General features: G+C 48.7%; 1 protein-coding gene across 3 annotated transcripts; it reads left to right on the top strand.

The window, feature by feature from the left end:
* The first annotated feature begins 9,069 nt into the window (after positions 1–9,069).
* Positions 9,070–107,196, top strand: GAB2 (GRB2 associated binding protein 2). 3 transcript variants are annotated; one of them, XR_008238944.1, is made up of 11 exons: positions 9,070–9,246; positions 64,140–64,440; positions 87,407–87,647; positions 91,303–91,889; positions 92,947–93,041; positions 93,784–94,066; positions 95,085–95,175; positions 97,020–97,122; positions 97,984–98,109; positions 99,956–102,571; positions 102,608–107,196. XR_008238944.1 is itself a non-coding variant. In XM_052812667.1 (10 exons), the coding sequence occupies exons 1-10, from the start codon at positions 9,175–9,177 to the stop codon at positions 100,097–100,099; spliced, it is 2,043 nt and encodes a 680-aa protein (XP_052668627.1). In that variant the 5' UTR covers positions 9,070–9,174; the 3' UTR covers positions 100,100–107,196. The 3 variants fall into 3 exon arrangements, 1 of the variants encoding a protein (XP_052668627.1); XR_008238945.1 differs by having other exon boundaries at positions 98,016–98,109; positions 99,956–107,196; XM_052812667.1 differs by having other exon boundaries at positions 99,956–107,196.
* Positions 107,197–108,132: the final 936 nt, after the last annotated feature.

Genomic DNA, 108,132 nt, shown 5'->3' with positions numbered 1-108,132 from the left:
TAACACCATGTCTCAGTCTTCTAGTTTTTAAATCCCCAGGAGAGCAAATGCATGCTCTGAAGCTAGTAGCAGAGATTGCTCTTCTCTCCCTTATGATGTATGTTGTGATACTATGGCAGTGTCTAGATCTTGGACTGTTGTACTAGCTTCTGTACAAGCATAAGCAAAAAGATCCATCGCTGGGCCAAATGTTTAAAAGTCAGCAGACCAGCACAGGGATTTTAGCTGAATTACCTGCATTCAGGCCCCCAGACCTGAGGGAAAAGCAGCAAGGTGCCCAGCTCAGCAGTCCTCTCTCCGGTTTATTTGGTAGTAGTTGTAATTTATAAAGCATCACTTTTTTGAGGGCATGCCAAGACTTTGATGGGAAATGTAATGTACAGTTTTGCTTGCTGGACTAATATTGATTGTTTTGGAAATAGCTTATAGATGTGTTTTTCTTCAGGGGGAGAAGGGGACTAATTTGCCAAAAAACACTTTGGACATTGTTTCCATTAAATGTGTGTATAGAGATAAATGTGGCTTTGCTGCTGCTGAAACCAACAACAGCCATTATTACTGTTGTTTTAGCCTCTGTCTTTACGCTTAGGGAGAATTGGGAGATGGGTCCAAAGGAGAAATAAGAAAGAGTTTGTATAAAGATTGTCAAAGTTCTAATTTCCTCAGATCTAACCAAAGCTGCCAAAGCCACAAAAATGGTGGTCTTGGGGGTGAATTTATTGTTTTGTCTTGCTGTTTGTTGCAGAGCCATGACCTTCAGAAGGATTGTAAAGTTTTATTTTATGATCCTGCTGGTAAAGAGACATATGTAATTTACTATACGAGTTCTTACAGACTTGGCTAACAACAAGTTTGACCCAGGGTTCAAAGAAATTATGGCTCCCGTTGTTTTATTGCTGCTGTGAAATGTATTATTATCTGTCCTACAGCTGTGTCACAGTGTCTGCTGCACAAGGTGTTCGGCAAAGATGCTCTAAAGGGAGAGCTTTCACGTAGAGGGCAAGAGAGCGGCGAGACTGTGTGGCCATTTAAAAGTCATATACTAGCTCCATCAGAAATTGTAGGCTCGATTATGGGTGAAATGTGGGTGAAATGACTTCAGAATCCTTGTTGCTCTTATTGCTGACACTATTTTATTGTGGGAAATTGAGACACGGAGCAATTAAGCTGCTTGCCCAAGGTTATGGAAGATGTGTGGCAGAACCATGGAACTGACCCAAATCAACCAAATTCTTGCTCAGCACCTCCCTGTGAGACTTAGCTCTGTTTGCCTTTGGGTGCACTGTCACACCAGAAGCAAGGCAGGATGTTTGCAGCTGATCCGGTTTCAAACGCATTTTTGGCATTTCTAAGATCCTAGACTGTGCTTCAGTGATTTTTATCTATCTCTGTATGTCCCAAGGCCTTTCAAAGATAGCAATCCTGCTGTTTATTTTTATTACTCTTACAATTGATTTTTTCTGAATAATTTGAGGCAGCCAACAGAGTAGATTTTTAATTTTCTTTGCAAAGCTTGATCTTGCTTTTTGCTCTTCACCAATAGCTGTATATCTTACTGTCTTCAGCAGGTTAATGTACTGATACTTGTATGTGCTGTAAAAATGGAGGTCTAAATTTTCAGAAGTCACCGATCACGTAGGTTGCTGGCAAAAAAATACGCAAACTGCTCAGAAAAAGTGTGGTCTGGGAGGTGGCCTTGATGAATCATGTAAACACGTAAGTTTCTATATTGGACTATTCTGTACTATCTGCCATGACTTCCAAAAGAGGCTAGATTTCCAGCCACAGGGGAAAATAATTATATTTCACAGACACAATGGTTTTGTAATAATACTTCTGCGGTGTCTTTACCTCTAAAGTGATTTTTGAGCATTAATTCAGTGCTATCTTTGTGGCCCTTTGAAGATCCTGGGCTCGAAGTGCTCGGTACTATGATTAAGCTGTGTGAAGCAGGCTTGTGATCCATGTTTTTCTGAGACACAGGTCTCCCGTTCTCTGCTTGTCCCTCGGCTTTGCTGCTGCTCTGTTGATGAATGCACAGCCACGGGCTGCCCGTCCAAGCAGGAGACAGCTAGACGCCCACCCTAGACAACTTCAGGGCTTACTGACCTCTCTGTGTCGGTGCTGCCAAGGCTGTTCACGCAGCTGTGAAGCTCCAGGTGAGTGCAGAAAAGTCAGGGACAGGATCAGGGTTAGATTTCCAGGCTCTCCTGCCCAAGTCGAGAACAGGTTTCTCCCATTTCTGCACGAAGTTAGAGAAAATCGGTGCTTAGCCAGTAGCTAATTTGCAGCTCCAGGAGATCCAGCTGCGAGCACTTACCTACTGCAGAGATTCTGGCATGGCTGTGACCGATGAGGCCCTGTTCTGGCAGGTTGGAGTCACACGATGGCATCTCCGTGAAGCACTTGAAATGACCTCTGCAGTTGTTTAGTATAAATAAGTCACCATGTGCGTTCAGGCTTGTCCAACAGCGGGTACACAGCGTCATAGCCACCAAGAAGGGGCTCTGCACAGCAGATGGAGTGCAGGGAAGGGTGTGCTTCAGATGCCTCTTTGTAAACATGCATGGGTAGTGCTTTTCCGTATCACCCTACACATCTGAACTTTGCCACCCGCAAAACCCGAATAAACATGCAAATCAAATCCGAGGGCCTGGTTTATACAGTGGCTTCAAACAGTCTTTCAAATTCCATTATTACTAATGGCGTTAATAAATTATTAGCGTTTATGGTGATTTAGGAAGTATAGGGTTCAAGTATTTAACAAATTTAATGAGCCTGTTTGTTAACGAACTTGATGGATGACTTGCCGGGCAGGATTACATTGCTGTCTCCTTGGAGTACCTGCTAAAAGACGGTGGTTTTAGCACCTTGTTACTCCAGTCCCTGATTGAGATCTAGTGCCATCTGTAACAGTGCTGGTATGGAAAAAAGGAAGAAAGTTTGTGCTAAGCCCTCTGAGATACAACGTTATGAAGTGTTCATTTCCCACATCATTAGAAACTCAAAATAGCCATCTGGCCAAAACCAGAGATGCATATGCCTGCATCTATGGTTTAACAGCATTCAGCTGTGAGGGTGGCTGCTCTGTAGCTTTTGGGACTGGGAGCTGGAGAGCATCTTCTGCCGCTGATCTTAGGGAAGTCTCTTTGCACTTTGGTCTTTTTCACGGTTGATCTGCAATTCAAAATTGAGCTGAATTTTAGGAGGTGTCTGTCTAAAATGCAACAGACGTTTCAGCCAGGAATATAATATGCTTCCTATGCTTCCAAATGGCCTAAAATGCTTTGAAACCACAAAAGCGTATCACCTCCATGCATTACTCCAGTAATTATTTTCACCATTAAAAAAGTGCTGTATTTCAGTCTCCATTTGCCTGGCCTCAGCATCTGTCAGGAGGATCTCAGTGCGTCTTAATTCTCGGCATTTTGGGGTCATTAGAAAAGACCACAGGGTCTTGAATTTTCAAAATTTGACCTGAAGTATGATGGGAGCAAGCTTTTACATGCTGCTTCAGTGCCTTAATAGTGGTAGGAGCTGGGGGTGTGCTGAAAACAAGGTCTTTATGCTGCTGGCCTTGTTACATTTACCAGGTGCCACTCTGTCACCTATAGATTACCTGTAATAGAGCTATGTCTGCTATACACAGCATTTTGTATATTCCTTGTTCTCAGCTGGTGATGTACAGCAGAAAATGGGACCTGAGGAACTCATTCCTCATCAGCCATTCACTCCTGCACATGGTCTCAGCTTCCCTACTTGTACAGTAAGGATAATAAGTTTTCTATGTTTCAAAGCTCATGTGCATCATAGGTCTATGCTCCAGTAGTTTTAGCTCTCAGCTGTGCATGGTCTACGCTTGTAAACAAACATAGAGATGCATACTCTAGATTATTTACACTTTCTAGGAGAGGCCTGAACGTAATATGACAGCAATGATTTCCTTCTTCTAATAGAATTTTTAGTTCATTATATTGACTGTACAGTGCAAGCGTATATCCTGAAGGGGTGTCACTGGAAGGAGGAGTAGGGGGAAAGCATCTGTTTTTATTCTGGCTTCTGTTTTGACCGGCAAATATAATGGCACATGACCGTTGAGCCGACAGTAATCCAGTTACAAAAGTCTTCAGAGTTACTGCACCAACCAAATTAAACTTGATTACGTCCAATTATGCTGAAAAGCCAGACAACAGCTCTTAGCTTGGGGTGAAGTAACTTCTTGCGATCGCATGCGGGGAGGCCTTGCGGGGTGTCAGGAGGATAATTGCTCGTTTGCTCTACCACAGAGCACCATCTGCTCTTGAAGTAATGCCTAAGGATGTGAGAGTATACCAGGGTCGGGTAAACAGGCAGGGGAGCCTGGTGAAGATTTCCTCCTGCCTGTTTTATTATCATTTGTTTTATGGTTGCTTGCCCTGGGCCCAGCTGCGGTCAAAGCCCCATTGTGCCAAACAGTGTCCGTAGAGGGAGTCCTTTCCATACAGAGCTTCTGGTCTCATCAGGAAAAAAGAAGAATGAAATGGCCTTTATGCTTAAATCAGAATAGCGTCCGTGTCTGGAGCATTGCCTGCTGCTCTTTCCACCAAGCAATGCTACAATGGTTTTCTGTCTTGAGAAGGTGAGAAAAAAAAAAGGGAAAACTCCCAGTTTCTTTTTCTTCCATGGTAGAAACAGTGTAAGTGGGGGAAAAAAAAGGGCAAACGTAGCTGCCAAAAACGTATCTAGATCCAGGCAGGAGAGTTTGCATGAGGAACTCATCCATCCTAGAAGGAAGGACCATGCATGAAGAAGCTCTACCTGGGCCCAAAATAGAAATATTTCAGTAGCATTCTGTCCCAGCTCAGCTCTAGGCAATATTATTTCTAACTGTCCAGTTTACTGAGGCAAGCAGGACGGGGCTTCAGCTTGGACTGTGGTTCTCAAATAGGAAAACCCGTTTAATTATCTTCAGGTGCACAGACTGGAAGCGTCCTCTGGCTGCATCCACAGACACTGTCCAGCTCAGCACCCCGGCCCGCTCCCCGTGCTGCCTGGCGGTCTGAATCCATTCTTGATGAGACCTGCTGGTTTTTGCCAGGATCTCCAACAGAGAGGGGACAAAGCAGGTTTAATCTGTTGTTTTCCCATCGCCACCACTAGCAAACGGACCGTCAAGTCCCAGGGAGGGTGTGTGCCTTCAACACTGCGAGTCATCTCCTCCCTTCTCTCTGTTTTCAGTCTCTGTTAAGGCGTCAGAGCTCTGGTGCCCACATCTTTGCCAGGACACTGTAGTGAAGACGCTTCAAACTGTCTCGTTATCTGATCGAAGCGTCCTGTGCTACTATTCCGCCTGCTCGTGGGAAGCCTCCAGTGCTGCTGGAGCTGCTGTCTATCGTGCGAAGGAAAGGACCGTCTTGTGGTTTGGCTTCGATTGCGGTTGTTCTGGGGGGCTTGCTGTGGTCTTTTACGGAGGGTGGAAAGCTTGAAAAGACTCGAGTTCTTGAAAGAAGAGATTATTTTATTTTAACCTTGAAAATTCTTGATGAAATAAAAAAAAAGCTGCTTCCATCTAGCTCTGCTGCAGGAACTGTTGCGTAAAGATAAAGTCAGGTCGTATTGTTGTGGAGCTGCATCTCATGAGACCGAGCGTTCGCTCAGAATTGAAAAGCAGGCATGTAGCACCAAGCGGCACAGCAGATTTTTAAAGCCTTTCCCCCCGCAGCATGCTTCGGTTTATATTAACCTCGGTATAGGGCATTTCCAAGGGATTAGTGCCTGGCTGGGGTACGTAGCCCAAAGCATTTCAGCCAGCTGGTCCCTAATCCGCAGGAAATGCCCGGTGTCTCCATCCATCCCTACTGCTTACACCAGGGAGCCGGAGCGAGGAGGGGAATTGCTCTGCTGCAGCTTTCCCTTCTGCCAGTAGATGGCACAGCTCATTTAAATAAATTTGGAGCCGGCAGAGAAGCGGTGGGCATTGTGGTTTCTTTCTTAGAAGTTCTGATTTTTCATAGATTTCAGTTTCAGACAAGAACAAGGAAGCACACTGAAGGTTATGATTAAAAACCCCGGAGGTTTCTGCAGGAGAAAGTGTGGCTTTGTCACGCACCCGGGCACATTAAACACGCAGCACAAGGGCTTTTTCTTGGAAAAAAGTTTTTCTTTCTGCCCTACCCTTATGCGAGGAATATGATTTCTTACATGGCATCTCTTAATTTCTCCCTTGCGATGCCTGCTAATTCTGCTGTTCCCCCTTCAGTTGCTCCTGCTGGCAGAGACAGATTCTTGATGGCTTCATATAACTCCCTCATCGCGTTTTTCCAACACGGGGATGTGGTTTTCACAGTTTTCCGCCAAGGCTGCTGGCTGTTAGCTCAGACTCCGGAGACTTACGCAGTCAGCTGGGGCCAGCCTGAGTTCAGTCTCCACCGCCGGTTGGAGGAACAGCTTGAAGTTGGTAAAACTGTTACGAATGTGCAAGCGCTGCCAAATCAGAGCCACGTTCATGACATACGTTGTCTTTAACTCCTAGAGGCATCGGGGGTAATACTTGTCTTCCTGGCCAAACGCTTTAAGTAGGGCCAGCGTTATATAAGGCATTGTAATGTGACATGCATTGAATCATATGTAATCTGGCAGCCCGACGCCAGAATTAAGTCGCTGTTCCCACTCTGCGTACAGCCATGGTGGAATTAGGGAGGCACGTTCACGGGGAGCATCTTTGTTTCGAGCATTTTTCTGCGCGGAGCTTCTATTTCACATTTGAGAAGGCAGCATATTTAAGTGTACAGAAAATGCAACCTGTTTCCCACCCAGAAGTCCCAGCAATCTGATGTACATGTGTCAGGCATCACCAAAGGCATGAAAAAAAGAATTCACAGGGGTACTTTATGTTTTGGACACCGTTCAGATATATCTTGTGATATAACCAAGTCAGTAAATGTGATCCATAATAAAGGATGAGCCGAGAGAAGGGATAGTACAGCAAGAGAGCAGGGTAGTAAACGAAAGGCTGGGACAGAATACGTAGAATAATTCATTCCAATTCACACGATGATAATTACAGAGCATTTCTTTAAACATCCATCGCCCAAATGAAGTATTTCAACTCCGCGTGGTGGAGGTTGTTAACATAAAAATGCGGACAGGGTTCTCTGCAACTGGTTTTCAAACTGATACCACTTTGCATTGGTGTCAGTATGAGCAAATTCCTAACCTGTGAATCATTAACATCCACCATGGTATGGCTTTGCATGATACCTGCGTATTAATCATGATCGTCGGCTCTCGACTGGTCACCGGCCTCCCTGAAATTGCTCTGGGTTTTGGGAAGATCTCTCAAGCGCAGGTCACCAGGACGCTGTTTTTTCCCTGCGAATGCGCAAAGTGCCTCTAACCCAGGAGAGTTTGCGGGCGAGACTCTCGCTCTCATGCAGCGTAAATTGATACAGCTCCAGTGCACTGAATAAGGCAATGCTGGCTTGTGCCAGCACAGAACTGGCCTCTCCGTCCTCCCCTGCTCTCAGCTCCATCACGCACGCCGCGTTGGCAGAGACGGGCGAGCTGATCTGACCGTAGCCGGCGTCTGTGCGGACGTTGCCGAGCGCTTGAATAGGATCAAGCCCGCCCTTTGGGTGGTGAAAAGGTAGAAAAATCTTCTTTTTCAGCCTTTGCTTTTCACTGGCAGAAAAAGAAAAACAAAGCTGTGGAAAAAATACATTCCTAACAAATGACATACTTGTTCTTTAAGGGGTGATTCCCCTCCTTTATGTATTCACAAAGATGATAAACAACATATGGCTTAACTGTGCTGTCCCCATCTTGAAAAGAGGTGTCATGCCTACCTCCCAGAGGCACTGCGAGTCGTAATTACTGCTCTACAGTGATGCAAGATCCCCACGCGAGCGGCGTTATATAAAGATTGTTGTTGTTTGACATACAGTAGAGCATCCAGCCAGCGTGGAGTTGTTATTGCACCAGCTACGGCACAAACACCTAAGGAGGGACCGTCCCTGCCCACGGAGGTTGGACGGGCAGGGAAGTTGAGGCAGGGATGACTGAATGTGCCCGAGCAGGTTTGGGGCAGAGCTGCCGTATAGAGACAGGTCTTGGAAATCCATCCCCAGCAAACAACCCCGAGTTGTATTTTCCTATTAAGTGGGCAGCGTGAGAGTGTCGTGGGCTAGGAGGACTCAGGTTTTATGGGTGCCATGCCCAGGTTTTTGCTTTTAAGGGTGCAGCGAAAGGAGGGTTAGAGCGTAAGCCTACTCGCAGGGCTGTGGAGGGAAGTTTTATTGCTGCCTGAGCTGGGGAGAGGATCAGACTTTTATATGTACAGTGTTTCTAGATCTGGAAGATGATAGTTAATCTCAGCCAGGGTATAATACGCTGTAACACGAAACCGGCCTCGTCTGCATGAGACTCCTCCAGTGGCAGTCAAATCCCCTTTCAGTGGGCACTGCTCCATTATTTAAAAATCAATAATAAAATATGAAGCTTTTATCGATTCCCCTCTTTTTTTTTTTATCTCTTTTTTTTTTTTTTTTTTCTTCCTCCAGGAGGGTTTTTTTGCTATCTCTGGTGTTTGGCTGTTTCTCGCTCGACCTCTTTGTTTTCCTATGGCACCTTCGTCTCACGCACAAGCCCCTGCGCGCAGCGGGGCGAAAGCCACCCTCTCCTTTCTGGGGTGAGAAGGACCTTTTCCACCGAGAGAGAGGAAGGGTCCTGAGGGGCTGGGGTGATTAAACCGTACAGCGGAGGGGTTGGGTTGGGGGTGTACCTCTTTTTAATTCAAGCAGCGCCAAGGAGCTCACCTGCTGCGCTGTGCCTAAACTTTCTCTAGAGGTGCTGTAGGAGCGCGGAGGGAGCTGGAATCGAAAGGCAAGCCCTCCTGGGCTGCGGGGGGGGCCGGGCAGCCCCTTTTTCCCGCGGGGTTTGTATCTTTAAAGCGGGCGGACCGGGAGGCGTGGTGAGCCGGGGAAGGAGCCAGTTTCCTGCTTCCCCGCTCGCAGCCGAGCGGCGGCGGCGGGGGGAGGCGCTCGTCGCCCCCCCCCCGATCCATCCATCCATCCATCCACCCACCCACCCACCCATCCATCCACCCACCCATCCATCCATCCATCCATCCACCCGCCGCCCTCCATGGGCCGGCGGGGCCGGCGCTGAGCGCCGGGAAGGCAGCGCCCGGCTGCCGCGATGAGCGGCGGGGAGGTCGTGTGTTCGGGCTGGCTCCGAAAGTCACCGCCGGAGAAGAAGTTACGGAGATATGTAAGTGGCAGCCCACCCTATCTCAGCTCTATCCCGGCTCCGGGGTGCTTTTTTTGGGGGGGGGGGGGGGCGGGGGGGGTCCCTATTTCGGTAACCGCCCGCCTGGGTGCACCTGCCGCTGCCGCGGCTGGGTCGGGGGGTGCCCCTTCTGCGGGCAAGGGAAGGGGTTGGTGTGGGGTCCCCGCTGCTTGGGGAAGGGGTGGGAGGATCTCCGACCCCCCCCCGGCTCGCCCCCTTGCCCCCGGGTGATGGGCAGTTTTGGGGCAGTTCTTGCTGCGCCCCGCGGTGGCCGGGCTGAGCCGGGACCGGCGGCTGTCGCCCCCCCCCGCCTTTGAAGTCGTGGGGTTTAGGGGAGGTTGGGAATACCTTTGGCCTAAAGAGTAAAGGTAATAATACAGCTTGGGTCGTGCGTGTCCCCCCCCCAACACCCCCATAACGGTCGCTTTCCCCCTCCCCGGTTCCTATTAATCATTTAACGTCCAAGCCCTTTGAAGATAGCACCAGTAGCGCTTCGATAGCCTTTTGTGGCATTAGCGGCCGAGATCAAACACTTCAAAGAAGTTGTAAAAAGAGGGTCCAAATGCCAGCTCTGTCACATTCCCCGCTCATTGAAAGAAATAACTGTTCTTTGCACCCTCCGCCTGACGGTCTCGCTGTGCACCACGAGTGTTAGAGCTCAAAAACGCGGCTACGTCGAGCTGCCATCCTATGACTCGGCACATCGCTCCCCGGGATGAAGCCGGGGTCCCACTCCCTGACTCCAGTGACCAACCTCTGCCAGGCTTTGGTCAGCTGGGATGCAGCCTCCGGGAGAGAGCTGGATGCTCTCCCTTCCTGGGGTAGGGAGTTGGGGGGGCGCACCAGCCAGATCGTCCTTTGGTCCCATTGCTTTTGCCTGCGTGGATTTTGGGAACGGCAGGCAGAACAAGTGCAGCTGGTATCTCCCCAGTGCCTGTTATTGACTGATGGAAGCATCGCTGCCTACCCTTGAGAGGGAGGGGGATGTGTGTAGTCCCGTATCACAGGCTAGGGCAGGGCCGGAGGGGTACCCGATTTGTGATCTGGTGTTATTAGCCTTGTCCAGCCCCGTAGATATCAGTGGTGCCACATCCATTTGCATTAGACTGCGTGCCCGGTCACTCTTGGCAATCCTTCCCTCGTGTGCCTGATCCCCTTCAAGGGAGGATCAGGTTGGCTGTGGGATGGAGTTGCGAGGGAATCCGGTTTTCTTGCTGCCTGTCCCCCCAAATGTTCTGAGACAAAGGTAGAACCGGGTGTTTACGTGGCAAATATCAAGCCCCCGAATGTATGTAGGCAGGCTTTGTGGGGGATGGACAGAATGACTTTGTGCATGCTGAACTGTGGAGGATGCTTTTAGCTTAATGGAGCAAAGCACCTTCCTCCCGCAGAAATCAACTAATTGCTGATCCTGAGTCACCAGTGGCCTTAACTCATCAAACATCATTAGCTCCCCAGCATCTGCCCCATGAAAGGGCGCTCACATCGCCTTCTGAATATCCAGCTTGTGCTCTGGCATTCCAGCAAGAGCTGAATAAATCTGCTAAATGCTCTACGCGAGGGTGTGACACGCCGGCGGTTAGCACTAATTATCGATGTGCATAAGAGTGCTTTTCATCCAGATACATCCCAAACTGCTTTGCAAGCCACCTATGTTTTCAAAACATCCTCGTTTCCCCAAGAGGAAGAGTGTTGAGATGTGCCCGGCCGTCCCACGCAGCCTCCGCGGGGCAGGAAGCCATGCTCGGCAGATGTCACTCGCGGGGATCTCTGTGCCGGAGCGGTCCCGGCGCTGTGGTCAGCGGGACTTCCCTTCCAGTCACACCAGTTGCGCCGGCTTCCTGCGTCGGTGGCTGGATTTGAAAACGTTGGCCTTAGTTTGGACTGTTTTTCGCTGGGTGGTGCCCCATCCCCTTGTTTTTTCATGCATTATTATTAATATAATAATACTTAGATAACTGCATTGTGCATTCAGGGCGTCGATGCGTTGATGAGGTTGTTCTCGTCGATAGTGGTTCGGAGCAGGTAGATGTGGTAGAGCCTGAGGCTGATGGCTTTGCTCCCCTAAAACCTGCCTTCATCTGCAACAAACCCACACGGCTGGACTTTGGTTTTCATGCACAAAAGGCGAGTTTTCCGCCACCGCGGTGTTATGCCGGCTTTTGTACAGACTCAAAGGGAAGGCGCTGAATCGCTGGCTTTGCCGCTTTCCTTATGCCTTCGGTTTGTTTTCTGCTTTGAGACCTCAAAGGAGGAATCTCAGGCTGCAGGATGCTTCTAATCGGGTTTGAAGTTCCTGCTCTGGCTGTATTGACACAGAGAAGATGATAGGTTTATTTTTTCTTTGACAAGCGCATTTCAAATGTACGAGTCTGAGTCTGTACATGGGTGTGTTGCTGACACTGTCCTTGAAATGCTGTGCTTTTATAAGCCCGGTTTTGTTTTGGTTTTACTTTTCAAGGAGATCCTTGGCAAGAGGGGAAGGTGCTAAGTTTTCACTTTAAATTCTAGCCAGAGTGGTTGGGGAAGGGGACTCTTCTCCACACCTGATCCACACAGCGTTAATCTGCATTTACAGCAGTACCTGCTCGGTTTCACTTCCAGGGATTGCATTTATCTGAGACTGTGGGATATTTTATGTAGGACCTCTCTGTACAATGCTCTGGGACATATCGGAGTCAGGAGTTTCTCTTCCATTGGGAGACATTCAAATGATCAAACGATGACTGCTTCAAGGTTGAGACGAATTTTGCCTCTTTTCTGCCTCGTAACTGGGGACAGGGGTTTATGTGGACCCTAGGGAGTTTGGCCATGATCTCGGATGAGCCCTATAGATGCTACTGTAGTGTTGATAATAAAAGGTAACCAAACAATTGAAGGTCAAAAGTAACAGAGAAACCAAAATACCACCTTCTACCTCTGTTCTGCTTGGGACACCAAGCTCCATCATCCGCTTGCTTGTTTTTTGTTTTTTTTTTTAAGACAAACACTTTTGTACCTTCATAGAATCATAGAACAGTTTGGGTTGGAAGGCATCTTTAAAGGTCATCTAGTCCAACCCCCCTGCCATGAGCGGGGACATCTTCAACCAGATCAGGTTGCTCAGAGCCCCGTCCAACCTGACCTTGAACGTTCCCAGGGATGGGGCATCGACCACGTCTCTGGGCAACAAGGGCCAGTGCTTCACCACCTTCATCGTAAAAATTTTTTCCTTATGTCTAGCTAAATTTACCCTCTTTTAGTTTAAAACCATTACCCTTTGTCCTATAACTACAGGCCCTATTAAGAAGTCTGTCCCCACCTTCTCCCCTTCTGACTTTCATGCATGGAAGGGTCTCCTTGTACACGGCCACAAAGCACGGAGCTGTCCTTTAATTCTCCTCCTGGCTCCTCCTTAAAATACCCATGGAAAAAAAACAAAAACAAAAACCTATCCCTAAACAAAACCCTTGGCTTTAGTTGTGTGACCGATGAGCCGAGACCAGCGCATGTTGTGCCGGTCTGTACTGACTCACTGTCTCCTGGTGCTCTCTCGCTGGACGTGCCTGTCTGTTGTCTCCGGAGTTAGACGTGGGTTTAGCGTGGTGTTTTGTGTCTATCCGCTGCCCGGCACGGTGGGGTTCGCGGGTGGGCTTTCTGGCAGAAAAGTAATGTAAAAAATAACTGCTGTCGTTGTAGAGCAGCTCTTAGCTTCCTATCGTTAAAGCAATGCGCTTTGCCTATTCATTTATGTACCGTGAAGTCAGAGTATTTTCTGTCTGGCTGAGATGTATATTTACAATTTTGACTGAAACAAAAGCTTCTCATCTTGTACTGGTTTTACAGTCCTTTAGCGCTTCCCCCCCTGCACTGGTTTAACTGGGGGGAGAGTTTGGCTTTGTGCATCGGTGGTCTTTTTTGCATCAAGTGGAAGCAGTTTAATCAAGATCATCAGAAGACCTGCTCCTCTCCGATGGGGTGAGCAGAAGAGGTGAAGGGAGAGTATAACGGGCTGATTTACTGATTGCAGCCCTATTCCTAGGGGGAACTCCCTGATGAAGGGCTTCTTTTGGCCACCGAAGTAGATCCTTCATATCCCACTTGAAGATGCATAGCAAGGGTGTCCTCGTTAAATGGATGTAGGATGTGGACTGAAGTAGGACCACCGGAGCAGAGAAGTCTTAGGCTGCTCAATTGGTGGAGGTACCAGGTGCTAATTGGGATGAAATTTTATAGCAGGGAGAAGAAAGGACATCCCTTTAATTCTGCAGCAAAATAAAAAAAAAAGGTTATTAAGTACAGCGATCTCCTTTTTTTTTCCTCTTCCCTCTGAGGAGTTTTAATGGGTGGGTCGCTCTCACACTCAGCTGTGCCATGCCTGATTCGGGATGCTCCTCTCTGCCGAAAATAGGAAACGGTTGCAGAGACTCTAGAGAAAAGCACCAAAAAATGAGCAGAAGCCTAGAAAACATGGAAAGACTGAAGGAAATGAGGTTGTTTAGTCTAGGGATGAGAGGGCTGAGAGGAGAAATAACAGTCCTTGAATATGTCAAAGGTAGCTGCGAAGGGGAAGGCAGTAAACCGTTCTCTGTGGCCAGTGGTGGGATGCCAAGAAGTGCTGAGCTCAAACTGCAGCAAGGGAAACAAGTGTTAGGAAAAAAACTTCCTAACCCCTGTTTGCCAGAGGAGTGGAGCAGTGGAACACATGGTTTGGGATGGGCTCGGAGTCTCCATCGGTGGAAGTTTGGAAGAGCAGGTTGGCCAAACTGCACTTTCAGGAGAGCTGATCCTGTTTTGAGGCAGTGGAATAAATTTGACAAATTCTCCAAAAGTCCCTTCCAGTGCTGATTTAGGTGAGTTGATGGATTTTGAGCCTGAACTCAGTGAGGGTTAGCAAAGAGGCTTTAGGGCACAGATCATGGCACCTGGATCTGCTGATGGGACTCAGGGAAGTCCTCTGACTCAGTGCAAACAAGTTCTTTGTAGAAAGTTTTGACAGCGCTGAACTCCATGACTTTGCCTCTTATTCCAGCTGTCAAGCTGCCTTGCTGCGCCCCGCTCCTCCCATGTAATCTCCAGGCTTGATGCAAAAAGACTATCAGGCATTTTAGCTGTTGTCATCTGCCCCGTGATTCAGAGGAGGGATGAACACTTGCTCCACCGGAGAAGGTTTTGCAGGTCAGGGGGTGCATTTTGCTTGCAAGGGCAGTGCCCGCCAGCACTCCTGCCGCACCACCTCTCTTGTGCAATGCTGCACAAAGGTCACGCTCCGTAACATGTTTCTCTGCTGCATCATTGCTGATGAGTCAAAACAACGTCTTCCCTGCAATGTTCTCTCGGGGTCATTTTGTTTGAGCGTGGGGCTGCATTCCTTTGCCCACTGTAGCGTTTTCTGGCAACAGTCCGATGGTGGTGTGTTGTCGTCATGATACTCTTGATCTAATAACTTGCAGCTACTTGCAGAATGGTTATGGGGATGACGGAGTCAAACTCTTCTTGGCTGTAGCAGGTGACAAAATAAGGGGCACCAACCACAAACCAGCTTTGGAGGTTCAGGTTGGGTCTTAGGGAAGCTCCTCCACTACGAGAGTCATGGTGTAAAGGAACAGGTTCCCACAGAGGCTGCAGGGTCTCAGTCTTTGGAGGTTTTCAAGATTCGCCTAGAGAAAATCCCAGCTGACCTGATCTAGTCACACCTCAAATGCAAGGTTGGACTAGAGACTTCCCGAGGTGCCTCCAACCCAACATTTCTGATACCTCTGTGGCATAGCGCAGCCCGGAGCCACCAATTTAAGAAGCAATGTAGCTGCTTTAGCCCAGCTCCCCGTGCAGGTGGATAGTCCTTGTTTTGTTTTCTACCAACACGAGCAACCTGGGGGAAGTGCTATGCTAGGGCAGTTCTTCAGCTGCTGAAACTCAAACTGGTTTGGTCAGGGCTAGCCCGCATTTCTTCCCGAGGCATTGCATCGATCAAGGTGGACGTGCCCGTAGAGGTAAGGAGTCCGTGTGGAGTGTGGGGAGTGAAACCGGTGTATTTTCCTGGTGTTTTGGCTTTGCTAAGGCAGCTTGAGTGGATCTTCAGCTGCCTGTCATGACTTCAGAGCTGGCCAATGGTCCTGGCAAAGTCCACAGTAGATGTGACAGATTGATGGTGGCGAAGCACAGGTTGAACTTAAGAAATACAAACAATACTTAAGGGAAGTGTAACAGGAAGATGGCTTTGTTTCTCTTTGGAAGAGAGCAGAAGTGATGTTGAAACCCTTTTTTCTTTTTTACTCTTTTTCTTTTAGCAAGTGTCAGATGCAAGAGGTGATGTAATAGTGTTTACCAGACTGAAGCACATAATTTATAGTAGTGACTCAAAGGCAGAGCAAATATTATTTATTTGGATTACAGTAGCAGCTGAGGTGACTGCGATTGGGGCTTGATGCTCTGGGTGTTTGGTGAGACCACATCTGCCCTGAAGGGTCTGGTCAGAAGGGGAAACCGAGGCACGGAGCAAGTCAGTGGTTTGGCTGCACTTGTGTTCAGGGTCATTCCTACAGCTGGGAACTCAACTTGGCTTTATCTCTTCTACCTGGGCCAGGGGTTTCCAAGCTGCTCGCAGGCTGCTGGGGATGTGTGAAGCTATGGGAAGGGATTGCAACTGATCCACAGAAGTGCATAGTACTTCTAGCAGGGATTTAGACAGCGAGAGTGCCAAGGTCGTCTGGGGGGCTGTCTGAGATGAGCTGATCCAAAAGATTTGGAAATTACTGCTTTTAATATAAACTGCCCTTCCTTTCAGTACTCCTTTATAGTCTTTAAAGTCTCACTGCCCTTTCATAATGCTTAGGCGGATCTTACAACACCTAACAGTGGTGACGAAGCATATTTATCCTTATCTCAGGAGATGGGAGAAATGAGGAAGAGAGACCTTGATTTACTTCGGGGCACGCAGAGAGCAGCAATAGAGCTGAAACAGGTTTCTGGAGCTGCTGTCGCTGCCGTTCTGCGTGACCTCTCCTTCATCTCTCAGCCCTTCTCCGCAGATAGACCCATCCTGCCAAGGATTTGGGCAAAAAGAGGTTAAGCCCAGGTTCAACAATATGCAAATGCTTATTATCCCACACCGTCCTTTGGCTGGGTAATTTTATGGAATTTTAATTGCGGCACACCTAGGCATATCGTTTGGTCGAGAGGCGTCATGTAAACACAGGCTGTTGTGATTTCCTCATCCAGAGCTGCGAGTGGGGCTGTTGAGAGCCTGGCCCATGCCACCAGCTGGGGCACCTGGCTCTGGAGAGGCTCCCAAAGCTGCTGAGCATCCAGAAAGTCTCCTGGAACATCCTGGATCTCTGCTGTGGGTCACTGAACAGCACCTACCTTAGCATTCCTCCTGCGGATGAATAAGCTAGGGGCAGACCTGCCCTCCAAAGCTTCATTTGGTGCCTCCACAGTCTAGCGATGGCTCCTGTAATTCTGTTCAAATAATAAAAATAACTTGAGAAAGAAAAATCCTCATTCTTGTTTGCACATCAGATGGTCTCTGTGCCTTATCTCTGGTCCCTCCTCAGCACACAGCACTGCAGGCTCGAAAGGAGCAGAGCAGGGAAAGGCTGAGTTGGGTTTTTGTTTGCCTTTTCCCGTCTCTTATCCCAGCTTCAGAAGTCATCGGCGTTAGAAATCACTTGTTTACACTCTCGCAGACCGCTATGTTAATATCCCAGCATGGCTGGATACTTTCAGGCAAAAGCTTTCAGAGCTGCTGGCCTGGAAACGCCGGTGCAAAGTGGTCCAGGTCTCGCTCCCGCGGAGGGATGGGTGGGTTTGCTCCTCCTTAGGCTTTTTCAGTCTGAATCTGGAGAAATTGGATCAGAACCTGAACGCCTTGCTGCCAAGTGAAACCAGCTTTGTGGTTATCACAGGTTAAACCAGCAGCAAATTGGCAGTGAATGTGGGAGGCTGTATAGATGCAGTCGGTGCGGAGCATCCCTTCTCTTTCTTATTCATGATTAGCAACAAAAAAGGCCACTGTTCAGCATGTGAAATTGCAAAAAACAGACCTGAGACCTCAAGAAGCGATCCCGGCCATGTGCACGCTTCCAGGCAAACACACTTGCACCTAAGATATGCCTGCAACAACCTGGTTTTAAAATGTACAGAGAGGAATTCCTCAAGGTCAGCATGCAAACCTGCACAGTGCAGTCGTACGTATGTCATCAATCATATCTAGCCATACAGCAATTTAAATATGTGTTGTGTTTACATTAAAAAAAAAAAAAGAAAGAAAAATAATAAATAAATCAGCTTCAGTCAAAAAAACCCTGAAATCATAGTCATCTTTAGCCTGCAAGCTGTGCCTTTAAAGAACAGGAGGAAAATATGAGTGCTGGAAGCATATGTTTCTTGCTGTGTAAGATAGCCAGTGGTGCCTGTTTCTGCAATGAATCTGGAATAATTTGATGCTAGCAACCTGCGGGGGGAGGATTTCATCTCTGGATTTGTCTTTTCGTATTCGGTTCCTTTTTTTTCTGAGCTCTTGCGCAGTTTTCCTGGAGAAGGTTCGTATCTGGGAAATCTTGCCTCAGTCTGGTTGTCTGCATTACACTAATACCTAGAAATGGACTTCTCCATCCAAACGTGAATATTCTCACACCAAAATGATGCCTGTTCAGGATAGGAGGTTCACTCTTGGGCCAGGAATGGGACATTTTTATTTATAGTTTCAATCTGGCTTTGAGGCAGGACCAGTTGAAAACAGCTCTTAGACATTTCTGTATTAAGCGTTCAGATTGCTGCTTCCTTTCCGTTGCTTGGAAAGCTTTTCCATCTCTGCCTACTCCGGACTCTTCTTCACATGGCCTCTGAATTTTTAAATCCTGTATGTTCAGTCTCTCTTTTTCCTGTAATCTATTGACAGAAATATCTTCTGGCTGGTTTTTTTATTATTATTATTTATTATTTCTTTTGCTTCCCAACGTCTTTTGGACATGTCCAAAATATCTCCCTTGTGTCTCCTGGATCTGAGATGCTCTCCTAATAGCATCTCAGTACTTGTTATGCATCTTATTCCACTCAAACCTGGTATTTTCCAAAGGCGTTTGCTTTGGAAGGCATTTAGACATCTCTTTGGTGGAGTTCCAGCTCCCGCATCCATATGGTAAGATGGAAATAACATTTGAGTCAAAGATTTGTGGTCTTCTGAATTTTGTAGATTTTCGGTGATTAAGTTTTGCTGATGATCACAGCTGCTGCCTCACCCGTTCAGGTTCCTCGCTGACCTTCTGAACATCCCTGTGGACTTCCATATGGCTGCCAAAGGATGCAAGTTGACTTGCTAAACAAACTCCTTGGCCACTTAACGTAATACCCGAACGGGGATTATGTCTTGTTTCCAAAATTGATTAGTAAACCTTCCTTTCCCTCCTCTTTTCTGATGACACTGAGGTGTCGTCTAAATTTTCAGCTTCAAAGAGCTGTGTCATGCGTACGTGGTAGGTCTGGCACTGTGTGCTCCTGTTGAACTGGGCAATACTTAAGTTTGTCTGCATTTTTTTATCTCATAATAATGTCAGTAATCGTGCTGAATGGGGTTATTAGTCATTGCTACTGATCCGTTCTGCAGATCTTCATCCACATACTTATTTAATCATCTTTCGAGTTTCTTGTTGTTTACTTGTAGGGTAGATATGTGGGTTTTGACTGCTCCCTGGATGCTCTTGGCTTGAAACAGTGCCCCACGACAAAGCGAAGATTGGCTATGTAATGAGCTCGGGGTTTCGGTACTCCTTAGTTGCCTCTCCCTTGCAAAGTCCTACTCGCCTCCGGATCTCCTTCCTTCTCCTGCTGCTTTCACGCGGGTGCTTTGCTTGAAAGCCATCCAGCACAGGAAGGGGCAAACACAATAAATGCCCCTTTTGGCTTATTGACAGCAGAAAATAGCCACTCTGCTTCCATGCCATCGACGCCGCACACAGCTCCTTTGATTGTGGGTCTCTGTGTCCGAAATAGCTCCCTCCAGATAGGAAGCTCCCAGGAAAACCTCATTTGCTTTGACCCAAGAAGAATCAATGACTTGAGGCTTGCGTTCTCCCTCCCTCTCGCCTCCCCTGCCTCCCTCGCCCACCGTCCGCCGCACGTAACGTCAGACCGGAGTTTCCAGTGGGGCGGTGGGGAATAGAAGGGCTCATTGTTTCGGGGGTCAGGGCGCGGGGCCGGGGTGGCAGGAGAGAGGGGAGCGGAGCTGGCGGCTGAGCCCCGCTGCTACCTCCAACCTGGCCCTATATCATCCATAGCGGCAGTCGTGCAGACAGTGAGCGGTCAGCGATTGTGGCAGGCTTTAAGCCTTTGAGGGAGGGGAATAAATAAAATTAATGAAAATTAAAAAAAAAAAGAAGAAAGGCAGAAGAGGTGGGATGTAAGGAATGACAGGGAGTGTATGGGGTCCTTCTGGCTGTGCTGAGCAGAGGGAGGTGCTGAGAAATGATGCAGGCTGGTCCCCGCCTGAGGCTCGAAATTGGGGATTGAGGTTTGAACCTAGTCCTGACTGTGCGGGTCCCTCTCTGAGCCTTCTGTGTGCGTGGAGTGAGGCAGGACAGGGAGCGGGGAGTTTTCCTGCCAGTGATCAGGACTTTATCCTGCAGCAATGTGTGTGTGGGTGGACCCCTGACACCAGAGTCTTTGGAGAAGGGTGATGAGAGTGATTAGGAGCCTGGGAAAGCTTTACACGGCAGGCCTCCGAAACAGCGAAGGACAGCCACCTTCCAAAGAAAGGGAATGAGAAAGTGCCCTGAGAAAAGCCTGCAGGGCTGCCATCCGTGCAGAGAGGGTCCAGCATTTTAGTTTGGCTTGTAGGACTTCTTACAGGAGCACCCCAAGGTCCTTCTCCCGGGGGGTAGCCCAAAGTGTTTGGCACGTCACCAAAGCACAGTGGGCTCTGATTGCAGGTGGTGGGTGTCCCAACCCGTTCCCTGAACCCACTCATGGAGAGGTAAGGTTTGCACTCAGGAGAAGTGATCAGACATTTCTGATCCCTCAGCGTCAAACTTAGAAGGGGAGCCGGTCACAGATGTTAAAGCTTGCAAGATCTTTTCGTCTCTGCATCCTTCAGCAAGTTCTGCCTCCGCTATGGATGTGCGATGCGGGAGAAACATGCCTCCTCCTACCAAGTCTGATTTTGCACCTTTTAAAGGAGATGAGACATGAGTAATGCAAATGTCTGCAACAGTAGAAGTTGATACCATGAAGAAAATGCTGGAAGGGACCAAAATCAGTGTTTTGAGGTTTAAACCAGTCAACCAGTTGAGGACAGGTCCTTCCTAGTGGTGGGGCTGCCTCCACCTGCCTTTTCGGAGAGTTTCCACCTGCAACAGGGTGTGCTTTGGTCCGGGACTAGCTAGATCCAACACCATACCCATGGAGTTGCTCCCAGAGCCACCTTTTGAGCTTCTGCCTTGCACTCCCTTCAAAGTCAACCCGAGGGAGGGCCCAAAAGGATCAGGCTGTTGTCTCAAACACTTGCAAAACATGTTGGCTGAGGCTTCGACTGGGAATCAATCAATACGCTCTTTTTAGCATCAAATCAGTACAGCCAGCTGGTGTGCAGACGGGCTGATGTATCACGTGCTGTCACAGGGAGGTGTACCGAGGAACGAGGTTTGAAGACAGAGTCATGTGCAGAGAAGAAGGTTGTCTGCAGGACTTTTGTTTTAAAAGGCGCTTCACGTGCAGCAGAAGGCAGGGTGTCTTACAAGTTTTTGTGGTGGATGGTGCTTCACAAAATACTCTGTGCTCAGTAGTGTGTGTTAGATGGTCACAGTGGGGCTAAAAATGAGTATTTGTCTTGGGCCAGGTGGAAACTGGACCTCAGGCATTGGTCTGGGTTGGAACTGAAAAAGGGATGTAAAGCAAATTCTGTCCTGTGCTACACATAAGACGTTTATGAGGCTTTTTTGTATGAGTTTTTAGTTAACTAGGGTGCTTGATGAAAATATTCTGTTTGTGATGTTTCTCTGTCCATCCTGCTTCTTGGAAGAGTCTGCCGTGACCCACTCAATGCTGTTAAATGCTGTCATTAAGGCTAGGTGGGGTGAAGCGTGGACCCGCTGCTCTGACATGCTTGTGATTTCAGATAGGATCGAGTTCTTGAGTATCACTTGTGGATGAGAAGCTTCAAGATTTGCATTTGTAATTAAGAAGAGGAGCTTTTAAAGCCTATTCTTTGCATTTCTTTGTACCTGAAGCCTCCCACTAACCAACAGTAGCTTGGGTTGTGGAGGAAGGTGAGAAGCCAGAACGACGTGTTTGGGGTTTACATGCTCCCCTCTGCTGTGGGCGTTACTGCTGAATCAGCTGTAATTTAGGCAGGGTTTAACCTTCTTTTTTCAGTGTGGAAGGGCCTGGTCAAAACCTTGGATTTGTTTCCTTTAAAGCACGTGAGAGTTTTGACTAATTATATGTCTTTTAAAAAAAAAAGATAAAATGCGAGTTTGCTAGAAAAACCAGACACCAAAGCATGATCAGAAACACAGCTGCGGTGCTCTCCAAGTTGTATCTCAGACATCCATTCCCGGTCGGTGTATATTCCTGGATATTATCATATCTGCTTCTCCCATTTCCACACGTTTATCCTTTTGTACCCAAAGTGCGGTGGTGTGGGCTGGGCTTGGGTTCATTTTCTTTCCCCCAAGCTCTGGTCCTTCTACTTTCAACTCTCTCACTACTATTCGTCCGCCTACCCTGAATATTACAGGGTCTTGGCATTATAGCACTGAGGTGGGTTGCAAACACAAATTATTTTAGCCTTGCACATCCAAACAGAGCAAAGAGTTGGTGCAAGGGGTTGGACAGTCAGTGGGTTTCCAACCTTTCCACCCTTGTGCTGCCAGGTTGCTTGCTGGACTCTTTCTTGGGTCTTCACTGTCCCTGCTTCATAAATAAGAAATTAAACTGTACATGGATTAAATTAATCTTTTGGGGTCTGCAACAAGTCCATTACAGAGCTGGGAACCGGACACCAACATCCTTCAATCCTACCTTCATCTTACCCATTTCTAAGCTGCATCTTGGTGTCGGTGTGCTCTGTCCCGGCCGTCTCATGTTGAGAAAGTCCAAGTTTTCTAAGTCAAGTTCACCTCGCGTGTGCCTTGCCTTGAAGTCCATCAGATGAGGTTAGGAGTGAGTTCAGCCTGTTTAAAAACTCAGTTCATCTGCCAGACGGGAAAATCTGATGAGCGGAAAGTCAATCAGACGTGGGAAAGGAGGGGGAAAAGGCGAGCATTTGTCGTCGGCGCTGCATTCGTTGTGGGTTTGTAAAATCAGTGGATTTACTCTGTTTCGGGAGTAAACACGTGGCAGCGCACACGTGTGTGCTGGTAGGTGAACTCAGTTGGGTAATAAGAGTAAATCTTGCTCTGCTTGTGAGAGGCTGGGACTAAAACATGGTATAATAGTGATGCGTATAATTTTGTACAGTGAGCCAGTAATTTACTGTGCTGTTTTGGCCATCAGCGCAACAGCTAGAGGCTGTTAAGATAATTTAGTGGTGGTTTGTGGTTATAAATACGTTTCCATCGTGACTAAGGATTCTAATAGATATTAAATTCAGCCGAGGGGTTTTTAGTATTTTATTTTTTTTACTTCATACTCCCCAGTGTTTCTGTTTTGACTTATTAATCTTAAGGAATAAGATGAGGAATGGCTATTAAATGTTTTTTAATGTCTAAAATAGGAGTTGTAAAAGAACTAAAACAAAAATGGATGATGCAATTAATTTAGTGTAATCCAGTTGTTCAGCAGTGGGGCTCTGGGGTATCCTGCTCTTGGCTGCTGATACTACAGGTGTGTTGGATGATGCGCAAAGCTATCGTAATGCAATTCTTTGTCATATACATGTTTTTCACTTGAAATATTGTGGGTAAAAGGGAAAACAGTCTTCTCTATCCATCTTGGCCTCATGCAAGATAGGTTGTGCAGAATTAAGAACCGATTTTTGAAATTTAAACACAACTGCATCCAAATGTCAAGGTGCCCACATAGCAGCTCAGGACCTCAAAAACCCCCAGGACCTTAGCTATGGATTTCCAGCCATGTCCTGCATCCGTACAAAGACCTCCCTTCCACCACTGAGAAGCAGGCAGTGTGAGAAGCGATGTGATCTGCTGTGGGAATGCCTCAGCTCTCCTACTCTGCCGTCTTAATCCGAATAATAACAACAAAAAGTTTGAAGGCTTAGTTTGGAATTGGATAGCTCTCCAAAAATAGGCTCTCCCTGGAGATATCTCCTACTTCCTGCTGGGCTGGAAAAGCTGTGCTGACAGCCTTTGCGCTTGGATATTTAGGCATCTCCTGGAACCTAGAGCATGAAGGAATGCAAAATAATAAAGGAAATCAGTTGAACTTGTTAAATTTCAGAAGAGCATTTGGTTTGAGTTTCAGAAAGTGTTCCCCAAACCCCTCCCACGTAGAAAGGCACCTGGGCCAAACCCTCGTATTTACAAATATTTTTGAGATCTTCCAGGTTTTGGAGCTCACAAGTTTTTGAGATCTTCCGGGCTAGACCCTCTGTCTATAAATAATAGCTCTTGGCTTGAATACGTATGAGCTCCTGGAAAGTGTGGACCCCAAACAGGGCTCCCTGCATCCAGAGCTGTGTTGGCTCCAACCCTGTCTTCATGTGCTCAGAAGCGGGGGAAGGCATTGAATTGAAAAAAAAAAAAAAACCCCAAAACCAACAAACTTCTGTTATTTTGTTATGTTGGAAGGTCTCTGACAGTCTCAAGGAATAGCTGATACCATCTGGTATATCTTAGGAGTTTGTCATCGGGAGCTTTATCTCTCCGCTCGCCTTCGGGACGATGGGCTGAGCCTGAAGGCAGCAGGCTCGGAGGTTTCCTCTCCGCAGCTCTATGGGCTGCATGTTTTCATACCCTCATCTTTCCATTTTGTTTTAGTCTTCCTTTCTCCTTTTCTTCTAATTCTTAACACTTAGAAGCTTGTCAGCAGGAACCCACTTTTCCCAGAGTGTAACTTGTATTTTGCTCGCTGAGGACCTGGTTTTACAGCACTGAGTAGAGCCACCTCTGCAAGTCCATCTTAAGATGAGTAGGAATGAGCAGAGGAAGGCTTACGTGGCCATCCCCATGCTGCAGAGCATCCCAGCGACCCAGCCTGAACCTCTGCCTCGACACACAGCCATGCCACGAGGAGCAACCCCCCATTCCAAGCAGAAGTCCGCAAAACCAAGGCCAAGGTACAAAAAAGCAGTATTATTAACCTGACTTGACATGTGGCGAGCCTGGGCTTGGGAAGCTGGAAAAATCTACATTTCCAAAGTGGTTGATTAGGGATTTTAGTGTGAAACTCTTTTTCCTCCATCCTCCCGCTTTAAGGTTTCCACAGGGATTACTGGGATGATGCGGGCGGCTGGTATTTCACCCCGCTGTCTCCCCAGCCACACCAGCACCAGCTCTAAAACCCGTGTCAGGAACAGAAGTTCAGAAACACAATCTCAACCTTTCCCAGCTTGTTTTTCCCATCTGTTTTTAAAAGCGTGTTCTTGCCACTTGGACCTTTCTGGGCTCGATCTTGTGATCCCTGATGTAGTATGACATTTCCAGTTTATTAGGAATGCTTTTGTTTATTTGCTGGGTGAGTTTTTTTCTTTCTTTCTTTTTTTTTTTTTTTTCCTTTTTCCCTAGGTTCTGCGGAGGCTTTCTGCCTCAGCTGCCAATACAAACGTCCCCTCTGTGCCGGGAGGTGCCACCCACACCCGTCCTCTCTGAAATCAGGACAGTTATCTCAGCGGTTGCAAGTCCTCTGAGTGCTATGGGGGCTCTTATTAAATAAAAGGAAGGCTGATTATTTTTTCCTATCCTTTTCTACTGTTCTGTAAAAAAAAAAACAGGTCCTAGAGTGCTGAAGCAAGTGAGGTTTTAAAAATCTGTTGTCTTTTTTTAGCTTACTTAAGGAAAACCAGCAAGAAGGGACTCAGGGCTTGAGTTTGCTGGTGGCATTTTCAGTTTACCCAGCCTGTGTCTGCTTTTCTTAGCAGATTGAGCGTACCGCCTGTTGCATGCAAGTGTGAGTTTCCTTCTAAGCTGAAGGTGGCTGGACCAGCCTTCACATCACTCTGTCTTTCCGTTTTTGCACAGAGAGCACCACGCTTTCCTCCAGTGCTGGACAGATATCATCAACAGATGAGTATCAGTGCCAGGGCAATATCGGGATTGCAGTTCAGCTCTGCCCATAGTGTGCTGCTCTCCTTAACCTACGTGTCCCTCTCTAAAACCTCTTTTGTTCTCCTGCCTCAAAGAAATAAATCAAGTGATACCTTTTGGAGACCTATATTCAGTTCCTGGCTGGCATAAATCCCCCTATAAGACTTCAAAGATGCCTAGCTGCTTTTCTAAAATACTTTCAGCTGTACCGTACCAGCCCACAAAGCGCGCAGTGGTGTGAGAAACTGCAATCTGAATACAGAGCGGTGCTGTTTCCTGGGGGGGTTTGCATCCAAAAAGCATTTTTTAAATCATCAGGAGAGTCCTGTGAGCATCCAGCTGTGGGAGGAGGGGGCTCGTGGTGGCCTGGGCTCTCATGCACCACGAGGAGCAGGTGCTCCATGTCATCTTCTTGGCTGGGGGGGCAAGGAAGACGTGGGGGCCAGATTGCGCATGTCCATCAGGCTTATGTTTATTAAACTGAACCGAATATCAACTGCATTCCTGAGCCGGGAGGGTAAATCCAGCAAGCGACGTGTGGCTGCAAAAAACTGGGAGTGGAGATGAAGCCGATTCATTTAGGGTCAGTTCAGCCCACACTTCATTAAAGCATCAGGACCAAATCTTTGGTTGCTGTGACCTGTGAAGGGTCCTTTGATCAAATGAAGGTGCTGCTGAACTCCTCTCCTACACCTGTGGTCCTGTACAAACACAATACACTGTCGTGGTCATTTGCTCAACGTGTGGGAAATCTTTGTTCTTTGCCATCAGGATGAGAATTTGGGTCTGTAACCGGAAAGGTTTGCAACCAAAAATCATTTACATAGCCAAAAGTACCCAAAAAAGCTCAGAAAGTCCCAGGGAGCTCAGAACTGCTGTGTCTGCTTTTTGATTTTTTAAATGTTGGCCTTCCCAGGAAAGCAGAGATCCCTCCGGAGACCCCGCGACTCTGATTGCTTCCAGCCAAGCAGCAGGGGCACGTTTCTGTCCAGTGAGTCTGGTTTCTGCATCAGCTTTCCCAGATACCAGCCCTCACCTCGCTCTGTCTTTCCATTTTGCACAGAAATCACCGTGCTTCCCTCCAGCACTGGAGGAATATCATCAACAGATGAGTATCAATGCCAGAGCAATACTTGCTCTCAGGCAAAATGAGCTGCTTACTATGCTCTCCCAAATGAACTGAAGTCCGTACCCGCTCCGAGGGATGGCTTGGGACATGCTTTGGGCAGCATCTGCCCAAGGATGCTCCCCAAAACCTCGCTTCCTCCAGCACAGATTAAGATTTGCTGGTACCCAGCAACATCAAGGTGAACCTCATCTTCCTGTTGCATTAGTCTTGTTTAATGGCAGATGCTGTAGAAATAAAAGGAACCAGACGTAAAAGGACTGATTGCAAATGCAGATGCCTTGGAGCAGGGTCAGGGGGACAAGCAGCCGGTCCTTAACTGCGTGCCTTGTCTGGATTCACGACCAAGGGATACAGAGGATAAAACACCAGGCAGTACCAGACCGCTTGGATGGATTCAACCAACTTGTTGCGATACACTGAATTAGCCTTTACGGGTTTATTTTTAACATTGGGGAAGGCCTCGTCTGCTGGAAATAAAATTGATCGATACGTGCTCGGGGTCCTCGTCTGGCTTGAAATGGCTCCGTGATGGATACGTGTTGCAGAGCCCTTGACCGTCCCCCTCTGCGGGCGCTGGGGGGGGGATGAGGATGGGGCGGACGTTGCTGAGCCTGAATGGAATTTGGCCTCTGGGGGCTTTTGCCCCGGGGATGCCGGCTTTTCGTGCCTGCTCGGGGCTGGTTTTCATCCTGCAGCAGGATATTGAAAATAATAGGGTTTTCTCATCCTTGCGGCCGTTTTATGAGCCAGCCTCTAACAGTGTCCCTGTTTCCCCAGGGGAAGCGGCTGCTAATTTTTTTCTTCACTTGTTACACTTGCCGTGGGTCTCTCTGCCGGAGGATTTCTGAACAAGGCGTTCAATATTCATAGACTTAACTACGTCGTGAAAAAGGGGCCATTAGTTCCTCCAGTTTGATCTCAGATCATTAACTCCATGCTACTGCTTTCCTTTACCATCCTTTATTCTCCTTGTCCTTCCTAAGTGCTGTTTGTTTTTTATTGCTCTGTGTATCCTTTCAGCAATAGTGCTAGCATATTTATTAGTATTAATTGGCATACATGCAACAAATGTCATGCAAGGATCACAGAAGCTGTTGCCTTGGAGAAATCAGTGTATTTATCCCACATGGGGAATCAGAGGCACCGAAGAAACCAGATGGGCATCAGCTGCAGGCATGCCCCGACAGAGCTGACCGTGATTTCTTCCTAAAAGGCAGTTTGGACCTTGCAATCGTTGGCACACTGCTTGCTTTGAAATACTTCAGCCATGCCCTGGAAACCAGGTGCTACCTAGGTCTTTATTCCAGCAAACCTGCTGGCTTTCGCACCACCTTCAATCCTGCAACGTGCATCTCTCCCTCCCCGTTGTGCCACCCAAAACCCCACAGCCTGCAGTGGGCTGGAGCAGTGCTGCAAGGCGAAAAAGGCAAAAATAAAAAAATAAAAAAAAAAAAAAATAGGAGAGACCTGTTCTGGAGATGATAATAATTTTCTCGAGGCGTCATTTCAGAGCTACTTATCTAGGTTTAAAAGCAATGCAGGCAGAAGGACCAAAGCTGGGGCTTTATGCTGACTTGGAAGGTAAAAGTAAAGCCAAGAGGGCAAAAAGGAAGGCTGAAGTCCCGTTTTATTACATTTTTACCTCACTGAGCTGCCTCTCAGTCTTGACAGGGGACAATAGGCACTTGTTCCCAGTAAACGTCTCCCAGCCGACAGCCTGTGCTGCGGAGGGGACTGGGAAGGGGCTCCCGGGGTTTCGACCGCAGCCGTGAGCCGCCGGGGTTCGGCTCAGCCCGGCCGGCCGCCCGCGTCCCGCTGCGCCGGGGGAGTTTATTTTTCCAGCGCTCCTACTCAGAAACATTTGGCTAAAGGAAAAATTGTGGAGGAGGTTTAGCTCAAGTGAGCACAAAAACATGTGTCCTTGTAGTATATTGCTTGCTGAGTGGTGGTTTGGGGATTTTTTTTTCGTTGTTTTTTTTTCTTTTTTTTTTCCCTTTCTTTTTTTTAAGCATATCTGAGAGTTTGGGAATCATGTGAGGAGGGTGGGGGTGATGCCTTTCAGATGGACGCAGGGCTGTGTAAATACAAGTAAGGGAAATCTTTTCTGCCTGATGCAAGTTCTCCCAGCCTGTTTTTTTCTCTTTTTCACACTACTTCTTTGGATGAGTGAGTATGGAGATGGCAGAGTCTAAGGAAGCCTTTAAAAGCCTCATATAAACCCCTACCTTAAGCTACCCTTGTCCCCAGGGTGACCACCCATCCTCTTCCCATGGCCCCCAGAAGTCCCTGCATGAGGAAACGGGCTGGAATGTCGCACCGAGTCCTCTTTTCTTGCCTCATGACCTGGTCACTGTGGGGGGAAAAGGGACAAGATGCAAAAAAAGTTGGCTTCTGGACTTTAAAACCGGGGATCAAATAGCTACCCCCCTCCCTCCATCCCCAATTTATTCTTGCACACAAGTTCCTCTCTCCTGCCCTCCACAAGTGAAACATTGCTTCAGCCAGAGACGAGATGCTGAGCAAACAAATCGCAGGTCAAAGTCTCCCACTCCTTCCCCCGCCACGTTCCCATCCGCACATTTTTGTGCGCCATCCCCGCTGCGTTTTCCCATGCCCTTTGCGGGGAGCAGGGTTGGTACGCCGGCCGTCAGCACGGCGAATGCAGCCCCGCAGATGCGAGCTGCCTTTGGCAGGCCAAAGGGGCTTGTTTGGGGAACGGCTTGAAAAGTCCGGGCAGATGGTTTCCACCCTTCGCCACGAGCTGGGGTCGGTAGAATTGTTCTCGAAGGGAAAGCGATGGCGCGGTGCCGTTCGGTAAAGCCGGTTGCAGGCGCCGATGTCCGAATCGATTCCGTGCTAAACCCTTTCTTGGGTTTGTGCGGTGGCAAGGGAGTGAGAAATAAATCCCCTCTAACCCTGTGGGGATGTGAACGAGGAGAGATGCACGTGGATTTGTCTACCCTGGGATGGTGCATCCCGAGGAGGAGCTGTGAAGCTGGGCTGGTAGCAAGGTGGGGGCTGTAAAAATAGATGAAAACCCTGAGCACGCTGAGACAGCTGCTAGGAAGGAGGGGCGTCAGGAAAAGAGGGAACCATAGGATTTTAGCAATTTTGGAGAGAAAAACAGAATATTATGGGTGCATCTGGCATGGGGCAGTGGGTTAGCAGGGTGGAAGGTGGTTGCCTTCTGGCTTTATCCTTTTCCCTAAGGGAAGGACCACTCAAGGAGTCTGGTGGGCTCCAGCTTATGTGTCCAGCCAGTGTGATGGACCTGAGTGAAGTGAGCCTGAGCATATTGCTCCGGAAGGCAGAGAGGTAGCGATGCAGAACCACTGCTGCATCTGCTAGTCCTTGACATCCGTGCTGCCTTGGCCAAAAAAATCCATGACCCAGATAAAAACGGAGACGAGGGTTTGCAACCTGGCTTATTCCACTGAGTTTCAAGCACCTGCCGTAGCCAGCTGAATTCTCCTTGGGCCCTTTCTCTAGACAATTATTTTGTTTTCTGGCCTGGAGCTGATACAAGGACACTAAATGAGGATTTAATAGTGAATTGACTCATCCTGATCATGCTACAGGCATGCAAGTCAAATCACCATCTGGGAGGCTCTGTACACGAGACTGCTGTGATGCCCACTCATGGGTGAGGAGAGCTGTGACCTTTATGTGCATGAGCCATGCCCAGGATGGGACAGCCCATGAGCTGGTTTCTAGCTGCTCCAGTTGGTTGCCCTGGGGACTTTACAGTTTCTATTGTGCCTGCTGTGGGATTGACCTGAGGTTGTAGGGTTACCCTGGGATAAAAGATGGTGGTCCTACATGAATCTGTGGTCCACAGGAATTCAGGAGGCAGGCAGTGGGGGCACTGGAGAGAGGATCATCTTACCAGCCCCTTCTCTTTCTCATTCGGGTTGGTGAGCTGTGGTTTTGTCCATTAGGGAATAATTTTGCTTCAGCATGTGCTTCTCCTCCCACCTGAGTTCTGCAGGATGGGAGAGGCTGCCTACAGGACTTATCATGTTTAATCCCAAACTCCACTGGATCCTGAACACAGCCACGATACTCCATAAAATAGTACAGGATCGACATGTGAAAGGACTCAGTTGGGTGCCCTGACCTTCTTGTGATAGACTCTGCACCCATGTCAAGTGCCAATGTGGTCCCTGCAATGAAGGGTTTCCGATTTATCCCCTCCAGGTGGTAGACCTCTGCACTGGTCTGCCAGGCTCAGGGATACATGGGCAAGGGTGTCAAGTCTTTTGAAAACTAATTATTTGGTTTTGTAGTGTGATTTTCTTTTTGTTTTCATCCTCTCCCCCACTTTTGAAGGTGCTGAGAAGTACCATCTGTGAAGGTGCTTCTCAGAAGGCATCAGTAGATGTCTAACTTGGTCCTTGGGATTTTTTGTTTATTTGTTTAAGTGTTTTGGGGGAAACTCCATCTGCTAGAGTACAAAGCTGATACGGGGTAAAAGGGACCAACTTGGACATTAGTATGAAGATCTAGCAGGACATGGTCCAGTCCAATCTCAGTGGCTGCAAGATGTCATCTTGGAGTATAATGAGTTTAGAGTGACTTTTCAAATGGATTTCCGAAGATGGGTGGGAAATCCAGCAGAAGATGGGCATCCAAACTCCCTTACGCTCATCTAGAAAATCATGCAGGAACAACAGTTTATCTCTGGGAGCTCCCTGCCAATGAGGTCCTTATCAGCTGCTTATCCCCCTGCTCAGCCTCACCTCCTGCCCCATGCCTCCAGAGACTGCACATCCCAGAGAACTGCTGGGTAAGATGAGGGATTTCCTATATTACAAAGCCTGGAAGCTGGGCATGGTTTACGTCAAGTGCTAATGGTGTAAAATCTTGAATAGAGCTGTCAACACGAGCTACTGGACTATCTCAGCAGAGAAGGAGAAAGGGACTTTCATTTCTCATATCCCTACCTTGCCACTTCCAAAGTTTTCCTGCATGGGTAAGTCAAACCAGTCCTTTCCCCAAGAGCACGCACAGTGGAAATCTAGTGATTCGGCTTCTTCCTGCAGCTTTTGTTGCTTCACCGGGTCCAAAGTGTTGACTCATCAGTCTTTCTTCACATGATTCCCTCGAAATAGCTTCTCTTGGGTAGACGGCGGTGAGGACCGGGCAGCCTCGTCGGCACAACTTCTCTTTGAGAAGCTGCCGTAGTGGCTGGTACCTCTGGGGCGATTCTGGTCTCTAAAAGGTTTTTAACTTTTCCTGAAAGTATTTAGAGGAAAATCTTCTCCAGTGGTGTTTTTACCTAAAGGAGGACAGCTCTTCTGAGGGACTTGAAGGTACAGCTGGCAGCTTTGTGTACTGCATGTCATCTGGGTCTCTAAAGTGTTTTGAAATCCTGGACGAAAGGTCACTCATCCTGAAATGTCCCTTCCTTCCTCCCGTTGGACGCGGTGCCAGCAGAAACCCTGACACTGTACACGAGCTCGTGCACCACCTTTTGTGATATTATCAAAACCTTTCTAATTGAGATTTCTCTCACCTTTTAGGGTTGCTTTTTGGAGCAAACCCAAGGGTTTCCTGCAAGAGCCCAGGGTGGTTGTCTAAAGGAGCAGGGAGCAGTGATTGCTGCTGATGTTGGTCTTTGGGATGACCCTGCAGCCCATTGCTTGCAGCTTTCCCAGCGCTCCAGCCCCTCTCTGAACGCTTCCACACCGCCCTGGGTGCCAGCTAGCATCACTGTCTAAGAATGAGAAGTAATTTAGTTCCTAAGCAACCTCTCGCCTGGCCTTTTGCTAAAGAGTGACTTAGCATTTTCCGAAGGAAAAAAGAGACTGTGGATAGCAATGTGTCAAGGCAGGTTCTTCTAATGTGCTTAACCCTCTGGATGCCAGTTTAATGAGCATCCACCGAGCGTCGGCTAGCTGGGTCGCTGCCAACGGGGTCAGGGTGCTGTGGGAAGCCAAGTTCAGCCCATCTTGGGGGAGCTCAAATAAGGATTAAAATCTGTAGCTGTTAGGAGTGTTTCTAGGATCACAAGGACTGGCTTTTTCCTTATTTCTTCTCACTGCTTTCATCTTCCTCCTGACCTTAAGACATTTTGCTGTCTGCTGTCAGTTTATTTCATCTTCCCTCCCACCCCTTGAAAAACCCAGTAAAGTCAACAAATGTCATTTTATAGGATGTTTCTGCTGTGGTGACTATTGGTTTTATTTCAAATCCGTCAATGCCTAGCCTGAAAAATGAATTACAGGTCACATCCCTGTCCTAATCATCTCTGTCTATCTGAGATATATTCCTACCACCTCCATTAGAGCTGTACCTCAGTAAATCAAGATCTTTACTGTGTTTATCCTTTTCACACCCCCGTAAGGCAAAGCTTCAGGTGAATCATGATTTTCCCAGGTTATTAGTATGGAGAAGCCAGAGGCAAAGCATCAGGCTGAATTTGTACCTTCAGGGTACCCGGCTTTCACGTGGGACATGCTGACTCCTGACCTGCTGTTTTCATTCAGTTCCCCCTCCATCGAGGGTCTCAACTCCTCCGTTGAGCTGGGAGGTTGGTGGGTGGGAGGGTGTTGTGTTTTGAGATGTGACTGTAGGGAAAGAGCAAGCAGCTTGAAAGGAAGATGTAGGAAATGAGATGGGGGAGATCATCCGCTAGAGCCCAGAATCAGTGAGGCTGGAAGGGACGTCTGGCAATCACCTAGTTCAACCCCCTTTCCTAAAGCAGGGTCACCGAGTGCAGATTGCTTAGGATTTTGAGTATCTCCAGGGGTGGAGACTCCACAACCTCTCTGGGCAGCCTGTGCCAGTTTTGACCATCCTCACAGTTAAAAAAAGTTTATTCTTATGTTTAAATGGAATTTCCTGTATTTTTAATTCGTGCCCATTGCCTCTTGTCCTGTCAGTGGGCACCACTGAGAAAAGTTTGGCTCGGTCATCTTTAATTTCCCCCCATCAGGTATTTATACACATTGATAAGATCCCCCTGAACCTTCTTTCCTCCAGGCTGAACAGTCCCGGCTCTCTCAGCCTCTTTCATATGTCAGATGCTCCAGTCCCTTCATCAATTCCGTGGCCCTTTTCTAGGCTCTTTCCAGTATGTCCATGTCTCTCTCATACTGGGGAGCCCGGACTGGACCCAGCACCTGGAATTGTCCCACCAGGGCTGAGCAGAGGGGAAGGATCCCTCCCTTGACTTGCTGGCAACGCTCAGCCCAGGAGGCTGGTGACTTTCTTTGCTGTGAGGACATGTCGTTGGCTCATGGTCAACTTGGTCTCCAGCAGGACCCCCAGTCTGGTGGATAAAGCTGCTTTCCGGCCAGTCAAACCCAGCGAGACCCACCTCACTGTCCAGTTATCTAGCCCATACTTCACCAGTTTGTCTATGAGGGCCTTATGGAAGACATTTTGAAAGAAAGCATTACTAACGCCCCGACAAGAAGCACCCACTGCTCTCACCGAGCCAGTTGTCTCCCTGTAGAGGACTATCAGGTTGGTCCAGGGTGATTTAGGGGACTTACTACAGAGGGGCGCGGGGTCAGAGGGAACTGCAGAAGGTCAAGGTGACGTAGAGATAGCTGCAACAGATACTTCAGTTTTGTTGGAGCATTTCAGCCGTGATATTCGTGCTCTAGTAACATCTAGCAGCAGGGGAGGTGTCCCTGGGCAGGCACAGGGCTTCTTTGTGGAGCTCAGCAACACGCAGGAGTTCATCATTCAGGATTTGCCCCCATGGATGCCCCTATGATGGGTGTGCTGAGGCCAGCACGTATCTCCTGGTCCGCTCACGTCCCCATCTGTGCCAGGAAAATGGGTCTCCTCTCTCCATCCTGCTGTACGTGAAGCCACATCTCCCCTCTATCCTCCATGCAATACAACGTGCAACTCAGTTGATATGCAGCGAGGAGCAATTTACTAAGAGAAATAGAAATAAGAGTGACAGCTTGGTACACTTATGAAGCCAACGGCCAGGATGGGTTTTGCCTGAGGAGCAGTTCTGTCGAGTAAAGTAACGCTTTCTAACCCAGCTGACTGAAGCCAAAGCAGACACAAGTGTGTCCTTACATCAAGCAAGAGCCTCACCAGTTCGCAAGGGTTGGGTTGAAGCTGGGAAGAGCTGATGGCAGATTTGGGAGTAGGACCCAGGCATGAGCTAATGGTTGCTGATGACCCCCTTTGTTGCAGCAAGTTGTCTAGATATACTAGGAAAGAAACACTATTAATTTTTATTCTTTACTTAAAAAAAAATAAAACAGCCTGGCAGAGAGTCAGCATGCAAGGAATGGGCAGGCATACTGCCTCGTTTGTTGGAATGGCCGACAGATTAAATTAAGGTTTTAAAAAAAAAAAAATTAGAGAGGGAGAGAGAGAACAAGCGTTTTCTATGGGCAGAGTTCATTCGCGAGTCACTCATTTCTCTTGCTCTTCAGGGAGTGATATGAGACAATTAGCTAATTGGTTTGGGGAGGTGACCTGTCAGTGACTTAAGGAGGAAATGTCTCCTGTGCAGTTTGACATAAAGAATATATTTTCAGCCCGTTGTGACAGCTGCAAGCACCCCCCATTAAAATCAAGCATGTAATGGCTGTAATAACGGCAAGCTTGGAATCCATCACAGCAAGGGAAAAGCAATGAAAAGCCTGATAACATGAACTAAATTGCAGCCGGAGCTAGTATGTTATGTTGTCAGGTTTGAAATATTTCTGAATTATCTTATCATTAGTTCTGTGTAAGCATCCAAAGCCTTTCTGAGGTTGAAATCTGTCCCCAGTTACCTTTTTAAGCCCTTTGGTTCAGCAGCTCATCTGCCTTCACAGCCAGGTACCTGTGTATCTTCGTGATGGAGCCGATGATCGTATGTGAAGTTGGGAGGACTTGAAATGTGGGATTTTAGCCCAACCCATTGGAAAGAGGGGCTGGTTGCTCGATTTGGTAAGAGGATGTGGATTTTCCACATTTTTCTGTAAGTTCTCAGGACTTGAGTGGTCAGGGGTGGCTTCCTGCACTGGGCAGCATTTGGGGTAGGACCTGGGCTGAGGTCTTTGAAATGCCCCCATCAACCTGCCGCCCTTAATGTTGTGTGTTTTGGCAAAAGCGGCAGGCTGGGGGGGAGCAATGAGAAGGGAAAAGTTTAGCCAAGAAGGCAACGTTGTCCTCAAGCCCTCAGACCCGTCCTTGAGCACCTCCTCAACTTCTGATCCCACCGATGTAGCAAAAAACAAAATACCTAAGTGAGCATGTCGCAAAGAGACAGCAGTTGTGAGATAATTAGACGAAGAAAAGCAGGAAGTCTCGTTCAGCCCAAGTGATGTAATTTTCCACAAACAGAACTTCATTCACATGAATGTTTCAAAAAAAAAAAGAACTGCAAGTAGGGCAGCTACAGCTTTTAGCTGCCAATGGTTGGAAGGAGGAGCAGGTCCCAAACTGGTGCTAGGAGGTACCTGGTTTTCCTTATGGAGGTGGTTGGTCCTTTCTGAATATCAGGTGCCTGAAAATAATAATAATAATAATAATAATAATTATTATTATTATTATTATTATTATTATTATTATTATTATTATTAAGTTTTCAAAATTTTGGCTAGCAAAGCAAGTCTCCATCCCTTCCCACAGCCCCACCGTTCACGTGTATTTCCATGTGCTGTGCTCTGTGTTCACACAGAACTGGTACAACGTTCATGCAGGAGGAATGGCTTTGTTGATGTTTGGTGGGTCTGAGTTTCCCCACTGACAAGGGCAAGGATCAGCCCTGGGGATGGGCACAGCAGAAACTGGAGATACGGTGAATAAGCACATCATGTCTTAGAGGCTTCTGGCCACCTGGCACAAATGAAGACATCCTCCCCATCCCTGCCCTGCAAATCCCTATGGGAAAATACGCTGCTGGGTGTCCTGCATGGATGGGCAGGGCTTGGTGGGAGACCCAGGAGCACTGGGTCAGTCCAACACCTGCTTGGATTAATGAGTTTAGGCAAACGGTGTTTATGTGATAGATTAGGAAGGGTGATGTTTTTCATCTTGGTGGTGTGTCTGTGTTGGTGTCAGACGGTTTTGCTGTGGCACAAACAGGAGACGGCTGCTATTTTAATCATTGCTACCCAAGAGTTTCTCGTAAAGGTCATAAAATTAAAATAAACCTCAACCGACTGACCCATCATTAGTGGTAAAACCAGCTATGCACCACTACAGCCATGTCCCACAGTAGGGTAACAGGCCGTAGGAATGATTTACTGAAAAAAAAAAGAGAGAAAAAAAAAGAGACGTTTTCCAAAACCATTTCTTTTTGTTTGTGTTGCAGAAAATTTCTAAAATACCTAGTTTACTTCCTTTTCCTGAAGTATTAAAACTTGTTGAAGTGTATGGACAGCTCGTGTTTCCCCATCCTACCCCTCTGATTCCCTGGTTTTCATCCCTAAAGATTACAAACCAGAAAGAGTGGCAGAGCTGCACTGTGCTGGATCTCACAGGGATTGGATTCATGTTGAGCGGGAAATAGGGACAAATGAAATAATTACAACCACATAGAGCAATTAAAAGGGGGTTTTTTTGGCAGCATCCAAAAGGCCTCATTGCTCAGCCACCACTTTATCGCTTCATGCAAGCAGTGTTGGAAGCTGTGATTTGATGACCAAAAGGATGAAGCTCTGATTCATCTAATGACCTCAAGCAACGTTTGGGGTTGAAGTTCCCAAATCCCTAAATTGCAGCCGCACAGGAAAAACTCCTTCCTGAGCACTGAATTTCTTTGGGGTTTATTTTTTTCAATTCCAAATACCGTACTCCAGAGTGCTCCAGTAAATCTTCAGTGTGTTGTACAAGAAGAGGGATCAAAGCTCTTGTCAAAGAGCTCTCGAAACCTCTTTGTGCAGCCGAGGGAAACTTCTGGCTGCTAAAGGACTGCTTTTCTTAAAAGTTTTGTCTGCAAACCTTGAAGTCAGGTACCTTGCCCAGAGCCTAGAAAAGAGGCCTGTTTTGAACCCTAGGGAGCTTTGCATCAGGAGTTATGCTTTAAACTAGGTGAATGACTGAAATCTCAATTGTTTTAACAGACCGAGGTGGGAAGTTTTTGATAAATCATTTTTGGGGGTCAGAAAAATTTAAAATTAAAAAAAAAAAATTACAGAGAAGCTTTGTTTTTCCTTACTCAAGAGGGAAATTCAGTGGAAGCGTGGAATAAAAACTCCGTTCTGGCCAGACCTGGGCACCATCTCCCTGGATTCAGGGTGTCCCAGGTGTGGAGATCTCCCCATAGGGATCCCCCCCAACTTTATTGATCACTGTGGCTAGTAGGGGACCATCTGCCTAATTTTGGCAAGGGTAGGATGTTATTTTTTACATTTGTCTCTGGACGTTTTCCTGGGGCTGGCTCTAGTCTGCTCTGAGGGCACTAACATTGATTAAAGCTGTTTGCTGGAAGATATTTGCTGAAATCGCTACAGAGGTACAGCCACGTCAGGAGGTTTCTATACATACCCCGCTCTGGGCTCACTACAAACATCCTGCCGGGAAGAGGAAACATTTCCTCTGCCCCAGGATAACCCGCCTTCCTATAGAAAGAGAATTGATGTTTCCAGATGGAGCATATGGATGTGGAAGAGGAGCCTGCGCGTGCTCCTGCTGTGCCCTAAGGGCTGGCTCCGCTCTTGGCCGAAGTCAACGGGATGACTTCACATGTTAAGGAGCATTTGGGGTAGGACTTGCATGAGGATGCTTCTTGGGGACGTTCTCCAGGTGCTGGAGGGTGCTCAGGGCATTTGATTCTTCCCATGCAGCTGCTGTGAATGCACTGGAGATCCATGCTGGCGTGCAAGGATTGGAGCTGGAGGTAGGGTGAAAGCTGCTGAGTGTCATGCCCTAAAAAAAAAATCCCCCAAAACAGGGAAAACGGGAAGAAAGAAGTGAAGCAGAGAGGAAGACTCCAGGAAATGAGGTGGTTTTTTGGTTGTTTTGTGCTCTTCTTCTTAATAAAATGTCCAAGAAAAGATTTCCTGCTGCACGAAAGGGACAACAGAGGAGGGAAACACTTCCTAAAAATAACCAGAAGCTGCCTGGCCTCACTAGACAGCTCCTCCGCTGGGACCCTCGGGTTTGACGGGGGATGGATCAGCCAGCTCCCGAGGGCACATCCACTCCAGCCCTCGAGTTCTTGCTCAATGGCGATGCACTGATCCAAAGCAGAACTGTCTCTTCCTCTCCCCTCCCTCCTCCCAGCTCCAAAAATATCTAGAGGTCTATCATCAGAGGTGATGAGGAGGGAGGGAGGGAGGCATTTGCAAAAGAGAAGGGCTGGGAGAAATCCTGGGATGCTCGCACGTGCCAGGCAAAAGGTTAGAAATAAAGAGAGTGAGATGGGATGTCTCGCAGAGTCTGAGGGTGTTGCATATCTGAGAACAAAATGAGACTTCGCAGGTGTCGGTGCTGTGAAGGTGGGTTAGGAATAGGGCAGTGCCTCAGATAATGCAGCTGGTAGGTGAAATAGTGTGATAATTGGGATTTTGAGGGTGGTGATGCTTAGCATGGGCAAGTGGGAGTACGTTGCAGCTCCTGGGTACCTGCTCATCTTACTCCTGCTGCTATCCATTGATGGAAAGGGGAGCAAGGTGAGATCTGGGTGCAGAAGACGAGAGGTGAGCTCCTCTCACCGTCTCTCCCCACTGTGCCCAGTGCTCATCCGAAAGGGCGCTTCTTATAACCACCCTCTACATGTCCTCAGAGAGCTGGCAGAAAAAAAAAAACCACAAAAGGCAAAATAACACTGGGCAAAGAGCTAAGGATGATTCCCAGCTTCGGCTGCTGCAGTGGGCATTTCTTGCAAAAGAAAAAAAATAGTAATAATAATAAAAATTTTGCCATTAAGTTTCCAAAACGCTCACAACAAAGGAGAAAAACAAGAAGAGAATAACTTGTCAGCCCTTCCTGCTGGGATTGCGTGGCACCGGCACTGGCGGGGTCACCACATGTTAAATAAATCACTGACAGCTTTTTAGGGGCACAGCTCCATTGCTGCAGCTCAGCCCCATCCCTGCAGAACCTGGGTTGAGTTTCTGAAATGCCACTTTTCATTGCCATCTCCTGGTTTGGTACAGAGCTGGCCTCGGGATTGCTCTGGCTCAATGTGGCAGCCAAGGAGGCTCCCAGAGGGAGCCAGTGCTTTTATGGAGGAGGAGATTATCCACTTTTTAATGATGTTAAAATATAGACAAAAAGCTTTGGGAGCATTGTTATCTGATCCACTTCCCTGCATCAGCTGCAGCTGCAGTCAGGGGGTTGTTATGCCCCATGTGCTGAACATGTCCTCCACTGCCTGGATTTGGGGGATGCTTTTCCCAAAACCAAGCAGTTTCACTGTTTTGGGGATTCCTTCACCTTTCCCTGGGACATACGATACCAGCCACGCTTTGGGGACTAGATAGAGGCTGGAAGACCTTTGGCCATGACACAGGCTAGCGGACCCTGGGTGGTCCGTGGGAGGATGTACTGAGCATTGGGTGTTCAGCATCCCCAAGCCAAAATCTCCCAAATCTGAGCAGGTTTTCAGATCTTCCTCTAGAAAACCGGGGGGCATCACCCAGTCAGGAGATGGGAGAATGCAGCTGTTGAGCCGCAGGTTTCTTGTAGCAGCACTTAGGGCTGAGGCAACTGACAGGGAAATTGTTGCAGCACCTGGAAGAGTGCTGGGGTGTTGCAGCTTTCGATGGCCGTGGTGGTCCTTGCAACCTCTCTTTGATGGAGACATAAATCCAGGAGAGCGTAAAACCAGTGGAGGTTGTGTGGATGTTAGCCTGAGTGTCTGAGATGAGAATCTGGCCCTAAATCTGTATTGCTGCTGCAGCAGTGACTTAGGCCAGGCTGGAGCAGGTTTGGCTGTTGAAATTACAACTTGTTCCATATAAAACCTGTATCTTCTCCCTGGTGCTTCTGCTGCTGGGACCCTCCCACAAGGGCATCACTGTCCTGCTCCCCGTCCCTTACCCCATCCAAGACCCAGAGCTCCCTGAGGGCAGTTGCATCCTCCTCGCTTTGCTATAAACTTCTTTAGTTAAATGATTCCTCTCTTGAAAAATGCAAAAAACCCCATTTCCTCAATTTTTTCCAAATTGCATAAAGCATTTGGACATATGAGAGACGAGGACACGCAGGGAGTAAGTACATTGCTGGACCTGACCTAAACTACAGCCCGGGTACAAGAGTCTTATTCTGAGAATAGCCATCAATTCTTGCTCACGTGTGTCATCATGGACAAGCTTTTCATCCAATCTTGATCAACAAAGTTGAAGGCGAAGGACATTTTATTCATCCTATGAGGCTGTGCGTAGGAAATACAAACAAATCCTTCCTGGGGTGCGGCTCTTATATGCTCTTCTTATATAACCTTGGACGGTTCCCGGATGCTCCGCACGGTGCCACGTGATGAAGTAGATTGTAATCATCGGTATTTTCACATTCTTGCCCAAATAAACCTCAGGGCTCCCTGGAGGAGCTTCCCAGCTGCTGTAGGAACCCAGCTTGGGGAGCACACAGAGGTCCCATGACGTGTGGGGTGGGAGAAGATGGCTTTGTACAACCAAAGTGATACTGTGACAGGTGAAAGGGGGTGAACAGGGCAGGTTTTGCAAGAAGTGGGTTTGAAATGGGGTTTGTTGTATGTAGCAAACACTGGGGGTGTGTCTTGCTTTATAGTCCCTAAGGCGGTTGGTGTCCCATCCTAGAACCACACTGCCTTTCTGTGAACCTACAGACAAGAAAATCCTTTCCACCACTGCATAAGAATTGCCCCTAAAGCCATGAACATGGGTTCCTGGAGCCTCTCATGGCCACTGGGCCAAGCACACAGCCATCTTATGCCCCCAAGCACCCCAAAACACGTCAGGTTTTACAGCCGACGCAAGCTGAAGTTGTCCTAGGTGGGGATGGGGCTTGGGATTTGGCTCCGAAACAACAGTGCTGGGCTGATGCAGTGATGTTCAGCTTCCTTTCACTACTTGCAAATGCGTCGGGAATCCAAGGGGGTAATTAAATCACGGGAGCAATTTACTGTAGGCCCATTCCACACAGCTGCGAGATGGCTGCCGGTAAATATAAGAATATCAATATTGCAGTGACCACAGGTTTGGAAATCAGTGACACAGCAAGTGCAAGGCATTCTAATGCCGCAGAAGAGAGGAGGGAGGGATGCCAGAAGCCAAAGATGTGCTGTTTGCAGGTAGCAACACGCTAACGAGCGACATGTCGGAGCCTCATTAGCTCCTGAGGCAAATGCACAGCGCTCAGAGGGTTTTAAAGCTCTGTGCCATCGTCGAGGGGGGTGCATCTCTGCAGCGACTCAGGGAGCACAAGCGCTCCAGGCTGCACGACGGCACCCTGGTGCTACCTCTGCCTTATAAGAGAGCATCTCTGTTTTGGCAAATTAAGGCAGAAGCAACGGCTGAGAGTTGAAAGCCTGGCTCCAGGTATCCAACAGGTCCATGCACCATTGTCACATCTCCTTCGGAGATCTCCCACTCCGGCCAGCGGGCAGCCTGCCTGCAGCAGGGCAATGAGGTTCTTGCAGAGGTTCTGCCTTGAAGCAAGAGCTAAGAGCCAGGTCTGGGAGAGTGCGGGGTGGTGGGCATGCCTGAACTCCCTTTGCTGAGCAAAAAATGCTGGTTGAATTCTTTCCAGAGCACTGTGTGAGTAAGAAAACACTGAGGAAAAGGGTTTTAATCTCACCTGGAACATCCATGTTCGCTCCTGGATGAATTTAAGGGAGGGAGCGATGGCTCCTTTCCTGCCACGAGCGGATGCGCTTGGATGTCTTCAGCCTCCCTGCCACAAGCTGGGTCTTGTACCAGCTCTTTTACCCTGTAATTATCCATTCTTCACATCCAGCACTGTGCAGACAGCCCCAGCCTGGAATAAATCAACTCTTTTGCCCCAAGAGAGCAAGAGGTCAAGACCACATGAGTCATGCAGAAACTCTCTCCTTTGGGGCAATTTGAAAGATTGTCCCTCTTGTAATAAATCCCTGTGTTTTCCAGATGCTTTTTGCCCAATGTGGCTTTCCCTTGTCTTTCTGTAGCTGTGCAGAACAACTGAAATGGGTATTTGTCCCAGGTGGACGCAGCTTCACACAACTGGCCTGCACGTTGACGTCCATCAGCCCATCAGGAACAGGCACAGGAGCGTGCCACGCGTACATCAGCAAGCGTGAGTCGCTTCTCCTGCCAGAAGATGATGTAGGATGTGGCATTAGGATGTCCCTCGATCCTGAGCACGAGCAGGGGGAACAGGTCCTTGGCTGGCCAGTGTGAGCCCAGCCCTGCCAAAACTGAGATCGGGCTGATTTACCTTTCACCCTTCCTGCCCCATCATCCTCTTGGCATGTCCAGTGTGATAATAAATTCAGATCTGTTCAGTGAAACAGCTGTGGCTTTGCTAAGAAGCTGAATTTAGGTGTTTTCCAGGGAAAGCACTGCCCGTGCACATGGCTGGGTTTGCAGGCTCGGTGCTTGGGAGGACAGAGACATTGGGTCTGCACCGTCACCTCCAGGCATCCCATGGGAAGCCCAGTCTCCCACCCCGAGATCCTCTTTAAAGTGGGACACAAAGATAACTGAAACCTGTTTAGTTCTTACAGGCAGGATTTAACCACCTTAAATTACTGTAAATGGATGGGGAAACATCCTATGATCTCCAAGCCAAACAGGTCACCTTTAATTTCCTTTTCCTTCCATCAATAATGCTGGTGGATGGGTGTTTCATTTATTAACCACTGAATAATAGGGCTTTCGTGTGTATTGCTGTCAGAGCGATAAATAGGCCCCTTTGAAGGCAAGTTTCTGGGAGGTGGCCATGACCTTTTATATATACGTGTGTGTGTGTGTATATATACAGAGCAATGCAGACCGCCCCCCTTGGACATCCCTGATCTTTCGGGCCATGCGCGGCTCTCCCCCAGCCACCCTGCACCATGTAACGTGCTCGGAGTGTCGATCCTCAACCTGCCCCGCTGGGAGGATGATTAATGCTTGCAAAGTGCTTTGAGAACATCAGATTAGTAGGACAGAGCCTCATTATTATATTAGCAATCACCGGTTCCTTGGCCTTTTTCACTCTCGGCGCACTTAGTGCAGCATCTAAAAGCCAAATGCTGTTTACAAGCAAACCTCGGTGCGTTTGGATGCTTCAGGGAGAGCTTTTTGTGCTGTTCACAGGTTTATTTTTAATGATGCACCTGTGGTCCAGACTCCGCCGAGGTCCCCACAAACCGCTGCCCTGCTTTTCATGCAAACCCTGTGCAGATTAAAAATAAAGACCACTGGGTACTCACTGTTATAACTATAGAAACCAAATATTTAGTTCAACTATAAAAGGCAGGAGTGTTTATGACTATGAGGCCAAAGGCATTTCCAGCCAAAGTGGAATGTATTTTAGTTCTGCAGACTATTTATAGATAGGCAGCCACTCTAAATTTGAAACTTCCCTTCCGTAAGCAATTTTTTGGTGCCTACTGGGATATATCCTTCTCGTCTGGGGTTTAGCAACATCACTACGGGGAGCCAAAACAGTTTGGTCACCCTATAAGACATAATGGCTTGTTTTAGGGGGTTTCTCTCACAGTTCTATGAAGCTGGAGGAGAACTTTGCTTGAAAAATGAATAAATATTTCCCTTGACTGTAAATTAAATATTTTGATTTGGAGCTATTGTTTTAACCCTTCCAATTTGAAAGTAAGTGTTACTTTGAACTGAAAAATCCAAACATAGTTATGAAATGCTAAAATTAATTGTTTCAGGGGTTTGGAGGGGGCTTTAAAGGATGTTTTCTCCAAGTAAATAATTTTGCAGAATTGATACGGATTAGAAAAACCCTTCTTGCGACATCTGTCCTTCTAAGTTTTCAGCTAAATATCATCACCCATCCCTATGCTTTAGACTTGAAGCTGGTGGTGACAGAAGAGCAAACCAGGGGGTAAGTGGGGAAATGTGCTTGTTGAGCAGCCTGAAGACCTGCTGGGAGCAGGGCTGTGTGGTGTTAGATACCACTTGCCCTTGCCCTGGTGAGCTTAAAATCACGCCAACATCTGGAAACCTTTTCCTTGTTGGCATCCACAGAGATGAAACCCGACGTAAAGGTTGTGTGTGCTTCTCTGAGTCCACCATGCCACAACGGATGATACAGAGACCTATAGAGCAGCTAGGAGGTGAGGGAGCTTGAGCAAATCGTATGTGGAGAGACCTAAGCCCAGTTAGCAGTCGTGGTGGGTTAGTGCCTTCACCTCATTCCTGCTCATCCTACTCTGTAAAACCTCCTCGGTGATTTCCCTCTTGTCCTTGGTGTTTACACCCTTCAAATATTTGCAGACAGTTGAGTTGCCAAACCCCTGCTAAGCTGCTGTTAAGCCAAGCTAAACACATTAGCTCAGAAAGTCAGTCTCTCTGACTCCGTAATAATGTTTTGCTTTGTTCTTGTCTGAATTTCCTCCAGTTTATTGATATTTTCCTGGGATCGTGGCACCTGGCCCTGATGGTGATACAGGAGGTGCTGTCTTTGCAGAAAACCAAACGACGGATAGAAAATCCAGGTGCCTGTGGCATATGAAGGGGTGCTGAGTTTCACAGTGTCTAGATGCCTCCTCGCTTTGTTTGATTAAGTGCAGACTGGAGGTGGCCCCATGGTCCTTTGGCTGAACCCAGGGATCGGCTAGTATAGGACCACTCTCTGTGGAGGTCAGTGGGTGCCTGTCTGACGGCCCTTCCCTGGGCTCGTCCCGCCGTCTTCTCGTTAGTGAAGATCCAAACTGAGCTTTGCCAGGCTCAAACCCCTCTGCAAACCTGCAGCGCCGAAGGGGTCTTCAGAACTTCTCTCCCAACTCACCTATGTGTGCGGGTTGCTTTCCCCAGTAGAAAAAAAAACACTAATCAGCCTTATCTCTAGACATAATGATACAGCTTTTGCCGCCCAGCCTGGTCCTGCTGCCATCTCCCCAACCTTCATTCTTCCATGCCCTTGCTGCCATAATCTCTCACTTGATCTCGCTGGCTGAAGCAAGGAGACATCCTTGGCTTGGGGTTAGGACTTCCTTTCTTCTGCATCCCTGGATGCTAAGAGCGGTCATCAGGACCGCCTGGGCTACACATGGAGCCCACCCTTGCCGAGAAGGAGAGTCATTCTCCACTGTTTGCTCAGCAGGGTCCTCATTGCTCATCCTTGCTGGTGGGAGGGCGAGGAGGCCACATGTAGACAGGGCAGGGATCCACAACGGGCTTCGCTCCTATTTACTCAGCTGCAGAAACCACTTGAGCTTGCAAAGGGCACCCATAGAGTCAACGCAAACCACCCGCAGCAGGCTGCAGCAGCGTGGTGGGGCAGCGTCAGGCTGGACTGGGAGTGCGGGGATGCACGGTGGGTTTAGGAAGTTCACAGCAAAAGCAAAGCCCAGGATCCCCTGCGCATCAGGAGGTAATGTAACAAGGAGTGGCTTCCCTCGAACTCTTGCAGAGCACAGGGTGTATACATATCCTTGGAAACACCCAGCCGAGGAATCTGGGGTATTTTAACCCAGCACAGACTCCCTGTCTTTCCCAAACACAACAGCCTACGCAAGTCAGGGCAGGAAAGCCACGTACCCTGCGCATCCTCCAGCACGGCCAGAAAGGTCCCATATTTAATAATGTTGGTTTCTAAAGATGACCTGCCTCCAAAGGAGTCTGCAAATGAGATCCTGTACAGCAATACGGTGACTCTCTTATCACGATGTCCGGAGGTGCAATCCCTGATTGCGGCATGCCTGTGTGCCCATGCCCACACCTTGGTTTGCTGCTGTGAGCCGGGGATAACTGCACTGAAATACAAAGGGTTATACTGGTGGGAGAGACATGCAAGTGGGATCAGATAAGCAGGAAAATCTGAATGAAGAAACACTGGGATGGAGGTGCAGCATCCCAAAGTGGAGGGGAAAACATCTTTCAACTTCACTGTGCCCCTGCTTGAGCCACCAGGCCATCAAGCTCAGCCTGACCCACCAAAGGATTTGGGGACAAGGGCTCCCAGTGAGAGCTGGACCTGTTCTTCCCTGACAGCCCGTGTAGGGCAGTCCTCACAGCCTCCGAGCAAATCACTTGGAGAAACTCCCCGCTCCCTTTGGAAAGCATCTGTGGTAGTCCGTGACCCCTGGGCACCTGAGGGGCACCTCCAAAGGCCACACTTGGCTCAGCGGGTCAGGTCCTTCACGCAGGTTGGCCACGAAGAACATTTCCTTCTGGCCTGCCTGGGCCAGACACTGCATTCCTGTTCCAGGATTGATCCCAGATGTGAGTTAGCATTACAAATACATCTCGAAACCCTCATTTCTCCCAGCTGCCAAGTCCTCCACCCCCATCTCAGTCCCTCTTCTAGAGGGATGATTAACACATGGTGCAATAAAACTCATCAGTTACTGCTCTTTCCACCCCTCTTTGCTACAGGTTCAGATTCCCACGCGCTGTTTTCTACCTCTTGGTTTGCAGAACTGTTGCAGGCAGAAAAATTACTCCCCACCCATCATATAGCTACACTTTCCATGCCCAAAGTATTTTTGCAGATACCAGCTCAGTCATTTTTTTTGTAACATCCATCTGAGATAGATTGGGTCTTGATTTGGTGTTTGGAAAACTGCGGCACAACAGGGTAAAACCCCTTTCTCCAAGGTTTTTGACAGATTAATGGCAGCTGCAGCAATGGATCTCACAAACTCCTACCTCCCGATATTGCGTTCAGCTTTCTGCTGCAGTTTATTCTGTCCAATCCCATTCTGCGTACTTTATCTCATCTAACACCCAGGATATATGAGCTTTACGAAGCTAAGACTAAGCAGGGATTAATGCATTTCATGTCTATCCCCAAGGTCTCCCTCCAGGTCTTCTCCTAAGGGGTGAAATTTGGCACACTGTTTAGGTGTCCTCATGACCTTTTCTTTACATACCCCCTTAGTATCAAGGTTAATTGGTGGACCATTTGCTTGAGATAAAGAGCATCGCGTGAGAATGAGCCCCAACAAAGTATTTGGGCTTTAAAACACTCCAGCATGAAGCTGGTGTGATAGTCAGGGCAAGGAGCAGGACACAGGTTGGAACTCCCAACCCCCCCGAGGTTTGAAGGCACCTTGCGGTGGGTGTCCTTTTGTCCTCACTGCACTTTACAGATGCTTTCTTGGTGATGAAGCAAATGGAGCTTTTGTGTCCTCTCTAATAGCCTGAGAGTCCTGTAGAGTCTGAGCACTTTATGGGAGGAGATCGGCTCTATCTTTATGGCACTAATGGAAAAACAAGACCTAATGACAACTAATCCTGCTCATTTCACTTACTTTTGGTGCCCAGCGGTGTTTATGCTGTCAGTTTGGCTTATCCAGTTTTGCCCTGCAGCGCCCTGCTCCTCCACACCCCAGAGGTGTTAGTTTGAATCAGGGATTGCTGTGGAGCAAATCTAGTGATTCCCTTGCTGGAGAAACCCAGGAGCAGAGAAGAGGACAGTCCGGGTGCAGGTCTGGACACCTTCAGCTGGAGGATGTCCAGGATGCACCTTTGCTGTCTCATGAGCACGGTGATTCCCAGCACACGTGGATGGGTTCGTCCACCACCCATCATCATGTTTTCCATTTGCATTTGTAGAGGAGCCAACATGGGGAGGACTCCTGGTTTCTTCCCCAAACCCACAGGTTCAGGGAGGGTTGAGCACTATGTAGGAAGGAGGACCGGGGAGTCTTGTTTCTCTGGCTGTGTCCGTGCGACGTATGGGCTGAATGTTTCCTTTGTGGTTTGGTCTGTGAAGGCTTGTGTCTAGCCCTTTGCTCTCGTGCCAGGGAGTCCCGGCACTTCCATCCTGGAGCTGTCTCACTGAGACAAAGGACATCAGTCTGCGCACAACTTCCCCGGCTCTCCCCTTAGCCCTTCTGACGGTTTTGTGTTGGAGTGGAGCATGCTTAAGTGGGTCAACAAAGAGGTCATTTTTCCCAGTGCAGAGTACCCTAATAAATTAACCAGTGAGCATTTTAATAATACATGAAAGGAGAGAGGTTCGCCGCTTTTGGAAAGGCTTTTCAGCTATTGACGGGGTCAGCAGCTGGGTCAGTGGCCACTGGGATTCCAGTGGAGGGAGAGGTGGTGGGCATCGTCCTCCACCGATGAGCATATCCGTGCCAGCAGGCCAAAACAGAGCTACCCCTGTTTCAACCCACTGATATAAGTGTTGTTAACAGCTTTTCAACACAAATTAACCGGCAGACGGAGGAGCTGCTGTGGGGGCTGGTGGTGTGGAATTAGCACTCGCCCTCCTGTCCACTCCTCTGAAGCCTGAAGCACATGGGCTTCAAGATGGGCTTCCAGCTGGGTTTCCAAAAAGATGAGGCTTGTGTGATCTGTCAGGGGGAACAGTAGACTACCTCAGTTGTGTCTGGCTGCAACCACTTTTAATGGAATAATTTAAATTTAAGGAGAAAAGGCTAATCCACAGAGGTCACGCTAAACAGTCCTGTTGATCTGGTAGCTTCTCAGTTGTTGTAAAGTGGTTTTCAGCACCTCAGCTAATTTATACCCCGTTGGCTTCCTTGATTTTAAAGAAGTCTTTAAAAAAGGCAATCTGTTACCACGACCCCAGGTTATTTTCCTGCCCTGTTCAGCCAGATTTGTGGGCATTCTTCAGGTCAGAGTCAGAATATTTGATGTTCTCGCTGTGTTGTTGGTCAGGCAGGAAATAGGAATGACCAGAAACCCTGTAGCATCCCAAATATGCTATTGCAAAGGCTTCTATAGGCTCTAACTTTTAGAAGACAATAGTGACATGAATATTCATTAGGAGTAGGTTATCTTTGAATAGGCCATCTTCTCATCCGTTTGACCTTCTCATCTATGTTGGCTAAACCATACTACTGTTTATCAAGTGACTTATTATGCACTCGAGTTCCCAAAGCCAAATAGTCTATTTGTGCTTAGGAATATCTTCCCCAGGCTTTGCTTGCTGGCGGGAGGCAAAGGCTGGGGCAGACACGTGGTTAATAAAGTGCCTCAGCCCTATGTTGACTGCTGTTCCTGAGGGCCGTGATGGACTTCGCCAGTGCACAGTTGTACGCTATCGCAGCGTCCATCAGACCCCAGCCATCTGCCTTTGAGACGCTACCTTCTGGAGAAGGTCTCTTTCTTCCTGCGAAGCAGCCCAGGACTTTCCTTGTTCTCTTCCAAATTCTGTGTGGATGGTCTCTGGAGACTGCCTCTCCTAAAGCCTTCTGCCCTGACCAAAACTCTCGATGGCCACTTCCCCTTGGTTGTCAGAAGGGGTCCCATCACTGGAGGACCATGCAGAGATTTGAAAATCTGGTATTTGAGGAAGAGGTGAGCAGAGCAGTATGCAAATTTCCTGCAGGGAAGTTCATGGAGGTCCTGGAAGCAGCAGACTTCCCTCCTTTCCACCAAAAAATGGGAAAAGAAGACAACAGCTTTCCAGATATGGGGAGAAAGGGATTAGCTTAGTCCTGAATAATTACTTCCAATCCAGAAGGTAGAAGAAATGTTCAGAAAAGACTCCCCCAGCAGCAAAAGGTCAATACCCAGCGTCAATCCTGGGCCAAATGGTGGAGCCCACAGTTCTGTTAATGGCAGGTCAGCTATAGGGTAGTGAGGGCAGCCCATACAGCCCCGAGCACGTGGCAAGTGAATTAAAACCTGACAGATCCCAGAAAGATGTCACCCTCAAAAATGGCTTTTCTTTGTGCCATTTTTCAGGGATTAATACTAGGTCTCAGCATTTCTCTAAGCGAAGCAGATCCAATGGCTCCTGCGGGGAGAAGCTGCCAGTGGCACAAAGGGTAATGAAATGGTAAATGTTGAAGACAAATTCATCAGATGGGGCAGTCTGGATCACTTGGCAAGCAGAGCCCGTTTGAAAAAAGTATGTTAGAAGACAGCCCAATGCAAAATTGTACATCAAAGGAGAAGAAATTAAGATTGTTCCTATGGAAAGGGGCAGTGAATCACCAAGTGCAGGGTTTTCTGTGTTTAGTAGAAAGAAACTGCAGGAGCAGTTCCTGACATGAGTTGGTGCTGAGGCAGAAACAGCTACAGTGACCTTTGAAGTCTAAATGAAGGGGTAGGAGTTGCCTTTATTTTTCCTTATATACAGCAATGGCAAAACGTGTTAGAGTAGCTGGCTACTAATGTCTATGCCGAAGAGGAAGAAAGGGAACATGAAAGTATTGCAGAAATGGTGTTCAGCACAGCAAATGCTTAGGCTGGCAGCTGGTTAGTTTTTTGGAAGAGCTGAGAGGCTGGAGTACACAGATGACTGATACTGTCTCCCTGAAAAGGTGCTAAGGATGCTCCGGTCTAGTGGAGAAGGGCAACACAAGAGCCTTTTGCAAGATGCCAAAGCCACAAAGTGACAGACTGGAAGCAACTCCCTCCTTGCTTTTTCTTTCCGGAGATGTGCGAGGACAAATGAGTGGTTACTGGGGTCCATATGGGCATAAATGTGCATTTAATTAAGAGCCTGTGATATAGAAGAAATCCGTTTACAATCATAGGATCGCTGAATAATTCAGGTTGGAAGGGACCTCAGGACACCTGGACTGCCTGAATCTGTGATTCACACAGGTAAGGGGGGAACCTGGAGAAAATTTCCTTCTGCGGGCGCAGGGTTGTGGGACTGGAAGTGTTGTGAGGACTCAACACAGACTCCAACCGACTGCCGTCACTGACATCAGTTTCGGCTATTGGGGACATCTGGAGAGGTGTACCTCATTGTGGCAGGCTCGAAACCAGAAATCTGCGTATTTTAGCTGGCCACCCTCAACCCAGCTGTGCAACAAGTGAGATTCAGACCCTTGCGTCGTGCAGATCTGGGGTTGTCCCCACGTACACCCTGCGTTATCCTCCACTGCTCGCCAGCCCGTGAGCTGAACTGCCTAAGCGTTGTGCCTGCCAGGAGAGCGGTGGTCAGGGCTGTGAGCTCGGCACAGCTAACGGAGAGCCTCGGGGAGTGTCTGGATGTGCATGTGCCTTCTGTGAGTGTCTCCTGGAAACCGGTAAATCCCTCAGCAGGTTTCAGAGGGGCCTGACAGCAGGATGAGATAATTAGGTCTCTACGAGTTTCATCTAAAAGGGTGAGCTGGAAGAGGAGAGTAATCCTCTTTTAACTAAGGAAAGGCTTTTGCATGAGCTTACATATTATGAAGCACCAGGGAATCCACTCATTAGGGTGCTCTTTTAAGCTGCAGGAATGAACCCCAGGTCCCAAAATAAACTAAGCCATGAGAAACCAGCCCACGGGTAAGTGAGTGCCATTGGTGCTGGTCTCCATGGAGCTGTCTTTCTCATATGGGGCTTTCGACTCCGTTTCTCACTTTTGCCCACATTTAATGTGTTTGGCTTCACAGCTTCCTGCCTCTCTGTCTTGCCAAAATACCACCCACACCCACGTTTCCCAGAGCAAAGCCAGGGCACCATGTGAAGCCAGGGCACCCGTGATGGTTGGGCTCTGCCACCAGGGTCGGTGTGGACAATGCTGCCCTTCTTGCTCCTTCCAAGCCTAGCAGATCTGAACATCCATAGAGGGTCAAATCCAAGTCTATCTAGTATTGAATGTTGCACAGTGGTCAGTAAGCAGACACGTAAGGAAAACTCCCTCCTCCTCCTAATGTTTACCCTGTTGTCAACAGTTTTCAATGCAGACTTCCATTGCTACACATGATGGGACTCGGTAATCTTTGGGGGATTTTGTTCAGTCTCCTCTTGGGGCCAGCTAAACTCGAAGCCTCCAGAACATCCTTCAGTGAGGAGTCCCACAGATCATTTCTGTGTTGCCCAAAGGAAAGTCTCCTTTTGTGTGCCCTGAGACTGGTTCCCGTTACCTTCCTGGGACGCCCTGTCATTCTTGTATTAGGCAAGAGTGAGTAGGTCATCTCCACAACCTTCTCCCTGCTGTTGATGGTTTCCTCAGCATCTCTCCTATCCCAACTGTTTTCCAGACTGAGGAGTCCTGTCTCACTTAATCATTCCTTGCAAAGAAGCCATTCCAGACCTTTGATCATCCTTGCTGCCCCCTTTGTGCCAGCAATTGTGACGCTGGCCATGAGATGCAAAGGGTTGTCCAGGAGACTGTGAGTTCAATGTGAGCCAAATCAGGCCAATTCCTCCATTTTTCCATAGTTTACAGATGTAACAGGGCTGCTTCTCTTCCCCCTTTATCTAAAATATCCTCTCACGCTTCTGGTGTGCACCTAGGTGTTTGTGTTGTTTTCCCTCTGGGGTGGCTACAGGAGGAGCACTGAGCCCCTGAGTCGGGTATGCATTGATCTCTGGGTATGGTTGCCCTGGCCCACTCATGAGATATTTGCTCCCTCTTTGGACTAAAACTGTTCCCATTTCCTTCTCTCATCCACCCCAGAGTCCCCCAAAAAAGTGCCCAGCTGTCTTGTAAAGCCCATACTGAAATGTATGGTCTGTGCCAAGTCCCAAGAATCCACTGGTGTCACCATTGCCTTTGCAAAAGACCTGGGTTTGGCTCAGACTGCAGCAGCTTTGCTCAAATTTGAATAATCTTAACCTGTTCACAAAAACTTGGGTTTAATTGAAGATAATCTATATGGGGACACAAAGTCTACTATTTGTCATGGTCAAAAGGGAGCACCTTGCCTCCACAAAAGCAGATCAGTAGCTTGAAGGTGTTGAACCTCCTCCTGCCTCCCTGTATTTTGGGGGCAGAAGGTGTCTTCTGGGTCTGATACTAACTGGAGGACATCCTGGTGTTCCAGCCCCATAGTAGCCCTATATATGCATCCCGACTAGGCTAAGAGCACATTTGGACAGGGATAAATGGCTTCATTTCCTCCAAAAGGGAATTGGTCTGGCTGTGCCAAAGCCACTTAAATACCTGAACCAACACCTGGAGGTGAGCACATTTTTTTGTGTCAAAGATGATTATTGCTGTGAGCAGACAGCTCATGCAGACACGTGCAAGTTGAGCACAGCTAGACATAAACTAGACATAAAAAGGAAAATGTCTTTTCCTCAAGGAAAAGACCATAGAGGCAGCGTGATTGTAGCCAAGGGGTCAAGGGAGTGATTTATTGGCTTGGGAGCCAGAAAACAAGATAAGGACCTCAATACCACTGCAGATTTGAGTAGCCCTGGCTGGGTTAGCTCTCTTCTTTCACTCCTCATCTGCCTTTTCTGTTCCAGTCTGGCATCTCTGAGCTAATGATGTTTCTCACAGCATCTGGCACAAAGCGGCCCAGATTTTGGATAATGTCTTGTGTTGGTAATGTTTCCTTGACAAAAAAGCTACAGCAGGGAAAGATGAAGGTCCAAATTTTGTAAAGGCATGAGGATGGCCAATTCCCGTCGTATTCCCAGGGATCTGGTGTTATTTTCCAGAGGGGGTTGTATGAATGTGTTGGGGAAGGTAAAAAAAGAGAGATTTGAGAGAGTGCATTTTACCAAAGCAAAGCCTTGTACGACTGGACCCTGTGCCGGTTCTTGTATGTCGGGTGGAAGTTTTGGCAATTGGGAGCACAACACCCCTCGCCTCGCTCCCAACCGCTGTCCCAGTGGTATAACTGTCTTTCTCTCAAAAAAGGAGTTGGGCATCACAATGCTCAAGAAGTGCAGTTTTATCACATCATCTCACTCTTGCAGAGGCTAGTCCAGCTGGAGACGGTTACACACTGAGACAATGGGACAGCTCATTAAAAAGTGGCTCAAAATTAAAAAGCTTTGGAGTTTTTCTAAAATCAGAAATCATCCCTGGAAAGGCAAGCCTATCCCAAATATCCTACTACAAACCAGAGAAACCAGGAGACCAGTCCTTTAGATGATGGGAGAAACTTCCTGACACTTTACTATCATCTTGAACCCCACAATACTCCAGTTTATCATCTCAAACCAAACAGGGCATGGTGGTTTTTGCTGTGCATAGAGCCTGTTAAGCTCCAGAAGAGGTTCAGTATCACCTTGTAAGACCCTTTTTCCACAGCCTTTAAGCGAAGGAAGCGGCATGCCAAGGGAAGGAGAAGCATCCTGACACACCTCTCATTCCTGTTGTCCATCTCTGTGTCCATCTGTATTTCCATCTGCCTTCACCTGAGAGATTGAGGGCAGAGCAGTTCAATTACGGGATTGATTCCTAGAGCTGACATGGGTGTCTAACTCCAAATTATTGAAAGTAAGCCTCAAATTGGCTTTTTCAGATTCTTTTCTTGGTTCAAAAGGATTGTTTTAAATCAGCTTTTCTTGAAACAGAAGCAGCATTCAGGGTTATGGAAAGGGGTCACTGGCTGGGAAACCTGTTTCTTATAGCAGCCCCTTCCCCGTCTCCCTCTGGGGCTCATGGATGCTCATGGATGTGGGACAAAAAAACCCCAAAATGCTATGTCCTGCCTAGAAAATATCTCACAGCCAAGCCCAAGCCTGGTGAAAGCAAACCGTGTCCTCTCCTGAGCATCTTCCTGGATGTCGCAGAGGGCTGGTGAGAGGTGACACAGGTGGGAAAGCAGCCACAACCCCGAGGAGAAGGCAGAGGGGAGATGGGCAGTGACGTGTTTTTTTCACGTGAAGCCCATCATTGGGTGCTCATGGGGCAAAGCATCCCTGCAATGAGTTTCGTACGGGCAGAGACTGGCGTATGTTCGCTGAGGAAGTCTGGGGCAGGATCCATGGCCTCTGTCGGTGTGCTGTAGGGATTTTTTGGGGCAGCTACCATGGGGGTAGCAATTTGGGGTAGCCCAAAGCTAGAGGCAAGGGAAGGGAAATCGCTGACAGTGCTGTGGGATTTATTTTGCTCTTGCAGAGGCCAGAAAGCTAGAAAAACTCAGTTATCAAAATGCTGTGCTAGGAGTCATTTGTTCATGCCGCGTTCCCATGTCCAGCCCTGCTTGTGTAATGGCCAGGAAAGCGCTTATCAGAGCCTGATACCAAAGTCTCAGGAGGGAAAAAAAATCTCTGAGCAGTTTGCTTTTTCTTCCAGAAACCCAAAGTTGAAAAAGCAAAGTAAACTCCGTTCTCGCTGTTGGCGTGCTCGCGTGGCGTGGGCTGACTTACCCACGCAGGTTGGTCGGCTCTTGCTCACCTCCGTTGGGTTGAGTGTAGTCAGTGGGGGCAGCTGGGTTTTGCAAACAGGCTTGAGAAGCACCAGTCTCGACGTGCATCATGTAAAATATATATAACAATAGTATCATAATATATATGATAAATATAATATCACTTAATAAGCTGCTGGGGCATCCTGTTTGATTGTCGCAGCCCCTTGTCCATGTCAGCCTTCAAAGAGGCAGCGAGGTGCAAGCCAGCCCTCCGCGGTGCTGCACCGGCAACAGGGTCGGTGAGGGACGAGGACGATGCAGCTTTGTGCTCAGTTCGTCAGTCGTGTGGCAGAGCTGCATGCTTGTGCCCAGCGAGGCGATACGGCAGTGCCATCACCCCATGGCTTGCTCCAACGTTGAGTCAGGATGCAGCCAGGGCGGATGCAGAGGCCGGGAATCATCCTTGGGACCAGCATTGCCGAAAACAAAGTACCTCGAGGCCGAGGATGAAAAATCCCTTTAGTGGCCCTGGCTTCTGGATCAGACCCAGACTAAACAGTTGGCTGGAGACTCGCTGCAATCCCTTCGGGGCCCCGGGGGTATTGCCTGCAGCGTTGCTTTTGTAGGACATGGTCCCTTTTGCCGTGCTGTTTTTCTCGGGCCGACCGATGGGGGCTCGGGGCAGAGGCGATGGCGGTGTCATCTCATCCCTTTGCCAGGTGTCCTGCAGATCCACGGGGAGCCGCAGGCTCTGCCCGTCCCCACGCAGGGACACCCATCTGCCTGCACCTCCTTCGGGTGCCGCTCCGGTCCCCCCACAAAGGGTGTGCCACGGCGGGGTGGGGGGAGAGATTTTGGCTAGGAATAACAGAGTGGAATACAGAACAGGGCTGAATGGCAGGAAATACTTCCAGATAACAAAATCCATGGCACGGCGGCAGGGACACGGTGGAGGCCCTGCACGTGGACAATTCGTGGCCAGCCCCAGAGCAGGAGCTGGGCTCCAGCTCACTCCTTCGAGCCTCGTGCTTTCCCAGCATATTCCCGCTTGCAAAGGAGCCTTGCTGCTTTCAGCAGAAAGAATTACCCAGAAGAGGTTGCTTTACTCAAGGAGAGTTAAAAAATGCCAGTGCTGCCCTTTCTTGTGCTAAATGCTGAGGACGGGTGCGTGACGGGTGGCTGCACCAGTCCCACGTCGGGGATTGGGGTTTGAGCAGTCTCATCAGGTCTCTGCACGACAAGTTCAACACTCCTCGCTGGGAGCTGAATCTAATTACGGAAAAGTAATTCAGATTCAAAGATAACTGAGGTCAGAAGGGACCTTTGGAAATCTCCGGACCAACCTCCTGCTCAAAGCGGGGCCAGCTTGAAGTTAGGGCCAACTCTGGAGGCAAATCACATTGCTCCTGGTCTTATACAGGCAGGTTTTGAATATCTCCAAGGATGGACATCACCCCATCTGGGTTTTTTTGTCCTACCACTCATTGTAAAGCCTTTTCCAGACATCTAATGGGGCCTTCCCATTGCGTCTCATGCTGTCCCCATGCATCTCCCAGGAGAGTTTGGCTCCAGCCTCTCTATACCCTCCAGGTAGGAGCACTCCCGGCCCACCCCAGTGTTTCCCTTGTGTCTTTCTTTCTCAGACAGTCACAGCTTGTCTGGTGGTGTAAGTACAACCTCGCTACTTGGTATTTTGTTTTTCCATCCCATCCTTAATCATGCGCTCCAGCATCCCAGCAGAAATGCAGTCAGCACCCTCACGTCCCGGAGAGATCTTTATTTTCCTAAGATTGACCATGCAGCACTGAGCTACTGAAATCTTTCCAACCGGAGAACTCCCGTAAAATAAATATGGAGGGAAATGTTTTCCACATTGTGTCACTGCTTTGTCGCCCATCACGTTCACAGAGGGGAATGGGTCCTCCAGCTCACACCAGCATACCATTAGCTCTGAGCCATCCCAACCCCTCCCTTCCCTGGTAGCAAACATCTCCGATGGCAGGAGCTGTTTTTGAAACTCTCAGGTTTTTAAATGATCTTGCAAATAGGTTTTAGTCTGTGTTTGAGCCTCACCTCCTTCAAACCCCATCTCAGCCAGCTGTGAGTGATGCTCGGTGTGGGAATGCTCACACCGGCTGTGCCGCCCTTGGATGGGTTTCGCACGTACCAATTCCGCGTGTGCTCTGAAGCCTAATTACACCTCTGGCAGTGGGAAGAAAAAAATCCCAAGATGGAAGGTCAGTTTGACAGCCTGAGATACACACTGGGTTGGGGGTTTTTTGCATCACCATTACTTCCCTTGATCCCCCAGCGAGCCAAGGACGAGCTGCCTTGTACCCCAGCAAGGTTTCCTGTGCCCTCCAGGGTCTCACCGCTGCAGTGCGGCGTTATTAACGCTGCCAATCAAGCCTCCCCCAAAGCGATGCTGCTAACGAACTTGCTGTGAACTCGGCCATGGCAGACGCATGATTAGCGGGGATCAGTCTCCATCCCTTTCAAGGGTGAGAGGAGCGGGGTTGGGACCTGTCTGTTCCCAGCATCGCGTTGAAAGGTGCTGTGAGCAGGCAGTGGGGAAGTAAAAGGTGCTTGGAGAGCCATGGGGGGGTCTGGAAAGGCAGGAGGGGGCTCAGGGAGCTCCTGTTTGCTCTTGGGCTCAGGGACATCAGGGCTGTGTGGGGGCAATCAGCCAGCAGAACCGTTACCTGAGCAGATACAGGGGCTTCCTCACTGCTTGCAAATCTTCTTCCAAGCTGCATTTCCTTTGAGTTAGTGCTAACACAGGGAGGGGAGAGGCGTTCTTGCATGAATAATAAAACCAGCATCCTCCTGTCCATCAGATGAGATAAAAAGCCCTCAGGGACACAGAGGAAGACAACATTATTATACAGGTCACCAGTAGGTTATTCTACAATCCTCCTGTATGGGGCTTCACTCCCTGTTGCTGGTAGCACTGGCCGCAGTAGGGAACCGTGTCTCTTGTGGGAATGGGGTGGCCAGGGCAGGGTCAGCCTGGTGTGGGGTAACACAGTCCGACAGCTACAGTCGGTGTCATTGTTGCACATGGCAAAAACAATAACGCCACTGAGTGAGCCAAGCCACCCGAAACGTGGTCTCGGGATACCCCCATCATCTCTATCCCCCTTTCCCAGGGATGATCTTGTCAGGATGGCTAAAGAAGTGGTAGCTGGGAGGGGACAGCAAGGGGACACGGTGACTGGGAAGAAAGGTGAGACCTTTCCAGGTGTCGCGGTCCTTCTCACGTGCTCCTGGAGCGTGAGTTCCTCTCTGTCACACCAGATGCGCCAGGAGCCGGAGGGCAAACGTGCTTGATGGGGTGCAAGACCACTCTGCACTGCAGAGTGAAAACTGGGGGCATGTGGGGCTGGGACAGGCTCGGGGCTTTCCGTGGGCATGGTGGCATCCCTGCTGGCAGCTGGTGGCCATGGGGGCAATGGCAGGAGCCGTCCTGCACCCAGGGCTTCTCTGGTTCTGGGCAACTCTGGGACACAAGAGCCTGCTTGCCCCGCTGTGGGGTTTCCTGCTCAAATCGCTCAGTCCCTGGCTTCATCCCGGTGTGAGAAATTTGCCTGATGTCATGGCTAAGTCGCTCATCCCGCCTGTCAGCTCGGATTAGATCCTGTGATTTGTGTCAGATCAGATTTTGGAAGGTTTATTTCACGCTGGTGATGTGCTGCGCTCGCAAGGACAAAGGTGGCGGTGGGGGGAGAAGGAGTAGGGCAGAGAGATTTCCTGGGAAATATATTTTTTCTCTTCTCTTCTCTTCTCTTCTCTTCTCTTCTCTTCTCTTCTCTTCTCTTCTCTTCTCTTCTCTTCTCTTCTCCTGTCCCAATATATGCTATAAGGGTGTGGTGGTGAAATTATTAATATTTAAGATTTGAGAGGTCTGGCTCAGAAGTTTATCCTAACTGAAAGAACATTCCTTTCAAAGAAAAGCTAACAGCCTCTGACCGTTTCCAACTCCTCACTTCTGAGCTAAGATAATACTGGGAGGGCTACTCCTATAGGCCCCACCAAGAGCCATCTCTCCGTACTGTCACTATATTTACTGTTTGATTCCTTCTTAGGCTTGTGGCAGTTAGCAAGCTCCCTAAGGATGGATACCTGGCTTTGCTAACATAGAAATTATTATTTTCCTCACCTCTTTTTTTTGTGAAACAATATATAGGCTGGGTCTCTGCAATCACTTGGCAGAGAACAGGGGAGCAGAGGGTGAGATGCTGTCCGAATGTCCTCTATGACATGTCCTTAATGGCACTTGGGTTATTATACGCTTGGAGTCTCCAGATTCTCTGACAAGGGCCAGTCTGAACCCTCCGCACTGATGCCACCAGCTCTGTCACAGCATTGCACCATCAGGACAGCCACAGGGAACATGAGGGACCTCACTCGTGGTGTGGTCAGAAGATCTCCCGTGACGCTATCTAGGTTGCTCAAGAGCAGCCACCTCTCTGGTTGGGCTCTCCCGGTTCCTCACCCAGCAGAGGGGACAGGAAGGGTCCCAGCCCCTGCTTGAGCCCCCCAGAGCATCCCCGCTAAGCGCACTCAGCCAACGAACCCAGCAGCACTGCCTTCTCTCTGCCAACCCAACTCCCCAACCCATAAACAACCAATTCCAGGTAGCATCCAGCTGGAAAGGGGTCAGTTTTGTAAACTTTAACTTGCCACGGCACTGTTGAGGTGGAAAGCAATCAAGCAGCAGTCGTGGTTCTTGGCACCCAGGGAGGATTTACATTGCACTGGCAGCATGATGGGCATTTTTTTAACAAACAAGTCTTTAAAAGAAGTACTTGCCAAGCATCAAAATATTTCTCAATGATATTAAGGGCCTTTAGCAGCTGTAATTTAACTGTGAAGCAATCTGATGCAGGCAAAGGACCACACAGCTGGAAATTTGTGCCGCAAAGGCACCATTTTATGGCTGTTAAGCTGTTGGCCTCTCTACGTTGTAAAGCTGTTAAACAAACACAGTCCTTGGCTCACACCACGTGTCGGTGAGGCACAGTGTTTTGGCAGGAGCGGGCTGACAGAAACAGGGGCTTCAAAGGAGCTGGGAAAAAATAGAAATAAGGAGAGAAGGAATATTCAGGTGGAGGAGGATATTCATGTTGGCCATCACAGCTGCGTGGTGGGAGAAGGTGGTTTTGGAAACAGAATGGGTAGGTTCACGTGGAGTTGCATCCTCCTCTGGTTTTGCATGGGCTGCGATTGCCATGCACATATGGATCCTATGCATCCTGCTGCTGTCGCAGCTGGTGGTCAGTAGACCCTTAAGTCACGCTCTTGCAGGAAGGTGATATTCTAGGGAAACCTAAACATGGAAGATTTGGATGATATTGATAGCTTTGAATGGGGAAATAGGTGTCCCAGGAGGATGGGCCACATGCTGCAGGCTGTGTATACTTTGCCACATATTGCTATATGTTGAAGCAAGCTCCATTAGTGCCACGAGATGCTCCAAGAGCAGCCCCAGCCTGGCAAACACAGGCTGAGCCCTTTTCTTACTAGAGACATAGCAAATCCACAGGGAAGAACTAAAATACACCTGCTGAACTCAGTGCTCAAAAATTCAAAGAAATAGGGAAAATCTCCACAAAAATAAGAAGGTGCCTGGCTATTTATTATTTCCTTCCATTCTCTTCTAGTGGTCAATGCTTATTCCTCTGGCTCAGAAGCTGATCTTAGGAGGCAGGAACGGCTGGTCCTGCTGTGGGGATGTGCAGTGGGAGACGCATCCAGCTGTGCTGCCTGCAGCTGCCTGTCCAGGACAGGCAAGTCCAGACGCTGCTGCTGTGAGCTGTTTTTCTGGGTCAAAAGATGTTTTAGAACACTGGTGACTCTTTATCATCAGGAGGGCACCAGGCAGAGGTGGACAGGGTGATCATCCCAGGTTGGTGGGGCTGTTACCCTGTCCAAGGGTCCCACCCTGCAGTGATACTCCAGTTTCTGAAGCTTCCCAAGAAATTTTGTCCTGGCAAGAGCAGTTCTTTTGCAACCAGCTTATGTTGGGACTTACCCAATACCACCGGACTGCGTGTGTTATACTGTTTTCTCTGCCAAATATTGACTGTGTGGGGCTTTCCATTGCTACCAGACAGACCAAAGACAACTAGAGAAGTTGTGGCTCTCGCATTGGCAATAAAAAGGGAAGTTGTGGTAGCATCGTTGGCCTTGCTTGCAGCATTTCCTCCTATTTTTTCCATGAAAGCTCTAAATTCTGGAGTCTAGTTTCTGTACTTTGTGGGTTTTTTAATGCAAATTCTCAGCCATGAAGGGATGCTGCAAGGCTTGACTCTGAACAGTTGAAAAGCAATGAGCCAAGTAGCAAGAACTGGTGTTGGATGTGTCTTCATTCAGGTGGTGGTTTGTGTGGTGGCACAACTTGATCTTTTTTCAGGCCCCCTCACTGATGTGTGCCCATGTCTTAGTCCTGACAAGTGGCTGCAAAGAAACGGCTCAGTGTTAATAGGAAGAAGCTAACAGGACATTTTTCACCTAGAGCTAGAAAAAATGTTCATGAGTTTGTTTCCCGCTGATTTTGGGTGATCCATTTTGAGGAGATGGGCTAGAAAATTATTGCTGCTGCCTGGTGAAATTGGTTTTTTCCCTCCCTGATGGACGCAGCTCTGCCCTGTGCATTTTTTTTTCATCTAAAAGCAGCCGTTTTGATGAGAAGTGGGTGAGCGTCTCCTGGATGAACCCAAAATCTGCTAGCCTTGCACGTCCTCTTGCTAAGCAATTTGCTGCTCCGCTGCATTTGGAAGATTGCACTGAAGTTGCTTTCCTGGCATCTGGAGCCAGTTTGAGAATTAGTGCAAAACTAATTTGGTTACAAATCTCAAACACACCAACAAAAGCTACTTTTAAGCCTTTGAGAAGTACACTGCAAATTAGACAATTCAGAGAAAATATCACAGGGATTTCTTATCCTTATTTCAGCCACCAAATTCTCCAAAACTGCGGGATCCTGGTGCAATTGGGTGGCTGAGATCTAGCACGTCCCATCACCAACACACAAAGCTGTGGTCACCTCCTAGGGAGCATCATGGAGGTCCCATGGGCTCTCTTGGGTTACTAAAGGTGTTTGTGGCTGTTGGTTCTTCCTTCTTAGGGACATCATGTGCTTCCTCGTGACCCAACCTCTCATAATCACATGAACCCAAAAACTGGTGATATTTTTAAAAAATAATTAAGGTAAAGCTCATAAAACAAGCAAACATCCATGGCCGGGGCAGTATAGTGGGAATCACATCCCCTCCCTTCATGTCCTTTGGCACAAACTGAGGTCTGCATCAGATAATGCAGGAGCACTGGCCATACCCCACATCACCCCGCTCAGCCGCGTGGGCCGTACCCAGCCCACGTTGTTTGTTCACCTCTCAAACCTTCGCTGCCTTCAAAGGGAGCCTGAACAAACTCAGATGTTTTAAGGACTACGCTTAGATGTAGTCCTTCTCTTCCATGCGCCGTGGGAGCCGAGCCCTTCTGCAAGGCAGCATAGCTCTGCGATGGGGAGCAGCTCAAGGTGGTCCCTCACCCTGTGCATCCCTCCCGAAGGTGTCAGGATGCTCGTGCAGAGCCCACCCCCAAAAATAACCCCTCCAGCCCATGGGATGGGGAGATACACCTGCACGATTCTCTGCGTGATATAAGTCATAGCATTTAGCGCATTATCGTTGTGGCTATTCCCCCTCCTGTGGGCTCCCAACTGCATTTGGCATGGGGAAAGCAGAGAGGCCGCAGCTCCCAGTGCCAGGGCTGATGGCTGACATTTATTTTGCCGGTTTGCTTCAAACACCGTAAACCCCTGTGTCCGTTCCCCGGGTGGTTTGGCTGGAGGCCGCCGTTGGCAGTACTCGGAAGAATCAATGATAACCTTTTCCTTTGCTAAGGAGTTTCCTACGTACCGGCTAGCAGAAGATGCTGAAAAACAAATGAAGCTTGGATTCTCCATGGGTCTCCCTGGCATTATTCCTGATATTTAAAAAAACAAACCAGTTCCCCGTTGGTTTTATTAGCCTTTCTATCCTGGCATTTAAACAGAGTTGGGATTGGCGCGGTCGGTATCTGCAGACACACGCTGTGATGCTTTCAGGGGTTTCTCTGAAGGGCACGATACCCAGGGCGCTGTGTCCGAAGCACCTGAGCTCCTCCGAGCTGCTGGAAGGCATTTCAGCACTGTAATTGCCGGTAATGCCGCCCCACAGATTATCTCGCATCAAAGAGCGAAGGGTATTTGGGTCCTGGGAGTGCAGCTGGGCTGTAGGGTAGGAGCAAAGTTGCTCTAAGCCTCAAGACTGGCACTTCTTCATCTTAAGCTACAATGATATTTCAGTATTTAATTCTCTTGGATAACCAGTGGGATTTGAGTATTGAACTGAGCTGAGTCTGTGCACCTCTTGCAGGGATGTCCTGAACAGCATTCCAGAGCATCCCAGGGCAGAGAGGTGTCACGTCCATCTGTGTCACCCTGTGCCTGGCAGTGGTTTCTTGGCCCTCACAACTTGAGCGATGGGGTTCATGCTTCCTCTCTTCTTGGTTTCAGGCATGGAAGAAACGCTGGTTCGTCCTGCGCAGCGGTCGGATGAGTGGCGACCCCGACGTCCTGGAGTACTACAAAAATGACCACTCCAAGAAACCTTTGCGTGTGATCAACCTCAATTTCTGCGAGCAAGTGGACGCAGGCCTGACCTTCAACAAGAAGGAGCTGCAAGACAGCTACATCTTCGACATCAAGACCAGTGACAGGACCTTCTACCTGGTGGCTGAGACCGAGGACGACATGAACAAGTGGGTTCGCAGCATCTGCCAGATCTGTGGCTTCAACCAGTCTGAGGAGAACACAGGTACCGTGAGAGCTGTGTCCGTGGCCAAGAGCATCTCCTGTCCTGTCCTCCCAGTGGGGTCCGGCTCCTCTTTCAGATCAGACCTGTGGGAGGGGGGTGCAGCCCACCACAAGGCTGGGAGTGCTGGAGTGGGGAATGGATGGACACGTGGGAAACCTCCATGAGGCTTTTCTACCTTTGACATCTTGAAGCAGGGCAGGCTTTGCCCCTGTGAGCCACCTAATTCATTTTCCCCCCCCGTAACTGTAGCTCTTTGAGTCTCTTACAAGAAGTTGGTACAGTCTGGGGACTTTTTTAGCTGCAGCCTTTGTCCTCATCCATCACCAAAGTCCCACTGAGAGTCATGGGAACCAGCAGTGAAAATCCCCCTTGTTCAGAAGTTTCAATCCCTTGGTGGAGTAGGGGAGAAGATTTACTGGGACCATGTCCCTCACTGCTGTGGTTGTCCCCACTGCTGACAGGCTCTCATGTGAAGAACGGACACGTCTTCCCCACCTGCATCCCCGTCTCCTCCTGGGACCCACTGGGAAAATGCTGGGAGGGGAGAGGAAAACACCGGGTGGTTTTGTGCAGCGGTGGGACCTGTTCCACCGGTCGTTCTCCACCATGCAAACTGAGTTGCACTGTGGCAAGCCTCTGCGGTGAGCACCGGTGAGCTGCCTCCACTTCCCCGGCACCATGAGGGCTCACATAAATCCCGAGTGAGATGGGATGGGGGGGTGAGCATGGGGTGCAGCTCTGCCGTCACCCGCCGGTCCCATTACATCTGGTAGCACTTCTGGGCATCTTTGCTTTATCTCATCCATGGTCCAGTCTCATCCAGGGGACTCCAGTCCTGCGCTCGGTCTACATGAAACTCCCCATAATAATGTCCAGCTTGAATCTGTTTTGCTCCGTCGCAGAGCAGCTGCCATCCGTGGGAGCTGAAACCCTGCCAAGAGCTTGTCAGGCAGGACAGCAAACAAAGCATCACAGCAGCGCGGATGCGATCTCCACCAACTGACGCATGAAACGGGACGTCACCTTGGCAATGGGCGTACAAGTGGTAGAAAGGATCCTTGATAACACTGCCAGCGCGGTCTTTCAGGGAAAGGTCAGGCTAAATAAATTACATCCCGTTCCGATGTCAGCAGCGCAGTCCTCGAGGTTCAGCGAAATTGTTCAGGCCCCTTTTTTAAGAGCTGTTTTGTTGGAGGATTTTCCATTTTGCATACGTTCAGCTGGGGGAACTGTTTTTCTTCCCATTTAGTAAAATGAGCTTTCAGCCCAGCAGCAGTGGGATCGATACTGGACTTCAGTGAAATATAAATCTGGGCAGCAAAAGGAAAAACAATCTGCCGCTTGCAAGTACATCTGTCCCAAAGGGCACATAGGGCTCGTCAGGCTGCAGAGATCCGAGCGTTATTCCCTGCAGGATCATGGAGTGACATCAGCAAAAGAGGAACAAAAATCCCTGTTTGTAACAAAATCACAGCTCGTTAATGGTGTAGGGAAAGTACCCACTTGAAACAGTACCCAGCTGCCAAAGCATGGTTTTCTGAGTCAGCTGAGAAAAAGCCTGCAACTGCGACTGCAGCAGATGTGTCCAGATGCTGCAGAAAAGAGGGAGCATGAATTATTCAGGGCTGGTTCTTCACTTTGGTGCTTACCGAAGCAGTGACCCCACACTCATCTTTCCTTCACCGTCCCTGCTAAGTAATGGCAAATAAATCATCAATTTCCCAAAGTAGATAATGTTTGTTTGAAGGACCCACAGCCCAAGGCTGGGCAGAGAGGTTGAGGGATCATTGCAGCATGATGGCTATTGGGAGTCTTGTCCATCTTGGAGTACATAAGCCCATCACCCATCCTTCATGATGTGTCAGCTGGAGGGAGAAATAAAACAGTCGTAGCAATATTTGTAACTGCTGTGTTCCCTGTTCATCACCTCCTTGAAGCCATGGGTTGATGGATGGGAGAGTATGAGGAGTTTGCATGAGATTAAAACAGTTCCTGGGTAGAAACAGAGCTTGAGACATCTGGCATTTCTTTCTTAGATCTTCACCCCCTCATCCTCAAGCCTCTCTGTGCCTTGTAGCCTCTGCCTTGGAGAATGAATGAGTCAGTAATTGGATGCACCAAAAAGGGGAGGAAAAGGTAACCATCATGGGCAGGAATAGCTCCATGCTAATTGTAGCAATTAATTAACTAAACCTCCCTCTCCCAGCAGACAGGCAGTGTGACGGAACGAGATCAGAAACTGCCGGGGAAGCCACTGTGCACATTTTTCTGGGTGTACTCGTTCCTGGGTGCGTGACTGCTTTATACTGACCCGAAAGCCTTGCTGGGTCCAGCCCCAAAGCTGGGCTGTTTCAGCTGGGTTTTATTCACATCCCGGCCACGGAAACGCTCCATCACTCGCAAAGGCGATTACTACAGCTGCCATCACATGCTGCATTACCTCCTTCTTGAAGGGATACCCCACATCAGCTGAGCCCCAGCCACTGGTCACGAGTTTGCTTTTAACCCACCAGTGGTGGAGGAAAAACTCATTAGCTTTGGGGGCAGTTTGGGTAAAAGCCTATTTCAGCAGCTCCCCACGATGGTAGGGAAAAGACAGGTTTTCAGTTGCTTTTTAGCACGATTTAGTGAGTAAATGGGCAACCCGAAAGCAGCTGCACGTGGCGATGCAAACTGGCTGCAAACCCTCTGCACCAGCTTGGGACCATGCTTGGGTGCTGCCCATGCTCCCAAAAGGCAAAAAAAATTAAAAATCCAAATGAATTTATACCCTTTGATTCTTCATTCTGTTTACCGCTCAATGGAAGAGTGTAAATTTTCTGTCGCTTGGTTTTCGCATTAGTCCTTCATGTCCTGTCTAGACTGGGGGACTCTAAGGATTAAGAAATAGGATGGAGTCTGGGCGTTTTAATGTCATGCTGCGGTTAGCTGCTGGTTTAGCTGATCGCCAGCTGCATTACACATCTGGTTCATCGAAAGGAAGCTTGTTTCAGCCTCAGGGACCTAAATGTCAGTGAAGCGGCAGGTACCGCCGGCTGCCCCAGCACCGCCGAGGAGCAGCCGCTCCGCAAAGACGCCGTGGTGGCTTCGTTCCCCGCCCCGACCTGAAAATAATTGCAGAGCAGTGTGATTACATCTGCTGGGAGAAGGGAAATTAAATTGACTCTAAGGTGTTTACCCAGACTGTGGCAAAGCTTTTTGTTTCTGTTAACACCTATTTACTTTGAGAGCTAATTACTCTTTTTGAACAAGGGGAGCCTTGCAGGATCCTGGCTCCTCTGCGGGTCCAAGGAAGGCGATGGTGCTCAAGGAAAGGAGATTTGCTCCTGGCTCAGCGCTGCTTTTACACTGCAATTTGCACTGCTGCTACCTCCGCTGACTCAAATACGATGCGGGGAGACCTGCCGGGAACACTGAGCCACAGGCTGCGGGAGAAACGCAGGCGCGTGGGTATTTCAAACCATCTGCATTTTCCCTGCCCTAGTGGGCAGGCAGCCAGGGCTCAGCTGTGAACTGGATTTTCTCATATGCTTTGTTTGTTGGAGTTAAAAAAAATACCAAATCCCACTAAACATATCTTGTGTGCCATTAACCCTTTCTGGAGCTGATGCTTCAGCCCAAACTCCGCCTTGTCCCATTCCCAATATGACAGAGGTGCAGCTACGGCAGCGTATAATTTAATTTCTAGTGAACCAATGTGTGTCCTTGCAGTGAGCATGTCCTTGCAGGGGTCCTATGCACAGGTTAGTTATTTTGGAGGGGTCGATACCTTTATTAACTCTATCCCAATTTACTGTGCCACCCCCAGCACCTCCGTGGAGCTCCTCTTCCACCTTCTCCGTGGGGCAGGGGCTTTCTCAGGGGCTCAGATTTGTGAGTGCGGAGCAAACACCTGGGGGGTGTTTAAGAGTTTATTCATGCACGGCATTAATGCCCCTGTGCTAGAAGTTTAACCCAGCCATGAAGCGGGGAAGGGAGTAGTTGCGGGTGAGTAAATGTCCTTGTTCTGAGCTCGGAGAGGGTGAACGGGGCGTGGGAAAAGGATGGTGCTGGGCTCCTGCCCTGATGGGTTGTGTCTGGCAGCAGTGGCCTCCCCCACCCAGCCCAGGCATGTCGTCTTCTTTTTTTTTTTCAACTGGGACTTTATTTCTTTTATTTATTTCTCTGCTTTCTGCCAGGGGGCTGCGCCAGGGCAGTCCCAGGCTCTGGCTCACTCCTTGCTACATCTCCAAGGCCCAGCGCTGGCATTTTGCGTCACGGCTGGGATCGATCCCCAGCAATCCCAAGGCTTTTACTGTCTCACTGAATGCAAGTCAGGGCCAAGCATTAATGATTAATGGAGAGCTGAGTGTCTCTCCTTCCTCCTTCAACTCTGCCACACTCACTCCAGCAGAGTTTACCAGATCAGCCTTTGGACACCAGTCCCTTTCCACTTACATTGATGAGAGCTCCTATGCCCCACATGCGTGGTCTCTACTGAGGGTCTCTTTGGCTTGATGCTGCCCCAGACCCTCCACTGGTTGCCCCCCTTCCAGCCCATGAGAGCAAATTTATTGGTTTAGTACCCACTTGACTTTCTTTGGCTGGGAGTCCCATATGGGTCACTGGCTGGTTGCTCCCCAACCTGCTGCCTGCTCACACAGGCTGCCTGCAAGTCTGTGCTATGAGCCCATACGGCTGCTTTTGCTCCCTCCTTGCTTCTCCCCCAAAAACCTGTTGGTCCCAGCATCAGACCAGCAATGCCCCCCGCCCCATCAGTTCCTTGCAGCCAGGTTTGCATGAGTGTTTGCTGAGCAAAGGGAGCTCGACATGGGCTGGAGTTTTTACCATCACAAAGATACCCCTGAAGACTTGTTGGGAGGACAGGAGCTGCCCCAAAACTCAGTGAAGAGGCTTCAGGTAGCAAGACTAGAGTAAAAACATACGTTTGCACGTCATACACCACCCACCTCCCCCAAATCATCGGTGTTCGCCATCCCTGCACACAGGAGTGGGGCACTGGGGAGCTCACACAAGGCGATGGCCCTGGGGCAGCCCCCACATTCCTGCTGCTGCTACCTCTTCCATGGCCAGGCGGAGGGGGGACACTAATGACCACCACAAGACCAGGTCCTTCCTTGCTATTGTGCCCAGCACATGCCTCCTTCCTTCCCTGCTTGCACCCTGGAGGAGTTACAAGCCCAGTGCCATGCTGGGGGCTGAGAAATGGGGGCAAGGAGGGAGATGTGGGGGTGTTCTTGTGTCCCTGAAAGCACCCGGGCCCTGATGCGCTTTTTTTTGGTGTCTACAGGCAGCACTGCCACCTAAGGGCAGCCGAGCAGGCAGCCCCTTGTGGAGCCTTGTGCCCTCAAGCTGGGCCAGGACTTGACTCTTCAGCTTCTGTTGTTGCAAGTCAATTGGTCTTGACTTCATCTTTAAGCTGTGGTATTGGTTGTACTTGGATATCAGCTCATTTGGAGGCCAGTCTGTCCCCCAGCAGACAGTATGACACTGTATGGCAAGTGATGAGTGAGAAATGGCGATGAGCGAGCGATGAATCTAGTGGAAGGTGTCCCTGCCCATGGGTTGGAACTAGATGATCTTTGTGGTCCCTTCCAACCCAAACCATTCTATGATTCTATGACTACAGTTGAGTTGAGCCTAACCCATGGGGTAGATGGGGCAGATCTGGTTGGGTTCTCTCATGTATCCCACCTTCCCACGTCTCATTCACCTACCCAAAGATCTGATGTCCCCTGACCAACCTGGGACTTGGAAGTGGCCTGCACTGGGACAGCAATGTGGAGTTCGTGAGCCTTGAGCCCTTTCCTCTCACCCAACGTCCTACCATACATACAGATGTAGCCTTTTCCTCAGTGTTCCCATCAATACTTTCTGCACTCAGCATCATGGAGCTCCTTCTTTTAAAAGACCGTATGTCACATCTAGATCCACTGGTTGCACATCTCAAGGGCATTTGGATCAGTCCCACCCATCCTTCTCTACCATGTTCTGAGTTTTCCTAACAAAAGAAAGAGCCATGGCCGCAGATTTGCTCTGCGAAGACAAATGCAGATGTCATGTCTCAGCCCCAGGCTTGACCCAGCCTCTCTGGAATGGATGGGGGAGACCTGGCGACCCCAACTCACTTTGCAGCAGGCTCATGGTTGAACTTCAGGTGCCTTCGAATGCCTCCTTGCTTGAGTCCCAGTTCATCCTTTAGTCATCCTGCCTCTTTAAATTTGTTCCAAACTTCCCTGACCCTGTTTTTCCTGCTCCACAAACAGCAAGTTATTTTAAGATCTGACACTGTTCAGCTTTTATCTCAGTGTAAACAATACCGGAGATGGAGTGGTCTTGGCACAAAGGAGCAGCTTGAGAGCAGTTAAGTGTCTGCTGCCTTCCCCCCCCCCCCCCTTTTTCCCCTCTTTCCCTTTGGAGATGAGCTAGTTCAGGTGTTAATGAGTCTGCTGAAGAGCAGAGAGCCACTAATGACCTGGAATTTGCTTCCTAGAAGACAGAAACAAGGAGAGATAGTTGCTGATCTCTACCAACAGGTCAGGGTCTCTTTGCTGTGATTCCCCTGGCATTTTGGAGAGGGAACCAATGCTGTTGAGAGTGAGATGTGCTGGTGGTTATAATCTGTCCACTTTTGGGGAGAAGATGGAAAAAGATGTCTAAAATGAGGTGAATCATTTGCACCCGGGAAGTGCCCATTTCTTTCCGTCGGCTCTCCAGGAAACCAGGGCTGATGCGCTCAGGTGGACACAACCACTTTGTAGACTCCTAAAACTCTGCTGAGAAGAATCCCACCCATCTCAGGATTGCTCTCAAGACCTTTGAGATGTTTGGATCTTCAAATGGTGTCATTTGTCATCATTTCATTTACACCAGATGAGGATCAACCCCGACTATTCTTCCATAACTTATTCTTCTTGCTGTACTCAGCTCTTCATCATGTTGTATTACCAGAAGCATTGCAGGACCAGAGTCAGGACTGCATTGCTGTGATGGTCACTGTCCTTAACACCGAGAGCAGATTTCTAGCCCATCTGGGTGCCCAAAAAAGAACTGAAGCAAGGATGCAGAAACCGGAAAGCAAGAGAAAAGGTCTTAAGGTACCTACATGATTAGGAAGCCAAGCTTCTGGCTTCAGGGGCTCTGATGCAATTGAATAGCTGAGGTTTGCAATGCTGGATCAGCATTTTCTTCAGAGTTTGGGATTTGGAAGTGTAGGAACTTTTAGGATTTTATTATTTAGATGTTTTATTGTGGCTGTGGATATTTTGGAGTGGTGGGACTGGAAAAATCCAGAAGATATGTCAGCCTTGTGTTTGCAAACCCATAACTCTGCCATCCCAGTGAGACCCCTGGGAGATACATGTTAGTTGAGCCCCCTTTAACCATACCCAGCATTGATGGGAACTGGCAGAGGATGCGGCCGTTTGTGGGAGCACCAGGTTTATAGGCAAAGAATGCTCTTAATCTCGCTGCAAATAATAAAACCATCAACCAGCAAAAAAGAAAATTTATGCTCAGCTTTTAAAAAAGACCAACAGCCAAATACTCCAGTTCTTCATGACTGTTTCCCAGCAGGCGCCCAGCACAAGGGTATCCAACCAGCCTCTTCTGAAGATAAATATGGAGCTAGGGCCTTGGGGAAAATCCTGCACTTTCCTGGCCAAAGTCCCACTGGGTTTGCTGAGCTAGAGCTGGGATTTGAGCTGGGAGAGAAGGAAGAAATGTGAAGTTCAAGAGGTTTGGGGTTTTTTTAGAGCAAAAAGCATTGCCCAGCCTTTCCAGCACAGGTTTCCCAGCAGAGATTGGCCAGCTGCATTCATACGTCTCAGCACTGCCTGAGCCTGTCTCCTGGGCCAGGTACCCAGAATCAGAAACCCATTTAAAATAATTCTTTGTTTTATAATTGGCTTTTATCGCTACGAGCCCTGTGCGTGTCAGGTCAGCCCCATTAGTTTAATGGGAGCTGAGGAATTTTTAGGATGACTTACTGACCGTGGAAAAATGAGTGTGGCAGACAGTATCAGCATCACATCAAAAAGCAAAACCACGCAAAGCCTTTGGAAACAAAAACAGCTGATGGGCTTGGAGCAAAGCAACCGGCAAAGCAGCACTGTCTGAGCAAAATCGAGGGAGGGAGGGAGGCATTTTGGGTGTCGGCCAGCTGGGAGGAAACTTGCAGTCAGATTCGCCTGCATTTTTATTTCCCAGAGGGGTCCTGGGACTGGTTTAGCCCATGTGCCCCAGCCGTGCCACGTTGGGGTTCATGGGGCTGTATCCCATGCCTGCAAAGTTGCTCAGGCGTCGGGACAGGACGCAGATCTGCAGGCAATACCCAGCATGTAGGGGCCAGGCCGGGAAATGCGGTGGACACAGGACTCCAAAACGTGTGTGTGAGCAAGTTGGAAGACAAAGGAGAAAATCAGAGTGACCTTCATGGTGGATAATTTCAGGCAGTTTTTCACAGCGTGACTCTTCCCCCCCCCCCCCCCCCCCAAGCCAACATATTTCCACTTTTCTTCCCTCCATATATTTCACATTGTTCCCTCCAAACCTTTGATAGGGGCCATGGCTTATACACTCTGAGCGCTGCTTTATAAAACCTGATAAAAGCCAGGACAGATTTAGACTCTCATTTCCCAGACCCCAATGCCTGTTTGTTTACTGGTTTGTATTGCTCTATATTTCCAATTAAAATGGAGTCTGAGTAAAGGGAAAGCTTTCTAAAGCCTTTCAAGCCTTTGAGTGAAGGCACACGGAGCAGGAAGGAGCCGTGAAGCTGTCGATTGCTGTGAACTTTCCATGACACCACTCAGGGTTTGTTTCCAGACTGATTTTTATTTATGAATGCAGTAGCATTTATTACTGATTTTATCTGTAAAGATAACACTTCTTCCCTAGATGGTTTCTATGCTTCAGTTATAATTACTGCCTGCTTCTCAAACATAATTCTGCATTATTTAGGGTGGTACAATGCCAGAGCTGTAGTGTTGGCAATTTATTACTTGGACTGTGAGGTTACACCTGATCCAGGGATGCCCACGTCCACATGTATGCCCTGGCCACATCCTGGATCCCTCTGGGAAGGCTGAGAACATCTCTCAGGCTCCCTCACGGTGTAGATGTTGCCAAGAAACCAGTTTTCTGCTGGTGCACACAGGTGCTGCACAAGCTCTGAGCATAAAGGCAGCCTCTGCTCAAAGGGATTCATCATCAGGGCACAGCATAGACATGTTGGTCCATCTTTTCTTCTGCCTGTAGCCATTTGCTGCCAGAGGCAGCTCGGTGATGGTACCTGCTCCCTCCAAGCTAAGAATGGTCTTAAAAGGGACACTTGGCCACAGCTCCTGAAAAACTTGATGAAAAATCTGTGCAGGAAAATGAGATGTCGTTATCTCTCCTGTTCCCCCCTTGCTCTCAGCCTGCTGCTTCTCTCTCTGGGAGTCAGACCTAGGAGGGGGTTACAGTTTCCACCAGGCATTCAAGGAACAGCTTAATTGTTGGTCCGTGCTTATGATCGCTTTAAGCCACAGAGGATGAGGCAAATACTTACAGTTAAGCATGAAAAAACACCCCAGCTTGAGTCTCTATCCTTGGAGATACTCAAAACCCAACTGGACACAGTTCTGAGCTGGTGTAGCTGCCCCTGCTTTGAGCACAGGGTTGGACTAGACCATCTCCAGAGGTCCTTTCCAACCCAAATATTCTGTGATTCTGTGTTTTTTATGAGCTTACACTGCAGGGCAATATCAGGCTTCGGAGTATGGTGAGGAGCTGAGATACCTCAGCAATCCCAGCAGGTGAAATGAGTAGTTCCCTGTCTGCATCACCAGGAAGGTGGGAGGGCAGAGCAAGAGATGAGACATTGCCTCATCTGAGTCCATATCACAGCGTATTGTCTGATACCCCTTGGCTCTGGGTAAGTCCAGACTCATGTTTTCTTATCCTTTTTGCTCTGTGTGATGTCCCTCATTGTACTCCAGCTGCTCCATGGCGGGTGGTGAAGCTCTGGCAAGTGTCAGCCCTTACTGGGGATTCAGCTTCTTTTCATACTTACTGGGTCATTGTCACATGCTGAAGAATGTGTCTGACTCATTTGCACCTTTGATTGATTGCCACCCTTTATATCTGTTTATTAGGATGGAAAATAACATTTCACCTCAAAAATTTCATCATGTGTTCTTTCAGCTCCACATGACCAAATCCCATCCTGGCCAACACAGCTGCTCCTTGCCAATTTTTGGTACGATTGCCTTCCATCATTTTACTGCCAAACACATAAACTGCCCCTATTCTCGTATGCCATTGCTTTTGAAGTAAGCTGGAGTTGAGTGACTGATTGCATTTGCTATTTTTTTTTCATAACTGACAACGAATCCTCTTTTTGAAGTGTTGGGCAGGCGTCTGGGCACTCGGGCACTTGCAAATACTTCATCACGGGCACTTGCAAATACTTCATCACGTGTACAAGTGTAGTAAATGGCTATTGCACTGCCCGAGGCTCCAACCTCACCTTTATCTCATGGCAGATCACCTGCCCTGCCAAGAACCACCTTGTTTGACATTGCTATCTGTGTAAACCATTCCCTGGAGCTTGCATATACTTTGTACAGGCTCAACCTTGATATAAAGCCTTTATGATGGTAATTATTTTTGCTGGCTTGCTGTAACAGTTCACATTGCTCTCAAATGAGTCATGATGAAGTCTTTCAAATACCCACTTGTAATCCATAAATTCTGTGATGAGTCTTTTTGCTAGTTGATGGTGGCTTTGATGATTAGTGTTAGGGTCAAAACCTGGTCAAACCATGATCTCCCAGGTGAAAATGTTGCCTTCCTCTCTTGAGAGTTGTCTGAAAAAAATTCCTGATAGAGCAGAAGACTCTGTCTTTCCTGGAGAGCACTGTGGTGTCTCTTCAGTCTTTACATTTTGGGTTTTTTTTAAGTATCATCTCAAACCCAGTTTCTTGACACCCATGGCTTTTTCTCATCCCCAAACTTCATTCCGTGAGTCTAAAAAAGGGGTAGATTTGCGATTTTCACTTGAAGCTCATTCTAACTTTTGCAGCTTTATTACAGGTTTTAAATACCATTATATCTGTCCTTTGGCATCAACATAACTCCTTCTGGGGGTCTGAGATCCTGCTGGCTTTTCTGTGATGCTCCAGAAACTCACTTCCACCATTTCTGCTACCTTTAAGAAGAAATGCAAATGCTTTTAATTTCTTTGGCATGTTGCTGGAAGGACCACCCTATCCTCTGCCTACCACTAATGTTTTTATGCAGATAAGTCCATGATTTCCTAGCCCTGGACAAACAGTGCTTCTTGCAGTAAAAAAATCCACTGACATATCTCAGTAATGAGAACACAAGCTACTGTCTGGTGTCTCCTGGTGCAGTTTGAAGGAAAGACCAACCCTGTATTCACGGACCTATATGACACAGAGTGGTTTGTTTTACAGATAAAGTGGCTTAAAGAATTAATACTGCCATGAATGCAAGAATGCCCTTAGTTGTATTAAATAAGTTAAAATATTTGCTTTAATAATGTTTATAAATGATGAAGTGAGGCACAAATCAGTTTTCCCTGTGGGTGCGTTGCTGCATGAGTGATCCCTGTGAAGTTCTCATCTGTCTCCAAAGCATTTGGAGACGGAAAGCTGGAGCAGGCTGGTTTATGGTTCGGTCTGGTCCTGGTAATTCCTGCATTCCTGTGGTTGTAGCCAAAATCCATTATATCATGGCTTATTCCTCGCAGCATCTGCGGAGAGAAACGGTTCCAATGCGTATTTGTTACAACCACTTTTCATCCCATGGGTGAAGGACTCTGTGATAGTGACGAGAGGGGCACCAAGTGTTGGCTCTCATCCAGATCTGTTTCAGCAGCCAAATACACCAAGTTTGGACATGGGTCATGTAGGTGATTAGAAGAAAAAAAATCCCATTCCTGTGAGGAAGAAAGAGTTCCCAGAGGTGGCACATATGGAGTCTGAGCAAGCTGATGCTGGGGGAATGCTGTCCTTGCAGCAAGCAGAGCAGGTGACAAGCCCATCACAAACTCCACTTCAGAGGTGGTAAAAATTCAGCATGTTCATTTTCACTCTCACTGGAATCCATTTTTATCCGCTTTCAGCGTCGATTTTGATTCACACCTTTTCACTCTGAATTTTAATGAATTTATAAAAAAAAAAAAAAATCAAGAGTTTTGCTCAGAATTGTGCTTTCACATCTAAAAAGCACACAATGATGATCTTCGGTTGAAGAAGAGCAATCCACCCCCAAAAAACGATCCACTCTGATGAGAAAGAATTGAAACACTTTGACCTTCTCCCCTTTTACTTAAAATTCACTTTTATCCTCTAAAGGTTTCTTGTAATTTCTGGCTGCAGGCAATCCCTTGGCAAGCTCCTATTTTGATTAAATGGCATTTTCCAGCTGGAGGATGTCAGAACATTTTCAATTGGCCCTCAGCCAAGCGTGAAGTATGGGCAATGCACCGGGCAAGAAGATGTGGATTTTGGTGTGGGTGCTGGTACCATCTGTGGTGTGTGCAAGGATGGGCACAGCTGCAGAGCCACAGATAATGTAATCCGGCTCTTCAGAGTTTTAAGGATGGGCTCACCACACTTTGCGAGCCGCATTTGAGTGAGGAAGAAGAGGGTGAGGAGCTGTTGAATAAGCCCATGGGATGGTTCACAACCCATGAGAGAGCATCAGGGGAGAGAGGGTTTGCTCCAGTCTTTGGATGCCAGAGGATGTTTTGTTCCTGAGTCAGGGAATGAGGAATGCCAAAATCCAAAAATACTACACTCAAGGAGATTGTGATAAATCTGCCTTGCCCGAGTCTCCTGAGGACCAAGCTCTGCATTACGCTCCGTTGCCCCACTAAACCCAGCTCTGCTGCTGCTGTGTGTTAAAAATAACCACAAAACCAGCCCATGCTTTAGTGCACAAGGTTCAAACTGCAACATCCATGCTGGGAGCTTGCCCCGCTGCTCAGTGCAGAAATATCCAGTGGGGAGAGATTTGCTTGTCTGCAACCAGACGTGATGGGGAGATGGAGGGTGTCCAGGTGGAAACGGTCGTGCACAGATATAAGAAATCCAAGAGCATAACGTGGAGCTGAACTGATGGTGACCAAAGTCCAGTGGGATGTCAAACCCAGCAGGATTCAGAACTCTAGCCAACCCTGCATCTCCTTTAACCACCTTCATCTCTTCCTTGGGATGGTCCTGGAGGGGTACGAGCCATGGTGGATGGGGGACCTGGGGACAGGGACAGGGCTGGGGCTGACCCTAACCCAAAAGCGCTTGCAGGAGAGCCTGCCAGCCCCGCGTTTCGGAGCATGAATACCACAGTAACGTATTGCTGTGCTGCTTTCAACCCACGCCAGTTCTTGCCTTTGGCACAAGCCGCGCTCCCCAGTCCCTGCCAAACCAGTACAGATGTTTTAACACTCACCGGAGCCCAGATAATTACAAACAGAACGGAGAGACTGGTCGGGGTTGTTTTCTTTTCATTGCCTGAACTCTTAGCCATTCTCAAGCGAGACACCTCCCACTTTCTGACATTGCTTTCAAAGACATTTTTGTGGGCTGCATTGCTAATACTTGTTTTATTAGGGGAACGCTGAGAAGCCCCAACCAGGATGAGGATCGCACCATGCCCACTGACGTAACGGTGACCGCAGAGTGAAACAAGTGCAGGGAAGATGAGCGGAGCAGCTGGAAAAACATTTTCATGGGAAATTAGGGCTGGTTTCTAACCAGTAGCTTTCCAGCCATGGCATTGCAAAGCTCAGCTCATTTTCAAATGGGTTTGGGGAGTGTTTTCAATGGGGTGAAACCATGCGATCAGCTGGTGGGCACTGGCCAGAGGATGCTGCAGGTCCTTCCCACCCTAGATCCTCATGGGAGACAGTGCCCATCATGGCAAGCTTGTGAGCAGAGCAGATGAGATGAAGGAAGGAGCAGCATCTCCTGTTTTAATGGAGGGAAGCCAGCAGCAAACACCTTGTTCCTGGTCTGTGCTTGTACAACCCAAGATAAGGGAGTCTGGCCCGTGATCAGGAGATATGTTCCCTCAGACCATTTGCAAATAGCCGGGTTTGAGTTTAACAGATGAGAACTGATGTAGCATGAATGAAACCAGTTGTCATATGCATCTCCCCTGGGGACACTTAGAAAGTATCTGTGGGGAGGAGGACCAAGAAAGCCTCCTCAGGCTTCAGGTCTACATGAACCTCATGTCTACTCACCCTTTTTCCATCAGGATGCTTTGAGGTCCTCCTGGACATACAGGTTCATTTTGTCCTTGCGTTTGTTACCACAGCTGATAACTGGTTGGGTGGAAGATGACTGGCACAAGCCCACCAACCCTGGTGGGCTCAAGCTGCCTTCATGGTTCTCCCCTCAATCCCTGCTGTGAAATTCCTCATTTGCCATGCCCAGCCATGAAGATTTTCATCTGACATTATTCCAGTTCATTTCCTGTTGCTGTGGAGACCAATTTAAATGAAACTCTAGTATTTTGAAAGAGAATATGATTCTAAGTCATTTGCAATGCAAGGTCCCATGCTAATAGCATTAGCATATTATTTGATTATGGTGATGTGTAGGGAATAAATTCCAAGTCCTTTTGCCATCATTGCATCTTAAAAGAAGAGGAGGAGAAAAAACTCCAGGTTTTAGCTGATACTGAAGACTTTTACTGCAAGTGAACTCATAATTTCTGAATGCATAAAGCTTTGGGGGTCACAGACACTTTTAACCTCATGGCAATGAGAAGAGCTTCCTGGAAGGGACCTTTTCTTTCTCTGCTTCCACTGAGCACTGTTAATAGACTGCCTAATGGGCAGGACTCAGGTTTTTAATCATGGGTAGAGAGATCCAGGGCAGCTTTTTGAGCTGTTTGTGTTTTTGCTGGAGTGCTGGTGTGGCAGAGCCCAGCTAGAGAGTGGCTGTGCAAGGTGTAATCCTCCCATCATTTGCAGAGACTTTTCTTCTTGCATTTTACCCTCAACAGCTTAGGAATGGTTTTCCCTTCAGGACTTCTTTAGAAGATTCTGTTATGTGGACAGGGTATGCCCATACCCCTAAATGAAAAAAAATTGCATGGAAAACTTTTGCAAAGAGGATTGTTTTGAGAGTAAAGGCTGCAGAGATGGAAAAGTGAGAGCTGAACTTCCAGCAAGAAAAAAACCAAGCCAAACTATTTTATTTGTTTTGAGTCTCCATCCCTAAGGGCATGTTTTCTGGCGATGAACTGACCCTTGCTTGCACTGACCCCCAGGCCGCTTTGCTCACTGGTTCAGGGACGCAATATTGCAGCCACTAGGGTTAATGACTTCTTTTGTCTCCTCTTTCGGCTTTTGCAGTTGATGCGGCTGATGTTGCCCCATCTGAGCATGCCAGGCTCACCTGAAAAATCTGGGGCTCTACCACAACCCCCTGTCCCCATCTTCTCCCCTGCCCCCTGTGCAGCACCCACCTCCCTTTCCTTTTAACCCATCGGCTAAAATACCACCCAGCAAGCAAAAAATAACATTAATCCCAGATAGAGGAGAGAAAAACGGGGCCAAATTCCTGTGGTCTGGTCCTAAGCATGGGTGCAAATGCACCCATGAAGAAGGGGGCTCTGAGAGGAGAAATTTGGGGATCCTCTTCCTTTCCCCATCACTGCCTTACTGAGCCATGGTGAAGCAGACCCTTAACAGCGCTGCTGTTTTATTGACTCCCCAGCAAACCAGGACTTACAATGTTTCTCCCCCAAGGTAAGGAGAGATCGAAATAAATTACTTCTGTAAAGAGCCGGGAATGGCAGTTCTTCTATAATACAAAGTGCAAATATTTGGGCCTTTCGTGCACTCCCTTGAATAGAAATGGTACTAAATCATGCATAAGTAAAATGGGTTCACATTTCCTCCTAGCGAAAGTTTTCCTTTGCTCTCCTGGAGCATTAAAGGCCTATGCTCCCGTCGCCATAAAAAGGGCTATAAAATTTAAAGCGGGCCGTTAAGAAGTCTGGGTTGGGATTATGCTGGGAATCATCCTTTCTCCTTCTCCATCCCTGCTAAGTGAGGCATGAACCCATGTTTGCTCAGGCAAGGAAAGGCACCCACATACTGCTCGCAGTGAACAATGAGGAAGACAAGAATAAATTTGTTCAGGACCTAAAAGCAATTTTTTCCTGGGCTAGGGGATGCAAAGTCAATGGTGCACCAGCTTCTGGGCTTTCACCCTGCTCGTTGGTGGCATGTTGGACCATGGCATTGCATGAAGACTTTGTTGGTGTGATGTCCAAGGGAAAGCCCGGTTAGGAAATGCCAAAATCGCTAATCATCATCATCATCATAAATAATAATAACCAGTGGTAATAACCAATATAATAACCAACGCAATCTCCAAAACAGGATGGTGGAGCTTCATTTCACACAGTGAGAAAGCTGGTTTGATGCTGGGCTGTCATGAGGCTTCCTCTGGCAGGAGAAAAAAACCTTTTCTCATATAAATGTGTCGTCTCTTTCAATAGCTCTTAGCTTTCAACAGCTTCAGCCCTGTCCTGCAGCACTGGGCTCCACAGACTGCTCCTACCTCCAGCCAGATATACTGAGGACGCCCCTGGCCTCTGCGGGAATCACAGATGCCACCCCCAGAAAGCAGCTAATTCTGCACATCCCCACTGCATTGGTTTTGCCACCTTACCCCTACCCTGAAAAAGGCAAAAATACCCCCCCTTGAGACCACTTTGGTTTATACAGTTAGAGCCTACCATCTTTGCCCTTTCCCTCTGTTCCAGCCTTTTTTTTTTCTTTTTCTTTTTCCCATTTAATTCATCATCAAATTGGTTTTGCAATGTCAGAGATGATGATTCATGAAGCAGAGGGTTGGAGACGAGTTACTTCTGTGGAGCAAATGAAGCCTGTCCCAGCCCATGCTGCTGCCCTGGAATTGTCCTTCGTGCCCAGCTGTAGGTCATTGTCCCACTCCAGGGCTCTCAGATAAGGATGTCCCAGGCGGGATGCTCAAGGTTGCGCGTAAGCCGGGGCTGCGAGCATCCACGTTCATCTGCTTTTATCTCCAGCACTGAAGCCCTTATAACAAAAATAAATAGGTGCACACCAGGCATCCCCATATGGCCAAATGTTAGACCTCCAAATATTGACACGAAAGGTTGACCTCCACAATCGAGCGGCAGATTTGCTCTTTAAAGGGTAGCCGCCATGTGCAGGGCGTGCTGATATGATACAGAGCTGGGTCACTGCCGCCAACAGGAGTTTCCCAGGGCAGGGATGGGATTTTGGGCACAGCTTCATCTCACAGAAGCAAACCTGGGTTCTCCAGGGAGAAGCATTGCATTGTTTCTATTGCAGTCTCTCCCTTCTGCCCCTTCGTCCTTCAGCGAATTGATTGCTGTTAAAATAACTGAGATATATAATGCTTTGAGGTCAGGATGATCTGACTTGGCTCCTTTCCCTCTTTTCTCGCTCACTCACTTTCCAGCGCTGTGATTTTTCCCCCTGGTTCCCATGCTTTTCCAAGGCAAATGCTCCTACATTACCATTATTTTTTAGTTGTTTCATACAAATGCAAGCAGAATGCTTACACTAATGGGCAGAGACAATGTTATTTATTGCCACTCATCTTTGTCGCAATGTCTCTCCCATCAACTCTTTCTCGGGTAGTTCTCCCCATCCTGTGTCGGATGCTTGAATAATTGGGGGATTTCACTGTTGTCAGTAGAGGAAACCTAAGGGGACCAGCTTAGGCTAAGTATCATTTAGATGGCTGAAACTAAGTAAAAGAGAAACCATGCCTTTAGCCCTCTGTGAAGCAGATGCCTGTCCGTAAAGCAGTGATGCTCCTCCTTTCCCTTGGCCGCTCTGTCTTGACCGGTTTCTCAAAGCAGATGGAAATAAGCAGCAGAAACTGGAAAGGAAAATCTCAAAAGCCTGATGTCGCTTTTGTCCCTACCCTTCAGCTCCTCTGCAGTGGAGCATGCAGCTGTGCCCCATCCTCACTTTTGGGGAGCTCCACTCCCCCTGCTTGGCACCCAAAATTCAGGCAACACCCGAATATTAGGGTACCTGTGTCCTTGCACGCAGCTCCCCACCCTGATGGAAACCAGAGAGGGGAAATTATCGAAATCAGATGCCCTTTCCCACTAACATGCTGGAGGAAACCTTTAGCAGGCGACCCGCCAAGGCGTCCTCAGACTGACAACAGCTTTTCTGAATGCCATCCAACTCGGAGGCGATAGGGAAAGCTCGGTAAATAAACCTTCCTCGGGTGCCATGCTCATCCTCATGTCATCCCAGGGCCTCCTGGCAGCGCAGTGGCATGGTGACTCGTCCATTGGACATGTTGTTTGTTCTCTCCCTGCCAGGAGAAGCACGTGGAAGGCTTGTTTTGGTAGGGTTGTTTGTCTTTTTTTAATTATTTTTTTGTATTTGTGCTCGAGGAGTGAGCTGGCAGTGAAAGCGGAGGTGCAGGCAGAGTCACACGGGAGAAGGTTCCCCCTTTTTTTTGCTGATAAATGACAGAGCTGCTCCAAAGAGTGGGGAGGATGATAGTGCATGCACGCACTCCGCCCCACGCCCTCCTAGGGATTATTTCTAGTAGATTTCTACCATTCCCTCCTGAAAAAAATCTCCTCGGCCATAAGTTTTAACTGGCACAAAGTCAGCAGCATCATCTAAGGTGTTTCACGACCTCATTTGCCAGGGCAGATCTGAGGATCCCTTATCTGCGAGGCCCCTTGGACCAGCTCACCTTTGCCAGCGCGGTGTGGGCATCATGGGGAATTTTGTGCCGCTCAGGGATGCCAAGCAAACCTGGCACCTTTGCTGTGAACTTCAACGGGAGTGCAGGAATTTAGGTACACGCAAAAATCGACACCTTCCCAGGGGCGTCATTTCAAGTCCATGGGATACAGGGAGTTGTAGTCCCAGCCTCTGCCTTCAGCCGGGGAAAGCTGACATCGCAGCTCCAGTGAAAAAGGCCGTTCTGAGCAACAATTTCCAAAAGAGGCTACGTAATTATTTCACTCAGATAAGCCCAGGAACATTGTGTGAAGCTATGTGCACACAGCAATAGTCGAGCGCTCTGAGCGAGGGAATTCAGAGCTGTCAGCAAGGAGGGAAATACTGCTTTGGGGGATTGAAAACATTCATGAAAAATTCCTGGCTCCCAGCCTAGTTGGTCCCGTTGCCGGCCGTGCTCGCAGCTGAGTATTTTTCTTCGGGGATGGAGTTACAAGGAGGTTTTTTCCCCCTTTGCTGCAACACATGGCCAAAAAGGCACATCTTAACCTGGACTAGTGAGTGCTGAGCCTTTGGCCGACCAAAGTCCACCTGGCACTGTAGGGTTTTGCAGGCTCGTCCCCGCCAAGCCTCTGGCTCGCTTTCTCACAGGGACCAGCGCAACAGCTGTAGCCTGAGCCCAGTGTGATGTATGCATGCAAATCGTGCTGCTGACATCAAATTTTAAGTTGTGGGCGTCCAACGCCGCCTTTTCCAGACCGTGAGAGTCCAGTTCCCTGAACTCAGAGGAGAACCAGCCAGGAAACGTGGGGTTAAGCTGAAACTTCCCACATGGCCCCACTACATAACCTTAACTCTTCCCCCCTGGGAATGGCAATAGGAACTGGAACAGGATCTTATCCCTCCTTGGCTGTATTTGACACATTCCCTCAACATAAACTCAAGTTCTCAACATAAAGCCAAGGGATTTGAAGGCTACGTCTACGCTGTTGAATGAAGGAGGGCCACGGGTTTATCCACGACCCCGAGGTGGATGGCTGTGAGGGATGGAGAAGCATCATTCTTTTTGGCTCGTGGTCGGACTGAGTTGAGCATCTTCGGTCATGATGCGGGTGGGACTGACACCTGGAGGCGTCTGGATGGGACGCCCCGGAGGTTAGTCACTAAGTGCCCTGCATGGACATGGGAAAGGAGCGTTGGTCCTCATTGCTTGGGAGCTGGGCACTGTAGCATGGTGAGTTGAAATGTCTTTGGGACCTCTGGCTCATAATTCACCTTGTACGCCTTACCCTGTCTCTGTTTCAGGCCAATGTGAAAGCACAAATGTCTTGACTTTTCCCTTTAGCATGTACTAGTGATCAAATACTATTTTTCTGCCTCGATTTCCTTTCTCACCTCTGTTTCTGCCCCCCAGCAGGACCCATCATCAGCATGTGACCCGGGCGCATGAGCTGCCCTTTTTTCTAGTGAAAAAAAACCCCACAACATAAAAAATACAGAGCAATCTTGGCAGTCCCCTTCTGCAGCCACAGGATTTATCTTCCCAGTACTTGCAATACCCTCCCAGCCCCGTGAAGCAATCCATCTCTCACCTGCTATTACAGAGTTCATCTCACAGACCTAATGGAGTACGTGACTCCTGAATTGGCTCTCGCTAATGCTCTCGGTGGCCGGGTCGCTGTGGGAAGCGAGCTGGGAATTAATTTTGAAAATCAATGCGGACGCCGATAGAGCGGCTTCCCCCAGGGAAGCGATGTGCTTTTACCGGGCATTGCCACCTTCTCCCCTTTGTCCCCTGTTTTCTTTTATGTGGTTGGAGTAACTGTGGAGTAATTCATCCTGCTTTCAATGAGCACGTCTTTTGCACTGCGCTCTCTGGTTTTCCCAAATCAGACTGATTTTTGGGAAAAGATTAGGGTGTCCTGGCAGTGTGGGGTTCACTGGGCTCCTCAAAGTGTTGTGATTTGAATTTTCTGTGCCCTGGGGTGGTGCTGGGGACCATCCCCTCTGTGCAGCCCCATCTCTCTCCTTAGGCTCTGTTGGCACAAATAAATCACTGTAATTTCTGACTCCTGAGTGTATTTTGGCCTGCCATGGCTTTTCCATGCAACGGCAAGTGCAGAGCCCACAGCGATAGTGTTGGAGGACTGCTCAGAGCAGACGGACCCCAACCCAGCGCAGTTCACAGTTGTCCCCAGAGGCGACCTTCATGCTGGGATGGGGACATAAAACTAACCTGCCATCCTCATACCATCCTTGGAAGAGTCTTGGCCAAAGCCCAATGTCATGGGCAATTCCTGGTTGTGATTCAGGAGGCAGCAAGACCGGGGGGCTGTTCCTGAGAGGCACTTTGGGTGCAGCCACCCTGGTTTTGGTAGCAATGTGGGTGTGGACTCTACCACACTGGCTGATCTCAGAGCACTTGATTTGGGACTGACATTTGGGACTCACAGAGCTCTCAAGACTCTTTTTCCGATGGGGAACAGTCTGCAGTGCTATGGGATAAATATTTAATAAGAATGAGGGTCAAGGCACTGTTTTGTCCAAGGACACCGAGACGGCCATTTACTCCCATGAAAAGCACCGAGGGATCTTTAATGCCCATGCAAAGAAGATAGGAATTGGAGTTCTAAGCTCTCATCCCCCAGTATTAATGTCAATGTTAAATATTGATCCTTTCTGTGTTTAGCACAAACCAAACAACAAGAGTCGAGCCACACTCTTTGGCTTTTATTAATGTACTTTTTCTGCATCGGGTGAAGTTTGCAGTAACGCCAGGAAAAAAAATGTAGCAGCAATGAACGAGCAGCAGACAGATCGATTTTGTATCTTGACATGATTCAGAAGTCAGTGAAAAATCACCCTGTGCGCAGCACCTCCTTGTCCGAGCCATGACAGTCATTTCACAGAGAACTCATTTATCTGCAGTGTAAGAGGGTCAGGCCCAAAATTTCTGGTAGGTTCTGGGATTTGAGGGAAGGAATGAAAAAAAGAGGTTGGAAATCTGTAAAATCCCCCTCATGCCCATGTCGGAGCAGGTTCCCTTATGGGTGTCTGAAGTCAAATTTGAAGAGCAGGTGGACATCGTGTTGGGGGAAACCTGGGAGCAATCCCTAAATCAATGGCAGCCAGAAAATGGGTGGATTTACCCAGGGAAAGATGGCCTTTTTGTTAGGGTTTGGGTCTTTTCTGCATTTTGCATCAGCATCAAATAAATGTAAATCACAACTATTATAAAGGGTGACTTCAGTGAACTGCAATGAGTGGTTTTCACATGCCAGGAGGGCATGCACGGCAGGGACACCATGCATTGTCTTCTGCATGGTCTTCTGCAGCCAGAGATGGATCAGCTTTCCCAAAATATTCTGCAGCTTATGAGTCTTCTGGGGCTTGGTGTAGGTTTTTTTTTCTTGTAATGGGGGTTTACAGCTTGGCTGTAAAAATTCATCCCAGGTTCAAATTCTTGGAGCACATTTATTAGAGGGCTGGAGTCGTCAGGTGATTATTCCTGACCTCTGGGATATTCTCTGTTGAAATGAATTTAATATTTTAAAGTGTATTTCTCCTTGAGCAAGGGGAGCAGGCACTAGGAGTCATGCGTTGGGTCTGCATCCCATTTTACTAGCAGAAAACAGCTGGAACTCTTTTGAGGTCACAAATTTAATAGAGAACTGGGGAACGTGGGAATATTTTTCATCTCTGCTGTCATTATGTCCATCCACATTCCCTGGCCTCAGTTTACCCAACTGTAAAAGGATAGCAGTGATGCCCTTACACAGGAGGGTGGGGATGACTTTAATCACATTGCTAAAGCCACCTACAAAAGGTCTTTAAGAAAAGACAGAATAAGCAGAAACTGCGGTGTGAAAGCTCTTCTCTTCCTTTTCCTTTTTAACCAGGTTATAACAACCCACTGAGCTCCCTGTGAATTGGGCTGACATCCCCCAGACATCCCTGCAAGCTACTAAGCATGTGATAAAATTTGATAAAATTTTAAAATATGATAAAATATTTATTTCCCTACATGGTACCTGTAGTTGCATGTGCTCCAGGTAGAGGAGTCTGCTGCTGAGCGCATCACTCAGAGCCATAAGCAAAACCCACTGACCTCCATAAATGCCGCAGCATTTAAGAAAGGAAAATTCTGGCAACACAGGCTGTGGGGTCACTGCATCTGGCCGCTTACTGGTATGTTTTTTCCCTTCACAGATACCCTGAGGAGCATCGCCTCCATGAACCATGCACCGCGGTCCTCCCCGGCAGAACTCAGCAGTGCCAGCCACCACCTGCTGCGAGAGCGCAAGTCCTCAGCGCCGTCCCACTCCAGCCAGCCCACCCTGTTCACCTTCGACTCGCCCGCCGGCCACCTCCAGAGCACCCTGTCCGCCAGTGCCCCCCAGGACTACCTTTTCCTCCACCAGTGTATGAGCAGAAAGTCAGAAAACGCAAGGTATTGTAGCCCACCTGGGAGCAAACCTCAGGGGCAGCTGAGGGAGGGCTGGGGGTGAGTGGCTCGACCCACCTCCATCCTTGGAGGTCTGCAAAACCCACCTGGAGAAAGCCCTGAGTGATGGTCTCATCTCATCACAGTTGGGAGGAGGAGGTCGGAGTGGTGACCTCCTGAGCGAGCTCACAGCTTTCCTGGCTTTCTGGGTTGTATTAGAAACTGGCTCAATGGCTGGACCCAGAGGGTGGTGATCGGTGGCCCAGAGTCTAGTTGGAGGCCAGTCACTAGCAGTGTACCCCAGGGGTCAATACTGGGTCCAGTCCTGTTTAACATCTTCATTAATGATCTGGATGATGGGGCAGAGTGTACCCTCAGCCAGTTTGCTGATGACACCAAGCTGGGAGGAGTGGCTGATATACCACGAGGGTTATGCTGATACACCAGAGGGACCTCAACAAGTTTGAGAAATGGGCCAGCAGGAACCTCATGAAGTTCAACCGGGAGAAGTGTAAAGTCCTGCACCTGGGCAGGAACAACCCCAGGCACCTATATATGCTGGTGGCCATCCAGATGGAAAGCATCTTGGCAGAAAAGGACCTGGGGGTCCTGGTGGACACCAAGCTGAACATGAGCCAGCAATGGGTCCTTGCAGCCATGGAAGCAAATGGTATCCTGGGCTGCATTAGGCCAGATATTGCCAGCAGGGCAAGGCAGGCGATCCTTCCCCTCTACTCAACACTGATGAGGCCACATCTGGAGTGCTGGGTCCAGTTCTGAGCTCCCCTGTACAAGAGACATGGACAGTCTGGAGAGAGTTCAGCAAAGGGCCATGAAGATGCTGAAGAGACTGGAGCATCTCTCCTAAGAGGAAAGGCTGAGAGAGCTGGATCTGTTCAGCCTAGAGAAGAGAAGACTCGGGGAGGATGTCATCAATGTATATGAATACCTGTGGGGAGGATGCGAAGAAGACGGAGCCAGGCTCTTGTCAGCGGTGCCCAGTGCCAGGACCAGAGGCAATGGGCACAAACTGAAACACAGGAGGGTCCTTCTGAACATCAGGAAACACTTTTTCACTGTGAGGGTGACCGAGCACGGGCACAGGTTGCCCAGGGAGGTTGTGGAGTCTCCATCCCTGGAGATATTCAAAAGCCATCTGGACACGGTCCTGGGCAACCAGCTCTAGGTGGCCCTGCTTGAGCAGGAGCGTTAGACCAGATGACTTCTAGAGGTCCCTTCCAACCTCAACCACTTTGTAATCCTGCAGACAAGGCCCTAATTCCTGCCTTTAATCAGAAAAAAACACAACCAGAGGGATGGGCAGGGTTTGCACCACTCTGCCGATCATCCCTTCCAGAGCTCGCTGGGCTTCGTGGCAGCCCTTGGTGCACAGTGTGGTATTTCTGAGCGAGCGACAGCTCTCTGCCTCCGGACCCAGCCGGTTGCCTTAAATAGCAAGGAGTTTTTTTGACGTGAAGGGTTTTGGCTCGCGGGAGCGGTGAGAAGGGAGGGAGGGAGCAGCAGTCGGAGCCCAGCTGGCGTGGGGTGAGAGCAGAGCCCAGGCTGCAGCCTCCACTGGGCTTTGCTGCTGCAGCTGCCTTTCCCTACCCGAAAAACAACAACTGAAAAAGGCTCAGAAAAATTAACTTCAGATGGACTTAATGGAACAGTGTTTAAAAAAAGGCCCTCTGACGCTCTAGCTATGAGGATACCTAAAAGCCACCCTCCGAGAGCCTGAGCGTGGCTGGGACCCGGAGGAGGAGGGAGCGAGCACCAATGCTTTGGTGGGCAGAGAAAAACTGGCCAGCGGCAGCTTCTGCAACTGGGCCAGAAATAATTGCCCTAATCAATGCCCAATGCACGGGGCCAGGCTGCAGGACTCCTGGGAATCCCTCCCCTTCCAGCTCCTGAGCTCTTACTTTACTCATCCATAAAATGAGGGTAATAGTAGCTAATTGGCAGGCAATGCTGAATAATTAACCCATGAGATGTTTCAAGTCCTCTGCCGAAAAGACCCTGCCAGAGCCCAAACGTCTCCCGGGCAGACTGAGTTCCAAATGCAGACTGAGTTCCAAAGGCGGCAGAGATTTGTCATATCACAGCATCGCTTGTTTTTTCCCCAAATAAGCCCTATTTCTGAGCGCCATCTCGTGCTGGCTCCATGAAACAGAGTCCCTGTTGTCCCTGCAGAGTACTAACCCCGCTGGAGTCCTGTAAACCAGCATCTCCCAGCTTTTCCCATAGGGCTGGAACTTCCCCAGTGATTTGCTGCAACTGGAAACCCCCCCCATAACCATTTCCCTTTTTCCCAGCATGGTGATTGATACAGGGCAGAACTCTCTTCCACGGGGAGATGTTTACATGGGGCTGGCTGAGCTCTTTCTGGCTGTGAGCGTGTGGTCCCTAAAAGCCTGACCCACTCATGGTTATACCTCTGCGAGCAAAAAGACACAGCCCAAGGCTACCTCTCACCGTCTCCTGGTGCATATGCATTAGCTCTTCATGGCAGGGTAACCCTTTTTTGGAGCTTTGCCATATCTTCTTCTTCCACGCTGCTTCAGCCAGCTCAGGGAAGGTATCGTTATCACCCGTGCTCAGCTCTGCCGCATCTTGCCCTCGTGTCCCAGCACTTCCAATGCAATGCTCACATTTCCCCAAGTCTTGCAGGATGGGGAGCTGCTTTGTGGTGGCAGGGGTTGAGGATGGGGGAAAGAAAAGTCCCAAGTGGCCAATTCAAGCATCCCCTGACTCGAGAAAATGTCATCTACTGGGGTTATGGATGCAGAAAGCCAATCCCATGGGGCTCATCGTCTTCTGCAACATTGGAGTGTTGATAGAGGAAGCAGTAGGAGGGATAAAACAAGAGACGAAACACCTTGGAGGGAATCAGTGGAGGAGCGGTGGCTAACAAGCAGTTGTTAGAGGATCAGGGTCTCCCCAGTGCTCATCCTCCATCCTGGCTAGTGTCCCTGGGCACGTCCACGATACAAATCAAGGAATTATTAGCAAGGCACAGACCTAGTGACCATGATGCCCTGCTCACCCTGTGGGACTCGAGGCCTTTTATAAATCTGAATTCAGCCCTGAGGTTCATTCCTCCTCCCCTGCGGATCAGGGTTGCAAACTCCAAACCCCAGCTGGGGACTGCCCTCACCTCCCCAGGGCTTGCCCCGCAAGAGGACAGGGTGGTGGCATGGCTGGAGGCTTTGAAATAATCCCCATCATGAATTTTTCCAGTCCCTCTCGAAAACATTTGCGAGGCAGAGGTGAGAGTAAGCCTCCCTCCTGCACTGTGGATGGGCGGCCAATGCGTGATGGCGATGCTGATGGGGTGGCTTTTTACAGCCGTGTCTTGGGTCACTGTCAGCTGGTGTGAAAATTGCCCTTTTGGAGCAATTTATATCTGGATAAAAGGCTTGTTCTTGCTCATAGCCTTATCATGGAGCAGGGTGCAGGTACCTCCCACCCATGACAGAGGCATTTTGAAGGTGTTTCAGGATAAAATGGGTTGTGGGCATGTTTGGAGGGGTCTGAGTTGTTCCCATTGCCCTGGGGTTGGGCAATGCGGGTTGGGAAGGTGACAAATGGGGGGAGCAGAGCTCTGTGCACCCCAGGACCGGCTCCCCCCCCTTCTCAGCCCCTTTCTCCCTTTCGTCTGCAGAAGCGCCAGCTTCTCCCAGGCCACAAGGTCCGCCTTCTTCATGCGGAGTGACACAGCGGTCCAGAAGCTCTCACAGGGCAACGGGCACTGCGTGAACGGAGTTGGTGGGCAGCTCCACGGCTTTTACAGCCTGCCAAAACCCAGCCGGCACAACTCGGACTTCAGGGACAGTGCATATGACCTCCCACGCGCCTTCGGTTCCTACACCCACCCCAAATCGAGCCTCACCAGCTCCGAAACCGATAACGAGGAGGTCTACACCTACAAGACTCCCAACAACACCCTATGCAAGGAGTTTGGGGAGCTCTCCATGGACTCCTATGACATCCCTGCCACCCCGCTCTCTGTCTACCAGATCCCCAGGACATTTACACTGGACAAGAACCACAATGCTCTGGCTGTGGCCGCCAGCGACTCGCCCGCTGCACCACCCCCGCGGCCCCCGAAACCCGGGCAGACGGAGCCACGGTGGGGCAGCCCACCCCAGCGGCCCCAACCCGGTGAAAGCTTAGGGCTGGCCCCCATGGCAGCCACCATTCCCCGGAGAAACACGCTGCCAGCGGTGGAGAACAGCAGGCTGCACCGAGGTGAATTTGGGGGTGGGGAGCTGGGGGTGGCTTTGTTGGGTCTAGCAGTCTTGGACAGGTCAATCCTACTGGGTTGCGGTAGGGCTGGCTTAGCTGTTGGCATCAACCAGGGGACTGAACACAAAGAAGCTCTCCCCAGTCAGGATCTGGCCTCGGTTTTTGTATGCAACAGGCATAGAGAGGCATCCCCAGGGCTCTGCTCACCGGAGCAGCTCAGCTGGCTTTTGGCTGTGTTGTACGTTGAACCAAAACCCCAAACCTGCTTGCCCATGCAGCCTTTCACCAGATTTTGGTGATATCAGCCTTTTTTACCTTGCTTTTACTTCAATTCGTCACCAGGTTTATCAGAACGTACTTCAGCCTGGAGCTGCCTTGGTTTTGCTCACCAGACAGGGATGTAATTTTGCACATCTACAAGACCCAACATCCCCAGTGCAGCAGAGCCGCCCTTCCCATTGGCCATGGATGGGCTATGGATGAATGTGCCCTTTCCAAACGTTGTGCCCAGGATGAGATAGTTGCAAGGTAACTTAGAAGAGGTGGTTGGAGAGAAAACATACTGTAAATGATACACACAGATCCCTGAAATGCCTCTTCCATCTCCTCCTACCTAAATACCAACATTTAGGCTGAGATCAGACCCATGCTCAGCAGTAGACAGACCAGTCTAAGAGCTTAGCACCCCCTCCTCACCCCATCCTCCCCTTACCGGAGGCTTTACATCTGCTGAGCGAGCTGTAACGGAGCTCTCCCTTAACACAGTTTTGTCGCCGTGATCTACCTTATCTGACATCTTTACCCCTGGGATTTTGCAGCACTTTGACAGAACCAGGTTAGGTCCGCGTGGCACATGCAGTTGCGTGGACGCATCAGAGAGATGCTAATTGGGAGTGAGCATAGCAGGGAGTCTGTCACGGGCTAAAAACCATGTCTTCCCATCAGCGTCTCAATCATCAGGAATAGATACTGCCCTCCCAGTACCTGGATTTTGTTTTCAAGGGCCCCTTTTACTAGCAGTTGCGTTGGGACACATTGTGCATTTGTGGTTGTGTTGCAGCTTCTTCTTGCGAGACGTACGAATACCCCCAGCACGGGGGAGGCAGCGCTGTGCAGTCAGTCGAGTCAATGAATGATGGGTACAACTCCTACCTGGTGAGTTGGCCTTGGTGTCGGCCACCACACTAAAGGCACCATTTGCACCTTATAGATTCAGAGAGGAGTCGGTTCCAGGTTGGACCTCACAGCCCAGTCCTGCAGAGTTAAGTCCAAAAGGGTTTTATTACTGATTTCAGTTAAAACCATTGTGGCCTGCAGGGTAGAGATGGAGGGACAACCACCTCACCCAGCACCGCATGCAGAGTTTTGCTTTAGGTGCTTCCACAGAGTATGTCTGCCTGGAGCTTTGACCCAAAAAAATCACCCAGGAGTTTGGCTTCTTCCTGAAAGCCTGGGATGCTGCTGAGCTGAATTTTGACGTATTGCCAGAACAGCCTCTTTTGTACACTTTCTAAGACTTCCTGAGCTGGAAATGACATTAAAGCAGCCTTTCATATTGCATTTTAGTCATGGCCAGAGCCCAGGGAAAAAATGACTTTCCAGGTTAAGCATGCTTCTGCAGCTCACTCTGATGATGAGAAGAGGCTCAACTCTGGCCAATTAAGACCTTTCCCTGAACTCAGGATGTTGCAATGTCTTGGAAACAGCTGAGGTAGACCATCTCAGTGCAAACTGATGGCTGAGGACGGGACAGACCATCCCTTCCCTCTGTGCTGACATTTTAGAGCTGGTCCCACCTCAGATGTGTGTTCGGTGATGATGAGATGAAGGGGTTTGTAGCGGGATGGGGTTGAGTAGTGTCTGATCCTCACAGCACGTCCTCCCACTTGTCCCCCAGCAAGCCAAGGCAGTGGTGGCCCGCTCCCACAGCACCGACTCCGAGGACAACTATGTCCCCATGAACCCCGGTTCCTCACCCTTGATCCACACCGAGAAAGCCAACGACAATGCCCAAAATCTCTACATCCCCATGAGCCCTGGGCCGCATCACTTTGACCTGGTGGGGTTGTCCTCGGCCACCCTCCCCGTGCATAAAGGAGGAGCCATGGCACAGTGCCACAGACGGTTGAGTGAGATCCAGCCCCCACCAGTGAACCGCAACCTCAAACCCGACCGGAAAGGTAAGAATGGTTGTTTGTGGGCAAATCTTTCCAGGAACCCTTCCGTTCTTGTAATACTTCAGACTACATCTGTCATATTGTGCACACGCAGTAGAATCCTATGTGGAGTGTGCTTTGCTATGGCCAGCACAGTCAGACCCTTCAGATCTTCCCTATCCCCTTCCTCTTTCAGGACGACTATGGTGCAAATGCAGCTTTCATGGTGCTTGAAGAGCCCATCTCAAGCCCTTCCTGGTCTTTACAGGAGATGCATGTCACAGGCAGGATCTCACTCCCTTTGCCTGCACCCCTCCTTACGCTCCACCCCAAAATCTCTGTGTTGTATTCAGATGACCCAAATTTCTCCTACTGTTTCCTACTGGCTGGCTCGAGGCAGTTCTTCCCTCAGGGCTTTGACTGCATCCTCCAAATCCCTCCCCAAACCATTGCCTGACAGGTCACCAAGGAGATGCTGAGAAGGAGGGCTTCCACCATTAGGGTCTCAACACCTAGCCCCATCAACACACTAGGCAAGGGCTAGGACTGGAGTGCAGCGCTCTTCTCTTCCACCTAATGAACCATCCGTGATGAGAAGAACTTTCATGTTATCCTGCAGATGTCCTTTCCCATTCCCTGTGGGGAAACGCTCTGGCTGGAGGCAGCTCAAGGCTGATAGAGCCTGGTCTTTTTCCCATCTGGTGGGTTATCACAGCTCCCTAATGAATGGGTTTATTATACTCTGGGGTGTGGAAATTTTTAGCAGATCTCCATTCCATGGGAGGCACATTCCCCTTTTGGGGCCACCCGTCCACTTTAGGGCTGTGGGTCAGAGGTACAAATTCACTGTTTTCCCCCAGTCCTGGCATAAATGAGTGCAGGGATTTTGGTTGGGGGTATTTGTCATCAGCAAGGAGGGCTGGGGGGCTGATTAGCAGAATGGGAAGCAATCAACAATTTGTTGGGGACCCTTTCATGCTGGTCATGGATGCTGAATTGTAGGAACACGCTGCCTCTGAATAAAGGCTTTTCCCCTCCCCAGCAAAGCCATCGCCGCTGGACCTGAGGAACAACACCGTCATCGATGAGCTTCCCTTCAAATCGCCAGTCACGAAATCCTGGTCCAGGCCAACGTGAGTAATGGTTGGGGTATGAATTCTCGCTTTGCTCCAACAGCAGATCTCTGGTCTTGCTCTCACTGGTGTCCACATGTAGCCACACCATCACCTCTGCCATGGATTAAACGTGTCTGGCTGAGTGTAAGCGGGATGTTGACTGCCCTTCTGCCTCCGCTCACTGCAGAGGTTTCTTCTGGCCCACCATCTCTTTTTGTTGAAGGAGCATGTTCCTCATGAGCCATCTTGAATCAAGCTAGAAGTGAGCCCAGACTTTGGATGCAGACCTGAATTTCCCCAAAAGCTGCATGATCCCTTCAGCCCTCATTGTCGTCTTTGTCAATTTTAGAAACAGGAGCTGCAGAGTGGGGTCATGCCATGCAAACATCTGCACTGGGTTGAAAGTCCACCTTGACCAACACACTACCCCCGTCAGGGACCAGCAGGAGCCATCTGGGAAGAGGGGCATTTATGGAGTAATTCTTTCCTAAAATATTCTGCCACACCATGGCAATTTGGGGCTCAAGGATTTCCTTGGTCACATCATGCCCAGACATAGGACCTGGTTCAGATTCTGTTAAAGCAGAGGGGCTTCTCTCTTGGACCCCTCATGAGCTTAGTCAAGTGTTGGAAGAGCCAGAGTCATATTCCCCACATCACAGCTGGTGGCAGGAAGATAAATTTGTTTAGGTCGGGATTTCACATGAAAGCCCAGCATGTGGCCGAGCAGCTAATTAAGATCCTTTGAAGACATTTCCTATTTCTGGGATCTGACAACTCCTGAGGAGCTGTGGCTCTGACACCGGACCTGTGGTCCACCATGACTCATGACCCAGCTGAGCCACCCCGACTCGGCCACACTAGGGACGCGGGGCATGATTTCACATCCAGCTCTCCCCCAAAAAACCCCGCTGTAGTCTCAAAACGCAGGGTGACACTCGCAGGGTCTGAGCGAGCTGTGTTTTGATTGCCTTGAAAGCAAAGCCTAGCCTGAAGGAAGTCTGCAAAATGAAACTGAAGCACTTCAGAGTAAAGTCTGCCGGCCAAAAATAACAGGATTCACACAATTCCAGTTCTGCTGCTAATTCGTGGTCTGCTGTTGTCCAATAAAAGGCAGAAGCAAAGCTTGGCTGCTATGACTCCTCTAATAAATTGGATTGTGTGGAGACTGACTGCAGGGCATGAGTGCTGTGTGCTGAAATCACTGCACCAGGAAACAGCAAGCGGGGTTTGATTGACAAGACGTCCGACCCCAGAGAAGCTAATGGATTTTTCCCTTATCAGCTAATCATATGACCCTGCCTTTACTGCAGCAACAAAGAGCTTTTTAAGACGCAAGCTTTAATGCCAGACACTGATTGCATTATGTTATTCTGTATAATTAGATTTGGCCAATTGAAAGCAAGACAATGCCTTGGAGGTTTTGTTTTCCAGCAAAAAATTTGGATAGGGCCCTGCACGGGAAACAAATCCTGGAGCTGTGGTGAGGCTGAAGGTGAGAAGCTCCACTGAGGCTGGCCCTGCATCCTCCACAATTAAATACTTCCTGTGAGACAGAAGAGTTCATGGACCCTGATTTACGGAGCTGATAGCAAGAGACTTATGGGTACACAGCAAGCAAGGTGTTATTAATAAGTCCTAGAAAGAAAAAAAACCAAGAAGACTAAACCCAGTGATTTCTGAACCATGGGAAGGTCAAGTTAGGAGAATGTCAATGCCAACAGGTCTTCTTCATGCCCAGTCCCCAGCTGTGAGCATGGTGATGCTTGGAGGCATCAAGTGCTGCCCTTTCCCATCCCTCCTTGGCATTGGACAAGCAGCACCTGCAACCATCACTAACACATTGACCCTTGTCCTTACAGCCAGACCTTCAACGCCGGCTCTTTGCAATACTGTCGCCCTGTCTCCTCCCAGAGCATCACCAGCACTGACTCGGGAGACAGTGAGGAGAACTACGTGGCGATGGTAAGGGCCCCGCAGCTAAGATATATGGTCCTGGCAGGACATATACGTTCCCCAGCTCTGCAAACACATTCCTAGCTCATGACATGGAAGTGCTCAGATAGCACCGTGATGAATGTGGTGTACATCCTTATGTACATCCCTACAGGCACGAAACAGTGCCTTTCGTTCCCAAAATGACACGTCCCATTGGGGTTTTAACTGTCTATGAGAGCAGGAACATATATCACCTACTTTGCCAGGAATTAAGAGGGGATAAAAACGTCTATGGACTGTCACAGTCTATTTTCCTAACAAGTTGATTTTTTTCAGGGCTTTTTTTCCCCTAATAGCTGCTGACATCTTGTTTGCGTGGAGGGCAGGGGCTATCGGAGCAGCAGCAGGGAGTGGCACTGCTTACAGGGAGGGGATTTTGTCTCTCTTTGCAAAGCTGTTGACTTGAAGCATATTTTTGAGGCTGTGTAACTAAGGGGGTAGAGGAAATCTGTGCTCTGCGTAGCGTGGTTGTGATTAGTGAAGATTCCAGAGCTGGTCTGGCCTCACTGAGGTGTGGTTCCTGGGAAATGCTGAAGCCCAGGTCTGATGTCAGGCATGTGAATAAAATCAGCACAAAGGCAGTAGAATGGCTGCGATACATAAAATCAAAGAGCATGAGCTTGAAATATTTGTGAGCACAATATATATAGTCCCCCAGCGGTTCTGCACACCCTGGTCCCAGAGAGGCAGGTGAGCGCATATCCAGGCTGGGACCTCTTGTAAAAGTGCCACCAAGGCATTTCATTGCCAGGTTTGTGTTAATTCCTTTTTTTTTTCCTTCTTCCCATTTTAATCCTCATTATCTCTCCTGTCTCTTCCCTGCATTAGCAAAACCCCATTTCTGCTTCTCCTGTTCCTAGTGGCACCAACAGCCCAGCGCCTAAAAAGAGTTCGGGGAGTGTGGATTATCTGGCCCTGGACTTCCAGCCAAGCTCACCAGGGCCACACAGAAAGGTATGGGGGATTTTATAAACTTCTGATTAAAAGCGATGCATTTTAAAAGTTTTTTTAATGCACATAGGCAACAGCATGGTCCAAAGCCCTGGGCAGGGTTGGTAAGTGGCACAGTAACCTCAGAGGCATGGATTTTCCTGCAGATCCGCTGCTATATTTATTCTAGGTCAGACTCAGTCTCTATTGCATGTCTGCATCCTTGCTGGAAGTGTCACCAGCAGCATGGATGTGCAGGGGTTCAGGGATGCTAATGAGGCCAGAAATTCAGCTGGAGATTGTAGATTTTGTGCTGGACCAGAAATTCAGCTGGAGATTGTATATTCAAAAGCTGTCAGGAGGTATCCCAAGAAGTATCAGATTTTTTTTTTTCCTCCTTCAGAACAACAGGTCCTACAAAACCAGACTTGGGTTTTCCACCTGAGATACTTTCAGGACCTCATTCAGAAAATGCAGGGCACCTGTCTCCTGCCAGTCAGGTGCTTTTAAAGGGTGCCATTTGGGCAGGAAAAATATAAACTGCTTTCAAAAAGTGAAGCTGATGTTTAAAAGCTGAATTATGTTGAGCTGATCAAGCCGTTGCCTGGTGAGAAAGAGCTGTGGGGAGAAAGTGGGTCGGGAATGGGATGCCTCTGACAAGTGTCAAGCGGAAATGTGGAAGGGGAAGCTCCTAAAGACCCAGATGTTGGTGTCTTTTCTCCAGGTTCATACACAGAGGAAACAAACACCATCTTAAAGTGAATCATAGGAAAATAGGGCAAGGGAGGACATCAGGGCATCCCCACATCCAAAGGAAAGCATCTCTCCTGAGGTGAAAGATGAGGCTTAAAAGTCTCATATGATGGAGATTTCACAACCTGCCCAGCAAGGCCACATAGCAAGATGTAGAGGACACCCGGGGTGACAGAGTGGGCTGGGGAAGGACCAAAGGCAGGTCCTACTGGGTGTCGCCCTGAGCAAACTGGGAGGGAGAAGGAGAGACTGGTTCAAGCAAAGCAGCACCTGAGCAAGGAGATGGTGAAGGATAAGGATTGTACAAACCTTTGTGGGAATCACCTGCGAGTTGGCCTCGACTTTCCCAAACACCACCTTATTTCCTAGGCAAAGCATCCCACTGGTTAGGTCCTTTTATTATTTGACAGTTGTTCCTTGATTGTTTCTTTCTTCCCAGCAATATTTCTGCAGGTATTACCAATTTAAATTATATCCCAACCTGGAAAGGTGATTTTAGACCATTAAAAAACATCATCTGGCTCCAGTTGCAAGCAGCTGGGGGTCCTCTGAAATGCTTGTAGAGGCAGACAAGGTTCCAGGACTCAAGAAACTACGGAAAAAAGTATCTCCTTCTTCCTCAACAGGTCTCCAGATGTCTGCAAACATATCTGTTGTTTTGGGGATGAAAATAATCTAGTGCCATAGGTGTGTAGAGTCAGCGCAGCTAAGAGGGATGGAGCTGGGGTTTTTATGTATATCTAGAAGAGTTCCTGATTTCTTTACAAGAAAATGAGCAAAATGCAACACTGAATTTGCACTATCAGCAGTTAGATAACACGTTTGCAACCAAACAGTCATGTCCCAGAGTTGGTGTGAAGGTAGAGACCCAGGCGCTGTTCCTACCCTCCCAATGCACCGCAGCCTCATGCAAGCAAGATGCAGAGCAGACTGAAATCTTTCATCCAAGACCTTTCGGGAGGTTAGAGGGAGGGTGGTGGGCTATGGAGTCTGAAAGAAAGCAGGGGAGGTGCCGGTGGACTTGCAGCACCCATGGTGCTGATGCGGGAAGGAGCGAGAGGGAAGAGCAGAGAACTGATGAGTGACCAGGCGGTGGCCGTGTTTCTCCTCCCCGCAGCCCTCCACCTCCTCGGTCGCCTCGGATGAGAAGGTTGATTACGTGCAAGTGGACAAGGAGAAGACGCAGGCGCTGCAGAGCACCATGCAGGAGTGGACTGACGTGCGGCAGTCCTCGGAGCCCGCCAAGAGCACGAAGCAGTAGAGCCTGGGGCAGGCAGCAAAACAGGCAAATGTCCCAGTGGTTTTCCCTGGCTGAGGCACCGCCAGGCTGCCAGCTCCACTTGGGCTTGATTTCTAAGACTTGTCTATGGAGGGGGTCGTCATTATTTTTTTTTCTTTTAGGACAAAAAGAAACTTAATTTCAGGGGAAGACTTGGCGGATACTGTTTGCCAGTGATAAAGACCAACTATGTTCGGTGGCTAGGTTTGTGCTTTAGCTGCTGGATGCACTATCCAGGAACTTCGACTTAGCAATACCAGGTTTCACCCGACACATCTTTTGCTTACAGCTATTAAAGCCACCTTGTATGTGCTAACACTGCATCATCTCTCCCCGTCTTCTTCCATACCGTACCCCCAAACTGTGCCATGCAGGTTTGCAGCATCTCTCATAGGACATCATTCCCCAGCTCTGATTCCCCACTCCTTATGGTTGCCCTCTTCTCTGCCTCCTCCCAATCCCAAAACTGAGCAAGGACCATTCCTTTTGAAATCACTTTTGTTGTCCCGTCTCTTGTAAATAATATGTTCAAAACCTCTGAGGGCTATGTTCCTCCTGTTGGGACAGCCCCTGTGTTTTTGGTTGTGGTTGTTAATCTTCAGGAGCTTGAAGAGCATCCAGACTGTCCAACTGAGCTGATTTAGAAGCCCAGGACTTGCCCCATCATCCATACACATATATGCCAGCACACGCTCACACACATGCATGCACGCGTGAAACAGCTAAGTTTGTTGGGGTGTGTTCTGCCTGTTGATGCTTTCCAGCATCTCTCAAAGTCAATGGGCTGGAGAGATTGGCTTTGGATGGCAGAATTTAAGCCCTGACCCACTGCCTATCTGAAACCAATTGCCTGTGAATCTGGCCCTAAGAACCAAAATCTGCCCTTTGTGGCACCAAAAGAAGCCCATAGAGTGAGAGTCCTACATCTGTGGCTGTCATGAGAAGTTCTGTGGTTGAGTACGAGGGGCGCAGGGAGGCTCTTGAGACTCTATATCTGGACTGGCACGAGGATGAGTGACAAGGGGGGAGTGGAACGCTGTTGCGAGGACGGGGAGAAGGCGGATGCTGTACTGCAGAGGTTGGTCTTGGGTGAGGAGGTCCAGTGGGGTGTATCTTGGAGGAAAGCAGTAGATTAATTGAAATGTTGGTTGATGGTGAGGCCTTAGGCTTGGGAAGAGGCTGGTCAGGAGAGTCAGGGCAAGGTGTTTCAATATTAGCTTTAATGTAGCATGACGGTTGATTTGTGGTGGGTGCAAAGGGCCGGACTAGATATTTTCCCTCCATCTTCAGCAATGTTTCTTCAACACAGAAATGGGGCTTGTTGACGTTAACGACCCTAGGCTCTAATTATGGGTGGGAATCTGCTGTTGCCCCTTGCCAGCATCCTTGACACATCCAGGCTTTGGGATTGCTCCCCAGGCAGCTGCCGGGTGCAGAGAGCCAAGAAGGAAGAGACCATTTATTCCACAGATAATAATTCATGATCTCATGAAAACAGGAAGGACTAATGATTGCCATGGAGCAGCCTGATTGCCAGACAGCAAGCGCTGACATGAATAAACAGGCTGACTGCAAACCGAGAGCCAAACAAAGGAGACATTAGAAAGATTAGGTAATAATATTTATTAATTAGCTGGAGCTATTCTTTCTTCAAGCTGAATCCATCCCAGCACCACAGGCTGTATGTTCCACCAACACCACCAAGTTGTATTGATTATTGATGCTTAAGCGTTAACACATTTGTTTAATCTTGGTCTGAGTTGGAATAGGCCAGACGTGACCCATATGGGGATAGGATACCAGTCCCTTAAAGGGCTGCATGCTGGTAAAATAAGTCTTGAGCTTCCAACAGCAGTTTATATTTTCTTCTTGCGTGCCATGAAAGGTAAGGATATTAATGGAAAAGCTCTGACAACCCTTTTAAGACATTGAAGTGTTGGCCTTTTACAGGAATAAGGAAGCAAATATCCTGATGCTTATGGTAAAAATAATAATCATCTAGGAGAAAAAAAAAAAAAGACCCCAAAGGGGAAGATCTAGCACAGCCAGATGCTTTCTGAAGGTTGGGGAGTGTGTTACAGCCTGCAAGGGCCTTTGCCTCTTGTTGGGGGCTTGCATGCTTGCATGGTGAGAGAATGAAATGAAGACCAGAGTAGAGTGCTTCGTATTTCTATAGCCCCTTTCATCACTGCATCTTGGGGGAGACTAAACATCGGGCCTGATCCAGAGCTCACTGAAGTGTGCATTCACCTGGCTGGGAGCAAGCTCCCCATCCCCACCAAAAAGCAAATATAACTCAAGTGGAAAGCTGATTTTTTTCCTATTTCATCCTCTGAACTCTTAGGCAGACACAAAGGAAGATGAGGTTGGGGGAGAAGGGTTATGGTGCATGCTGGATGTATTTTCCTGCCAAAACTGTGCTGTTCTCCTCCTCTCACACTAAAACACAGCCATGTCTGGGGTGGATTGCAGCAGCGATTTTGGGAATAGCTCTTTGTACTGCTTTGGGTCTCTCTGAGTAAAACAGTGCAACTATTCTCAAGATGAAACTGAGCGCAGCTCCAGGCTAAAAAAATCTTGAACTGGTCCAAAAGCCTGGAGAGATTAAGTGATAGCCCATGCTCAGATTGAGTCTTTTTCTCCACCTAGGAGATGGGGAGCTCAGCAAGTCTCAAAAGTACCCTGAAAGAGGGCAGACAGCAGCAGTAGTAATTTCTGATCGTGCAGTGGCTTGAGAGACAACACGGTGGGTTGGGATGCATTTTGCTGAGTTGGTGCCCTGTGCTTCTGCGCTGGGACTAAGTGCATCCAGTGCCCACTCCCACATTGAATCCAAAGCGTTAATTAAGATTGGAAAAGCCCTTCATGGCACTGGAGAAACTAGTTCTTTTTCTCCATGTCCCACAAATGTCTGTATTTGTTCATGGGGCAAGCACTGGTATGGGATAGCTCTTTTCCCAGGCTCAGACCCCCTGTTTTGATGATTTGCTTTCATGAGCATCGCCAGTAACAGGCGCTTTGCATTTGGCAGACCAATGACCAAAACAGCCCAAAAGTAGCTATTTTGCAACTGCTGGTTGCTGATCCCTCTCTGCTTTGCAGTGAGGCCTATGTTTTCCCAGAAACATATATTCCTCCATTTTTTCCCTGCTAAGCATCGAGCAAATGGCCCTCCAAACTAAGTAGCAGCCCATAGACTCTATGCATTGCCATATACACATGACTATATCAACCCCTCCTGAAAGCCATTAAGTAATCAATGGCTGCAGTGGAAATAGTCATTCCTGATGGTTGCTGAGCTGATTACAGCAGTCCCTGATGATTAATGTTTGTTCAGTATTTAGTCTTAAACCATACTGAAAAGCAGCTGGTTTAATTACACGGACTGCCAAGAACTTTGTCCTGAAGGCATTGAGTTTATCACATCCACTCTATACTTGGATGCTCAAGTATGACTGACTCTTTTGTTAGAAATAGGTATTTTAGGAAGCTGAGAACACTGCAAATGATTAATTTAATTGCAATTAAAATGGCTTGAGTCTTCACGTCAAAGCCTGCTCTTCAGCTCTACGGTTCCATTTAAGAAAAGGGATATGCTTGCATGTGTGTGTGTGCGCTCATGGAGAAGGGTTGTCCATGGGACAACCATCATGACCTCAATATTTAGTTTTATGAAGTACCAGGGCCATGGCTCAAAGCTCTCCCCGAGCTTTAAAATGACTAAGCTGGTGGTTTTAAAGGCAGAAGTCTCCAAAAGTGTGTATCCCTTGCTGTGAGTGTATGACTGCTGCTCATGGTTGCTTTGTCTGGTGAGATGTGTGAGCTGTCTTGGAGCTGATTTACTCTGAACTGACATTTGAGTGTTTGGTGGAAAATACATTTACAGCTCTAAATGGATGCCAGGCTTAGGCTTAGTCTCAAGTTGGAGAAAGAAAATACGTGCGAGTGCAGATTGTGCCAGGGTAAAGCTGTGTGTCTGGCAGATAGGGCCAAATCTGGAGCCAGAACCAAAAGGTGGCTAAGGCTTGGGCTGACTGGAGGCTAACTGGGATGGATTTGGACCCAGTGCCACCAGCCACTGACAAGGGTTATATACAAGGTAACATGACATTGGGAGGAGAGAAGGCAGGGGAGTTTGCCAGCAAGATTTGAGTCTTGCTTCTCACCATGTGCCCCTTTGGCATGAGTTTCAAGTCAGATATGTAAAGAAGATTTGTGGGTTGTGGAGTGGGGTTTTGCTCAGTAAAAGCCATGCGCTGGTGCGAGGGCAGCTCACACCGCTCTCCAGACTTACCGAGGGCACTTCACTCTTGAAGGGGTCATCCCGCCCTACAACGTGATGCCTCAGCACTCTGGCTTTCAGGGAGCCCTGGTCCATGCACCCAGCTCTGAGCTGGGCAGGAGAAGCCCTACCAGAAATGTGGTGGGGACGCGGACATTCTGGGAGACACCTTGCTCCGGGGCTCCCGTGAGCTGGTCATGGGACGGCAGTGCCATGGCTTCACGGGGTTGTCCCGCGAGGTGCCACCTCCATCCTTGGAGCTTTTCAAGACCAGGCTGGGTCAACCCCATAGGTGACTCTGCTTGGAGCCGGGGGTGGGACTAGAGACATCTCTTCCCTCCAGTTTACCCTGAGACCCTGAGCTGCTGGGGCTGAGCAGAGACTCCTCCATGTGAGGGAAGGGGCCAAAGGTATTGCCTAGAGCCCTATAGCATCTGAAACTGGGCCAGGACCTCTCCTCTGGTCATGAAACCAAGTGGCAATGCACAGCTCAACACCAGGGCCATACCCCCCAGTGAGGGGACCTAATCCACACTGGAGCCATCCCTTACACCTGGGAGAGGGCTGGCTGGCCCAGACCAAGTCATCCAGGACACAGACACACAGTCCAAGCAACTGGGGAGCAGCTTGAACCTGTAAATTTTTTAGGATAGACATCGACCCAGAGCTCTCTGCAGCCCCACACCAGCCCCTACACCCTGGTGTCCCAGTCCCTTGAGCATACTGGGAGGAGTTAGCTCGCTTTGGCCATCCATTGAGCATGGCTCTTTGGGAGGGGTAGAGCCATGCCCAGGTCTTACGTGGTGGTAGACTTTGGTAGGAAGATGTTTAGCTCCCAGGTCCTGTCTGATCTTCCTGGCCTAGGAGGCAAGTAAAAGGATGGTTTTCTCAAGTCATGCTTGCCTTGTGTTGATGTTTTCCCACCTAGTGATGTTGCTGTTCTGTGTAAAAGTTGACACTCGCCCACACTGTGTGGAGGGATGTTGTCTGGTTGAGGTGGGTGCAGTGCAGCTGTGCCTATGGAGAAGCGCTACTTCCCTACTGTAATGGGAAGGGTGAAGAGCAGAGCTTAACCCCAAACCCAGCCAGAGGACACGCATGGCCATCAAAGAGCCATCAAGAAAATCAGCCGGACCAGTCCAGCATCAAATCATAAGGGCCAATAAACCAGTTTAGGGCCCCTGGTGAGTCCGTGTGCCTCTCTTCTCCGCTTGGAAAGCACTAACCTGCCCACATGTACTCAATGGTCTTGCAACTGTTAATGAGAGTCTTGCAGGTAGAGACATGCACCTTTTGGTGATGAATTCTCCTTGGCCTGGAGCAGTTCATTCCTCCATCAGCTTGTCCTTGGTGTCTCATCCTTGTAGTCGCAATTTTATCTCCTTGTTCGCAACTCCTAGAGTTGTACTGTTAATCAGGTTGCTACTTCAGTGGCTGCTCTTGAGAAAAGTTGATATGTAGCAAGGTGTCACCAAACAGCTTTACCCCTGCCAACCCGCGGCCAGCCAGTCCTGGCACATGGTGTCCAAATTTTAACACCAGCCAGCAACATCTGGAGCAGAATCTGGGCCACGGTGGCTCCATCTCTTGAGTTAAAAGAACTTCTCAATGGACTTGCTTCAAATCAGCAGGCTCTTAATTTTGGATGCAGCCCATTGCTAACATATAATGGGTTTGTTTGTAGGCTAGTGGGTTGACTGTATGGGAGAGGTTTACCCCAAGACCAGGAGGTAAGAAACCATCATTTTTATTGTCGTTCTTTGGGTGACACCACACTTTATCTTCAGGTGGGACGAGTGGGCTCATTTGAACTCTGTATCCCTCTTTTTCTCCGGCTTGTAAAATGAAGACTTTTAATACTTATTTCCCAACTTCACAGATGTGTTGTGAGGTGTAATTAATTGACATCTAATAATGCAAAGAGCTGTTTTGAGTCTGCATGCAACGGCCAGGCAGCATGTGGTGCTACCCCGTTGTCATGCCCAGCATCACACATGATGCTGCACATCCCGCTCTGCAAAACTCTTTAAAACCCCCTCATCCTTAACTGCCAAGGTGGAAAAAAAACTTGGCAGGAGTTTCTCCTGAGTGAGGGGGGTGGGGGAAAAGCCATTTGCACAGTTTCAGCATTCTGCTGCCACATTGACCCTGAAAATACCACATTTTGTTCAAGAGCCCTTTGGATGTGGTGGCTGAAGCATGTCGTGGAGAGGGGAAGGGAGCAGGACTCTGGGCTCCACGGGGAGCCTGCTGATGAATCCCGTAGGATTAGGACCAAACCTTTAGAGTAGTTACATCCCACCCAGCCCAGCCCTTGGCGAAGTCAATGGGTCGCCATTGACTTTGGGCATCGTTGCGTGGGAACGGACCCAGCCAAATTAGGGTAGTTTTCTCCATTCGTTTCTTAACCTGCTGCGAAGTGGGGTCGGAGCCCTGGCTTTGAAGCCGTCGCGTTGGCAGCCAATTCGCAGGGATGTTTTGTGTGTTTCAAAGCCTATGACTGTTCTTAAAGAGGAGTTTTGTTTTGGTTTTTTTTTTCCATTTGTAGAAGGAAGGACAAGAGTAATCTGTGGCAAACTGTACAGTACGTGTCTTCTTGTGGTGTCACTGTTTGAATGGTTATTAAGTTTTCAAATCACTGTGGACAGCTAATCACTTAAGTTATTAATTTATTCTTCGGGGTTTTGTTGTTTGTTTTTTTAAAGTAATTTGAAACAGTTATTTATCCTGTAAATCGGTCTTGAGTGAAGCCTAGATAATACTTTTTTTGCTGTTAATAAACATGGTACATCCCTGACATGAAGGTGATCTCATTTTTAAGTACTGTATATGCAGCAGGAAAGCAACGGGAAAATAAAAGAATAATAATAATAAAACGACATCTCTCACTGGTAACTCCCAGCATGGATTCAGAGTGGGGAGAGAAACGGGGAATTAATGAATGGATCAAGTTGAATTACGCAGCACCTTTAAAGCTTTCAGAGCATCTTCCCAGCGTGTCGCCAAGTATGTCCCACAGCTTCAGGTGTCCTGTCTGTGCAATGAGGGTCTTTAGGATGCAGTTAGGGTTTTTCCCGATACCAGAATCCAAACTGTGTGTTTTTCAGCTGCTAAAGTGAATTTCATACTATGTATCTGCTCCAAGGACACACTTTGGTGTGTGCAGGGTGAGGACAAATACTGCCTTCCTTACCCATCAGCAGCTCAGCACCTGCGAGCCCCAGCTCAGGACACCAAATCACTTGTAAAACTTAAGCACAAGAACAAATCTTTTTCCCCAGAGTTAAAAGTTTAATTCCCCTCTTCAAGATACTTATATATACTTTAAAAAAAAAAAGACACCTGGGGAAAGACACCTCCCTAAAGCACAGCCCCCGTAATCCCCATTTTTAGACAAAAGTAGCATCACCTCACATCTGCAGCATATCTGGGATCCCGAACCTGGAGCTGAGGACTGCTGCGGGCTCTCCTCGGCCAGGGGCATGTGTGACACTACAGGCCAAATGACTGTATATACTATAGTGTATACTTTACCGATATACCGTATACAAATATTACCATTATTACTAACACTAATATTAATACAGTATATACTATAATTGGTATGGCATAGATAGTAACATACTATATTAATGCTATACTAGACTTCTGTAAGGCCTTTGATACAGTCCCCCATACATTCTTACCTCTAAATTGGAGATATGGGTTTGATGGATGGACCATTAGATGGATA

This window comes from Harpia harpyja, chromosome 17 (genome assembly GCF_026419915.1).
Source record: "Harpia harpyja isolate bHarHar1 chromosome 17, bHarHar1 primary haplotype, whole genome shotgun sequence".
In the NCBI taxonomy this organism is placed as follows: domain Eukaryota; kingdom Metazoa; phylum Chordata; class Aves; order Accipitriformes; family Accipitridae; genus Harpia; species Harpia harpyja.
This window is presented reverse-complemented; position numbering and strand designations above follow the sequence as displayed.

What these genes read in the sequence shown, in the direction of transcription:
- GAB2 (XM_052812667.1), top strand. Translation starts at nt 9,175, where the DNA reads ATGAGCGGCGGGGAGGTCGTGTGTTCGGGCTGGCTCCGAAAGTCACCG. An exon ending in GAACAGCAGGCTGCACCGAG is followed by an intron (nt 91,890 to 92,946) that starts GTGAATTTGGGG and finishes GTTGTGTTGCAG; the next exon opens with CTTCTTCTTGCGAGACGTAC. An exon ending in AGGAGAACTACGTGGCGATG is followed by an intron (nt 97,123 to 97,983) that starts GTAAGGGCCCCG and finishes TCCCTGCATTAG; the next exon opens with CAAAACCCCATTTCTGCTTC.